The 117,961-nt window shown below is 39.7% G+C and overlaps 2 protein-coding genes and 1 long non-coding RNA gene across 20 annotated transcripts; 2 read left to right on the top strand and 1 right to left on the bottom strand.

Annotated features, from left to right (window-relative positions):
• The first annotated feature begins 15,232 nt into the window (after positions 1–15,232).
• Positions 15,233–31,970, top strand: LOC139134694 (uncharacterized). 7 transcript variants are annotated; one of them, XR_011552842.1, is made up of 7 exons: positions 15,233–15,339; positions 18,253–18,363; positions 20,968–21,084; positions 23,697–23,810; positions 26,414–26,528; positions 29,131–29,247; positions 31,854–31,970. It is a non-coding gene; the product is annotated as an uncharacterized lncRNA (long non-coding RNA). The 7 variants fall into 7 exon arrangements; XR_011552845.1 differs by having other exon boundaries at positions 18,250–18,363; positions 20,971–21,084; XR_011552849.1 differs by having other exon boundaries at positions 18,250–18,363; positions 26,417–26,528.
• A 2,614-nt stretch (positions 31,971–34,584) lies between these two features.
• Positions 34,585–91,635, top strand: LOC139134562 (insulin-like growth factor-binding protein complex acid labile subunit). Of its 9 annotated transcripts, none has more exons than XR_011552819.1 (4): positions 34,585–34,692; positions 37,304–37,419; positions 40,032–40,145; positions 87,715–91,635. XR_011552819.1 is itself a non-coding variant. In XM_070701465.1 (4 exons), exon 4 carries the CDS (start codon positions 52,327–52,329, stop codon positions 54,718–54,720), a length of 2,394 nt encoding a protein of 797 aa, XP_070557566.1. In that variant the 5' UTR covers positions 34,585–34,692; positions 37,307–37,419; positions 40,032–40,145; positions 52,290–52,326; the 3' UTR covers positions 54,721–55,853. The 9 variants fall into 9 exon arrangements, 5 of the variants coding, with proteins under 5 accessions (XP_070557566.1, XP_070557557.1, XP_070557582.1 ...); XR_011552818.1 differs by lacking the exon at positions 87,715–91,635 and adding an exon at positions 42,349–42,490; XR_011552817.1 differs by lacking the exon at positions 87,715–91,635 and adding an exon at positions 42,346–42,490.
• An 824-nt stretch (positions 91,636–92,459) lies between these two features.
• LOC139134606 (ETS-related transcription factor Elf-3-like) lies at positions 92,460–108,170 on the bottom strand. 4 transcript variants are annotated; one of them, XM_070701530.1, is made up of 7 exons: positions 107,410–108,170; positions 99,316–99,508; positions 98,571–98,688; positions 97,533–97,736; positions 96,843–96,925; positions 95,522–96,029; positions 92,460–94,970 (listed from the first exon to the last, which is right to left on the bottom strand). In XM_070701530.1, the coding sequence occupies exons 2-7, from the start codon at positions 99,442–99,444 to the stop codon at positions 94,576–94,578; spliced, it is 1,437 nt and encodes a 478-aa protein (XP_070557631.1). In that variant the 5' UTR covers positions 99,445–99,508; positions 107,410–108,170; the 3' UTR covers positions 92,460–94,575. The 4 variants fall into 4 exon arrangements, with proteins under 4 accessions (XP_070557631.1, XP_070557657.1, XP_070557640.1 ...); XM_070701556.1 differs by lacking the exon at positions 107,410–108,170 and adding an exon at positions 103,610–105,730; XM_070701539.1 differs by lacking the exon at positions 107,410–108,170 and adding an exon at positions 100,441–101,362.
• Positions 108,171–117,961: the final 9,791 nt, after the last annotated feature.

The following is a 117,961-nucleotide window of genomic DNA, read 5'->3' as shown; positions in this document are numbered from 1 at the left end:
ATAAATTTGCCAGGTTCGGACAATCTTGACCCAGTGACCAAAACTGCTTGTAAATTGTAGCAATACAATTTTCAAGCTAAATGCGTTGATGAAGTCAGATTATGCAGAATTCTGATCGTCATCAGTGAATGATATGGGTCTCAGATTAATTTTCCTGACTTGTAACGACCTTCAAAAACTATGGACAACTACTTTGTTCACCGTAAACTTTAATAGGTGCGATATGCCGATCAAATTTATGAATGTCAAACTTCTGTGGGGTTTTATTATTTATATTGTATTCAACATTTTTTTCTCCACATCATTATATATAACACACCCTTTTTAACACTTCTGTGCCTTTATCACAGATATGCACCCAAAGTATTGAATGCCATGTTTAGAAAGCGATTCATTCCAAGAATGGCCGGAAGATAAAGTCCGGCTTAATACAAAAAAGTCTTATAGTGAAAGGCTCATTAACACATAAGGCAAATATTCAAATTTATCAACAATTTGATTGGGATCTTCTCCAACCACTCTCTCCCCCCTCCCCCCTCCCCGAGGGAATCCCTTTCTGCAACAAGTACCTGGCATCGTGGTGTTAAGGTAGAACGCGCCTCGGGGACAAACATATTATTTTCTGTCAATCACTTGTTGGGTTCGTATTAGAGCTTGTGAAGTAACTAAACTTATAATATGTTAAGTTGATTTTCGTGATTTTCTTTTCCATAGAGTTAACACAAGGATGGCAACCATTTTTGAATTTCAAGTGTTCATAAACATTTTTTCTAATATTAACTGTTGCACAGTGGCCTATGAGTTTTTATTTTGCTTTCGAACGGCAATGACTTACATTTTCCGTACGGAAACTGTGAGCAAAAGTTTAAGTCTGTCAATTTTGAGGCGCGTACTCCCTTAACTTTCTTACGTCCAGTATCAACGAACAAAATCTATTGTTCAAAGGTACAGTGTCTCCATTGCTTAAATGGCTTGTCACGTTCAGGTTGAATGCGCCTCGAGGACAGATATTTGGACTCTTAAACTTTAAAAATTCTTTTCTAGTCTACCACTCGTGGGAGGTCATTTTAAAGCTCTTGAAAAGTGAAAATTTTGACAGTCTTAGTTTTGTTTGTCGAAAACCCGAAATTTATTTTTTCTATGGAAATACCGCAGGGATGGCCGTCATTTTGAATTTCAAATATTGCACAATATTGGGTAATTCGAATTAGTTTCTCTGGTTTGAAACTTTGCACGGTGATTTTGAAAGAGAAGGGTTGAAAGATTCCTTGACAAAATTTTGAGCAAAAGATATGTTTTTTCATTTTCGAGGCGCATATCACCTTACGTCAAAACGACTGGACAGATTCGATGATCAAAAGCAAAGAAAATCATGCCAATTGAAATAAGAAATGGCAAAAAAACCCTGATATGCCAGTATCGTTTGGATCAAGAGAGCTTTGTTTGATGGAATAAATAAATACTTCCATCCAATTCATCGCATTTCCATATATTTCATTGCATGCTATATACTTAATATTTCTATCAATCACCGGAAACGCCCTCCTTTCCTGGGTTTTCCTTCGTCTTTACACGTTTACCTGCACCCCCACGCTTCCAGTAGAAAATGACAACAATCCAACCTCTGAGTGCCATGATGGCGCCAGTCAGCAACAGAGAACACCACAGAAGGATAAGCGTCACAAACGACAGGAATATCTGAATATTCACCACAACGTTGATTGCTATCAAAGTTACGAAGGCCCACTTCGGTACTCCCGGTGAATAATATGCGGTCGCCAGATACACACTCCAAAGTCCTGCCCAAAGAAGCAATAAGCACAAAACCCATTTACGGCGGAAAACAAACTTCATTCTGGAGATTTTAGGGCGTCTCTGGATGTCCAATGCCCTCTGTTTCATCTTCTCCATTTGTTCTCGATGACAGTTGGCCTCCTGCGAATCGTCCTCGTCGTCGGGGGCGTCCTCTTCGGCGGCATCAGCGTTGATTGCGTCGAATATCTCGAGAATCCAGCCAGCGTTGATGGTGACGAACATAATGACGTTGAACAGGGACAGCACGGGCAGAAAGATGGTCAAAACCCACACGTAGTTAGAGAAAGTGTAGCTGTGGGTGACCTTTGTGTCGTGCGCTACTTGCAGCGCGAGAATACCGAGCATTGTTGAGAAAACCGCCAAATTCCCGGCAATATTCACCATATAGGGCAAGAGAGTCCGGAAGGAACTGTTAGATGCGGCCCCTCCGACAAGTTTACATCTGGGAAACTTATCATTGACTTGTTTGAGAATTTTGTAGAATAGATAGAGACGCGCGGCGTACAGAGCAAACATAGTGACCAGGCTTGAAATGAACATCCCGACCTGGTCAAGATCCTGTCGACTGCGCAGTAGGTAGTTCTGCATCACTATAACTCCCATCATGCCTGTGATGATTTGCGGGTATATTGCCATCTCTGCTGTCACGGTCTCGATCGAAACGTCGGTTGTTTTGTCGACGTTCACAACACTGCGGTAAAGCCGTCTAGACCACTGCCATTCCTGCAGTTTGGGCCTTATCCAAAAGACAGTTATGACCGCCGCTGTTTCGGCCGTGTTGAGGCCGAAGTTCACCACATTGAACGTTTCGACGTCATCTGAGCTGTTATAAAGATCAATTGAGCTGAATATCAAAGAGAGTAAAAAATTGCCGGTCACGGACGAGTTGAACGTGTAGTGTACTTTGTCGGTGATAGGTGCATCTATTTTGTCCTGCACAGTTTTGGCACCTGTCTTCATTGCGGTCACATCGTCCTTATCTTCGTCCTTCTCGTCACTTGGCAACACTAGGTCCCAGAGTTCCTCCCAGAGTTCCTTGAGTTCGCCTTGTATGGTCATTTCCGTCGTCGAACCGTCGGACGAGTCGTCGTTATCCATTGAACCGTACTTGGTTTTCACTTCTCCGCTGGTGCCCTCCTTGCGGCCGGTCACGCGAGCTGCTAAAAGTTGTCCTATGTTTTTAACGTGTTCCAGAATGTGTGATGACGTCTGGTCGTCGTCGTCGTCTTCGTCCCGACCTTGATCAGAAGTTCCGCTACCAGGTTCGTCTGAAGGCCTATCTTCTCCTTTCTCTGCATCGTCTTTAGGTTGTCCGGCATTTTTCTTACCAGGAACGAGGTTTCTCAGGAAGTTGAGAATTCGGTCTGCAATACCATGATTATCGCCCTGACTTGGATCGGAAATGCCATCGATAAGTTCATCTGAAGCCGAACAATTTTCTCTGTCAATATCGCCCGTTGGACTGTCTGCATTACGCTTACCAGAAAGTAAATTTTTAACATAATCAACCACTCGGTCTACGATACCTTTTTGAGCATCGCCAACATTGAAGTCAGCAGCCTGGTCTTGGTCGTCCGTGAACGACTGACTTTCTACGTCGTTGGCGTCCGGTTTCCCTCCGCCCGAACGTAAATTATCTGCATTACAGGGTGAACCAGGCGGGTTCTCGCTTCCCTCCTCATTGTTCTGCCCGAAGATGTATTTTCTTAAAAAGTCTCGCAGTCGTTGTAAGATACCTGCGTTGACGTCACCAGTGACGTTTGTAGGATCTTCTCCTCCATCTTCATTCGCCTGATTTTCCAACTCACTCCCTGGCCCGCTATGGTCTCCGCTCTCGGTCGCACCGAACAACCGCTCCGCGGTGGCAGATATCGCCTGTACGATGTTAGAACCCAGCTTGTCGTCGGAGTCCACCAACGGGTTGCCTTTCGTGGCAACGTCGTCTGCTACGCTCTCAAGAATCCCGTTGCTCCCGCCGCTTCCGTCATCCATCTTGCGAAACCTGAGTTCGACGTCCCTATATAAGTCACAACCTCGCGCGACATCAATAATATTCTACGCGATGTGTGACTTTTAGCGTTAAAGTCACCAGCCCTGTCCCTCTCTTTAGCCTTCGATGGAATGATATGACAATAAATTTAAAGCTGCTGGTATTAATACATTCGGTATGATATACACTTTGTCAAATGCAAAAGAGGCCATAATAATAGTAAATGTAATTTCATTGGCGCCAAGACCAAACTGACCAACCAGCATATTGTATTGTATGAACAATGTAATTGGCCTGCCAAATCACTTAGCAACTCATACATATATTTCCCCAGTGGCCGGCACAGCCATGATTTGTATTTTGGCCAATGCGATTCTTTCCATATCAGAATACCGCTTTACGTAAATTTTCTAACCTTAGGCTGCGTTCACAAATAACGGGTGGGGGGGGGGCCTGGAGGAATCGTGGTTGGAATCTTATTTTTTGCAGATCCCCCTCAATACCCTTTAACAATGTTCAAATGCCCCCTCTACTATGATGATCAAAATTTTTCAAGTCCCCCCAACTATCACAAGCACGCATATTTGTAAAGGATGTGCACGCAGACAAAATAAACACGTAATGCGCCATTCTGCTCGCAGATTTTCAACATTACCTGTTATTAGTACTATTAAAAGTCATATTTCTAAGGCAAGTTCTTAAATTGGTTCATTTTTAAACTCATCAGTTAACTTTTTGAATTTATTAGTCTAAGCCAACTTGAGTTAATCCAACTCTGGCCAGGTCAATTGCTCCTGCCGAAGAGCACACAAAATGGCGATCATGAGAGAGTGGGCAAATTGTAAATTCTGGCTTATTGCCATATTGTAAAAAACTGAGCACAGTGACCCATCAAAGATTTGTTTCAAAAGTACAAGACATATATGAATTAGATGCTACTCAAAATTGACAATATTGGAAGATTAAAATATTCCAACAAATAAATGTTTTAATATCTGAAATTTTGGGTGTAATAATGGCAAATTTAGTTAAAAAATAAATATATCAATTCTGTCACATATTTTTTCATTTAGTCTTTACTGTTCAAAATTTTACTTTTGTATTATTTTATGACGTGACGATGGAAATTTAGAAAAATTGAATATGGTGACCCCCATGTTTTATCTTTTATATTACTGTCATATGCCAGAAAGTCTCCTGGTCTTTCATGTGTTGCTGTCTGGCCTAATCTTGTGTACAAGTATGTTTCACTGTCATGAGCGTCATTTGACACAAACTCTTCTTCAACTACCATGTACATCAGAGTCAGAGCTATCTCTATCACTGCTCAGGTATGCAGTGACAGTGACACAGCAGTAGCAGGGTGGTATCTGACAGTGACACTGCCCGTAGGCAGTAGCTGTATTAACTTTGATAATTTTGACAATATTTTTGTTCAGATTATACAACTGCGTTCTTGTTCTACTCCCTACAGCATGTTGAACTGTCAAGTATTCAGCTTGCTATCACAGCCTGCATGTGTATGTGTACCATGCATTTGTATCACTGACAACTGACTGTCACTGATTAAATTATCACCTAATACATATTTATATATACAGGCATTGTCGACAAACTAATACTTTGTGTTTGATTATGCTGTTGCGAGACAGCAAGAAACTGTAGTTGATATATTACATAGAAATATTGCAAAAATCATCAACAGTTGCAGCTTCTGCCCTGTTACTAGGCTCGTTTGGGTTTTTTATGACGAATTACACATGTTTAGAGTTTTTCAAGATAAAAGTCATGATATGTGACAAAATGGTTCTAGATTTTGTTAAATGATTACTAACATTACAACAATTGGATGACATAAAAATGGTATTCATTTTCATTGAATTACTTAAAAACACTTGATTTGGAAAATGTAAAACATAAAAGGGAACCAAATAATGTTCAAGTCCCCCCCTACAGACAGAGCAAAATTTTCAAGTCCCCCCTCTACTACCCCTAGAATTTTCAAATCCCCCCTGAATTCCTCCAGCCCCACCTGACCAATTTTAGTGAACGCAGCCTTAGTTTCGACAGTGAGTCAAAAACGTTGACCCTGTCTGTATACTTAGCTGAGAGTGTCATCGATGATGTTGTAATGGTACATGTACTAATTGGGCTGCCTGTTTTGGTGACAAATATAAACACACAACTTTGGTTCTCTACGTAGAGTGGAACGCATTTGATCGCCAGAACACGCCCTGGCAATGGTGACTCGACATGTGTGTGAAGTATCATACGATGGTCGTCAATCTGATTAAAATCAGATGTAGAGTACGGCGACGTCTTTACTTTACGCGGTATTCTCTTGCTGTCGACTCTTAGAGGCGAGGCGACAGCAAGAGAATATCGCACAAGGTAAAGACGTCGCCGTACTCTACATTTGATGTTAATCAGATTGATCGTCTCCACAATGTCCAAACATTTTGCGAATATATGGTACACATGATATTGATTGGGGGAGGAGGGGGCAGTGAACCAGCCTACTTTAAGAAATCATAACAAGAAGAGTTTGTTCATGCAAATATACTATTATGTATTTCCAAAGAGAAGGAAGATTTGGAAGGGAACTTAAACCTATTCGTTATCGCTCTCGTGCTATTTACTCTAACCCTTTCCGCCAAAGAAAGCTCTCCGCTAGTCGTGGCGTCGACAAAAGCTCCCTACATCTTGCTTCCCAGCACGTAATTTGCCCGAAATCCCCTTAGCCACTGGCAACGCTCCGCGGACAACTGAGCTGCCCGGGGCTTCTCCAACAGCTGTCTCTGGCCAATCGTATACAATCCTTGCCTGCCGATAATAAAAGTTGCGATACTGCCCCTCGCCTCCTAAGAGATTGCTTAACCGTGGTTTTTACATGTAACACAAACACCCTCGTTAATAGCCCAGTGCTCCAGTAGGTACTCGGTGGCGATCGTAGATGGCGCGTCAGCGATGGATTTCATTAAGTGATCGTAGTCTAAGTGACACGCTATTTTCATATGTACAGGGACAGAAGCTAATTGTAACTTTTGGTGATTTTTTAGTTTTGTCTGTCAAGTTGTCGAATTTTAGCCCGAATTAAAATTCACTTGTCAATGACACAGTGGTAGTCTTATGTCATCAATAACAATAGTCTACACATGTACAGGCTGATGTGACAAGTTGAATACTGTGTATCTAAACATGCTTTGGGAAGCAGAACAAGAAACAGTGCAGAAGGTTATATTAGCACTCTCCACGGAAACCAAAGTAGTAAGACTCAGTATTTAATTTACAACCGAACTGCAAGATAAACAAAGAGAGAGCTCCCTTCGTTGTGGTCTAATATTGAAGTCACCATCAGGTTTTTTCACTCTATATTTTTCCTGACAGGGCGACGCAGTTGTTAGCCGCCAAGGTGAACGTTACTATAGGTTCACACTCAAGACAAGGGTCGCCTCTTGGTCCGGCACATGATTGAGATAATCAAGAAGAAAATTGATCCGCATAATCAAGACAATAGATCCGCATTTCATTGTGTTTGAATCTTAAGCCCTCTCAGCTGTCTAGTGACCTCTCCCCAGGCCAACTGTCAGGGCATCAATTGGGCCCTGGGCCAACATAAACGGTTTTGGCCCCGGTCGCAAGTTTGTATTTATTTTATCTGAACATGTCCCTCAGACCAGATAAAATTAGGCCCGCCCGGGAATGACGTTGTGGTCATATTTCTTTAAAGCCATGGCCGTCACAGAGACGACCTGAACACTGTGTTGTGAACTTAGCCAATGGAAGCAAGTAATTTTTACTGTTCAGTAAAGTACAGGTGATAAATTTGTTGGATAAAATAACTAAATTACAATTATTATCTGCCAAATTGCATGGTGCGCAAGCAGAATTATGCGATAATCTTGAATGTAAATTTTGGTAATTTGTTGAATTCGAAAACAATGTTTTCCGTCCATTTCACATAGAAGTGCATTATGACTTTGGATTGATTGACTCAATTGACGAATGCACTCATCTCCAAACTGTTTTACAACACAGGAATCAATAAATATACAGCTTAAACAATCTATTTCGCTTTCATCGTTCTTAAATTCTTGTAAAATATCTACATATATACAACGAAATGTAAGTCGTCTGACGCAAACTGATAACAGTGCGACTTGCTTGCTTTTAATTTTAGCTTGTTGGATTATTCGTTTCTCTCTTCTCAATTTTTATGGCGAATTGTCTATGTATCTTTCGTTTTTATTCGTTGTGTTCCCCACTTAATGGGATACAGTCGTCGGAACTGCGCTCAAACGTCGTATGGCACCCATACAACCAATGTAAACACTGTATCCAAGCAAGATACGATAGTGATTGATGAAAGTTAAAACATGTCTGTCATAATCTAAATCGTATAATTTAAATGTTGCAGCTATGATGATGAGGTGCATCTCGATATCATGCACAAAATACATTGTTTGTAGACAAGAAACTCGCACAGGCGCAGTTCCGACGACGGTTTCCCTTTAAATTTGGCTGTCAATTATTTGTGAAAGTGAGTTTCGAACGTGTAAAACATCTGTGTTCTAAGAATTATTACATGTGTCATGTTCGGAAAGCGATTCATTTCAAGAGTGGCCAGAAGATAATGTCCGGCTTCATACGAAAAAGTAATTTAGTGAGAGGCTTATTAACATAAGGCAAATATTCAAATATATCAACAACTTGATTAGAATCTTTTCGAGCCACTGTCTCCCCCTTCACCTCCCAAGAAAATACCTACCGCAACAAATACCTTATGGGATTTCGAGGCTCAAATTACCTTAAGTCAACACGACCGGGCAGATTCGATTATCAAGTTTAAGTGTCAATCAAGATCAAAGAAAAAGAAAAACATGTCAATTGAAATTAGAAATTACTTTAACAAACTGATATCCTGGTACCGCTTGGATCAAGAGAATTTTGTTTGATGGAATAAATACTTTAAAATATTACATTTCTATATAATTCATCGCATTTGCACATATATTTGTCATTACATTTCTATATACTTAATATATCTATCTAAGATCGGTGAATTAGACAAAATCACTGGAGACGCCCTCCTTTCATCGCCGTTCCTTCGTTTTTACATGTTTACCTGCAACCCCACGCTTCCAGTAGAAAATGACAACAATCCAACCTCCGAGCACCATGATGGCGCCAGTCAGCAATAGAGAACACCACAGAAGGATAAGCATCACAGACGACAGGAATATCTGAATATTCACCACAACGTTGATTGCTATCAAAGTTACGAAAGCCCACTTCGGTACTCCCGGTGAATAAAATGCTGTCGCCAGGTACACAGTCCAAAGTCCTGCCCAGAGAAGTAATAAGCACAAAACCCATTTACGGCGGAAAACAAACTTCATTCTAGAGATTTTAGGGCGTTTCTGGATGTCCAATGCCCTCTGTTTCATCTTCTCCATTTGTTCTCGATAAAAGTCGGCCTCCTGCGAGTCGTCCTCGTCGTCGGGGGCGTCCTCCTCGGCGGCGTCAGCGTTGATGGCGTCGAAGATCTCGAGAATCCAGCCAGCATTGATGGTGACGAACATAATGAGGTTGAACAGGGGTAGCACGGGCAGAAAGATGGTCAAAACCCACACGTAGTTAGAGAAAGTGTAGCTGTGGGTGACCTTTGTGTCGTGCGCTACTTGCAGAGCAAGAATACCGAGCATTGTTGAGAAAACCGCCAAATTCCCGGCAATATTCACCATATAGGGTAAGAGAGTCCGGAAGGAACTGTTAGATGCGGCCCCTCCGACAAGTTTACATCTGGGAAACTTATCATTTACTTGTTTGATAATTTTGTAGAATAGATAGAGACGCGCGGCGTACAGAGCAAACATAGTGACCAGGCTTGAAATGAACATCCCGACCTGGTCAAGATCCTGTCGACTGCGCAGTAGGTAGTTCTGCATCACTATAACTCCCATCATGCCAGTGATGATTTGCGGGTATATTGCCATCTCTGCTGTCACGGTCTCGATCGAAACGTCGGTTGTTTTGTCGACGTTCACAGCACTGCGGTAAAGCCGTCTAGACCACTGCCATTCTTGCAGTTTGGGCCGTAACCAAAAGACAGTTATGACCGCCGCTGTTTCGGCCGTGTTCAGGCCGAAGTTCACCACATTGAACGTTTCTATGTCATCTGAGTTGTTATAAAGATCAATTGAGCTGAATATCAAAGAGAGTAAGAAATTGCCGGTCACGGACGAGTTGAACGTGTAGTGTACTTTGTCGGTGATTGGAGCATCTATTTTGTTCTGCACTGTTTTGGCACCTGCCTTCATTGCATTCTCATCGTCCTTGTCCTCGTCCTTCTCGTCGCCTGGCGACACCAGCTCCCAGAGTTCCTCCCAGAGTTCCTTGAGTTCGCCTTGTAAGGTAATTTCCGTCGTCGAACCGTCGGATGTGTCGTCATTATCCATTGAACCGTACTTGGTTTTCACTTCTCCGCTGGTGCCCTCCTTGCGGCCGGTTACTCGAGCTGCTAAAAGTTGTGCTATGTTTTTCACATGTTCCAGAATATGCGATGACGTCTGGTCGTCGTCGTCGTCGTCGTCGTCCCGACCTTGATCAGAAGTTCCGCTTCCAGGTTCGGCTGAAGACCTATCTTCTCCTTTCTCTGCATCGTCTGTCGGTTGTTCAGCATTTTTCTTACCAGGAATGAGGTTTCTCAGGAAGTTGAGAATTCGGTTTGCAATGCCTTGATTATCGCCCTGACTTGGATCGGAAATGCCATCGATAAGTTTATCTGAAGCCGAACCAATTTCTCTCTCAACGTCGCCCGTTAGACTGTCTGCATTTCGGTTACCAGAAAGTAAATTTTTAACATAATCAACCACTCGGTCTACGATACCTTTTTGAGCATCGCCAACATTGGAGTCAGCAGTCTCGTCTTGGTCGTCCGTGAACGACTGACTTTCTACGTCGTTCGTGTCCCGTCTCCCTCCGTCCGAAAGTAAATAATCTGCATCACTGGATGAACCAGGCGGGTTCTCGCTTCCGTCCTCATTGTTCTGTCCGAAGATGTATTTTCTTAAAAAGTCTCGCAGTCTTTGTAAGATACCTGCGTTGACGTCACCAGTGACGTTTGTAGGATCTTCTCCTCCATCTTCATTTGCCTGATTTTTCAACTCATTCCCTGGCCCGCTATGGTCTCCGCTCTTAGTCGCACCGAACAATCGCTCCACGGTGGCAGATATCGCCTGTACGATGTTAGAACCCAGCTTGTCGTCGGAGTCCTCCAAATTGTCACTTTTAGTCGCAATCGCCTCTGCTGCGGTCTCCTGAATCCCGTTATTCCCGCCGCTACCATCATCCATTATGCGAAAACGTGAGTTCACCGTCCTTTTTCAGTCACCACCGTGCGACATCAACGATATTCGACGCGATGTGTGACTTTTAGTGTTAGAGTTACCAACCCTGTCTCTGTCCCTGGCCTTCAGTGGAATGATATGGCAAAAAAGTTAAAGCTGCTGGTATTAATACATTCCGTATACTCTACACTCTGTAAAAATGCAAATTAGGCCATAATAATAGTAAATGTAATTTCATCGGAGCCAAGACCAAACTGACCAACCAGTATGTTGTATTGTATGAACAATGTAATTGGCTTGCTAAATCACTTAGCAGCTCATGCATATATTTCCACAGTGGCCGGCATAGCCCCATGATTTGTGATTTAGCCACATTTGCATACCAGAATACCGCTTTACGTAAATTTTCTAACCTTTTATTTTCGACAGTGAGTCAAAATCGTTCACCCTGTCTGTATACCTAGTTGAGAATGTCATTGATAATACTGTTACTGTGTTGTAATGGTACATGTACAAACCCTTTTATGACAAGTATAAACACAAAGTGGAAGCATTTGATTCCAAGAACACGCCCTGGCCATGGTGACTCGACATATGTGTGAACGTATCAGACGATGGTTATCTACGGTACATCGGCTCTACAATGTCCATATATTTAGCGAATATAAAGTAGGCATATAGTGATTGCGGGAGGAGGGGGCAGTGAACTAGCCTACTTTAAGAAATCATAACAAGAAGAGTTTGTTCATGCAAATATACTATTATATATTTCCAAAGAGAATGAAGATTTGGAAGGGAAAGTTAAACCTGTTCGTAATCGCTCTCGTGCTATTTACTCTCACCCTTTCCGCCAAAGAAAGCTCTCTGCTAGTCGTGGCGTCGACAAAAGCTCCCTACATCTTGCTTCCCAGCACATAATTTGCCCGAAATCCCCTTAGCCACATGCAACGCTCTGCGGACAACTGAGCTGCCCGGGGCTTCTCCAACAGCTGCCTCTGGCCAATCGTATAAAATCCTTGCCTGCCGATAATAAAAGTTGCGATACTGCCCCTCGCCTCCAGGGAAACCGATTGCTTAACCGTGGTTTTCACATGTAACACAAACAGCCTAGGTACTTGGTGGCGATCGTAGATGATGGCGCGTCAGCGATGGATTTTATTGACAAAATTTAGTGATCGTACTCTGAGTGACACGTTTCTTTCATATTTAAAGGGACAGAAGCTGTTAGTAACGTTTGGTGATTGTTTCCTTTTTTAGTTTTGTCTGTCAAGTTGTTGAATTTTAGTCCGGATTAAAATTCACTTGTCAATAACACAATGGTAGTCTTATGTCATCAATGACAACGCAGTCTACACAAACAGGCTGATTTGACAAGTTGAATACTGTGTATCTCAACATACTTTGGGGAGTAGAACAAGAAACAGTGTACAAGGTTATATAACAATCCAAAAATAGTGAGAAAATCACAGAAGTTACGGCTACTGCCACTAAAGCTAGTATGCGCCTCCAAAGTGAAAGACTTAAACTTTCGTTCAAATTTTCCTCAATGAAACTTTCAACGATTCTCTTACCAAATCGAGAAAGAAAATCAGTACTTGTGGGTCCTGGTGGGTTATGCAGACTGACGAACAGCGGGCCCAAATAATCATCTAATACCACAGTCTCTCCAAAGTGTGGATGGACTGTGGTTATACTCTTGCTGGTACGTCAGTTTTTGACGTTAACGTTGTCAACGTTAATCCGGTGAAAATCTTGTGACAGCATCCACAGATTAGTAGCTCACTCTTACTTTAAATTAAACCTAGGCAATCAAACGTGTCAGATAATAGACGCTACAGAGCGATAAAACTTCGCGTAAAATTGAATGTGCCAACTTTGTAAACTCCATAGCAACTGATCCTGACTATAGTCTTCAGATTAGGCAAGGACGAAACTACTTCAGTTTTGGCCCTACAGAGGATAATATGTAACAGATAGTAACCTCGACCCTAACTGCAGCTTTAAGTCAGTTGATGGTTTTGTCTTTCTAATCTAAATGTTGACATTTTGAGCTATCTTGATGGTTTATGATAATGATATGCAGACTTGCTAGTGGTATTGCGGTGTCAGTGTAGTCTTTCATGTAGGTTTGCATGGTATGGAAGACCGGTCACGACATGCGACATGCGAGTTTTTTTTAAACTGCGACCTGGGAGTTGCAAAACTAATATGGCGTTTGCATACATGTCATTTCGTTCTCCTCCTAACGATGGATTACAGAGGTAGAGACGAGCTTATTTCTGCATACTTCTACAATGGATACACCCTGGGAGAAATAACAGCCATGTTAGGACTCCGACATGTATGGAAGACCGGTCACGACCTGCGACATACGACCTGCGTCTTTAAACTGTGATCTGCGACGTAACCCTAACCCTAACCCTAACCCCTAACGCTAACTAACCCTAAGTTATGCCGTTACAATTTTTCTGTCCCTTGGCCTAACCTCCAGGGTTGAGAGCAAAGTAAGGCTTTTTATGAGAGAAAACCTAACCCCTAACCCTAACCCTAACCCCTACCCTAACCCTAACCCTAACCCCTAACCCTAACCTTAACCGCAGATCGCAGTTTTAAAACTCGCATGTCGCATGTCGTGACCGGTCTTCCATAGCATGGAGCTTTGCTCGTAAATATGTTGATTCGAGTCAGTAGTTTGCCATAGAATGAAGAGCATAATGGACAGAACGGGTGCGCTGATTCTTTGACCTACGGGGCGCGGAAGCTGCCATCAATTCAATTTGAGAAACAAGCGATAAATTGTGTTAGCGAAAACTGCGGTTGTAGGACTTGCAGTCACGTGACTGGTATGTAGACCAGTGTCCAAGCAGAATGTATATAAGTAATTTCTTGCTAAATCAACATTGAAATGTGTCATTTTTGCATCGCAATTAAAATTTAACTGAAAATTGGAAACAAAACCAAAACAGAGAGCGTAAAAGTCTCAATCAAGGTTTTTAGTAGACAACTTAACAACTAACGATTAGTCATGAACAGGCTGCACGTAGTTGTCGCGGTTTGAGGTTACAGAGTTCACTCACTCTATTGAGTCTCCCAGTCACATCTTGAAAGGAATCGATCTTTGTGTTTAACCTACAACGCCAACAAAAAAACCCAAAATATGAAATTAAAGCAAATTTAAGACCCAAACAAACTTTAGCTGTAACTGTTTTGAATAACAACACTCAAAATAGCGTATTATTGGTGCTCAAACTGTTGTAATATCTGTTTTATTGCTCAAACAAAAACCATGTTTAGATACAAGAGGCTGTGTAATCAAAGTACTTTTGGACAATTTCTATCTAAATATGCACATCGATATGTTTGATCAAACTTTGTCGGTGGCAACGTTAACAAATTGTGCTTGGAAATAGATAGTACACTCACCAGATTGCTTGTCTAATCAACACCTTAAAACTGCAAAGGATACTGCAACTAGACGACAAAGGTGACACTATCTGTTTCCTTTAATTTTTGGATAATTCTTTTTACCGGAATTTAAGAATACCTTCAAAAATTCAAACGTATGACAATATTTTGATTTTTCTGATCGTGCATCCTTATACCAATATAACGCACTGGACTCTAACACATTGGATTATGATTGGCTGATTAAGGTTTTACGGAGAATTGGCAAGTTGGAATTCAGTGTTATAACAATTGAAAGCACGTCGTCCTAGTGTCATTTAATCTAGTCCTACTGTTATACTTACATATACATTACATTAACAAGACACTGGCCTATTTGATTCATGTGATTCTTGACCCGGCCTCACCTTTGTAACAGTGCCAAGTTACTGGGCTTTAGACTTGTAGAATCATCATTCAAAAGTGATCGTCTCCGACATACGATTTTGTTTTGTGATAAAAGTTGCCGAATAAATTGTGGTATCAAGAGTTACTGTTAACATTATCGACAGTTCGGTAAAACTTTAGACCTTATGGCTATGTAAGTATCTGCGTTGCGAACGAGTGTTCTAAAAACAACCCAACACTACGTCTACTCCACAGAGCAGACTTTTGTTATTTAAATTTTGTCAGCAGGAAAAGCTGAGCGAAAAACAGTCTCTGACGCTTCGTGTTTCGTAAAACAACAGATTATTGGTTAATTGTCCACCGTGGCACCACAGAAGGCGATTCTTGACAAAGGTAAGAATGAATGTGCAAACTTCTTAAACTCCATAGCAACTGGTCTTGACTATCGTCTTCAGATTAAAGGGACATGAGCTGTAACTTTTGACCAATTTTTCACTACTCTGTTTCAATGTATCAACTACAGAATTTTACTATAATCCGATCATCATGACCAATGCTCGGTGTCCTGGTTGCCAACACGGCTTGTATATGTGAAATGACCATTGTTATTGCTGATAAATGTATTATAGTCCAGACCTGAATGCAAAATTTAAACAATAACAATACAGATTATACTCATATAGGGTATATTTATGAGCTAAATATTAGGAATTTCCCCATGGTTTAGGGATTCAAACCAGAAATTGCAGATGGTACACAGAACAAACAAAATTTAAAAAATTACCAAAGTTACAGCTAATGGATCTTTGAGCAAGGAAAAACTACATCAGTTTTGTCCCTACTGAGGACATTATGTAACAGATAGTAACGTCTACCCTAATTTTTGCAACTTTAAGTCAGTTGATGGTTTTGTCTTTCTAATCTAAATGTTGACATTTTGAGCTATCTTGACGGTTTATGATAATGATATACAGACTAGTTAGTGGTATTGCGGTTTCATTGTAATCTTTTACAGGTTTGCATGGAGGTTGCTCGTAAATATATCGATTCGAGTCAGTAGTTTGCCAGATAATGAGCATAATAGACAGAACGTTGAGTCTTTGACCTACGGGGCGAGGAAGCTGCCATCAATTCAAATCGAGAAAAAAGCGATAAATTGTGTTAGGGAAAAGTGCGGTTGTTGGACTTATAGTCACATGACTGGTATGTAGACCAATGTCCAAACAGAATGCATAGAAATATTGTCTTGCTAAATCAAAATTAAGATGTGTCATTTTTGCTTGGTAGTCTAATTAAACCGGAAATTCAAACTAAAACCGGAACAGAGAGCGTAATATCAGCTTCACAAGACGGCCTAACGATTAGTCATGAACAGGCTCCCGTAGCTGTTGCGGTTTGAGGTCACAGAGTTCACTCACTCCATTGAATCCTCTAGTCATTTCTTGAAAGGAAGCAATCCTTGCGTCTGACATACAAAACCAACAAAGAAAACCTAAAATACAAAAAGCAAAATTAAAAAGTAAACAGACTTTAGCTGCAACTGTTTTCAACAAATTATCCAGATCTAGAAAACAAGAAATAAAATGGGACATTTTTTATAACAACACTAAAATAGCGTATTATGCGTACCCAAAATGCTGTAATAGTTGTTTTATTGCTCAGACAAAACAGCGTCTAGATCCAAGAAAACAAGATTTTTGAAGAAGTTCCATGTCTACTGATAGACTACATATTATCTTCCCGCTGCTGTGTAATCAAAGTATTTTTGGACATTTTCTGAGATTTCTTATCTACATTTGCACATCGATATGTTTGATCAAACTTTGTTGGTGGCACCGTTTTCAAATTGTGCCGGGAAATCGATAGTGCACTCATCAGATATGTCCAAACTGCTTGTCCAATCAACACCACAAAACTGCAAAGGAGACTGCAACTAGACGACAAAGGTGACCCAATCTGTTCCTTTAATTTTTGGATTATTCCATTTTCCGGAATTTAGAAATACCTAAAAGAATTCAAACGTATGACAATACTTTCACTTCTGATCGTGCATCCTTTGGCCAATATAACGCACTGGATTCTAACGCATTCTAATGTTTTTGATTGACTGATTAACGTTTTCAGTACAATTGGTAAGTTGGAATTGAGCGTAATAACAATCGATAGCACGTCGTACCATAGACCCACGAGAAAAAGGGACATGCAACTGCGGTAAGGATCGAAGGGACTTTGGATTAGCAGGGTACGATCCTTGTTGGAATAATTACGATGTGTTAACGGGTCAGGGACGGAATGGTGCTTGACGCGATCACATCCGGTTCATAGGCTCTGCATGCTGGTGTACGGCAATAATATTTTCGGATTAAAAGTTATTTTGGATTACCCGCAAGTCCATTTCTACAAACAAAGGTGTCACAAATATCTTGAGAAGAATTCGTCAAAATGGGTTTAAAATATTTTTTTACATGTTAGTGGCGAGATTCGATGCAAAGAGAAGTCTTCAGGGAGTCAGTATGTTGCTGTAAAGTGACAAAGTTTCGAATACAAATCCGAAACACATATCACTGCAGTTTCAGACTTAACAGCAGTTAAAATCACAGAGTAGTTTTCATTCCACAAATCATCCGTGTATCTCCAAATTTTCCCTCGTTTGTGCAGTTCTTTAACCGTCGGAATATTTCCGTGCTCGGAGTGCTCCCTAAGTGGGTAAAATATGTATTTAACTACTAAAATGTTGTTTGAAAACTGTGAACGGCCAAATTTGCGAGGACAGCTCTTAGCTTTGTGTAAATGCTTGTCTATCTTACAGCTTCTGACTCCACCAACTGTTGTTGAGTCCCGAGGGTCTATGGTCGTACAAGGGTCATTTAATTGGGCGTGTCTTTCAACCTCATCAGCGGCAGTCCATTGACACCCAGATTATACGTATCCCCATTTATTTTCTCAACGCATCTTGGTTCTACTGTTATACCTACATGTAAATTACCATAACAAGACACTGGCCAATTTGATTCATGTGATTCTTGACCCGGCCTCACCTTTGTAACAGCGCCAAGTTACTGGGCTTTAGATTTGTAGAATCACCATTCAAAAGTGATCGTCTCCGACATACGATTTTGTTTTGTGATAAAAGTTGTCAAATAAATTGTGGTATCAAGAGTTACTGTTAACATTATCGACAGTTCGGTAAAACTTAAAACCTTATGGCTATGTAAGTATCTGCGTTGCGAACGAGTGTTCTAAAAACAACCCAACACTACGTCTACTCCATCGAGCTGACTTTTGTTATTTAAATTTTGTCAGCAGGAAAAAGGTGAGCGAAAAACATCTTTGACGCTTCGTGTTTCGTAAAACAACAGATTATAGGTTAATTGTCCACCGTGGCACCACAGAAGGCGATTCTTGACAAATATAAAGGTAAGAATGAATTTGCCAACTTCGTAAACTCCATAGCAACTGGTCTTGACTATCATCTTCAGATTAAGCAAGGAAAAACTATATCAGTGTCGCTATTGAGGATAATATGTAACAGATAGTAACGTCGACCCTAATTTTGCAGCTTTAAGTCAGTTGATGGTTTTGTCTTTGAAATCTAAATGTTGACATTTTGAGCTATCTTGACGGTTTATGATAATGATATGCAGACTAGTTAGTGGTATTGCGGTTTCATTGTAGTCTTTGACAGGTTTGCATGGATGTTGCTCTTATATATCGATTCGAGTCAGTAGTTTTGCCATATAATGAATAGCACAATAGACAGAACGGTGCGTTGAGTCTTTGACCTACGGGGCGCGGAAGCTGCCATCAATTCAAATCGAGAAAAAGCGATAAATTGTGTTAGCGAAAACTGCGGTTGTTGTACTTATAGTCACATGACTGGTATGTAGACTAATGTCCAAACAGAATGCATAGAAGTATTGTCTTGCTAAATCAAAATTAAGATGTGTCACTTTTGCTTGGCAGTCTATTAAACCGAAAATTCAAACTAAAACCGGAACATGCAGAGAGTATAAAAGTCTCAATCAAGGGTTGTAGTAGAATTGAATATCAGCTTCACAAGACGGCCTAACGATTAGTCATGAACAGGCTCCCGTAGCTGTTGCGGTTTGAGGTCACAGAGTTCACTCACTCCATCGAATCCTCTAGTCATTTCTTGAAAGGAAGCAATCCTTGCGTCTGACATACAAAACCAACAAAGAAAACCTAAAATACAAAAAGCAAAATTAAAAAGTAAACAGACTTTAGCTGCAACTGTTTTCAACAAATTATCCAGATCTAGAAAACAAGAAATAAAATAGGACATCTTTTATAACAACACTAAAATAGCGTATTATGCGTACCCAAAATGCTGTAATAGTGGTTTTATTGCTCAGACAAAACAGCGTCTAGATCCAAGAAAACAAGAAGACGTTCCATGTCTACTGATAGACTACCTATTATCTTCCCGCTGCTGTGTAATCAAAGTATTTTTGGACATTTTCTGAGATTTCTTATCTACATTTGCACATCGATATGTTTGATCAAACTTTGTTGGTGGCACCGTTTACAAATTGTGCCGGGAAATCGATAGTGCACTCATCAGATATGTCCAAACTGCTTGTCCAATCAACACCACAAAACTGCAAAGGAGACTGCAACTAGACGACAAAGGTGACCCAATCTGTTCCTTTAATTTTTGGATTATTCTATTTTCCAGAATTTAGAAATACCTAAAAGAATTCAAATGTATGACAATACTTTCACTTCTGATCGTGCATCCTTTGGCCAATATATCGCACTGGACTCTAACTCATTCTAATGCTTTTGATTGACTGATTAACGTTTTCAGTACAATTGGTAAGTTGGAATTGAGCGTAATAACAATTGAAAGCACGTCGTACCATAGACCCTCGAGAAAAAAAGGACAGGCAACTGCGGTAAGGATCGCAGGGACTTTGGATTAGCAGGGTACGATCCTTCTTGGAATAATTAAGATGTGTTAACGGGTCGGGGACAGAATGGTGTTTGACGCGATCGACCGCACAACCTTCCGGTTCATAGGCTCTGCATGCTGGTGTACGGCAATAACATTTTCGGATTAAAAGTTATTTTGGATTACCCGCAAGTCCATTTTTACAATGAAAAGTGTCAAAAAATCTTGAGAAGAATTCGTCAAAATGGGTTTAAAATATTTTTTTTTACATATTAGTAGCGAGATTCGATGCAAATTGAAGTCTTCAGGGAGTCAGTATGTTGCTGTAAAGTGACAAAGTTTCGAATACAAATCCGAAACACATATCACTGCAGTTTCAGACTTAACAGCAGTTGACGTCACAGAGTTGTTTTCATTCCGCAATCATCCGTGTATCTCCAAATTATCCCTCGTTTGTGCAGTTCTTTAACCGTCGGAATATTTTCTGTGCTCGGAGTGCTCCCTAAGTGGGTAAAGTATGTATTTAACTACTAAAATGTTGTTGTTTGAAAACTGTGAACGGCCAAATTTGCGAGGACAGCTTTTAGCTTTGTGTAAATGCTTGTCTATCTTACAGCTTCTGACTCCACCAACTGTTGTTGAGTCCCGAGGGTCTATGGTCGTACAAGGGTCATTTAATTGGGCGTGTCTTTCAACCTCATCAGCGGCAGTCCATTGACACCCAGATTACACGTATCCTCATTTATTTTCTCAACGCATCTTGGTTCTACTGTTATACTTACATGTAAATTACCATAACAAGACACTGGCCAATTTGATTCATGTGATTCTTGACCCGACCTCACCTTTGTAACAGCGCCAAGTTACCGGGCTTTAGACTTGTAGAATCATCATTCAAAAGATATCATCTCTGATTTACGATTTTGTTTTGTGATAAAATTTGCCGAATAAATTGTGGTATCAAGAGTTATTGTTAACATTATCGATGGTTCGGTAAAACTTAAATCCTTATGGCTATGTTAGTATCTGCGTTGCGAATGAGTGTTCTAAAAACAACCCAACACTACGTCTACTCCACCGAGCTGACTTTGTTATTTAAATTTTGTCAGCAGGAAAAAGGTGAGCTGAAAAAACCATCTTTGACGCTTCGTGTTTCGTAAAACAACAGATTATAGGTTAATTGTCCACCGTGGCACCACAGAAGGCGATTCTTGACAAATTTAAAGGTAAGAATGAATTTGCCAACTTCGTAAACTCCATAGCAACTGGTCTTGACTATCATCTTCAGATTAAGCAAGGAAAAAACTACATCAGTTTTGTCGCTACTGAGGATAATATGTAACAGATAGTAACGTCGACCCTAATTTTGCAGCTTTAAGTCAGTTGATGGTTTTGTCTTTCAAATCTAAATGTTGACATTTTGAGCTATCTTGACGGTTTATGATAATGATATGCAGACTAGTTAGTGGTATTGCGGTTTCATTGTAGTCTTTGACAGGTTTGCATGGATGTTGCTCTTAATATATCGATTCGAGTCAGCAGTTTGCCATATAATGAATAGCACAATAGACAGAACGGGTGCGTTGAGTCTTTGACCTACGGGGCGCAGAAGCTGCCATCAATTCAAATCGAGAAAAAAAGCGATAAATTGTGTTAGCGAAAACTGCGGTTGTTGGACTTATAGTCACATGACTGGTATGTAGACCAATGTCCAAACAGAATGCATAGAAGTATTGTCTTGCTAAATCAAAATTAAGATGTGTCACTTTTGCTTGGCAGTCTAATTAAACCGAAAATTCAAACTAAAAGCGGAACAGAGAGTGTAAAGTCTCAATCAAGGGTTGTAGTAGAATTGAATATCAGCTTCACAAGACGGCCTAACGATCAGTCATGAACAGGCTCCCGTAGCTGTTGCGGTTTGAGGTCACAGAGTTCACTCACTACATCGAATCCTCCAGTCATTTCTTGAAAGGAAGCAATCCTTGCGTTTGACCTACAAAACCAACAAAGAAACCCCAAAATACAAAAAGCAAAATTAAAAAAGTAAACAGACTTTAGCTGCAACTGTTTACAACAAATTATCCAGATCAAGAAAACAAGAAATAAAATAGGACATTTTTTATAACAACACTAAAATAGCGTATTATGCGTACCCAAATGCTGTAATAGTGGTTTTATTGCTCAGACAAATACAGCGTCTAGATCCAACAAAACAAGCAGAAGTTCCATGTCTACTGATAGACTACCTATTATCTTCCTGCTGCTGTGTAATCAAAGTATTTTTGGACATTTTCTGAGATTTCTTATCTACATTTGCACATCGATATGTTTGATCAAACTTTGTTGGTGGCACCGTTTACAAATTGTGCTGGGAAATCGATAGTGCACTCATCAGATATGTCCAAACTGCTTGTCCAATCAACACCACAAAACTGCAAAGGAGACTGCAACTAGACGACAAGGTGACCCAATCTGTTCCTTTAATTTTTGGATTATTCTATTTTCCAGAATTTAGAAATACCTAAAAGAATTCAAACGTATGACAATACTTTCACTTCCGATCGTTCATCCTTTGGCTAATACAACGCACTGGACTCTAACGCATTCTAATGCTTTTGAGCGACTGATTAACATTTTCAGTACAATTGGTAAGTTGGAATTGAGCGTAATAACAATTGAAAGCACGTCGTACCATAGGCCCTCGAGAAAAAAAAGGACATGCAACTGCGGTAAGGATAGAAGGGACTTTGGATTAGCAGGGTACGATCCTTCTTGGAATAATTAAGATGTGTTAACGGGTCGGGGACGGAATGGTGTTTGACGCGATCGACTTTACAACGTCCGGTTCACATAGGCTCTGCATGCTGGTGTACGGCAATAATATTTTCGGATTAAAAGTTATTTTGGATTACCCGCCAGTTCATTTTACAAAGAAAAGTGTCACAGATATCTTGAGAAGAATTCGTCAAAATGGGTTTAAAATATTTTTGTACATATTAGTAGCGAGATTCGATGCAAATAGAAGTCTTCAGGGACTCAGTATGTTGCTGTAAAGTGACAAAGTTTCGAATACAAATCCGAAACACATATCACTGCAGTTTCAGACTTGACAGCAGTTGACATCACAGAGTTGTTTTCATTCCGCAATCATGCGTGTATCTCCAAATTTTCCCTCGTTTGTGCAGTTCTTTAACCGTCGGAATATTTTCTGTGCTCGGAGTGCTCCCTAAGTGGGTAAAGTATGTATTTAACTACTAAAATGTTGTTGTTTGAAAACTGTGAACGGCCATATTTGCGAGGACAGCTTTTAGCTTTGTGTAAATGCTTGTCTATCTTACAGCTTCTGACTCCACCAACTGTTGTTGAGTCCCAAGGGTCTATGGTCGTACAAGGGTCATTTAATTAGGCGTGTCTTTCAACCTCATCAGCGGCAGTCCATTGACACCCAGATTATACGTATCCCCCCATTTATTTTCTCAACGCATCTTGGTTCTACTGTTATACTTACATGTAAATTACCATAACAAGACACTGGTCAATTTGATTCACGTGATTCTTGACCCGGCCTCACCTTTGTAACAGCGCCAAGTTACTGGGCTTTAGACTTGTAGAATCATCATTCAAAATCATCGTCTCTGATTTACGATTTTGTTTTGTGATAAAAGTTGCCGAATAAATTGTGGTATCAAGAGTTATTGTTAACATTATCGATGGTTCGGTAAAACTTAAATCCTTATGGCTATGTTAGTATCTGCATTGCGAATGAGTGTTCTAAAAACAACCCAACACTACGTCTACTCCACCGAGCTGACTTTTGTTATTTAAATTTTGTCAGAAGGAAAAAGGTGAGCGAAAAAACACATCTTTGACGCTTCGTGTTTCGTGAAACAACAGATTATAGGTTAATTGTCCACCGTGGCACCACAGAAGGCGATTCTTGACAAATTTAAAGGTAAGAATGAATTTGCCAACTTCGTAAACTCCATAGCAACTGGTCTTGACTATCGTCTTCAGATTAAGCAAGGAAAAACTACATTAGTTTTTTCCGTACGTGAGGACAATATGTAACTGATAGTAACGTCTACCCTAATTTTTGCAGCTTTAAGTCAGTTGATGGTTTTGTCTTTTTAATCTGAATGTTGACATTTTGAGCTATCTTGACGGTTTATTATAATGATATGCAGACTAGTTAGTGGTATTGCGGTTTCATTGTAGTCTTTTACAGGTTTGCATGGAGGTTGCTCGTAAATATATCGATTCGAGTCAGTAGTTTGCCAGATAATGAGCATAATAGACAGAACGTTGAGTCTTTGACCTACGGGGCGAGGAAGCTGCCATCAATTCAAATCGAGAAAAAAGCGATAAATTATGTTAGCGAAAACTGCGGTTGTTGGACTTATAGTCACATGACTGGTATGTAGACCAATGTCCAAACAGAATGCATAGAAATATTGTCTTGCTAAATCAAAATTAAGATGTGTCACTTTTGCTTGGCAGTCTAATTAAACCGAAAATTCAAACTAAAACCGGAACATGCAGAGAGTGTAAAAGTCTCAATCAAGGGTTGTAGTAGAATTGAATATCAGCTTCACAAGACGGCCTAACGATTAGTCATGAACAGGCTCCCGTAGCTGTTGCGGTTTGAGGTCACAGAGTTCACTTACTCCATTGAATCCTCTAGTCATTTCTTGAAAGGAAGCAATCCTTGCGTCTGACATACAAAACCAACAAAGAAAACCCAAAATACAAAAAGCAAAATTAAAATAGTGAACAGACTTTAGCTGCAACTGTTTTCAACAAATTATCCAGATCTAGAAAACATGAAATAAAATGGGGCATTTTTATAACTACACTAAAATAGCGTATTATGTGTACCCAAAATGCTGTAATAGTGGTTTTATTGCTCAGATAAATACAGCGTCTAGATCCAAGAAAACAAGTAGAAGTTCCATGTCTACTGTTAGACTACCTATTATCTTCCCGCTGCTGTGTAATCAAAGTATTTTGGACATTTTCTGAGATTTCTTATCTACATTTCCACATCTATATGTTTGATCAAACTTTGTTGGTGGCACCGTTTACAAATTGTGCTGGGAAATCGATAGTGCACTCATCAGATATGTCCAAACTGCTTGTCCAATCAACACCACAAAACTGCAAAGGAGACTGCAACTAAACGACAAAGGTGACCCAATCTGTTCCTTTAATTTTTGGATTATTCTATTTTCCAGAATTTAGAAATACCTAAAAGAATTCAAACGTATGACAATACTTTCACTTCCGATCGTTCATCCTTTGGCTAATACAACGCACTGGACTCTAACGCATTCTAATGCTTTTGAGCGACTGATTAACATTTTCAGTACAATTGGTAAGTTGGAATTGAGCGTAATAACAATTGAAAGCACGTCGTACCATAGGCCCTCGAGAAAAAAAAGGACATGCAACTGCGGTAAGGATAGAAGGGACTTTGGATTAGCAGGGTACGATCCTTCTTGGAATAATTAAGATGTGTTAACGGGTCGGGGACGGAATGGTGTTTGACGCGATCGACTTTACAACGTCCGGTTCACATAGGCTCTGCATGCTGGTGTACGGCAATAATATTTTCGGATTAAAAGTTATTTTGGATTACCCGCCAGTTCATTTTACAAAGAAAAGTGTCACAGATATCTTGAGAAGAATTCGTCAAAATGGGTTTAAAATATTTTTGTACATATTAGTAGCGAGATTCGATGCAAATAGAAGTCTTCAGGGAGTCAGTATGTTGCTGTAAAGTGACAAAGTTTCGAATGCAAATCCGAAACACATATCACTGCAGTTTCAGACTTGACAGCAGTTGACATCACAGAGTTGTTTTCATTCCGCAATCATGCGTGTATCTCCAAATTTTCCCTCGTTTGTGCAGTTCTTTAACCGTCGGAATATTTTCTGTGCTCGGAGTGCTCCCTAAGTGGGTAAAGTATGTATTAACTACTAAAATGTTGTTGTTTGAAAACTGTGAACGGCCATATTTGCGAGGACAGCTTTTAGCTTTGTGTAAATGCTTGTCTATCTTACAGCTTCTGACTCCACCAACTGTTGTTGAGTCCCAAGGGTCTATGGTCGTACAAGGGTCATTTAATTGGGCGTGTCTTTCAACCTCATCAGCGGCAGTCCATTGATACCCAGATTCTACGTATCCCCATTTATTTTCTCAACGCATCTTGGTTCTACTGTTATACTTACATGTAAATTACCATAACAAGACACTGGTCAATTTCATTCACGTGATTCCTGACCCGGCCTCACCTTTGTAACAGCGCCAAGTTACTGGGCTTTAGACTTGTAGAATCATCATTCAAAATCATCGTCTCTGATTTACGATTTTGTTTTGTGATAAAAGTTGCCGAATAAATTGTGGTATCAAGAGTTACTGTTAACATTATCGATGGTTCGGTAAAACTTAAATCCTTATGGCTATGTTAGTATCTGCGTTGCGAATGAGTGTTCTAAAAACAACCCAACACTACGTCTACTCCATCGAACTGACTTTTGTTATTTAAATTTTGTCAGCAGGAAAAAGGTGAGCGAAAAACCATCTTTGACGCTTCGTGTTTCGTAAAACAACAGATTATAGGTTAATTGTCCACCGTGGCACCACAGAAGGCGATTCTTGACAAATTTAAAGGTAAGAATAATTTGCCAACTTCGTAAACTCCATAGCAACTGGTCTTGACTATCATCTTCAGATTAAGCAAGGAAAAAACTACATCAGTTTTGTCGCTACTGATGATATATGTAACAGATAGTAACGCGCGACCCTAATTTTGCAGCTTTATGTCAGTTGATGGTTTTGTCTTTCAAATCTAAATGTTGACATTTTGAGCTATCTTGACGGTTTATGATAATGATATGCAGACTAGTTAGTGGTATTGCGGTTTCATTGTAGTCTTTTACAGGTTTGCATGGAGGATGCTCGTAAATATATAGATTCGAGTCAGTAGTTTGCCATATAATGAATAGCATAATAGACAGAACGGGTATGTTGAGTCTTTGACCTACGGGGCGCGGAAGCTGCCATCAATTCAAATCGAGAAAAAAGCGATAAATTGTGTTAGCGAAAACTGCGGTTGTTGGACTTATAGTCACATGACTGGTATGTAGACCAATGTCCAAACAGAATGCATAGAAGTATTGTCTTGCTAAATCAAATTAAGATGTGTCACTTTTGCTTGGCAGTCTAATTAAACCGAAAATTCAAACTAAAACCGGAACATGCAGAGAGTGTAAAAGTCTCAATCAAGGGTTGTAGTAGAATTGAATATCAGCTTCACAAGACGGCCTAACGATTAGTCATGAACAGGCTCCCGTAGCTGTTGCGGTTTGAGGTCGCAGAGTTCACTCACTCCATCGAATCCTCTAGTCATTTCTTGAAAGGAAGCAGTCCTTGCGTCTGACATACAAACCAACAAAGAAAACCCAAAATACAAAATGCAAAATTAAAAAGTAAACAGACGTTAGCTGCAACTGTTTTCAACAAATTATCCATATCTAGAAAACATGAAATAAATAGGACATTTTTAAAACTACACTAAAATAGCGTATTATGTGTACCCAAATGCTGTAATTGTGGTTTTATTGCTCAGACAAATACAGCGTCTAGATCCAAGAAAACAACTAGAAGTTCCATGTCTACTGTTAGACTACCTATTATATTCCCGCTGCTGTGTAATCAAAGTATTTTTTGACATTTTCTGAGGTTTCTTATCTACATTTGCACATCGATATGTTTGATCAAACTTGTTGGTGGCACCGTTTACAAATTGTGCTGGGAAATCGATAGTGCACTCATCAGATATGTCCAAACTGCTTGTCCAATCAACACCACAAAACTGCAAAGGAGACTGCAACTAAACGACAAAGGTGACCCAATCTGTTCCTTTAATTTTTGGATTATTCTATTTTCCAGAATTTAGAAATACCTAAAAGAATTCAAACGTATGACAATACTTTCACTTCCGATCGTTCATCCTTTGGCTAATACAACGCACTGGACTCTAACGCATTCTAATGCTTTTGAGCGACTGATTAACATTTTCAGTACAATTGGTAAGTTGGAATTGAGCGTAATAACAATTGAAAGCACGTCGTACCATAGGCCCTCGAGAAAAAAAAGGACATGCAACTGCGGTAAGGATAGAAGGGACTTTGGATTAGCAGGGTACGATCCTTCTTGGAATAATTAAGATGTGTTAACGGGTCGGGGACGGAATGGTGTTTGACGCGATCGACTTTACAACGTCCGGTTCACATAGGCTCTGCATGCTGGTGTACGGCAATAATATTTTCGGATTAAAAGTTATTTTGGATTACCCGCCAGTTCATTTTACAAAGAAAAGTGTCACAGATATCTTGAGAAGAATTCGTCAAAATGGGTTTAAAATATTTTTTTACATGTTAGTGGCGAGATTCGATGCAAAGAGAAGTCTTCAGGGAGTCAGTATGTTGCTGTAAAGTGACAAAGTTTCGAATACAAATCCGAAACACATATCACTGCAGTTTCAGACTTAACAGCAGTTGACATCACAGAGTAGAGTTGTTTTCATTCCGCAAATCATCCGTGTATCTCCAAATTTTCCCTCGTTTGTGCAGTTCTTTAACCGTCGGAATATTTTCTGTGCTCGGAGTGCTCCCTAAGTGGGTAAAGTATGTACTAAAATGTTGTTGTTTGAAAACTGTAAACGGCCAAATTTGCAAGGACAGCTTTTAGCTTTGTGTAACGTTTGTCTATCTTACAGTTTCTAACTCCACCAACTGTTGTTGAGCCCCGAGGGTCTATGGTCGTACAAGGGTCATTTAAGTGGGCGTGTCTTTCAACCTCATCAGCGGCAGTCCATTGACACCCAGATTACACGTATCCTCATTTATTTTCTCAACGCATCTTGGTTCTACTGTTATACTTACATGTAAATTACCATAACAAGACACTGGCCAATTTGATTCATGTGATTCTTGACCCGACCTCACCTTTGTAACAGCGCCAAGTTACCGGGCTTTAGACTTGTAGAATCATCATTCAAAAGAATCATCTCTGATTTACGATTTTGTTTTGTGATAAAAGTTGCCGAATAAATTGTGGTATCAAGAGTTACTGTTAACATTATCGATGGTTCGGTAAAACTTAAATCCTTATGGCTATGTTAGTATCTGCGTTGCGAATGAGTGTTCTAAAACAACCCAACACTACGTCTACTCCATCGAACTGACTTTTGTTATTTAAATTTTGTCAGCAGGAAAAAGGTGAGCTGAAAAAACCATCTTTGACGCTTCGTGTTTCGTAAAACAACAGATTATAGGTTAATTGTCCACCGTGGCACCACAGAAGGCGATTCTTGACAAATTTAAAGGTAAGAATGAATTTGCCAACTTCGTAAACTCCATAGCAACTGGTCTTGACTATCATCTTCAGATTAAGCAAGGAAAAAACTACATCAGTTTTGTCGCTACTGATGATATATGTAACAGATAGTAACGCGCGACCCTAATTTTGCAGCTTTATGTCAGTTGATGGTTTTGTCTTTCAAATCTAAATGTTGACATTTTGAGCTATCTTGACGGTTTATGATAATGATATGCAGACTAGTTAGTGGTATTGCGGTTTCATTGTAGTCTTTTACAGGTTTGCATGGAGGATGCTCGTAAATATATAGATTCGAGTCAGTAGTTTGCCATATAATGAATAGCATAATAGACAGAACGGGTATGTTGAGTCTTTGACCTACGGGGCGCGGAAGCTGCCATCAATTCAAATCGAGAAAAAAGCGATAAATTGTGTTAGCGAAAACTGCGGTTGTTGGACTTATAGTCACATGACTGGTATGTAGACCAATGTCCAAACAGAATGCATAGAAGTATTGTCTTGCTAAATCAAAATTAGATGTGTCACTTTTGCTTGGCAGTCTAATTAACCGAAAATTCAAACTAAAACCGGAACATGCAGAGAGTGTAAAAGTCTCAATCAGGGTTGTAGTAGAATTGAATATCAGCTTCACAAGACGGCCTAACGATTAGTCATGAACAGGCTCCCGTAGCTGTTGCGGTTTGAGGTCACAGAGTTCACTCACTCCATTGAATCCTCTAGTCATTTCTTGAAAGGAAGCAATCCTTGCGTCTGACATACAAAACCAACAAAGAAAACCTAAAATACAAAAAGCAAAATTAAAAAGTAAACAGACTTTAGCTGCAACTGTTTTCAACAAATTATCCATATCTAGAAAACATGAAATAAATAGGACATTTTAAAACTACACTAAAATAGCGTATTATGTGTACCCAAAATGCTGTAATTGTGGTTTTATTGCTCAGACAAATACAGCGTCTAGATCCAAGAAAACAACTAGAAGTTCCATGTCTACTGTTAGACTACCTATTATCTTCCCGCTGCTGTGTAATCAAAGTATTTTTTGACATTTTCTGAGGTTTCTTATCTACATTTGCACATCGATATGTTTGATCAAACTTTGTTGGTGGCACCGTTTACAAATTGTGCTGGGAAATCGATAGTGCACTCATCAGATATGTCCAAACTGCTTGTCCAATCAACACCACAAAACTGCAAAGGAGACTGCAACTAACGACAAAGGTGACCCAATCTGTTCCTTTAATTTTTGGATTATTCTATTTTCCAGAATTTAGAAATACCTAAAAGAATTCAAACGTATGACAATACTTTCACTTCCGATCGTTCATCCTTTGGCTAATACAACGCACTGGACTCTAACGCATTCTAATGCTTTTGAGCGACTGATTAACATTTTCAGTACAATTGGTAAGTTGGAATTGAGCGTAATAACAATTGAAAGCACGTCGTACCATAGGCCCTCGAGAAAAAAAAGGACATGCAACTGCGGTAAGGATAGAAGGGACTTTGGATTAGCAGGGTACGATCCTTCTTGGAATAATTAAGATGTGTTAACGGGTCGGGGACGGAATGGTGTTTGACGCGATCGACTTTACAACGTCCGGTTCACATAGGCTCTGCATGCTGGTGTACGGCAATAATATTTTCGGATTAAAAGTTATTTTGGATTACCCGCCAGTTCATTTTACAAAGAAAAGTGTCACAGATATCTTGAGAAGAATTCGTCAAAATGGGTTTAAAATATTTTTTTACATATTAGTAGCGAGATTCGATGCAAATAGAAGTCTTCAGGGAGTCAGTATGTTGCTGTAAAGTGACAAAGTTTCGAATGCAAATCCGAAACACATATCACTGCAGTTTCAGACTTGACAGCAGTTGACATCACAGAGTTGTTTTCATTCCGCAATCATGCGTGTATCTCCAAATTTTCCCTCGTTTGTGCAGTTCTTTAACCGTCGGAATATTTTCTGTGCTCGGAGTGCTCCCTAAGTGGGTAAAGTATGTATTTAACTACTAAAATGTTGTTGTTTGAAAACTGTGAACGGCCATATTTGCGAGGACAGCTTTTAGCTTTGTGTAAATGCTTGTCTATCTTACAGCTTCTGACTCCACCAACTGTTGTTGAGTCCCAAGGGTCTAAGGTCGTACAAGGGTCATTTAATTGGGCGTGTCTTTCAACCTCATCAGCGGCAGTCCATTGATACCCAGATTCTACGTATCCCCATTTATTTTCTCAACGCATCTTGGTTCTACTGTTATACTTACATGTAAATTACCATAACAAGACACTGGTCAATTTCATTCACGTGATTCCTGACCCGGCCTCACCTTTGTAACAGCGCCAAGTTACTGGGCTTTAGACTTGTAGAATCATCATTCAAAATCATCGTCTCTGATTTACGATTTTGTTTTGTGATAAAAGTTGCCGAATAAATTGTGGTATCAAGAGTTACTGTTACCATTATCGATGGTTCGGTAAAACTTAAATCCTTATGGCTATGTTAGTATCTGCGTTGCGAATGAGTGTTCTAAAAACAACCCAACACTACGTCTACTCCATCGAACTGACTTTTGTTATTTAAATTTTGTCAGCAGGAAAAAGGTGAGCGAAAAAACCATCTTTGACGCTTCGTGTTTCGTAAAACAACAGATTATAGGTTAATTGTCCACCGTGGCACCACAGAAGGCGATTCTTGACAAATTTAAAGGTAAGAATGAATTTGCCAACTTCGTAAACTCCATAGCAACTGGTCTTGACTATCATCTTCAGATTAAGCAAGGAAAAAACTACATCAGTTTTGTCGCTACTGATGATAATATGTAACAGATAGTAACGCGCGACCCTAATTTTGCAGCTTTATGTCAGTTGATGGTTTTGTCTTTCAAATCTAAATGTTGACATTTTGAGCTATCTTGACGGTTTATGATAATGATATGCAGACTAGTTAGTGGTATTGCGGTTTCATTGTAGTCTTTTACAGGTTTGCATGGAGGATGCTCGTAAATATATAGATTCGAGTCAGTAGTTTGCCATATAATGAATAGCATAATAGACAGAACGGGTATGTTGAGTCTTTGACCTACGGGGCGCGGAAGCTGCCATCAATTCAAATCGAGAAAAAAGCGATAAATTGTGTTAGCGAAAACTGCGGTTGTTGGACTTATAGTCACATGACTGGTATGTAGACCAATGTCCAAACAGAATGCATAGAAGTATTGTCTTGCTAAATCAAAATTAAGATGTGTCACTTTTGCTTGCAGTCTAATTAAACCGAAAATTCAAACTAAAACCGGAACATGCAGAGAGTGTAAAAGTCTCAATCAAGGGTTGTAGTAGAATTGAATATCAGCTTCACAAGACGGCCTAACGATTAGTCATGAACAGGCTCCCGTAGCTGTTGCGGTTTGAGGTCACAGAGTTCACTCACTACATCGAATCCTCCAGTCATTTCTTGAAAGGAAGCAATCCTTGCGTCTGACATACAAAACCAACAAAGAAACCCAAAATACAAATGCAAAATTAAAAAAGTAAACAGACTTTAGCTGCAACTGTTTTCAACAAATTATCCAGATCTAGAAAACATGAAATAAAATGGGGCATTTTTATAACTACACTAAAATAGCGTATTATGTGTACCCAAAATGCTGTAATAGTGGTTTTATTGCTCAGATAAATACAGCGTCTAGATCCAAGAAAACAAGTAGAAGTTCCATGTCTACTGTTAGACTACCTATTATCTTCCCGCTGCTGTGTAATCAAAGTATTTTTTGACATTTTCTGAGGTTTCTTATCTACATTTGCACATCGATATTTTGATCAAACTTTGTTGGTGGCACCGTTTACAAATTGTGCTGGGAAATCGATAGTGCACTCATCAGATATGTCCAAATTGCTTGTCTAATCAACACCACAAAAATGCAAAGGGGACTGCAACTAGACGACAAAGGTGACCCAATCTGTTCCTTTAATTTTTGGATTATTCTATTTTCCAGAATTTAGAAATACCTAAAAGAATTCAAACGTATGACAATACTTTCACTTCCGATCGTTCATCCTTTGGCTAATACAACGCACTGGACTCTAACGCATTCTAATGCTTTTGAGCGACTGATTAACATTTTCAGTACAATTGGTAAGTTGGAATTGAGCGTAATAACAATTGAAAGCACGTCGTACCATAGGCCCTCGAGAAAAAAAAAGGACATGCAACTGCGGTAAGGATAGAAGGGACTTTGGATTAGCAGGGTACGATCCTTCTTGGAATAATTAAGATGTGTTAACGGGTCGGGGACGGAATGGTGTTTGACGCGATCGACTTTACAACGTCCGGTTCACATAGGCTCTGCATGCTGGTGTACGGCAATAATATTTTCGGATTAAAAGTTATTTTGGATTACCCGCAAGTCCATTTCTACAAACAAAGGTGTCACAAATATCTTGAGAAGAATTCGTCAAAATGGGTTTAAAATATTTTTTTACATGTTAGTGGCGAGATTCGATGCAAAGAGAAGTCTTCAGGGAGTCAGTATGTTGCTGTAAAGTGACAAAGTTTCGAATACAAATCCGAAACACATATCACTGCAGTTTCAGACTTAACAGCAGTTAAAATCACAGAGTAGAGTTGTTTTCATTCCGCAAATCATCCGTGTATCTCCAAATTTTCCCTCGTTTGTGCAGTTCTTTAACCGTCGGAATATTTTCTGTGCTCGGAGTGCTCCCTAAGTGGGTAAAGTATGTACTAAAATGTTGTTGTTTGAAAACTGTAAACGGCCAAATTTGCAAGGACAGCTTTTAGCTTTGTGTAACGTTTGTCTATCTTACAGTTTCTAACTCCACCAACTGTTGTTGAGCCCCGAGGGTCTATGGTCGTACAAGGGTCATTTAATTGGGCGTGTCTTTCAACCTCATCAGCGGCAGTCCATTGACACCCAGATTACACGTATCCTCATTTATTTTCTCAACGCATCTTGGTTCTACTGTTATACTTACATGTAAATTACCATAACAAGACACTGGCCAATTTCATTCACGTGATTCCTGACCCGGCCTCACCTTTGTAACAGCGCCAAGTTACTGGGCTTTAGACTTGTAGAATCATCATTCAAAATCATCGTCTCTGATTTACGATTTTGTTTTGTGATAAAAGTTGCCGAATAAATTGTGGTATCAAGAGTTACTGTTAACATTATCGATGGTTCGGTAAAACTTAAATCCTTATGGCTATGTTAGTATCTGCGTTGCGAATGAGTGTTCTAAAACAACCCAACACTACGTCTACTCCATCGAACTGACTTTTGTTATTTAAATTTTGTCAGCAGAAAAAGGTGAGCGAAAAAACCATCTTTGACGCTTCGTGTTTCGTAAAACAACAGATTATAGGTTAATTGTCCACCGTGGCACCACAGAAGGCGATTCTTGACAAATTTAAAGGTAAGATGAATTTGCCAACTTCGTAAACTCCATAGCAACTGGTCTTGACTATCATCTTCAGATTAAGCAAGGAAAAAACTACATCATTTTTGTCGCTACTGATGATAATATGTAACAGATAGTAACGCGCGACCCTAATTTTGCAGCTTTATGTCAGTTGATGGTTTTGTCTTTCAAATCTAAATGTTGACATTTTGAGCTATCTTGACGGTTTATGATAATGATATGCAGACTAGTTAGTGGTATTGCGGTTTCATTGTAGTCTTTTACAGGTTTGCATGGAGGATGCTCGTAAATATATAGATTCGAGTCAGTAGTTTGCCATATAATGAATAGCATAATAGACAGAACGGGTATGTTGAGTCTTTGACCTACGGGGCGCGGAAGCTGCCATCAATTCAAATCGAGAAAAAGCGATAAATTGTGTTAGCGAAAACTGCGGTTGTTGGACTTATAGTCACATGACTGGTATGTAGACCAATGTCCAAACAGAATGCATAGAAGTATTGTCTTGCTAAATCAAAATTAAGATGTGTCACTTTTGCTTGGCAGTCTAATTAAACCGAAAATTCAAACTAAAACCGGAACATGCAGAGAGTGTAAAAGTCTCAATCAAGGGTTGTAGTAGAATTGAATATCAGCTTCACAAGACGGCCTAACGATTAGTCATGAACAGGCTCCCGTAGCTGTTGCGGTTTGAGGTCACAGAGTTCACTCACTACATCGAATCCTCCAGTCATTTCTTGAAAGGAAGCAATCCTTGCGTCTGACATACAAAACCAACAAAGAAAACCCAAAATACAAATGCAAAATTAAAAAGTAAACAGACGTTAGCTGCAACTGTTTTCAACAAATTATCCAGATCTAGAAAACATGAAATAAAATGGGGCATTTTTATAACTACACTAAAATAGCGTATTATGTGTACCCAAAATGCTGTAATAGTGGTTTTATTGCTCAGATAAATACAGCGTCTAGATCCAAGAAAACAAGTAGAAGTTCCATGTCTACTGTTAGACTACCTATTATCTTCCCGCTGCTGTGTAATCAAAGTATTTTTTGACATTTTCTGAGGTTTCTTATCTACATTTGCACATCGATATGTTTGATCAAACTTTGTTGGTGGCACCGTTTACAAATTGTGCTGGGAAATCGATAGTGCACTCATCAGATATGTCGAAATTGCTTGTCTAATCAACACCACAAAACTGCAAAGGAGACTGCAACTAGACGACAAAGGTGACCCAATCTGTTCCTTTAATTTTTGGATTATTCTATTTTCCAGAATTTAGAAATACCTAAAAGAATTCAAACGTATGACAATACTTTCACTTCCGATCGTTCATCCTTTGGCTAATACAACGCACTGGACTCTAACGCATTCTAATGCTTTTGAGCGACTGATTAACATTTTCAGTACAATTGGTAAGTTGGAATTGAGCGTAATAACAATTGAAAGCACGTCGTACCATAGGCCCTCGAGAAAAAAAAAGGACATGCAACTGCGGTAAGGATAGAAGGGACTTTGGATTAGCAGGGTACGATCCTTCTTGGAATAATTAAGATGTGTTAACGGGTCGGGGACGGAATGGTGTTTGACGCGATCGACTTTACAACGTCCGGTTCACATAGGCTCTGCATGCTGGTGTACGGCAATAATATTTTCGGATTAAAAGTTATTTTGGATTACCCGCCAGTTCATTTTACAAAGAAAAGTGTCACAGATATCTTGAGAAGAATTCGTCAAAATGGGTTTAAAATATTTTTTTACATATTAGTAGCGAGATTCGATGCAAATAGAAGTCTTCAGGGAGTCAGTATGTTGCTGTAAAGTGACAAAGTTTCGAATACAAATCCGAAACACATATCACTGCAGTTTCAGACTTGACAGCAGTTGACATCACAGAGTTGTTTTCATTCCGCAATCATGCGTGTATCTCCAAATTTTCCCTCGTTTGTGCAGTTCTTTAACCGTCGGAATATTTTCTGTGCTCGGAGTGCTCCCTAAGTGGGTAAAGTATGTATTTAACTACTAAAATGTTGTTGTTTGAAAACTGTGAACGGCCATATTTGCGAGGACAGCTTTTAGCTTTGTGTAAATGCTTGTCTATCTTACAGCTTCTGACTCCACCAACTGTTGTTGAGTCCCAAGGGTCTATGGTCGTACAAGGGTCATTTAATTGGGCGTGTCTTTCAACCTCATCAGCGGCAGTCCATTGATACCCAGATTCTACGTATCCCCATTTATTTTCTCAACGCATCTTGGTTCTACTGTTATACTTACATGTAAATTACCATAACAAGACACTGGTCAATTTCATTCACGTGATTCCTGACCCGGCCTCACCTTTGTAACAGCGCCAAGTTACTGGGCTTTAGACTTGTAGAATCATCATTCAAAATCATCGTCTCTGATTTACGATTTTGTTTTGTGATAAAAGTTGCCGAATAAATTGTGGTATCAAGAGTTACTGTTAACATTATCGATGGTTCGGTAAAACTTAAATCCTTATGGCTATGTTAGTATCTGCGTTGCGAATGAGTGTTCTAAAAACAACCCAACACTACGTCTACTCCATCGAACTGACTTTTGTTATTTAAATTTTGTCAGCAGGAAAAAGGTGAGCGAAAAAACCATCTTTGACGCTTCGTGTTTCGTAAAACAACAGATTATAGGTTAATTGTCCACCGTGGCACCACAGAAGGCGATTCTTGACAAATTTAAAGGTAAGAATGAATTTGCCAACTTCGTAAACTCCATAGCAACTGGTCTTGACTATCATCTTCAGATTAAGCAAGGAAAAACTACATCAGTTTTGTCGCTACTGATGATAATATGTAACAGATAGTAACGCGCGACCCTAATTTTGCAGCTTTATGTCAGTTGATGGTTTTGTCTTTCAAATCTAAATGTTGACATTTTGAGCTATCTTGACGGTTTATGATAATGATATGCAGACTAGTTAGTGGTATTGCGGTTTCATTGTAGTCTTTGACAGGTTTGCATGGAGGATGCTCGTAAATATATAGATTCGAGTCAGCAGTTTGCCATATAATGAATAGCACAATAGACAGAACGGGTGCGTTGAGTCTTTGACCTACGGGGCGCAGAAGCTGCCATCAATTCAAATCGAGAAAAAAAGCGATAAATTGTGTTAGCGAAAACTGCGGTTGTTGGACTTATAGTCACATGACTGGTATGTAGACCAATGTCCAAACAGAATGCATAGAAGTATTGTCTTGCTAAATCAAAATTAAGATGTGTCACTTTTGCTTGGCAGTCTAATTAAACCGAAAATTCAAACTAAAAGCGGAACAGAGAGCGTAAAAGTCTCAATCGAGGGTTGTTGTAGAATTGAATATCAGCTTCACAAGACGACCTAACGGATTAGTCATGAACAGGCTCTCGTAGCTGTTGCGGTTTGAGGTCACAGAGTTCACTCACTACATCGAATCCTCCAGTCATTTCTTGAAAGGAAGCAATCCTTGCGTTTGACCTACAAAACCAACAAAGAAACCCCAAAATACAAAAAGCAAAATTAAAATAGTGAACAGACTTTAGCTGCAACTGTTTTCAACAAATTATCCAGATCTAGAAAACATGAAATAAAATGGGGCATTTTTATAACTACACTAAAATAGCGTATTATGTGTACCCAAAATGCTGTAATAGTGGTTTTATTGCTCAGACAAATACAGCGTCTAGATCCAAGAAAACAACTAGAGTTCCATGTCTACTGTTAGACTACCTATTATCTTCCCGCTGCTGTGTAATCAAAGTATTTTTTGACATTTTCTGAGGTTTCTTATCTACATTTGCACATCGATATGTTTGATCAAACTTTGTTGGTGGCACCGTTTACAAATTGTGCCGGGAAATCGATAGTGCACTCATCAGATATGTCCAAACTGCTTGTCCAATCAACACCACAAAACTGCAAAGGAGACTGCAACTAGACGACAAAGGTGACCCAATCTGTTCCTTTAATTTTTGGATTATTCTATTTTCCGGAATTTAGAAATACCTAAAAGAATTCAAACGTATGACAATACTTTCACTTCTGATCGTTCATCCTTTGGCCAATATAACGCACTGTTGACTCTAACGCATTCTAATGCTTTTGATTGACTGATTAACGTTTTCAGTACAATGGGTAAGTTGGAATTGAGCGTAATAACAATTGAAAGCACGTCGTACCATAGACCCTCGAGAAAACAGGACATGCAACTGCGGTAAGGATCGAAGGGACTTTGGATTAGCAGGGTACGATCCTTCTTGGAATAATTAAGATGTGTTAACGGGTCGGGGACTGAATGGTGCTTGACGCGATCGACTGTACAACCTTCCGATTCATAGGCTCTTCATGCTGGTGTACGGCAATAATATTTTCGGATTAAAAGTTATTTTGGATTACCCGCAAGTCCATTTCTACAAAGAAAAGTGTCACAAATATCTTGAGAAGAATTCGTCAAAATGGTTTAAAATGGTATTTTTTTACATATTAGTTGGGAGATTCGATGCAAATAGAAGTCTTAAGGGAGTCAGTATGTTGCTGTAAAGTGACAAAGTTTCGAATACAAATCCGAAACACATATCACTGCAGTTTCAGACTTAACAGCAGTTGACATCACAGAGTTGTTTTCATTCCACAATCATCCGTGTATCTCCAAATTTTCCCTCGTTTGTGCAGTTCTTTAACCGTCGGAATATTTTCTGTGCTCGGAGTGCTCCCTAAGTGGGTAAAGTATGTATTTAACTACTAAAATGTTGTTTGAAAACTGTGAACGGCCAAATTTGCGAGGACAGCTCTTAGCTTTGTGTAAATGCTTGTCTATCTTACCGCTTCTGACTCCATCAACTGTTGTTGAGTCCCGAGGGTCTATGGTCATACAAGTGTCATTTAATTGGGCGTGCCTTTCAACCTCATCAGCGGCAGTCCATTGATACCCAGATTCTACGTATCCCCATTTATTTTCTCAACGCATCTTGGTTCTACTGTTATACCTACATGTAAATTACCATAACAAGACACTGGCCAATTTGATTCATGTGATTCTTGACCCGGCCTCACCTTTGTAACAGAGCCAAGTTACTGGGCTTTAGACTTGTAGAATCATCATTCAAAAGATATCGTCTCTGATTTACGATTTTGTTTTGTGATAAAAGTTGCCGAATAAATTGTGGTATCAAGAGTTATTGTTAACATTATCGATGGTTCGGTAAAACTTAAATCCTTATGGCTATGTTAGTATCTGCGTTGCGAATGAGTGTTCTAAAAACAACCCAACACTACGTCTACTCCACCGAGCTGACTTTGTTATTTAAATTTTGTCAACAGGAAAAAGGTGAGCTGAAAAAACCATCTTTGACGCTTCGTGTTTCGTAAAACAACAGATTATAGGTTAATTGTCCACCGTGGCACCACAGAAGGCGATTCTTGACAAATTTAAAGGTAAGAATGAATTTGCCAACTTCGTAAACTCCATAGCAACTGGTCTTGACTATCATCTTCAGATTAAGCAAGGAAAAAACTACATCAGTTTTGTCGCTACTGAGGATAATATGTAACAGATAGTAACGTCGACCCTAATTTTGCAGCTTTAAGTCAGTTGATGAAATCTAAATGTTGACATTTTGAGCTATCTTGACGGTTTATGATAATGATATGCAGACTAGTTAGTGGTATTGCGGTGTCATTGTAGTCTTTGACAGGTTTGCATGGATGTTGCTCTTAATATATCGATTCGAGTCAGTAGTTTGCCATATAATGAATAGCACAATAGACAGAACGGGTCTTACATACACACAAATAAAACATACAAAACCGACAAAGAAAACCCAAAATACAAAAAGCAAAATTAAAATAGTAAACAGACTTTAGCTGCAACTGTTTTCAACAAATTATCCAGATCTAGAAAACAAAAATAAAATAGGGCATTTTTATAACTACACTAAAATAGCGTATTATGTGTACCCAAAATGCTGTAATAGTGGTTTTATTGCTCAGATAAATACAGCGTCTAGATCCAAGAAAACAAGTAGAAGTTCCATGTCTACTGTTAGACTACCTATTATCTTCCCGCTGCTGTGTAATCAAAGTATTTTGGACATTTTCTGAGATTTCTTATCTACATTTCCACATCTATATGTTTGATCAAACTTTTGTTGGTGGCACTGTTTACAAATTGTGCTGGGAAATCGATAGTACACACATCAGATATGTCGAAATTGCTTGTCTAATCAACACCACAAAAATGCAAAGGGGACTGCAACTAGACGACAAAGGTGACCCAATCTGTTCCTTTAGTTTTTGGATTATTCTATTTTCCAGAATTTAGAAATACCTAAAAGAATTCAAATGTATGACAATACTTTCACTTCTGATCGTGCATCCTTTGGCCAATATATCGCACTGGACTCTAACGCATTCCAATGCTTTTGAGCTACTGATTAACATTTTCAGTACAATTGGTAAGTTGGAATTGAGCGTAATAACAATTGAAAGCACGTCGTACCATAGACCCTCGAGAAAAAAAGGACATGCAACTGCGGTAAGGATTGCAGGGACTTTGGATTAGCAGGGTACGATCCTTCATGGAATAATTAAGATGTGTTAACGGGTCGGGGACGGAATGGTGTTTGACGCGATCGACTGCAAAACGTCGGTTCACATAGGCTCTGCATGCTGGTGTACGGCAATAATATTTTCGGATTATAAGTTATTTGGATTACCCGCCAGTCCAATTTACAAAGAAAAGTGTCACAAATATCTTGAGAAGAATTCGTCAAAATGGGTTTAAAATATTTTTGTACATATTAGTAGCGAGATTCGATGCAAATAGAAAGTCTTCAGGGAGTCAGTATGTTGCTGTAAAGTGACAAAGTTTCGAATACAAATCCGAAACACATATCACTGCAGTTTCAGACTTAACAGCAGTTGACGTCACAGAGTTGTTTTCATTCCGCAATCATGCGTGTATCTCCAAATTTTCCCTCGTTTGTGCAGTTCTTTAACCGTCGGAATATTTTCTGTGCTCGGAGTGCTCCCTAAGTGGGTAAAGTATGTATTTAACTACTAAAATGTTGTTGTTTGAAAACAGTGAACGGCCAAATTTGCAAGGACAGCTTTTAGCTTTGTGTAAACGCTTGTCTATCTTACAGCTTCTGACTCCACCAACTGTTGTTGAGTCCCGAGGGTCTATGGTCGTTCAAGTGTCATTTAATTGGGTGTGTTTCAACCTCATCAGCGGCAGTCCATTGACACCCAGATTACACGTATCCTCATTTATTTTCTCAACGCATCTTGGTTCTACTGTTATACCTGCATGTAAATTACCATAACAAGACACTCGCCAATTTGATTCATGTGATTCTTGACCCGGCCTCACCTTTGTAACAGAGCCAAGTTACTGGGCTTTAGACTTGTAGAATCATCATTCAAAAGATATCGTCTCTGATTTACGATTTTGTTTTGTGATAAAAGTTGCCGAATAAATTGTGGTATCAAGAGTTATTGTTAACATTATCGATGGTTCGGTAAAACTTAAATCCTAATGGCTATGTAAGTATCTGCGTTGCAAATGAGTGTTCTAAAAACAACCCAACACTACGTCTACTCCACGAGCAGACTTTTGTTATTTAAATTTTGTCAGCAGGAAAAGGTGAGCGAAAAACAGTCTTTGACGCTTCGTGTTTCGTAAAACAACAGATTATTGGTTAATTGTCCACCTTGGCACCACAGAAGGCGATTCTTGTCAACGGTAAGAATGAATTTGCCCACTTCATAAACCCATAGCAACTGGTCTTGACTATCGTCTTCAGATTAAGCAAGGAAAAACTACATTAGTTTTTTCCGTACGTGAGGACAATATGTAACTGATAGTAACGTCTACCCTAATTTTTGCAGCTTTAAGTCAGTTGATGGTTTTGTCTTTTTAATCTGAATGTTGACATTTTGAGCTATCTTGACGGTTTATTATAATGATATGCAGACTAGTTAGTGGTATTGCGGTTTCATTGTAGTCTTTTACAGGTTTGCAAGGAGCTTTGCTCGTAAATATATCGAATAGAGTCAATAGTTTGCCATATAATGAGGAGCATTGAGTCTTTGACATACGGGGCGCGGAAGCTGCCATCAATTCAATATGAGAAACAAGGGAAAAAGGGAAAAAGTGTTAGGGGGAAAACTGCAGTTGGTGGACTTATAGTCGCATGACTGGTATGTAGACCAATTTCTGAGCACAATGCATAGAGGTATTTCTTGCTAAATCTAAATTTAGATGTATCATTTTTTTCGTCGCAGTCAAATTTACCTGAAAATTCGAAAGAAAACCGTGACAAACAGCATGATCAAAGTATTTTTGGACATTTTCTGCGATTTCTTATCTAAATTTGCACATCGATATCTTTGATCAAACTTTGTTGGTGGCACCATTTACAAATTGTGGTGGGCTATCAATAGTATACTCTTCAGATATGTCAAAATTGCTTGTCCAATCAACACCACAAAACTGCAAAGGATACTGCAACTAGACGACAAAGGTGACACTATCTGTTTCCTTTAATTTTTAGGTTATTCTGTTTTTCCGGAATTTAGAAATACCTAAAAGCATTCAAAAGTATGACAATACTTCAAAAACAGTGTTTAGATCCAAGAAAACAAGTAGAAGTTCCATGTCTACTGATAGACTACTAATTATCTTCCCGCTGCTATGTAATCAAAGTATTTGTGGACATTTTCTGCGTTTTCCTATCTAAATTTGCACATCGATATGTTTGATATGTTCCATCAAATACAGCTAGTTTCAATCGGGTTCGAACCCACAACATATACGGCATCAGTCGCCTAGCGGAGAGGCCACAGAGAGAACCGCTCGGCTAAATCTCCACTCCCAAAAAAGAGTGGTTCAATATTCGGCTAAGTTGTTACATTTTTCTGACTGAGGACCCCTTCACACGTTGTAGAGTTCGTGAAGCACTCACGCACACATGCTCACCATCACACATCGCACATACAAACTTTATCGAGGCGAAGAAACGAATTCATCGCTTTAACTTTGTTGTTGGCACCGTTTACAAATTGTGCTGGGAAATCAATAGTGCGCTCATCAGATATGTCAAAATTGCTTGTCCAATCATAGACCCTCAACATCACATAACTGCAAACGATAATGCAAGTAGACTTGTATCGCAGATCACCATGGGTTACTAGTCTTACGAACAGTACATATTATCTTACTCATCAAAAAAGTACTTTATGGTATGGTATTGCTTCCGTTTACGCTCAAATCACAAAGCTGATTTCATTCACGCGATTCTTAACCCAGACTGACATTTGAATTAGTTCTAAATAACTGCCCTCTGAGAATTTGTAGAGTTGTGACTCCATCCAACCCCCGAAAATGAGTGTTTTGTCGTTTAAATTGTTGAAAAAATGTTGCAAGTAGGCATGTGTTGGACAAAGCTTAGAATGATGGGTCCAGTTTGTATTCTTTTTTGATAAATTACCTGGTCTGAAAAATTTTCTGCAACCCCTCCCTCTGAATGACATTAAAGAAATCAGCAAAAAAGTGGTCTAGGATATCGGCAACCACCCCCCAATGATGTCCCTCAAATGGGGTAGCAACCTAAGAAATATCAAGATTTGGATTACAGATCAGTAGAGCCGGCTCTACCACTTCAATGATTTCCCTTGCACCTATTGTCTGGAGTTGATATAGCATGATGGCCCAGGGCGACGCAGAGACAGTGCCATGCAGTGCCTAAGAGAGATCTCTTATGAACCAGTGGAGGAGTTTCACTCGATTGAAAAAGGAAGCCACCATGGGTCCTCAGCCCAACGCAATCTTGTAAGGGTGTCTCAACCTGAAGACTAGCTTGCATTGTTCCTGCCCCTTTAGCTGGCCGAGCAATCGCTTCACTTCTTTTTTGTCAAGCTCCATCCCATATTCTGCCATGATGCTCTCATTGTCTGTCTTGCTTTGAGTTAGTAAAGCACCAACATCCCAATATTCTTTCTTAACCCCTTGCTGGTGCTGATGTACTAATGCATCAGGACCAACACACTGAGGAGGTTGTGCCGGGTGCTGAACCCCAAGTTGACTAGGTCATCGTTCCAATTTTTCACATCTTTTGATGTGGTGCAGTCATCTAAAACAATCAGCATCTGCGTTCGTGCACTATGCTTTGTGGACCGTCTTTAGCCACTCATTTACGCCTGTGCAGGAGACTGGGAGGATGATGACATCTTTGTCTGTGAAAAGGAACCTCTTGTCATAGGCTTTTTTGTTAGGGTAAGTGGAGCACAAGAAAATTATTTACTCAAATTTCTGACAATAAGGCCCAGTCAACAGGCTTATTAGGTTCTCTGACTTGCCACAACGGGTGGGCCCTGTTATGATCATATTGAAGGGCGGCTCTATCTACAAACTGCCATCAATCTCTCTTCGTCCAATGTGAGCAGCACATGCCTATACTTAGAAGAGGATGCTGCTGAGATGGTTTTGTTCCAATGAAAGTACGTCGGCCAGCATGTACACTTATGCCAGCAGCCTGTCATTGCAATCTGCTGTGGCTATGTTTTATCGGTGGATTTCCAGCTGCACCCCGTCCTTCATGTTCATCACTCACAGGCCGTTGCCATGGAACATTTCATGCTTGAATCTTCTCAAGTCCACGAACAGGTAGAACTTGTTCTTCAAGAAACCGAGCTCACAAAGAACTAGGTCCTGGTCTGCGACGCCCTCTGTGAATTGAATTGTATCGGTGAGCCTCTGTCCATAAATGCCGGGGGAGCATTCGCTGGGCATAGACTTTGTTGCCAATCCCTTTGATCATCACACTAATGCTTTAAAGGTCAGGATTCATGAACAGCTCACTATCTAGCCAGACTTGCACCTGTGCCTTTGTGAATGGAATCACACGCCCTTACCGAGTTTATCATAAGAAGCATCAGCACAAGCTATAGAGGTGGACTCCTCAGAGCAGTGGCACTGCTGGTGACGTGGGTCCTTATCATTTACTTTGGGTACAAATACTGCCACACAAAAATATTTGTGTTGACAATGAAACTATGGTCGAAAAGTCCAGGACGTGTGTTAGGAAGCAGGCTACCCTGTGGCCTCCCCTCTGGAAGGGGAAGAGGAGGGCCTTTAACCCTAGAGGTCATCAAGAAAATGAAGCCTGAGCTCATCAGCAAACACTACGTCATCTATGAGACAGGATTCAATGCCCGTGTGAGCAAGGACATCATCAAGAACCTCGTTTCTTTGGCTTGTAAGGGCCTGGGCTTCTTACTACTAATCAACAGCACAGAGGGGCTTTCAAAGGATCTGAAGGCCGATTTCCTTGTCAGGAGGTAGATGAATAAGTGGGGAGGGGGGCTTTGCTTACACTCTCAGGCCCATTCTCAATATTGTCAGCACAGGGCTGATCACGGCCAAACACGTTGACATAAAAACAGGGGCCAAAAGAATCCGGGTGCTAACATAGACGGAGATGCATGCAGTGGAGGCATCAATCCCCCCACAGTGCAGACCGCGAAAACGCTAGCATTGGAGCCTGCGGATACAGCAAAGATGAAGAAGATTACACTTCCAAAAAGAAAGAGAAGAACCCTGGTCGAGTGGAACCAGGGAAGAAGTTGGCTGTGATCAGCTTGCAGAAAAAGCAAGAGACAGCAGAGAAAGTGACCCACAAGGTTGGTGTGGCCCCCAGAGTGGTCCTCAGGCATCAGAGGCCCACACTCTCAGATTCGGTACAACAATTGTAATGTTCTTCTAGGGGTGGCCGGGGTCACTTTCACAGCTCTAGGTTTGTACTACTCAAAACGTAAGCACACATTTCCTCCAGTCAACCCGCCTGCTGTGGCACAGGCCGCAGAAAAATACTGAAGACAGACATTGGCAACCCTGGCAAATCCACCTTGAACACAGTCCTCGAACTTGAAGGGGCTTTAGCAGTGGCGGTTGCAATGAAAGATATTCTTGAGCAGGAAAACATTATTCCAAAAGATCCCACTCTTTGAGCGCAAATCATGCCAGTGGTGGTTGGGATCATAACAGTTGTCAGGGCGATTCTCAACATGACTGCCTTCACCAATGTGCTTGCATAGAAACTGTCTGGCGAGGGGAAGCTTTAAAAGCAGAGAGAGAAAGGTACAACGTGGCGTTGGAGAAATTCAATCGACACAAAGAGGCATACATATAGCAGATGCAGCAGATCCAAAACTCGAAGCTAAGACTAGACAAAGAGCCAAAACTCGAGGCTAAGACTAGAGAGTGAGCTGTCTTTGACAGATGAGGACTTGCAGCTCTTTTTGCAAGAGATGGAGGTGTGGCCTCTCTTTATATGGCCGATGATTCTAAGTTTAGAGAGTACTACATGCCAAACACTGGATAGAAAAAAATGGGAATTGATCTATGTTGTGGCAGGCTTTGTTTGCAACCCTGTGGTGTTTCTCCTTTGATTGGGGCAAGTTACCTGCTGCTGGACTTGATGTCGACTTGCTGTTTGACTCGCTGTATTTCTCTTTGTCTCTCAAGCACAAGACACTTGCAGTCAGTTGTGTGTGAGACAGCAGCTGCTTGTTGTTTTTGAAGACATTTGGAAAGGCTGTCTTCAGGCCACTTGCTTCTGGACTTGCCAAATTCCTTTATGTTTCTCAAGAGCAAGACACTTGCAGATGGTTGTGTGGGACATTTGGCCATCTTTTTATTGTGGGTGGCGGGTTAGTTGGTGCTTGACAGCAAGTCAAACTGCTTGAATATCTCACATTTAAGTTTCCCAATTGCCGACAGTAAGCAGACAGAAAAGTTGTCTAACATCTACAACAGCTCCCTCGGCTAACGGAAAGGGTTCGCAGTCATCAGGAAACTGGCTTCAGCCGCCAAGGTCCCATGCTGATAATTAAATAATAACACATGCACAACACATGATACTGAGGGCAATATCATGATTTGTTGCCTGCCCAAGGGATGGTGCCCATGACAGTAATATTGATAATGCCCGATCCGAAGACGAGAGCGTTATCAATCGTGATATTGCCCTCACATACTGCATTGTCAAAAATACAAATTATTAGGCATTTGAAATGTTGGCAGAATTTTCTAATGAATGAATGAATTAATCTATTTGTTTTAATGTATCAAATGTTGCGATATTTAAATATGTATATCATTTATTTAAACAATTATGGTAAGTTTCTCCATTGAAAAACCGTTGCTTTTCGCAACAATAACATTTAATACGATAGATAAATATCAGTCTCAGCTCAGTAAAACAGGAAATATTAAATTTGCTATATAGTTTGAAGGGTTGGAACGATTTAAAAATCAAGCACTGTGTAAAAATTTTCATTACTAAATCATCCCGGTTCATACGTTGCTTTCAATTGCAATTCAAGGTTCTACTGCTTTTGTCCTAAAAAAATATTGAAATGTCCACCTGTTATCGTCGCGTTGGAAAATAGCGGTGCAGCTGCTGATCTTGGCATGTCGATGTTCATGCGCGGAGATTGTGGATCTTTCCTGCTTTCCACGCAGTTTTCTTGGGATGAAGCCTGAGACATCAGGGGTGACAACGGTACACGAGTTGAAGTTGGAAGGTGCCTGGAGGGTAGAGTTGAATGATTTGCTAGAAGTGTAGTAGCTAGTGCTGCAGCTCGGGCGTTGGTAAGAGATTGCTGTTGCCAGGATTGCAGTCGCGAGCATCTCGGCCATTTGCTGCTTTTGTCGGAGTGAGGTATCTTTCATGTAGCTACTTATACTACCTTCATTACGATGGTGGCTAACACTCGTATGTCGACTGTTAAACCCGGCTTCGCCGAGGAGAGTGATGGATGTCGCTCAAAACCTGTGATTTGTGTAGCACTGACTCAGATTTGCAGCTGTTGAAATGGTTATCGACATCATCGTAGACAGGGTATTCTTGCCTATCGATTTGTTTTCAGACCAAACACGGTTATCGACATTAAATTTATCACGCGAACGTTGGAAAAGCGCGTCACATTTCGGGTTTATCTTGGTCCATAGAGTTCGGAAGCACGTACTGGAAAGTGAAGTGGGTTGGCTGCATTGACGTACATGATACCACCTGATACAACATTATCGTCCGATTGATGGTTCTTAGTGTACTTCACTTTCAACTTGAATCATGTATTTGCGACCGAGATCGTCCGCTTTTACTTGAACATTTTCGGCGCGGAGGTCCTGTTGACCCTTTCTCCCACGGTGGCTAAAAAAGCATGATATTAAGGTAGAACGCACCTCGGGGACAGATGAATTCGGGCCTTCAAATTTTTTCAATTTTCTTCTGACTACCACTTGTGGGGGTTCATTTTGAAGCTCTTGGCGAAAGAAAAGTTTTCACCGTCTTAGTTTTTTGAAAATCGAAAATTTTATTTTTTCCCATAGAGTTTACACAGGGATGGCGGCCATTTTGAATTTCAAATATCGAGAAATCGCAAGATATTTGTCTCTCTAGTACCAAAGTTTGCACGGTGACCCCTGATTTTATTCTTGCTTTGGTAAGAGAGTGGTTCAAAGTTTCACTGAGGAAAATATGAGCAAAAGTTTAAGTCTTTCACTTTCGAGGTGCATATTACCTTAAACTATACTTTGTGGAGCAGTACGGAGGCATCAACATCGGAGCGTGAGAAATAAATGGAGAGTTTCTTGAGATCGCCAAGAAGTATCGCCGGCTTATGCACGAACGTTTCCCTTTCCCTGGCTCTTCAGCTGCTTAGATACGGCAGCGAACATCTTCTGACTAGTAGTAAAATCATTACCATTAACCAGATCAAAGTTGTGGCGCAGTGGTGATTGGCAGCAGAAACGCTGGTTACCATAGCAAAGCGACTGCACTGATATTTGGTGTACATCTCTCCCTTCTGCATAGTACTTTGGCGAAGAAAGTTGTCAAAGCAGAGTCAAGCGTCGCTGCTGTGAAACGCTCCAACTCCCAGGTCACCATACTCAAACTTGCTGGTTTAATAATGTCTGTAAAAAGAGACAGCGTTGTTCGCTACAGCTCTCATGAACTGACTGCCCATTTGAATTAAAAGGTCATCTAACTGGGCCGGCGATAACTCTGCATGTCGTTTTGAAACCATATCTATACAACTTCCTTGCATTATGCAACCCTCAGTGAACGACAATTTGTTGTGCGCAGAAAAGCAAGTTACCATCGCAACAAGCAAGAGTCACTCCAAAGTATATAATATCACTTTTTCCTGCAATAAGTGACTCAGTCTTAGCCAATCACGACTATGGTATATTAGGTGAGGTGTAAAAATACACTTTATCGATCCCAGTCAGTACACCAGACTTTGTGCCCTGAGTGATAAAAATGATGGCCTGCACCTTCTTCCTCTCAGCACGGACTGGGTTAAATTTGTCTCCGACAGACCAGTTTCCTTGGTTTACCCCTTGCAGGAACTTGATTTTCAGAATGAACTTATCCTCCGGAAAAGCAGTAAGTAGCTGTGCTGCCCTTTAATCTGTCATGCTAGTATTCAGTTCCATCATGGCATTGACATAATGTCCATCTTTCATCTCCATGCAGTCCTAGTCCCCCTTTTCCACCCACCAGGTAGAGAAGACCGTGGTGGTACCATCGACCTCAAACTCAGCTTTTGCGCTGTCAAAGGCCAACACCCACTCGTCGTCGGCCGGGGAGCCCCACTAGATGGGGGATCAGGCTATCTAAATGGCCGGTCGTCAACCCTCTCGTAGACTGCGATCACCTCACTGGGTGATGGATATGCTCTGGCAGAAGTGGCCGAGGGAGGTGTCTTTCAAAGTCTATCGGGATAGGTTCGTCAAGTAACACACCAAAGTATATAATCTCTGAAGATCTCCTCGAGGTCATTCATAAGGTCATTTGATACCGACACGATGTCGGGTGGGTACCTAGTGAATATATTGCTACCAGTAGAATATCTCTCAATGAAAATTTCCATTAAGATGGTGCTGTGGGTCGGTTGGGTGATTCTCCAATAACGGAATATGGTGCTGGGAGGGGGAGGGGGCAGGGAGATCAGTTGGGTGATTCTCCATTATCGGTTTTCCATTCGCCCTCATTGCTGCTCCTGATATCAGAAATACATGAACTAAAAATAGCATATTCTCAAAACTGTTAGCATATGAATCTAAGTACAACCAACTTACCAGAGAAATTTCTTTAAATTCAATTGTATTCTGTGGTTTATTAAAGGCCTAATTGAAGCAATTCATCAAATATGCAAATCAGCTAAATATTAAAATGTCATACTCATGAAACGTGTAAGTTGTTTTGATAGACTTAGCACGATCAATGAATTGCAGATAGCAGTGGTTTGGTCAAATTCAGTGCGTTGATTATTTATAGATGGTCAAATTGTGCAAAAATGGACGGAACCTAAACCATACATACCAGTTCCGGACTTCGTCCAGCAGGGACTAAACAGGGAGACGCCTTACTGTGAATGAGTCCGACAATTGTCATACCATAACAGAGAGTCATGCTGCCACAAGTTGGTGCCCGATTTACGATTTCCACATAAGGAATTGAGTAAGTGTTGGTCCCAGTAAGCTTTACAAACAAAAGACCAACGATTCAGTCATAAACGAGATCCTTGTTACTGGTGCATGCTGCGGCCACGGGGTATCCGTATCTGTTCGAATCTTTCAGCGTCTTCCCGTTGAAAATCATTAAAAGTTGTTGAAAACATGTTGTGGTATAAAAAGCCGTTATTGTTAACATAAACACCTTAGATATTATGCCTATGAAAGTCTCTGCATTGCAAATGAGTGTTCTAAAAATAACTCAACCCTGTCGCCCATCCACCCAGCAGACTTCATCGGTATTTAAATTTTGCCACCATTAAAAGATAAGATTAAAAATTATCTTTGTTTTGTTTCATAAAATACATAAATTTATGTGGCATATTCTCCATCTACTGATTACAGTTGGTAAAATGGTTTTTGACCTTGTCAATAGTCGCTAGGCTAAGGCAGAAAACTATGTTGTTCATGATAAGTGACATACAGTTTTGTACGTCGCGCTAACTTTTCTTGGCATGTTGAAGTAACGTTACTTTTTTGTTCGAATCTATATTGCTTCTTTTTTATGCTATTTCTTTCCATTTTATTGTCGCCGGGTGCCGCCAACTAAGCTGTTCGTGCAAAAAGGTGTTCGTGCGCAGTTTTTCAGCGGGTGGGCAAATTTCAAAACTAATCAGTGGGCGGGGAAAAATCTATATTTACTGTGGACGGGGAAGAAATTTCATTATTTTCAGTGGGCGGGGAGAAAATACCAGAAAATATATTGAGGGAGGGGAAAGCCATGGTGGATGATAGAACTTGAGGGGAGATTAAGCGCCTAACTTATGGAGGAGCAATGTGCCAAAGTGTACTGCTAGCTGCTGGCACGGGAAATTTGTCACAAAGCCGAAACAAACACTCGGTCAAGGATTTAAATAACTGTTAGTTCACCAGCTATTTTGAGTGACACAAGTACAACAATAACCACAGCCATCGACACCACGATAAGATAACCGGCATTAAACGAGCAGTTTTGTCGGCTTTGCTTGACCTAAAGTTTGCATTTCTTTCAACAGTGAAATCTGTGCATAAGGCGTGCCTTTAGATACAATCATGGTTGGATGCACAACTGTATCGGTGGCGCTCTTCATAGTACTTCTGAACATCAATGCAGCCGTGAGTTGTCCTTCAGTGTGCAGCTGTCGGTCGAATGACTACGTCGATTGTGGGCGAATATCCTTGACAGTGATACCCACAGGTATTCCAGCTGAAACAGTCACCCTTGACCTTGGTCATAATAGCATAACGTCACTTCAAAAACAAGCGCTTAGTTCCCTGACACTGCTGAAGGACTTGTACCTCAGATATAACGCCATTTCGGTCATATCGTACAGGGCATTCCATGGACTGACCAGTCTAGAGGCGTTACACCTTCGCTACAATAACATAACGACACTGCCATCTGACGTCTTCAATGCTTTGTCTAGTTTAAAGTATCTGACTTTGGACAACAACAAGATATCAACTTTACCATCAGGAATCTTCGCTGGCTTAACTTCGCTATCGAGTTTACGATTACAAAACAATGAACTCACAACAGTAGCCAAATTTGCCAACTTACCACAGCTTACTGAATTGGACCTTGGGAATAACTGCATCACTGCATTGCAAGATGGAGTGTTTGAAAGATTACCGAAGCTACGAGATCTTAACCTGGAAAATGCTTGCATCGAATATATATTTCCTTCCGCATTCCGGGGACTGACTAATCTCAGATATTTGTATCTTCGCAACAACATTAATCTGACAACGCTACCTATAACGATGTTTGACGAAGTTGGAAACTTGACAAATCTGCAACTTCAACGGAATGCTATAATGTCACTCTTACCAAATCAGTTCAGTCGCTTGTCTCGCTTAACACGACTTCACCTCTATAACAATAACATCACAGCATTGTCATTAGGGGCCTTCGGTGGTTTGTCTAGTTTACTAAGTCTGTATTTGGACAATAACAGGATATCAACATTACCACCAGGAATCTTCTCTGGCTTGATATCGTTAAGACATCTTGGTCTCAATGATAATAACATCACAACATTGTCATCTGACGCGTTCAGTGGTTTGCCTGGCTTAAAGTATCTGTATTTGTACAACAACAAGATATCAACATTACCATCAGGAATCTTCTCTGGTTTAACTTCTTTAAAGAGTTTAGAATTACAAAACAATGAAATCACAACAGTTTCCAAATTCGCTAACTTACCACAGCTTACTAAATTGCACCTTGGGAATAACTGCATTACTGCATTGCAAGATGGGGTGTTTGAAGAATTAATGAGGCTAAGTCTTCTTTACCTGGAAAGCACTTGCATCGAAAATATATCCCCTTCCGCATTCCGGGGATTGACTAATCTCAGATCTTTGTATCTTAGCAACAAAAGTAATCTGACAACGCTTCCTATCACGATGTTTGATGAAGTTGGAAACTTGACAACTCTGCAACTTGAATCGAATGCTATAACGTCACTCTTACCAAATCAGTTCAGTCGCTTGTCTCGCTTAACACGACTTCACCTCGATAACAATAACATCACAGTATTGTCATTAGGGGCCTTCAATGGTTTGTCTAGTTTACTAAGTCTGTATTTGGAAAATAACAGGATATCAACATTACCATCAGGAATCTTCTCTGGCTTAAATTCGTTGAGACGGCTATCTATCAATAACAATGAAATCGCGACACTGTCATCTAACGTCTTTCATGGTCTGTCCCACTTAAAGTATCTGGATTTGTGGGACAACAAAATACCGACATTACAATCAGGAATCTTTTCTGGCTTAAATTCACTTACATCTCTTGATCTCTTAAACAATGACATCACAACATTGTCATCTGACGCCTTCAATGGTTTGTCTAGTTTACAGTATCTGTATTTGTACAACAACAAGATATCGACATTACCATCAGGAATTTTCTCTGGTTTAACATCGTTATCGAGTTTACGATTACAAAATAATGAACTCACAACAGTTGAAAAATTTGCCAACTTACCACAGCTTACTAGATTGGACCTTGGGAATAACTGCATTACTGCATTGCAAGATGGGGTGTTTGAAGGATTAATGAAGCTAAGCATTCTTGACCTGGAAAGCACTTGCATCGAATATATATCCCCTTCCGCATTCCGGGGATTGACTAATCTCAGATATTTGTATCTTAGCAACAACATTAATCTGACAACGCTACCTATCACAACGTTTGATGAAGTTGGAAACTTGACAACTCTGCAACTTGAATCGAATGCTATAACGTCACTCTTACCAAATCAGTTCAGTCGCTTGTCTCGCTTAACACTACTTTACCTAAAAAACAATAACATCACAGCATTGTCATTGGGCGCCTTCAATGGTTTGTCTAGTTTACAGTATCTGTATTTGAACAACAAGATATCAACATTTGGAGAACAACAAGATATCAACATTACCACCAGGAATTTTCTCTGACTTAGATTCGTTAAGACGTCTGTACATCTCTAACAATAACATCATGACACTATCATCTGACACCTTTGATAGTTTGTCCAGTTTACAGTATCTATATTTGCACAACAACAAGATTTCAACATTACCATCGGGAATCTTCTTTGGCTTAAATTCGTTAACGGATTTACGATTACAGAGCAATGAAATCGCAACAGTTGCCAAGCTTGCCAACTTACCACAGCTCACTTACTTGAATATGAATTATAACTGCATTACTGTATTGCAAGGTGGGATGTTCGAAAGAGTAACGAAGCTACGAACTCTTTACCTGCAAAATAGCTGTATCGCAAATATATCTCCTACCGCATTTCGAGGTTTGACAAATCTCAGATTTTTGTATCTTAGCAACAACAAACTGTCAGCATTACCAATTTCAGTCTTCGATGATATGAAAACGTCGCACAGCAATCTTTATCTGCATGACAATCCATGGGCATGTGATTGTCGCCTCCGTGGACTGCGACAGTGGGTCGAGGATAACAGAGAGACTATCAACATCAACCTTTACGGGTTGACGTGTCAAACACCACAGGCCTATACCGGACTTGATTTCATGGATATTTCACAACGGAATATGACATGCACTTGTCCTGAATTCCCCGAACACATAAGATTGGTTGACGCTGAAGAAGGCAGTACCGTAGAATTGACCTGTAATGCAACAGATATGCCTGAACCAAATCTTTCTTGGATAACACCCAATGGAGACATTATAAACAAAGGTAGCAACAGCAATAATACAACAGTTGAATTCGGCGATCTGGAGCTGACAAACCAAGGTACAATTGTTATAGTGAGGTCTGAGATGAAACATTCTGGATTTTATGTATGCATAGCTGAAAACTTACAAGGCAATGCGACTTGCATCACACATTTGCGTATCGTTCAGAAAATGACATCTTCCAACCCATACAGTACAACGGCTGTCGATCACGACTCCACAATACTGATTTCGAACGCAAAGACGATTCCAGGACACAAAAGCAATGTAGGCATAGTAACTGGAGCATTCTTTGGCGGACTTGTTTTAGTTGTTGGTGTGATAATGATAATTTTGATGATAGCTGTCAGGAAACGCAAGGGTGAAGAAGTTAAATGTCAAAAACAAAAATCAAACATTGCGTTCGAAAGTCGACACGATAGGGAAAAAGGTAATGATAGCATTGTTGATTCGAATATCACTGTCATAAAAAATGAGGGCGCTGATGATGCAACAAATCGACAGGAAATACCTGCTAGATATGTAAAGCCTCCAGAAGTATCTGATCAATTTTCACAAACAATTCTATGAAATGCAAATTGAAACGGATGATTCAACATACACCTCCCTGTCACCTGATACTGGGGCCCCTGAACATGTGTATGAAACCTTTACAAGAAATTAGAACAGGCAAGACGTCATAGTCACAGTACATCACCAGTAGAATAAATATAGACTTTAAATTTAGGTCTTATCACAATCAAATAACCGATGGTGAGTACCAACACGAAATCGAACATATTGTGGCAGAGCGACAAATAATACCACAGGGGCTCATAAGTGCCTATTTAAGTCAATATTACAGCGTTTTTCTTTCTTTTCAATGTTACAAATAAAGCTGAAGAGCACAACATTTGTGTAGCTGTCTTTTGTGTAGCTTGTATTGGCATGTATAGTGCGCCCTCAATGGGGAATGTGATCATATGTAAATACGACCTTTAGTTCCGTGACCTCTAGCCAATTCCTCTGGCCATGCCTTCTGGCCACCTGTACAGACGTCGCTGTGTTTACTGTACTATAGTAAGCATAGCGAGGGCAGGGCAGGAAGTAGGCATGGCATGGCTAGAGCCGGGCCTAGAGGTCACGGAACTAAAGGTCACATTTACGAGGACGCACTATACATGCCAATACACGCTACAGAAAAGACAGCTACACAAGTGTTGTGCTCTTCAGCTGGATTATTTGTAACATTGAAAAAGAAAGAAAAACGCTGTAATATAGGCACTTATGAGGCCCTGTGATAATACTCGATTGAAAATATGCTAATGTACGAAGCTTGTGTTAATTGGACAATAGTTGCCGACCTTTGATGGTATGCAAATGACGAGAATATGTAAATGATGTCGAATTGTCCTTCTGCAGCTACTGGATTCCTTAGAATCATGCTGATTTGTAACACTGTACAGTATGGGCACTTTCTTCTCCAGGTTTTCTCACTCTAAATAATTTGATTAATTTTGAATATATGGGTGAATATTTGAATATTTTGGGCTATCACAGCTGTACAATTCTATCTCGTTTTACTAAAGGTGGGTTGTTATCTAGTGTTCTGTACGTTAGCAGCTTGCCTTGAGTCAATTATTTCAGTTGTCGCAGAGTTAACCTTGTAATATTTTTAACAAAACGAATAATGTAGTACATTTAGGTTTGAACGAAGTACGTTCGATAATGGTTGATGACTTAACGATAGCTGTCTTTCGAAGTATCTTGTGATGCAACTTAAGTACGTTTAAAAATGTATTCTCATTTAACGTGAATTGTTGGCTGTAATATTACTGATAGATTTTGAAATGAGTAATTTCGATAATAATGTGTTTAAGACTTAAAGATTTCCATTGTCAAGTTCAAGTGAGTTGCACTCAAATTTCAGTTTAATTAGTTTTTTTAAACTGAGCCAGCTCTCGAATTTCTCATCGCGTATTACTAAAATATTGAATTGAGTGGAACGATGGTATGTTATTATTACTACTACTATCATCATACTTTTCAGATATTAATATTTTTAACAGCTTTCAACACAAATACAGATCGTTACAGAGTTAAGCCAATTGTAGTAGATCGAGAACTGAAGGATACAATTAGGTTATTACCTTATACCACATTTTCATTTACTTTCGTGCATTTGTAATTGTTATCGCCATTCGTATATGATATGAACATAACTGATTTAATTTATTTTATTGTAACGGTTTGACCCGGCTGTAATAAATCGAATCCAATTGAAGAATTGGCAATATTTTACTGTTCCAATAATTGTACGCAATTCGCATATTTAGTATTGATAAAAATACATGTCACAGTACCGAGAGATTCCATTGATGTTACAATACTTTTATTTCTTTTGTACAGCATTGATTTTTAATTAATTTGAACATACTTTGAGGGAATTTTGTTCTCCATCTCTCTCTCTCTTATGATATATATATATATATATATATATATATATATATATATATATATATATATATATATATATTACATATAAAATATATGTAATATATTGCATATAAAATATATATATATATATTGCATATAAAATATTTAAATTATATATATATATATATATAATATATATATATATATTATATATATACCTAATATACACACGTACTTACATATATACACGTACTTGCGTACGTACGTACAAACATCAAACATGTATACATACACACACATACATACATACATACACATACATACATACATACATACATACATACATACATACATACATACATACATACATACATACATACATACATACATACATACATACATACATACATACATACATACATACATACATACATACGTACGCACATAACATACATACATACATACATACATACAACATACATACATACATGAAATACATACACATTTTCATTTACTTTTTACAGTATTTGTAATTGTTATCGCCATTCTTCTATGATATAAATATAACAGATTTTACTGATTTTATTATAACGGTTTGACCTATTTACGAAGTGTAATAACAATGATTCGAATTGACGCATCGGTAATATGTTACTGTTCCATTATTGTTCCTACCAGTAGTTCGCATATTTTAGTATTCATATAAATACATGTTACATACCGAGAGGTTCAATTGATGTTACAAGTTTTTTTATTTCTATTATACAGTAATTACATTAAACGAATTCCAAACTGTCTGCAGGAACATTGTCACGATTGTAATAGTTTTGTAAAAGTCTTACACGAGATATGTACAATTTTGTTGAACCCATGACGAATATCCACTAGGTGGGTGGGAAAACGTGGAGGGTCTTCTTTTGTTAACTCAAGTATCATTACCGGTGTTTCTTTCATTGACTCAAGTGTCATTGCCAATATGTTAATTAAGGTAAAGCAATTCAATGTATTTTGGTGATGGCTTAGTTAAGACTTTTGCATATATTTTGACATTTTACATCCACTTTATTGTATTTTACATATAGTAATAGCCTTTTAGTATTATATCATTCTAATCTTATTGTATTTTATATTAAATGTAAGCTTTTTAAGTATTTTGTTATTTTCTTTTATTTTGAGAAAGAGTGTTACAACTGAAAAAATGAAGCGTTTATTTGAAAATCGGGGCAATTTGTTTAGAAAAGGGGATAGTTACGATTGTAATATTTTTGTAAAAGTCTTACATGATATATTTATAATTTTGTTAAATCCACGACGAACATCCACTAGGTGGGTGGGAAAACGTGGAGGGTCTTCTTTTGTTAACTCAAGTATCATTACCGGTGTTTCTTTCATTGACTCAAGTGTCATTGCCAATGTTTTAATTATCTTTGGAATGAAACAATAGCTCATACATATATAATCAATTCTGGCTCCACAAATCTTGACCCTGTAACGTTATTAACTATTATTTTCAGAAGTCGGCATTTATCACAAGAACATTATAAATTTTAAAAAGCATCGGTTGGTATGCCGATCGAGTCAGCAGAATAATTATGAATATCTTTGAACTTTCTCCCATCAAGTATTTGGATTTTTATTTCTTATCCATTTAAGTACTTTTCATACTTTTTAGCAAATGTACGATTACTTCCTGTCAAGTATTTTACATGTTCACGTTACAACCTGAAAGATTGTCTATGTAATGTGAAGTTTTTGAGATGTAAGAACATGACTTTTGGTCGGTCAAGCTGACAGCGTATCAATAAACATCATCCACTTCAACTTACGACGTCTCTGCGTAGTAACATCCTGTATTACCTCTCACCGAGCCAATTCCCCGACTGAGGTTGTCGACAGTAAGAAGAAGCGGGCAACACTTTTTTTTTTATTTGTATATTTTTTTTTATCTTTTTGGGGGTTTTAAAGGTATAATTTGCATTTTTATTATCCCAGAATTTTTACAGATTTTGATTTTTTTTAGATTTTGAAGGGTTTCAGAGGTCTGATTTTAAAGGGGATTCAATGTACTTTGGTGATGGCATAGTTAAGACTTTTGCATTTATTTTGACATTTTACATCCACTTTTATTTTACATTTAGTATTGGCCTTTCAGTACTTTATTATTCTAATTTTAGTGTATTTTATATTTAGTATAACTTTTTCTTTTATTTTGAGAAAGAGTGTTACAACTGAAAAAAATGAGCGTTTATTTGAAAAATCGGGGGGACCGATTGTAATATTTTGTAAAAGTCTTACACGAGACAGTGTATAATTTTGTTAAATCTATGACGAACATCAACTAGGTGGGTGAGAAAACGTGGAGGGTCTACCTTTTGTTAACTCAAGTATCATTACCGGTGTTTCTTTTATTGACTCAAGTATCATTGCCAATGTTTTAATTATCTTTGGAATGAAACAATAGCTCATACATATATAATCAATTCTGGCTCCACAAATCTTGACCCTGTAACGTTATTGACTATTATTTTCAGAAATCGGCATTTATCACAAGAACATTATAAATTTTAAAAAGCATCGGTTGGTATGCCGAGTCAGGAGAATAATTATGAATATCTTTGAACTTTCTCGCAATCAAGTATTTGGAATTCATTTCTTATCCAATCAAGTAATTTGCATACTTTTTAGCCAATGTACGATTACTTCCTGTCAAGTATTTTACATGTTCAGGGTACGCCCTGAAAAATTGTCTATTTAATGTGAAGTTTTGATGTGTAAGAGCATGACTTTTGGTTGGTCCCACCCGACGGCATATCAATAAACGTCATCCACTCCAATCTTACGACGTCTCTGCTTGGTAACATATTCTGTTATACCTCTCACCAAGCTAATTAACGGACTGAGGTTGTCGACGGACTGAGGTTGTCGACCGTAAAGCGGGAAATTTGTTCTCTATGTGTCGTGTTCTCTCTCTGCCCCCCTCTCTCTCTCTCTCTCTCCACACACAACACACACACACACACACACCACACACACACACACACACACAACTGCTTTTAGCATCAATCGACCACTGTAATTTTCCACGAGGACATCTATTACACACACTCACAATATATATATATATATATATATATATATATATATATATATATATATATATATATATATATATATATATATATATCATACATATACATACATACATACATACGTAAAAATTACTTCAAGTACAAAGTAATAATATCTGTTACTTACGTTTAATGCATCCTGCAATCCTCAGACAGAAGTGAAGTGATTCTTAGCTCGACACTCCCATTTATATGATATGGACGTACTATTCTATTTGTAGGTGGTGTCAATTTAATAACATTTGTATTGGTGGCGACATTTTGAAACCAACTCAGAGCGTCTGTTCACAGCGTATATTTGTCAGCATTGATAATGTGTAGCTTTTTTGATATACAAAGATTACATCGCTCGATGCTTTGTCAATAATTGACCACCAAATGTCAAAGACTTGGTTCTTTTTTTTTAAGGACCAGACGAACTTGGAGAGCTCCTTGCAGTGCCGATACCTTGCGTTGCGGAACGATTGCATGTGATTAGCGAAGCGCGTCTTGAAGGTGTTATCAGTGAGTCCGATGTAGACCTTCTCCGTGTTGTCCCCTGTTGATACCTTAGCCTTGTAAATCACACCTTTACTGTTCAAGGAGCATAGAGACTTGTCCCACGATTGAATTCAGCTGCTCGATCTTTCCGCTGGTCACAAGTGATTACCCTCTTATTACATGATTTGATTATGCTAGCCATATTCTTCACACAGCTGAAAGTCACTTTAATAGTGTTTCTGTTAAAGATCTTGTGAAGTTTAGACCCCTTTGGAAAGTGTTTGTCAACAATTTGAAGGAATTCCATGTCGATATTAGTTTCAACGTTCCTGCTGAATTGGGGGGGGGGGGGGTTGAACCACTTGATGTTACGTTTCCTGTTATTGCTCTTCCTCGCTGATTGCTTGATATATTCAATTTGATCTGTTTACGTCCAAATCATGTAAATTAGAGTGTCGAGCTGAGAATCTATTCACTTCCGTGTCAGGATTGCATGATGCATGAAACTTAAGTAACATAGATATTACTTTGTAGTAATTTGTTTTATATTTATAACGCTCTGCTTTAGCATCGAGTACTGTAATTTCCCACGAGGACGTACATATATCTATCTATCTATCTATCTATCTATCTATCTATCTATCTATCTATATATATAATATATATATATATATATACATATATATACATACGTACATACATACATACATACATACATACATACATACATACATACATACATACATACATAGGACACACATATACATACATACATACATACATACATACATACATACATACATACATACATACATACATACTACATACATACATACATAGACACACACATACATACATACATACGTACGAACATACATACATACATACATACATACATACATACATACATGCATGCATGCATGCATGCATGCATGCATGCATACATACATCATACATACATACATACATACATACATACATACATACATACATACATACATACATACATACACACACACATACATACATACACACATACATACATACATACATACATACATAGACACACACATATATACATACATACGTACGAACATACATGCATACATACATACATACATACATACATACATACATACATACATACATACATACATACATACATACATACACACACACATACATACACACATACATACATACATACATCATACATACATACATACATACATACATACATACAACACACACATACATACATACATACATACATACATACATACATACATACATACATACAACATACATACATACATACATACATACACATGCATACATACATATATACATAATTACATACATGCCTACCTACCTACCTACCTTCCTACCTACCTGCCTATCGACACCACGTTTTTTGTCAGCTTGTGATGTGCTCGGCTGCTCTCCTTTATCTGTTGATTTGTCACCCACAGGATCCCCGACTCAGAATTTGATGTATTTCTTCCCTTGGGCACGATTTGGTCCTAGTTACGGGGTTTACATCCAAGAAAATCTGCGCCTATCCCAGGGCGCCGATCAATAGATTTTGCATTGTGGTCGAGATCGATCATTACTGCAGCGTTCACGTGCTTAGACAATAAAAAGCTTGAATTTGCCATCATTACGACATTGATACAGTGCAGTGTTTCAAGTTCTGCTGTCAAATTACTCAACCGGGGTCAAAATATCAACATAAAATTCCACTAGTATCCAAGGAGACTGAACCACAACTACGTCGTTGGCTGTTCTTTTCGATGTATACACTCCATGTCGTGTAATGCAATGTAATGTAATGTAATGTAATGTAATGTAATGTAATGTAATGTAATGTAATGTAATGTAATGTAAATGTGTAATGTAAATGTGTAATGTAATTTAATGTAATGTAATGTAATGTAATGTAATGTAATGTAAATGTGTAATGTAAATGTGTAATGTAATGTAATGTAATGTAATGTAATGTATTGTAAATGTGTGATGTAATGCACGTAATGAAAGAACGTAATGTAATGTAATGTATGTAATGTAAATGTATAATGTAATTTGATGTAATGCAATGCAAGTAAGTAATGTAATGTAATGTAATGTAATGTAATGTAATGTAATGTAATGTAATGTAAATGTGTAATGTAATGTAATGTAATGTAATGTAATGTAATGCAATGAAATGTAATGTAATGTAATGTAATGTAATGTAATGTAATGTAATGTAAGTAAATGTAATGTAATGTAATGTAATGTAATGTAATGTAATGTAATGTAATGCAATGTAATGTAATGTAATGTAATTGTAATGTAATGTAATGTAATGTAATGTAATGTAATGTAATGTAATGTAATGTAATGTAATGTAATGTAATGTCACAGCCCCTCTAAGGATAGAGGTAATGTAATGTAATGTATGTAAGTAATGTAATGTAATGTAATGTAATGAATGTAATGTAATGTAATGTAATGTAATGTAATGTCACAGCCCCTCTAGAGGGATAGAGGTAATGTAATGTAATGTAATGTAATGTAATGTAATGTAATGTAATGTAATGTAATGCAATGTAATGTAATGTAATGTAATGAAATGTAATGTAATGTAATGTAATGTAATGTAATGTAAATGTGTAATGTAATGTGTAATGTAATGTAATGTAATGTAATGTAATGCAATGCAATGCAATGTAATGCAATGTAATACAATGTAATGGAATGTAAATAAATGTGTAATGTAATTAATGTAATGTAATGTAATGTAATGTAATGTAATGTAAATGTGTAATACAATGTAATGGAATGTAAATAAATGTGTAATGTAATATAATGTAATGTAATGTAATGTAATGTAATGTAATGTAATGTAATGTAATGTAATGTAATGTAATGTAATGTAATGTAATGTAATGTAATGTAATGTAATGTAATGTGATGTAATGTAATGTAATGTAATTTCATGTAATGTAATGTAATGTAATGTATCTTTGTTCAATGCAAGGCCTCGGCCCATCGCACATTTGTGACACAGAACATACAAAAATGATATCGTCCGTGATAATACACATTTATAAATAGCTATGTACACTCGGAAAATCCAGACTTACACCATGGAGATGTTAGCTCCTTGTAAAAGGTGGCAACTCTTCGCGTCTTTTAACTTCGTTTATCAAATACAAAGACAACTGAGAAATTACATGTTCATCTTGTGATGAAAGAAGTTTTACAAAAGTTATTTCACTTGGATTTACTCTAAATGATATGGGAATGTAAGTAACCCTGATATCCTCGTAAAACGGACAAATCAATGCAAAAGAAATCCATTCTCTATAAGCTGAACATTTCTGTCAGTTTTACAGTACATACATACTCTTTCATGACGTGGAACTTTAGATGAGGCAATAATTTAACATTTAAATTATGTGTGGAGCGACGAAAAATCAGCTAAAACTTTCTTTTTGCTGTAACTTAAATAGTTTAGTAAGTGGATAGAGGGACTGTGCTTGTAGCTGCAAGGGAGCTGTCGGTCCTCCATATTTGATATGTCAAAGGTCATGCTGAGGAGTCTGCTAAGTATGCCATGGCTTGTCGTGTGGGGCGCCCTTTTTAAAAAGCGGCCACCCGCGTGAAATCTTTGATTGGCTGTTAAAAACAGGTGGCCGAATACCTTTAATCACGATACGTGTACATGATTACAATATCTAAAAAGGTCGGTTGTCTACAAAGACGTGGTCCACCACAGTCAAACACACTGGGCTTCTCACTGAAGTCAGTACGTGGCTAGTCGAATGAGGGAAATGCGTATAAATAGGTTCTCCCCAAACGGTGTCTGGCGTTCACCCTTGCTGCTTTGGCCAAGAAACATAGGCAGAGTGGCAACACTTGCATGCCTTTTGTTCCATGGTCGTCTCGGTAGACTATTGGCTTTTCATATTAAATGAGCTTCAAAGGTGTTAAACTTTTTGGAGGCTTTGTTTGTGCTTGATAATTACACGAGATTATGCGAAAAATACGACGAGATGGCATCGTACTGCCAGTCGCGTAGCAACCATAGTTACTTTCTGAGCTCTCAGGCCAGAAACACTGCTTCACGCCAATCAAAACATAACACACCAGCAGTTTTATAAACATGTCCTTCCTTGACACACGTGTAAAAGAGGGTATGACTGACCGTAAACCATTGAGTAAAACCAGACAGTATCGATAAAAGACTTTCAAATTTGGTTCAAACACACTCATTATATATTCATAAAAATATGAGAGGAATTTTTAAAACGGTTAAAACTCATTTTCCTGATGCTCAAAACACTCCCGTTTTCGCCAGCACGTCAATTCTGCTCAGAACACACATGACAACAACAACACAAACTTTGCCGAACATACTTTCGCTTAACAATGGCGAAAATCCGAAAATTACCGAAGGATTCATGGTCGGCACTCTTCGGAAAAGAGAGGCGAGAGCAACCTGAGGCGAGGCGATCATGGATGGGTTACGTAACGCTTCACGCCTTAAACAATACACGTTGCCACTCTATGCTTTGGCGCATTAGGCAATCAAACGCATCATATAATAGACGCAACACAATGACAAAATTTGGCGTAAGATTGTCACAGGACAAATACGTTACACGGCGAAGGAGAAGAAGAGAAATCGTTACAAAACCAGTGCTAAGGGAGCCGTCATTATTTACGGCCTGGGGGGGTCGGAGGAATTGCTTTCGAAACTCCAAAATTTCGAGTAACCCCCCCTGCCAACCATGACGTGTTTGAGTAACCCCCCTCTCTGCTACAGAAAATTTGAGTGACCCCCCCTCCCCCAAAAAATTGGGAAAGTTAAATATCTATACAGTAAAATGGATTGCTGCTGCGACAGGCCCTGTACAGACCCTGATAAAACCCTGTGGTATTGGTCTCTGTCGGAAGGAGGTTCCAATTGCTGTGGCAGGGGCTGATGTACAGGTCTGTATCCAGTGCTCTGGTGACATGCAGTTATTCTGTAGGATTTCTTTTCAAGAGAGGGGAAGATGTGGTGCGAAAGCACCACAAGAGACCGCATAAGCGGTCGCGGGGGGAGGTCAGGAGGGGGTGTCCCCCCTCCTGCCATTGGAGCTTTTGAAAAATAGAGATTAAAATGGTGTTATTTGGTGGCACTTGGGGAGTATTTTTTTCGTATAAAAAACTCAAAGGAAAATAAATCTGAGACAGTATTCCAAAACTTATATTTCAGTTCACTGATCAGCTGATGTCAACTATATTTTTTGAAACCGAAAAAAATAGCGACAGACATACATTTATTCACATTTATTATTATTATTATTTTCCTGCAATAAAGATGGGTTTGTTGTCAAGGCATTCAACTGGTTTTAAACTTTATAGCATCAGAATAAGCTTGCTTTACACATTTTCCCCTATCGGTAACCTATACAATGTAGAATATAGAAAGCAGACGTTTCTCATTAATGATCAGGCAAGTATATCAATCTTTAATCAGGAAATACTGAAAAATGTACTCAGTACTAGCCTCTAACATAAGGCTTGCCACGTCGAATAGCTGATCATTCTCGTCTGAAGATCACAATAACGTGAAACACATAGTGTAATGAGATTTTAGTTTCTACTTGAAACCACCTGTATTATGATTATATATATATATATATATATATATATATATATATATATATATATATATATATATATATATATATATATATATATATATATATATATATATATTATGTGTGTGTGTGTGTGTGTGTGTACACACAAATACCGGGTATGAATATACATATCTTTACTATTATTGTTGTATTAATTCGTAACTCCACTAAATGCTTCAATACATGTAAACAAAATTGAGTAGCCCCCTTTTCTTGTTCTCCACTTTTGAGCAACCCCCCTTGTAGCTTTCGATTTTTTGAGTGACCCCCGCTCAGATTCCTCCGACCCCCAGGCCAAATAATGACGGCTCCCTAACTCAGACCAATACACCAAAGGTTGGCAGTATTCTTTATTAGCAATACATATCATAGTCAAACGTATTAAAATAATATAAACCATAGCAAGAAGAACCCCTGTGTTGAACCCCAGACACCTATACCCCCTCCCCTGCCCCTGGGGACGGACATTTTGTACAGCCCCCATGGCCTATCTCTCTCTTAGGCTTTCTGTGGAATGACATAGCAATAAAGTTAAAGCTGCTGGTATTAATACATTCGGTTTACTCTGTAAAAATGCAAACGAGGCCATAATAATAGTAAATGTAATTTCATCGGAGCCAAGACCAAACTGACCAACCAGCATGTTGTTGTGTATGAACAATATATTAATGTAATTGGCCTGCCAAATCACTTAGCAAACTCATGCATATATGCATATTTCCCCAGTGGCCGGCATAGCCATGATTTGTAATTTAGTCACTGCAATTATTTGCATACAAGAACACCGCTTTACGTAAATTTTCTAGCCTTTTATTTTCGACAGTGAGTCAAAAACGGTGACCCTGTCTGTGACCGTAGCTGAGAATGTCATCGATGATACCATTACTGTGTTGTAACGGTACACGTACTAACCGTTTTTATGACAAGTATAAACACACAACTTTGGTTTTCTACGTAAAGTGGAACGCATTTGATTGCCAGAAACACGCCCTGGCCATGGTGATTCGACATGTGTGAGGTACCATACGATGGTCATCTACATCGTCTCCACAATGTCCATATATTTTGCGAATATAAAGTAGGCATCATAGTGATTCCTTGAGAAGGGGGCAGCGAACTAGCCGACTTTAAAAAATCATAACCTGTGAGCGCTCTTGTGCTTTTAGTTTGCCCCTAGTTCGCCACAGAAAACTTCCCGCTGGCCGTGGCGTCGACAAAATATCAATACATATTGCTCATTCCCAGCACGTAATTTGCCCGAAACCTCTTCCCCATCGGCAACACTCGGCGGACAACTGAGCTGCCTTAGTAGCGTGCATTTGTAATTGTTATCGCCATTCGTATATGATATGAACACAATAGATTTAATTGATTTTATTGTAACGGTTTGACCCGGCTGTAACAACAACGAATCGAATTGAAGAATTGGCAATATTTTACTGTTCGATTAATTGTACGTAATTCGCATATTTAGTATTGATAAAAATACATGTTACATACCGAGAGGTTCAATTGATGTTACAAGTACTCTAAGTGACACGCTATTTTCATATTTACCAAAGGGACGAAAGATTTTGGTAACTTTTGCTGATTATTTTCTGTATTTTAGTTTTTTCTGTCAACTGCAGGTCTTTTTTGTTCCACTCTTCCAAACACAAGCTGAAACACGGCGCTGTTTAAGTTAACGTCACAGCGTGAAAAATGCAATGTTGTTGAATTTTAGTCCGGATCGAAATCCACTTGTCAATAACACAGCGGTATATAATAGTCATGTCATCAATAACAATAGTCTACACAAGTACAGGCTTATAGTTGACACGATGGATGTGTATCTCAACATGCTTTGGGGACTAGACAAGAAACGGTGTAGAAGATTATATTACAATTTAAAGCAAAACAAGTGAAAAGGTCAAAGAAAGTTACGGCTACTGCCACAAAGGGCAGTACGCGTCTCGAAAGTGGGAGACTTAAACTTTCGCTCAAATTTTCCTCCGCGAAACTTTCAACCATTATCTTACAAAATCAAGTCTACAAAATCAATACCAGGTCCTGCAAGCTTACGCAGACTGACGAACAGCTGGCCCCAATAATCCTCTGCTATACCACAGTCCCTCCACGTGACGGTGTGGAGGGAATGTAGTTATACTCTTGCTGGTGCGTTCGTGTTTGACGTTAGCGTTGTCAACGTTAAATCCGGTGAAAACCTGGTGAAAGCGTCTACAGATTGGTAGCCTACCCTTGCTTGCTTTAAATCGAACCCGGGCAATCGAACGCATCAGATAATAGACCCCACACAATGATAAAACTTCAAGTTCGCGTATGATTGCCAAAGGACAAATACATGGGACAGTGAAGGAGAAATCGTTACAAAACCAGTGCTCAGATGGGACCGAGACACCAAAGGTTGGTAGTATAAATCTTTATTAGCAATACATGTCATTGTCAAACGTATGTTAAAATACAATGAACAATGGCAAGAAGAAATCTGTACTGAGACCAAGACACCCCTACTCTCCGCCCCCCTAACGTACATGTTAACAACCCCTATGATCTTACATACAATAAGCGTGCATTGACATCGATATTGATAATTACAACACCGTCGGGTTAATTGTCAGTTATATCCTGTCGGACATTGAGGGTACAGTCACGGAAATAACATGTTTTAATCAGTAGATTAGGAATATGGAAACAAATTAATTCGCCTAATGTTCTTAAATAATAAGTTCACGTGATGGTTTCGTAACGTGTCCGTTATGAATAAATAATTATAACTTGTAAATTGTCGGTCAATAGATTCTTTTATCCTTAATTCATATATGAATGATTGAAGCCACGCCTTTTATATGTATCGTTTCAGAATCCAGACCTGGACAATATCGCTAGCGCCGGCCCTATCTCTGACGATTATTTTGAACGTGAGATATTCAGGGAAAAATCATCCAAGCGGGACAGTTTCCCAAATTTATTCGGTACCGTAATGGTAATTACAAACACCCCTCCATGTATTGTAATCTCCCTTCTTTCTCGTTTCGGCGGAAAGTTTTAAATCTGACTTTGATAAACGGAATTGTTTCAGGGAGAATTTTCTTGTCCCTACCTTTTCCTTTGCCATTTTATGCGCCACTCACTGAGACGCCCTAGGGTTCCGTCTTTATTTCAAGTTCCACGTTGCAGGTTTAAAATAAGAAAATTTGCTTTCACCCCTGGGACTATTACACCGTGAAATGACATTTCTGTCCGTATATTTTTTACCTAATGCTGCTTTGAAGACGTTTGTGTCTAGGTATTCTTATTCTTAGAGTCCACTCTTTGTATACAGTGCATATTGTATTTCAAATGGATTTCTTTTTGTTTTGCCTGTTGCTATATTGTACCGTTCGTTTGTTTGTTTGTTTGTTTTTATTTTCTCTGAGTCTGTTACTGAGCCTTTGAGCCTGTTTACCCGTCAAATAAATAAATATACAAAGTTTAGTTTGTTGTGCAGCACACACGTGTATCTAGCATTCTCATAGAACATGAAAAGAACGGATCCAGCAAACAACAGGTGTGCTAAATTACTATGTTGATAATATTTAGACCATGGACAGTAGAGGGCGCTTCCCCTCCTCCTCTTCTGTCTAAGTCTGAACAGAGACTGACGTTAACTAGGACAACACTCCGGGTAGACAAAACATAATGCAGTGTATGCAGACGAAATGAAATCTAATTTTTCTTTTTTTTCGGTCTGTTCTGTGTTCTATCCAAACACGGTGGCTGTGATCCAAACACTCGAATGTGTTAGTTCTTATCTACACAAATTGCACTAAGTGCTGCACAAAGTAAACGCTACATATAGGACAACTGCATGTCTTGGATGAGCTTCCCTGTTTGAAGACTGATGAGACAATATTCTGTTGCAGTATCTCGCGACCTCTCGCTTCGAAACACGTGACTGTAATAACACGGGAACAAAGTCACCTTTTCTTTTATAAAAAAAATAAAGTCTAGCTTCAGGCGTAGGCCCTGGGTCTATGCTTCAGGTAACATCGCCTCTTAAAAAAGTCGCCCCTTGCGGTGAATGAGGCTTGCAAACCAACCATGCAGTGCGACTCAAGGATAAATGTTCGGATTCTCAAACTTTCGTGAAAATTCCCGATATACTGGCAGAGCTGATTTTGAGCCTTTGATGCCTCTTGTTTTTGTGACAACCGAAACTTCATTTTCCTCATAAAGTTACATAGGGAGAGATTGCGGACAATTCAAAATATCGTTAGTTTGTGGGCGATTTTTTTTCTCTGGTATCAACATTTGCACAGCGACCCGACATTTTGATTTTTTTTGATTTTGACAGAGAATTGCTCAACGTTCTCCGAAGTAAATCATAACAAATCTTTGCATCTTTCACTTTCGAGGTGCGTAATACAATATTATACTTATTATACTTCAAGATTATTGCTTGAAACTGTCGACGACCGACAACCGCTGAGTTACCACATTTTCACGTGTTTCAGACAGATATATGAAATTGAGCTACTATAGGAAAAAATTGCGAGACTGGAGCGAGAAAGTGACGCTTTTTCGCGATCGGTGAGAATCTCTTATTATTGTCACCACTCTCAGTGAGAATTTTAAATTCTGACTGTTGAGCAGTGAGAAATGCACTCCTTAGTGAGAATCAAGTTTGATAACAGACCGGTGAGACTGGAAATTCTCACCAAGAACAGTGAGAATGGTTATTTTCAGGGTAAGAATGCATCATACTTATTATTATTCACTGGTGAGATTCAACCATACTCACCATGGCATCGGCGAGAATCAGCCAGACTTGTTGTTCACTGGTGAGAATCAATCTGGTCAAATGTCACCAGTGAACAATGAGTCTTGCCAATTCTAACCATTGAACGGTGAGGCTGGTTGATTCTCACCATTAAAATTACTATTCTGACTAGGCTTGGTGAGAATTTCCGGTCTCACCGGCGAGAATCTGTTACCATTCTTTATTCTCACCAAGGAGTGCATTTCTCGCTGCTCAACATTCAGAATTAAATATGTCTCACAGACAGCAGTGGGTATTACAATAGATTCTCACCAACTGCGAGAAAGCGTCACTTTCTCGCACCAGTCGATTGTCACGATTTTTCCTACAGTGCGCATGAGTTTGAGCAATGTTTAGAATGCCGGCCACTCGTCAAGACCGATTTACAAAGTTCCTATCGCAAGCTAGTCGCTGTTGAAATAATTCAAAAGCGAGCAACATAATGTAAAAATAAAACAACTTTGTCTGAAACTAAAGTCATAGAACGGTTTTCAGCTAACTACACAATCAAATCATGGAGGTAGAAATAATGTCATCGCTTTAATTTACACAACGTAAGCGTAATATTTCGACTTGCCTGAGCACGCTGTAATAGCGAGACTTTCTCGATTGTATATTATTGGGGTCGCCAGTCCCCTTGTCGTCGTTCCGGTATGATGTAGTTGAAGACGGTGTTGCATTGCTATTGACCAGACTACAATCGATTTCCTTCGCGATCGTGCGCACGCTTGAGTTTTCTGAATGTTGTTTTTTAACACGAAGCAAACAATTCCGTATCGTTTGTAAATACTTAGATTCACTGTGTAATTTCAAAGAGTCACCGCATTTTACGTGTTATCATGACGTCACTATAATGGGGTTCACGCCTTACGCCCAATTGACCGTAAACTACCGTGACGCGCACTGTTATGGTTTTGTAAAATGGTGACGAATCGGAAATAAAAAAGCAAGCTGAATTGTCAACAGGAAAACAAGCCACCCCTTTGCTTTCTGTGTCGAGGGGCTTTGTCAATTCTTGACAACCGGCAACAGAGATAATATAATCACGCGCACTTGTGTACGATTGGGTTAAACGGGGCTGAACCCAGGCGTGACCTTACGAGGATTTTTTTTTGAGTGCGCCGCCCGACTGAATTTAATCTGTTGAACGACAGACCAACGGCAGGGCTTATGTTTCAACGTTTTCTTCTAAAGCTGAAGCACAAGTGCTGGTGGAGCAAAGACGTACCCAGTACAGTGATGCCTCTCTGACGAGGTAAGTCAATGTTCGACATTTTAGCTTACTTGCAGCACAGTCCCTCCACCCGTGTGGGTTGAGGGACTGTGAAACAAACCTTACACTAGCCACCACAGTGGCGGGGTAGGGTGGTCGGAGAGAAGTCACCCAGAGCTTTCTTCGCAAGTGCAGTTAAAGTATTTTCATTATTTACAAAGTCGAACAAAACGAAAGTGACGCATAGTGTTCTTGCACAACTTACAAAGTCCGTGTATTTCCCGGGAAATTGGCTTTTTGGAGTCGTTCTGTTCACAAAGTTTGAGTATGTCGAGCAGGTCAAGATATCCAGTGGAGCGTGCAATCACGCAGAAAAAAAAAGTTGTAAAAGCAGTCGACACGTTACAGTGTCCATTACTGATTTCCAACCAGTGTAAGCCTTCCTGCAATGAGAAGCAGAGTTTAGGCATGCAGTTAGGGTCGTCTGAGATTCTCATATCGACCCTATTATGATGAGTGGTTTTGATATTTTTCTCACCTACATGATCAAGCCTTTAAGGAAACTTATAGGACAGTAAAAAAAATTGGTTGATGAAAGTCTTAACAATCAAAGCGCTAGTGAGTCAACGTATACAAGTTAGAACTTAAACTACTGATGAAGTGAAGTCCTCGATTCCTTTCAAGTTCAAGGTCATGACAATCTACCCCGAAGCGCCCACCGAAATCTTCCTTAGGTAATTTTAACCAAGATGTGAGATTTAGTTCGCAAGAAAGTATAAATAAAGAATTGTTGCCATGCCAAGCCTAACATTGTTTTCGTCTCGAACGAAGTTAACTAAAAAAGTCGGGCTTTGACGAATCACTACGTCGTCACTATTAGTTGATGAGTGCCTTGTCACGTGACAAGGTTGCTTTGCTGAGAAGATGTCGCGATGTCGTTCGCTCCAGGTCCGTCCTTCCAACTTCCAAACGAGCGAATTTTTGAGGAACTGGAGTTTGCCCGCTTACTGCTCTGTTTGGCGGCAACATACATGTAAAGTATGGCATTTTTCCAACATGAGCTGACAGACGGGACGGCGATCGATCACACTTCTGATCTCGTTGGCTGTAACTCGGATAGGTCGAACTATTATGCCTGTATGTTCTATATTAATACCTTGCTGTGTCTGACATTGTAACGGTACCTGTATGTACCATGTCCCAGCTGAAATATCGATCGAGCCACAATGGTGACTTCACAATTCGGTTTCATATTTCTGTGACAGTGAGCTCTTTGACCTCATCAACAACACAATTTTTTTTCCGTCTGAACTCTGTTCTACGAGACATTGACTCCAATAATTCATGCCTTAAAAACTGGACGTGAAAAGCCGTTCTGCCCAAGGAAACTTTAAATCATCCAGCCCGTTATCGAGAACAAGACTGGGATAATTTGCGAAAATGTTGATCAGAGAAGCGAATGTTAGAATTTACCTATGCTTTAAATTCAAAATGGTCGAAATTCTTTACGTCGATGAAACTATTTTAGTTTGTTTTTATAAACGACAAGGTCAAAGGTAAGATTCTCAAAACTTTCAAAATTAATCAAACAAGTGGTTCAGCGAAGAATTATAAGCTGTTTAAATATGTGTCACCCCCTGAGTGTCGCTAAGGCGCATACCTGGCATGCTGCCTGACATATGTACCAACTTCAAGTACTGTGACTAATTTTAGGCTATCTGTCAACCTCAATGTAGTTTATTCTGTAAAACAAAATAATATCATAATTTTTGCAGCGCTTTCCTGGCTTCCAATACAGTCAAATTGACCTTGCGTGTGAGTAACAACGCAGCTCCAAATATACTTTCTCACTTTGAACGGATCGGGTCAGGATGCTCACTTCGGAAACCCTCAGGTCGAAAATGACGCAGATCGCGGTGTGTCGGATAATACGTAGTCAACAGCTGTATTGGTGGTGTTGGAGGCTTTGACCGAACTTGAGTATAACGCTAATACATTGTAAAGCGCGGCCAGGGACGTTTGTTGACCTGTTTTTCATTCAGCCTGGCCGGATTTTGGTTCCCCCTTTTGAATGATGTTTCTTTCAATCGATATACCTTCCATTCCAATCGCACAATATTATCTGTAGCCTATTTGTTGACGGTGGCGAAAGGTCTTTGTTGCCGGCACAAAGACTGTTCCTTTCAATGCTGTGTAGGTTTTGTCATCGACTTTCAGGGCAAGGACATTTTTTTATGAATGAACTGTCATAATAGTATAGAAACCTGTCGTTGTCTTAAGAATAGGCAGATACACACCTTGCCACACGGTCATAGAAGTTGAACTGCCTCTTCCGTCGTTAAACGGAGGTAGGGTTGCGGCGATGATGACACCTAATTGAAAAAAAAATATGGAAATGACGGTGTCGTTGGTAGTGACGTCAAGGTTGTCATGGCGATAGCGATGATGATCAATTGTAACTAATCACTTTAATCCCGGTGCAGGGTACCCTCAAGTTCTATAAGAACATATTATAATTTAAAGGGCAATCTACAATCAGCGTGTGTCATTTTCATTAAACATCGTTCGTGCCGACATCACGCGATATCAGTATTGTCTAAAATTAACATCAGTTTAAAACAGATCTTAGACTTTCAACCTCACTAGTTAGTGGTTGTTTCTGCCGATTTCCCTTCACTTTTCTTTCCATAGCTATGAAACGTTATAAAATAATTACCTCGTCAAACTTTTCTGCCATCAGAGCGCGTCCTTGCGCCCGATAACGTCACTTCTGACGCTTTCCTACGTTATAGTCAATTTCTCACTCATTGTATTCCATCGAGTTTTCTCACTCGTTCAGTAACGTTACCAGTCAGTTTGACGTGAGTCGGGGAAATTCAAGATGGGCTTAATGGCGGTTTTTCACCTTTTTAGGGAGACTTCAAAGATAGGATTAACGGAGATGTTTTCTGAAAAAAAATGTTTGAAATTACTCTAATACAGGTCCTTCATAGGCTTCCAATCGCGTTCTTAGGAAGTGAATTTTCACAGTTACCAGGCTCAGCTAATCTATCGGTGCAGGCCCCAGAAGTTAATGAATTTTATGTACTGTATACCCCCCATCGATTATGACAATACGGTTTGTACACGCACAATTTTATTGTTTTGATGAGCATAATGCTTGCGGCACGTGACTTCCAGCTGCTCACTTGATAATTCATTAGGCCAGATACAGTCAGACCCAGTATTTATGTATTAAAAACGTTGGCACGTTTGGCATGTGCTCATCACAAATGACTATGTATGTATGTATGTATGTATGTATGTATGTATGTATGTATGTATGTATGTATGTATGTATGTATGTATGTATGTATGTATGTATGTATGTATGGTATGTAGATGGATGGATGGATGATGGATGGATGGATGGATGGATGGATGGATGGATGGATGGATGGATGGATTTATTTATGTTTGATGCAAGCTTGTTGTCTGTCAGTCTGCACAGTTAGCGTCAATTGGTAAACATCGCTATTGAGGCACAAACCATTGTTTGTGACAAGCAAATACGGACACCAGTCTGTTGTTCACTCACGATTTGTTGTGTAAAGAGCAGCACGACACAATGTACCCTTTCATTTTCAAGAAAAGCTTCAATTGTACTGTGATCTAAGTTATTTACCGTGTTTCCAGCAATAGGATAAAGGCAAGTCAATAGACCCATACCTACTTTCAAACACCCACTCATTGAAAGGAGGTATTGTACAAGGTGTCCTCAGGGTGGGGTTACATTCAGTCGGTTGCAAAGAATTAGTCAGATCAAGAAGGAGCATATGAAGGTAGGGGCACTTTGATAAGATCAATCTTAACAAACAATCATAATTCTTTGTGAAACATTTTAAAACACATATACATTTTTTTTCAAACTACTATGATGCATGAATGGCGTCCTATCCATCTTTGATAACTTCAAGTCATCCAGTATTTTTAGTTTTAACAATTAGGCAACTACAGGTAGTTAATCTATCAGGATCTATGGTTTATCACGCCACAGCAAGTCGAAAGATGTGAGGTCATCGCACGTGTTATTGATACAAAAAGCGCCTCTCTCGATAGTACAGGGAAGTACATGGGTCATTATGCAAGCACACTTACACTGAATAAACAAAACAAATTCAATAGCTGCTGCCGGATCCGGTGCAGTACACCTTCGGAAAACTTTAAAGTTCATTCACCTTTGAGTGCACTATGTTGAAGGCGACAAGGCAGGGTTGAGCGATGGATAGATATATTATTATTGTAGTTAGAAGGGGGAGAGGTTACTATTTACGGCTTTGGTGTAATGGTATAAAGGATTTGCCATGGAATTTCTTGACCAAGTTAAAGGAGAATGTGTTACGGGGACAGATATCCGTTTTCTCAAACCTGTACAATATGTATGGTCATACCGCTTTGGAAGTAAATTAAGTTATCACCGGCTTGGTTTCGTGAAAATCGAAAATATTATTTTTTCTAACACAGGGATGACGGCCATTTTGAATTTTAAATATCGGTACAAGGTAATTTGTTTCTATAGTACCAAACTTTGCATGTTGATTCCCCCCAAACTTTGAATAGTTTAAAGTTTCGTTCAGAAAAGTTTGAGCAAAGTTGTAGGTCTTTCGAATTCTTAAGAAATTTGAATAAACTACCTAGTATGGACGTGAGCCTAAAATTTATCAATAAATGTTTTTTTTTTCTTGTAAATGATCATTGCAAACGTGAATGTGGAACTTAAGACTAAAAGGTTAACCAAGTGGATTATCAGTCACGTGATGATAATGGAACAGTGTGAGAGTCACAAGCAACACAAGAATTGACACGTGGGAAATCAATGTTGATATGATACCTCGTCATTCACCAAAGTATTAACACGTATCCAAGTCTCTTTCCCATGAGAATGTCTTAAAATATGAAAATAGCACATGTTCTCATTTCAAGTAGTGATACACCATGGCTCCATTTGGCAAATTTTTTCAAGAATTTTGCGAGTTATATACATGTACATGATCCAGGTGTTAGGATTTTACGTTTTCGGAAGGAAAATGTACGAGATGAAGATCTTGCTCCATTTCTCCTTTTAACTCCATTCATATACTACATGCCTAATATATTTTTCAACACTCCACACATCAAAGCACTTATTTTTCACATAACGTTGTTTATCCTTCGATCGGCAAAATAATAATTTATTCAAGAAAATCAAAAATGCGCAAAATGTACCGTACAAGAAGTCGTCAATTTGAAAAGAAGAAGGCATTTTTCTTGTTTTCTGGTGTCTTTACAATATATACAAATCTTACGGTTTGAGATTTGACGGAAATACATACTGCTTTTGTTTTTGCCATGATGTAAAACGTCTTGTACCCTACGTGTGAATTACTTTTCTTCCAATACCACAGACCAATATCAAGAAGGCATGAAGTTGTCTAGATATGTCATGTCTTTTCATGGCATTTTATCATGAGTAGCTTTATTGCACATTTGCTTTGCTAATAGCCCCTACTATAAGTAGTTCGTGCATGATTAGCCAACGATACTACTCCTACGTCGGAGGGGTGGGGTGGGGGAGAGCCTACACTCTGAGTACTTTGAACTCTGTATCCTTCCAAGTACATAATATCCTAACATGTTAGTAAAATATTGAATGTGTTTAATAATTTCATCAAGTGTTTTAGCGTGTGTAAAATCTGAAGTTCATAGGCAAAAAAAAATTGGGAAGTTAGCTTCGCCTCTTGCATCATTGAATGTTTTGTGTGTTGCCTCCCCTTGGAGTACTTTAACTTCCCGTCTCTTTGCTGCACAACAAGTACTGGTGTGATCGCTTCAGGCGCCTGTCAAGAAGCTAGATCCCCGATAAAACTGATTTATTTTTTGTTTAGCGTTGATTGTTTGAAATACAGTGACGCGATAAGATCTTAAATTTGACTTGCTGACCTCCGCTGCTGGAGCCGTAAGCTTTAAGCGCACGATGAAAATAACACATCACGTACGGCAGTTTGGCTGGAAATACGGGTAGACTGGAAGACTGACAGATTATAAAAAGAACTGAAAACGATTTCAGGGCTATCATTTTACGATTTTTATTTCACCAGAAGGACAATGACCTTAGTCGTAACAATAATAACACAAAACGACGCACTCAAGGGCATCTGAAAAAGTTGACACCATGGGTAGCGCGGAAAATCCAACATTTACAGCGCCACCAACGGGGGAAATACGCAAAGGTTAGGTCTTTCATGACATTTAATTTAGTCGTATACTCTTTCTCGACACAAATGCTTGTAAAAATTCAGCGAAAATGTATGAAACCTGATGCGGTATACCCATCACTCCCTGGCTTTCCTTTCTGTCTGTCTCTGTCTCTGTCTTTCTCTCTATCTCTGTCTCTCTGTTTGTGATGGTAGAATTCGTGAACAAATAACATTGGAGGCCAGCGTACGCAGATTGTTTTGATTCTTTAATTGGCGATAATTCCGTCTTTTTTATTCTTAGCAAAAAAAAAACCCGGCAAATGTATCTCATTTTAGAACTCAATCACAATTTACCTGTTGTATGCCAGAGAAGAAACGAAACGCACGTTTGTCAACATCACTAATAAAAATCCGACCCATATTTATCGTGACCTTGGCGAACTAACATCTGCTCGTGAGAGGCGTGGTATCGATTCTGACGGTACATCGATCGTCCATATCATATCATCTGCTCGAATAGAAAACGTCTTTGTCACAATAGACAGACGATATCGCCGACATCGCCGGAGCTGTGTCGCGATTTCGAGGCTTCCGTATGGTATGTGTCCAGCGAGACGACTGCACGGATACGTATACCTTTCATGTAAGCTTATTTGTGTAGTACGATAGTTTTGCACAAAGCATGAGACAGGACCGGCGAGATTTCCAACGCTTTTCTGATTTTCCAGCGGTGGACACGTTCTGAAAGACCGTTGGTATCGCCGCCGTCGCCCGTATGTTCACAACAGCTTCCGGAGTAACCTAATCTCCGTACCCTCTTCTCGCTACCTTGTCTATACACCTCTTGGTAAGTTTTACATTGTATTCCGTCCCGCCAGTGGACTGTCCTCGCATTTTCTCTGGCGCCCGCACCCCCTATCCCCTTGCCGGCAGGTACTTGCTCCATCAACATACACTGTTTTGTCAATTCAGGTCTGTGTGCATGTGTCCTGTCAACATTGTAGTTATGTTTATGTCTGTTTATGAGTGACTGTTCAATATTTCTGTCCGTACACTCCCTTCAATGTACACGACGTTTCACGTCTACTCACCTATCTGCCGTTCAGTGTATCTATGATGTCTCTTTGTCTGTCTGTCAGTCTGTCTGCATGTCTGTCTGTCTGTCTGCACGTCCGTCCGTCTGATACTCGGGACAAATATCTTAAACGCCAAATAAGCTGCAACTCTCAGCTTGAAACGTGTCATAATCGGAACTTTGCTAACTCAGGTGTACAATGTACACGAGGCATTCACGTGATGGAAAATATTTAAATATGAGTTTCTTGAATTTCAACTGCTGATAAAAATACCATGGATGTAAAAAATAGATCCATGAAAATACTAACAATCTTGCGCTGTAGTTACCTCTAATCGTCACCAAAGACTCAAAATATCGTTGATTATACGCTACATTGTCTTGTAGTTCACACTCAGGGAGGCTTTGGTCCAGAAAGATCCAACGGTCACGTTTATTTATTTGTTATATTCCAGACATTATCCATGACAAATATCATGGTTTGGTTGCCAGGCGCTTAATCTGTACATTTAGTTTATCTCCACACACGCTCGCTATCCATTTAGCGTGCACTAGTTGTTACAGAACCCGCGTCAGAGGTTAAATTTTCACGAAACTTGTCGATATTGAATTTAATGATTAGATGAATAGAGATCAACGGTAAAACTGAGTAAACTGATAACTGACCAGGGTTTGATAAATTTCGTCCTCTTCTGAGCTCCGAGGTATGTTAAAAGCTCGCGTCACCAGGCTTTAGCCTGGTCGCTAACCGACTTTGGCCGCCGCCATCTTGTTGTCATGGCATCCAGGTAACGCCATTCCCGACTTTCCTTGCTGGTGTAAGGTGTACAGTAACACAGAATGTCTAGTCTGTTTGTTTGTGGTTTCTCTTCTGCTGTTTTCTAATATCGTTGCCGTGTGCTAAAATATTGGACAGCTTACAAGAAAAGATTACTTTCAAGAAAACAATCTTTGCGTCTCTCTGTGGCTGTCTGTCTGTCTGACTGACTTTAGTCTGTCTCTGCCTGTCTCTGCCTGTAAGTCTGTCTCTCTCCCCTATCTCCTCCTCATGTGTGATTTTACCATTTTACCGTTTGTTCTTCCAGTTTCCCCACTTGTGTCACTTGTGATTTCTCAAGTTATTATGAAAATGCTGATAAATTTGAATACGGTGTCAGCTGTAGCCAATTAAAAGAAGTTGAAGATTAACTTTCTTTAAACATAATGCCTCCACAAACAAATCCGCTTTGAATATGCCGAGTGCCGTATTCGGGCGTTTCTAATATCATTTGATTAAAACTATCTTGGGGGTCTGTGCGTGATTGTTTTGTATTAATCTTGTTTCCTCTGTCAACACAAGCGAAACCACTGAGGCAGCTAAATTTTATATTGCATTCCAGCGTTTGTTGATCTTGGCAATGCAATACAATGACGCACGGTTGCAACAGCCTCAGTGTTAAAAGTGAAAGAAACGGTGTGTTTTGTTTTATCAGGTGAAAATGTAGCCAATGACAGCAATTTTCATAACTTACCATATGGCCGAGGTAATTAAAAATTCTTTGTTTTGCGTCCCCCGCACTTAGGTCAATGGAGGTTTTAATGAAAAAAATACAGCGTGTTTGAATTGGACTTTGTACTGCGTAGCTTTTCTGCCGTATACACTGAATCTTTGTTCACAAATTTTGTAAATTTTACACACACAAAGCTGTATGCAGAATATTACCTTGTAGAGTAAATTACTAATGGAAAATAGAAGTTCACACTTTGATTCCGTAATGGACACTCAAATCACGAAGGAACAATCAAGTATACTGCATATACAGAAATACTTGCTTGCGTTATATAAATTTTCTCTGTGTATATTTGAACGCATTGACTTACTCTTCAAAATTACTCTGGTCTAATATTACCAAACACATAAATACGAAACGTTCAACACACAGTGACGCTTCTCTCACGAGAATCTCCGCCAATATAAAGTAAGACTTAGGCGGATCCGGACACCGTCAGTCAAGTGCATTAGCAATATGTTCGATCTTATACATTGATAAGAATGGGTTTGCGCCATACCATGGTCGTGACATGATAATGACAGACATTGAGCTTAGGGAACAGATATTTAATCGCTGAAATGCAAAATTTAACAATGCTTTGCAGGGCCCTATGCTGCTTTAGTGTAGACCTATTTCTAAGCTTGAAGAAAAATGAATTTTCAATTTTTTTTGTAAAAAATCGAAACTTAATATTCGCTCATAGGTGAGTGTTAGCATAGCGTAAGCGACCACCAGTACCAAAGGTCGCATAGTTACCTCTGATTTTTATATTGATTTTTTAAAGAAAAATATTCCTCTGGAATTTTTTCGGTTTCGAGGAGCGAACCAGTTGCACTATAATGTTTGTCCATGTAATTCGTGTACTTTCAGGGCATTGGTCACACGATGAAGAATTCTAAAGCTCCGACGATTTCTACGCCGTCAAACAATATTTTGAAAGCTAGCGATCAAACTAGGAGGGAATTTCATGATATATATACAGCATGGTTTGGATAGTCAAAGCTCGTTTTTTGCTGAATAACTTTTGAAGAGTTTTTGAATAGTTCTGTCTTGTATGTTTTGCAAATTCTCGTTCTACTCCGTACTGCATGTTAGCTAGTTAGTTTGTAAACACAGCCTCAATGTAATGAACTATTATTGTTTTCATTTGAATTCTAGTCCGGACCAGAATTCACTTGCAAAGAATAACAATGCAGTCTACACATGTACAGGCTGAGTTGACAAGCTGAATACTTTGTATCTCAACATGCTTTGGGTAGTAGAACAAGAAACTGTGGTTGACATCAAAACTAAAATAGTGTAAGAAAATACATTAAAGGTTATAGCCACTGGCCCTTAGACTTGAAATTATCAATAAAACGTATATTTGTGTCGTGTCCAATGCTATTGTTGACAACAGAATTTTAGTCGAGAATGGAATTTATAAGTCAATAGTAACAATGATTGCATAATCAACAAAATTCATGGCAATATATTTGGAGAATAATTTTATTTATTGAACAGAGACAACATAATGAACACGTTATCAAATATGACATGAGCTATCCTATATTGCTATCCGTAGAATATTGCCGCCGTAGGTTGACGCGTAAAACTCTCAAACAGATGAAGCTAGTCTACAAGTCGTCAAAAGTTTCATATCGAGATCGTTTCTGAAGACGTCTGGAAAAAGATCGCCACCGTCCATCGGTATGCTGTGACTTGAATTTGTGAAATGCAGAAATATCCGACACCGTCTTTCGATTCAAATATAGAAAAGTTTTAATCAAAGGGGTCGTGGTATGGGAAAACAAAATTCTTACGAGCGTTTCTCAAGAAATCGCTAGGAAGTCTTGTGTATCTTGGCGTGGCGGTCTCTGATCACACCTAAGTTATATTTTGTCGTTAGCATTAAACATTAAAACTTGATGAATCACCGGTAAAACGCACACGCACGGTCATAACATTCGAGGTCAAAGTTTACTCGACCCGAATTACCCTTGACTCACTGTTGACATGGTTACAAGGAAAACAATTGTAGCAGGTGCATGACAACGCGTCCGTAGAAGGTCACGTGACTCGGTCAGTGATCGGTCTGTGGTGTGTTTTATTGGTGAGTCGCGTACACCGACGCCGTAATTGAAGCTGTCCAGCCCACGATGAACTAGAAAGCGGGACCTGACCAACAGCGCTAGAACCGTGGAGGCTGGATCGGATTTGACATGGCTCACTGACATCGCCGTATACCGTTCGGACTTGCTTTTCAAATTCAATCAACAATGTGCCATTCTTTACTCATCGGCTTTGCATAGCCTTGTAGTTGTACACCTGTCAAAAAAGCGAGCAAAAGACAAACAGTCCCACTTAGTCTCGCGCACGATTGATCTGCTAGTACCACGCGGCTAGCTTCAAGTTCACGACTCCGCCGGCGCCTGACCGTCGACCTAAAAAATCGCCGCTCTCGAAATACCGGTAAGTGTTGAATATAATCTTGTTGGTTTTTAACTTGCCTCATGGACGGGGGCCAGTCGCTCTCCTCGCTGGATCGCACTGACCTATAGACTTGGACAATCATGTCACCGCGTGAAATTTGAACATTAGACTTTCATCCCGAAAGCAAGCCTCTTGAATTTGAGCGAAATATTTATCGATTTTTTATTTGGGTTCAACCGGCTGATTTCATATTGGAAGTGAGAAGGGACTCCACGGTCTAACTTCTGTATGAAATTACTTCAAAAAATTCAACGGCGTCGTTGGTGCCATGGTTACAGATCAAAATTTACATAAATGTGGGAAAAATATCTGAAAACGCATATGAATAATAAATCACGGAATCACGAAAAACGCCGTCGAGGCAGTTGGATAAATCCCCTTGACCAGAGTACAGTGCATGACTCAGGTACGCAGTCGACAAATTTTAGGCGGAGCAGCAGTTATCGCGCAGTAATGTGTTACCACACGAGTTTGTTTAAAAATTTTGAGGTCAGAAATGTTATGCGCGTCGGGTCGATTTTTATCGACCCAGGCCCGGTTCCATGCACGGTTTTTACAACTTGCTGTAGTAGCGTGTCTTGAGACTTCGATCCCCATTGACCGTTGAGGTTACGCGTCCGTGTGTACAGGGCTCGTGATTGCGCCTTCCCCACTAATCCTGATTTACAGCGTTTAACATAACAGAAATCTCGAAATAGCGATCGCCTCGCCCGGAATTCATCATGGAGGTGACTTTGAAAGCTGTTTACATCGAATTTATTTACAGCGGGCCAATGCAACGTTTCAAAGATTTATAAAATCTTTTATTGCGAGTTCACTGTCATTAAGTTTAATCATTTGACGTATTGTTATTGTAAACCAGTTGCTGGAATGTAATTAATCATTCCAAGTCTGATGTGTACTTACACAGTAAGGACTGAGGAGTGTGTTTTTAACTCCAAAATTTATCATGATCATCGAATTTCATCGAGGCGAGGGGGTTGGACATGTGCGTTCTAGTATGAGGGGTGACGGTATGCCGTCAAGCTTGTAAAACCGCGTCACGTATAACACTTTGTTTGCATAGTTACCGCGCTAGTAGTAATGCGAGAAACGATCCGCTGGTTCGACGGACTTCGTGGTTTTACAGCCCCCACCTTTGACTTCCCATGACACGTTCGTGTGAGCTTATCCATGTACTGGCGTTTACACAGGTTCAGCTACTCAGAATAACACAATTCGTAAGCGAGGCCATATTTATCGACCTATTATCGATAAATTTTGTGCCATATTTGCAGATTAGTGGTCCTTGAGCCTCCGGTATTTTAACTGAAGTCTATTCGCGATAGAAAGTTTGGGCGCACAAATCAGTGGAAGCGTTGTCGTTACAGCTCACAGGGTGACGAACTCTAGCTCAAGGCAAATACGCTTCAGGCGACCACTGCCGCGTTTCATGGTCATTATCTTTTATGGAGGACCTCATCGATGAATAATGAAGTCCTAAGTGTTTTTTTTTTCAATGTGTTGAGACATCAACGAGATGGCCCTTCTCTCTCCGCAAGCAATACTCACGTCACACGCTGCTGAGGCACTGCAGACTCGACGTCACCACTGAAAAGTGCACCACATTGACGAGAAGGCGGGAATATCCGCGCACATACACAGTTACATACAATACGCCATCAATCGTATGGTCATGTGTGCTTCCCATACTATCCGGGACAGAAGCTGTATTTTTTTAAAAGAATGTTTATTCTTTTTATTCTTAAAAACAACGTACATTTCTTCTTCTCTCTTAAGTTAGAATGCGCCTCGGGGACAAAGGTGCATTCATGGGAATGGCCGAAATTTTCATACAAGATTTTATAAATCTTTGAAATAGAGAGACATTTGGATTCTCAAACTTTTACAATTCTTTTCTGATCTACAAATTGTTGGGGCTCATTTTAATGCTCATAGTGTAAAAAAATCCATCGTCCCAGTTTTTCGAAAATTGAACATTTTATTTTTCTGCATAATGTAAACACAGGGATGGCGGCCATTTTGAATTTCAATTATCGGTAAATCTTGGGTCCTTTGTTTCTCTGGTACCAAAATTTGCGAGGTGACCCCTGATTTTTAATCTTGATTTTGAAAGAGAATAGTTGAAGTTTCATTGAAGAAAGTTTGAGCAAAAGTTTAAGTCTTTCACTTTCCAGGCACATACTATACCTTACGCTTGTTCAATCCGACTCGAGGACCTAGAATTATAAGCACAATGCATAATGTGCACTGTTGTTCCCGATAAATTGATTCTTCTCCGGACTGAAGTTCGGGTGTGGACAACGAATCATCATAGCACTAAATATTACAAACACGCATGCTCCGTTATAGTGAGATGAACACCTGACATTTCCCATATGATTTTCAGAGGACGAAAATTCTGGAAAATATGCCAAAAATTACAGCTAAAGGAGGCTCAAACATGAACGATATAATGTGTTCAATTAAGGTAGTATGCGCCTCGAAGGTGAAAGACTTAAACTTTGCTCAAACTTTCCTGAATGCAACTTTCAATCATTCTCTTACCAAATCAGCAATAAAAATCGGGGGTCACAGTGCAAAGTTTGGAACTAACGAAACAAATTACCCAACATTTTGAGATATTTAAATTTCAAATGGCCCAATTCCTCTGTTAACTCTATGAAAGAAAATTAAATTTTCGATTTTTGAAAAACTAAGGCTGTGAAAGTCTTTCTTTCTACAAGAGCTTTAAAATGAGCCCCACAAGTGGTAGATGAGAGAAGAATTGTAGAAATTTGAAAGGTCGACAATGAATCTATCCCCGAGGCGCGTCCTACCTTAAAGTGCTAGTGGCTTTTATTCGGTGATTTTTTTCCACTGGTGTTGTTTTCAATATCAACGACAGTCTTTGGTCTACTTCCCAAGCATTTCGACACGCACAGTATTTAGTTTGTCAACTCAGCCTGTACATGTGTAAACTGCATTGTTATTGTTGACAGGTGAATTCTAGTCCGGACTAAAATTCAAATGTAAACAATACATAACAGTGTATTTTACACGAATATACAATGTGTTGACCAGCTGAATAGTAAGTGTTTCAACACGCTCGGAGAGGATATCAGATCTTGCATTTGACATACAAACAAAACTGTGGCTGAAAAATCATCAAAAGTTATAGCTACTGGCCCCGTGATCAAATACATTATTTTCTCTCTTAATAAAATTACCATTTTGTCTGATTTCCAGAGGAATGAAAAACGACTCGACACATCAACCACGAAGACCAGTTAGAAGTAAGAGGACTGAGGGTCGCAAAGTGTCTCCCGTTCGTTCAGATTCAAGTTCGGACGACGACCACGTCGTCGTCACCAGACCTGAAGACATGGAGTCGGAGGACCACAAGAACGAGAGGGCGCCCTTCCACGACACGGAGAACCCCGACTTACCTGGACAAAATAACAACATTACGTCAATGTTCTCGGCCTACCAAACGAGTAGGCCCTCTTCTACGGACAGTATGGCACGTTCAAGTTTCCCAAATTACTCCAGACAGGCTTGGGAGGTTGACTTGGCGACGGCGCCAAAGCAGGAGAAGCCTGAAAAATCGCGCGGGAAAATGATCAGAATGTTCAAGTCCATTAAAATACGCAAACCTAGAATGAGGGAGAAAAACAAAGTTCAGAAACTATAACGGCGCCAAAGGTCTGGAAATGACGCAGTTAGTACTCCCGGCGTCCAGCTTTTCCAGCGTGACATTGACCTCCCTGGCAAAAAGTGCTACAAAGTCATAGACTTTTCAAATTAAAAAAGGCACCTTACAGGCTGTGTATATGTTTCATGGGAATGGCCGAAATTTTGTCGAATTTTCAACTTTGATGAAATGACTGGCCAAGCGTCTTCATATCGACTGATCAACTTTTCAAAGAAACTAACAAGCGCCTCCTTAATATATGGCTGTCCACCGGGGATGTTGAATAATTTTGCAGTATTATTTTAACTTTCAGTACTTTTCGAGTCGGAGTTTGCGGAGGGGCCTTGCTCTGACAGAGAAGATTTCGTCAAGTCCGTCCGTCCGTCCTTTCGATTGCGTAAGTCGATGTGCCTTCAGGAGATTGACCCTAACACACCTGTACACTAACATTCTTCAAAATCAGCCAATGTTTGATGTTGTCTCATTGGTTTCGAAGTGATATTCGCACCCATTAGACAACCAAACACAGCCCGTCACCAACCTAAAGCCAGCTATGAATACTGGACTCTGAACATTGAGATTTAATGCTTTCGGGTCAGCGAACTTTCGCCTTAGCAACGTAACGCCTACGGTTCTAGATCTCGTCACTGAGCCTTGATTCAACATCATGGCGGCGTGTCCGGACAAATCCACGCCTTCAGACTGTTTTAGTCTTCGACATTCCAGCCGTGCCTGGCAAGGGAAAGTTTTCTCAGCCAATGTTGAGAAGTTCACGTGATTAAAGTCATGCAAAATTCAAACAAGTATCAGAAATTGGACGCATCATTTGAAGAGAGCGAAATATTCTGTCTTCAAATACTGAAGTTTCTTGCCGTTTTCCTTTTTATAATGATTTGATGATGAACAATAGATTAAGTTTTTGGGACATGGAAAAATGACATTTTTGACAAAGTCTTTATATTGGAATTTGTTCCGATTGGTGCTGAATGCACTGCCTGCAAGCTTTGAAAATTTCGGACTTCAGACTGTGTGGCGTTTCTTTTTATAAAAAAAAGTAAACATAATTTCGTTTAAATATTAAAAAGGTTCCTGTGTAGATACTTTGTTTCCTTTGATGAAGAAAGTTCGGGATGCCAACAGATACCATGGTAATGTCGCACTGTATGTTTGTGCTTCGTCATTTCGTGTTAGCAACCACGATATGGGTTGCATACCGGGTTTACATGTAGCAACGGTGTGTTAAGGTAGAATGCGCCTCGGGGACAGATATTTTGACTCTCAAACCTTTACAATATTCTTTTGGCCTATCACTTGTGGGGGCTCATTTTGACGCTTATGGAGTAAATAAAGTTTTCACAGGCTTAGTTTTGTGAAATTTTTTTTTCCCCACATAGAGACAACTTAGGGATGGCGGCCATTTTGAATTTCAAATATCCGTAATATCCATAAATTTGTTTCCCTAGTACCAACATTTGCACTGTAACCCTTGATTGTTATCTTGATTTTGAAAGAGAATGGTTAAAAGTTTGCTCGAGGAAAGTTTCAGTAAAAGTTGAAATCTTTCATTTTCGAGGCGCGAACTACCTTATATATTCTCGGTACAAACCTACATTAAATGTCGGTTTGTACCAAGAATATAGTTTTCCGGGAAATATAAAGTATTATTACCCGGTTAATGTATATTCAGTGTTTGTTGGCATACGCTAGAGTCTAGAAATATTCATGATTGGACTTTTTATTTATACCCGTAAATTGCCCAAACAACTGCTGAAAACAGTCAATGCACAATTCTACAAGTTACGGCTAGAATACCAACCCCTTTGGAGCGGTCTACGTTAGCGCCCTCAAACGACCGATATTAGTGCAAACCTTGAAAAGCTGATGGGGCACTCGACTGGTCTTGTTCTGATTTCAGTGTGTGTGTGTGCATATTAAAATCAATCCCAACTCCACTCTGTCATAAATTTGCAAAACACGCGGACCTTTGAATGGAAATACAAGTAACAACATTCAGCTTTAATTAAGGTAGTATGAGCCTCGGAAGTGAAAGACTTTAAACTTTTGCTCAAACTTTCCTCGATGAAACTTTCGACCATTCCCTTACCAAATCAAGAATAAAAATCAGTTTTCACTGTGCATATTTTGGTACCAGCGAGAAAAATTACCTGAGATTTCCAGATATTTAAAATTCAAAATGACCACCATCCCTGTGTTTACTCTGTTGGGAAATAAAATTTTCGATTTCTGAAAAACGAAGACGATTAAAACTTTTCTTTCATCGAGAGCTTTACAATGAGCTCCAACAAGTGGTAGATCAGAAGAGAATTGATAAAATTTGAAAACCCCAATTTCTGTCCCCGAGGTGCGTTCCACCTTAATGCCGTACTGTGTGTGGCTCGGTATAAATTTCGAGTACACATTTCAATAAGGAAAAGTTTTTCACTTAATATTCGTTTCACTTATTCAGGGAAATTATCAGGTCAGGTACTCGATACTTTAACATTTTTGCAAAGTTTTGAAATGTGTTGTACTATGTATTAGTTGTAATAATTCTTTTTTTGGTGTGCAAATGTATACAAAGAACCTCATCATTTAATGCTCAAAGCTTATAACAGGAGACTGGTGTACGATAACCGCGGAAGACGACCGACGTCAGTCAACAAAGATCGAAACCTGAAAGTCATGGCGCCCTCATGAGCTGGCATTCCCATTTCCATTCATCCAGTATGTAGGGGTTACACACAAGAGGGGGTAACGATCTACTGTTTTTGAGTTCATATGTTTAAATGCCCCCGGTGAAGGTTTAGCCACTTACATCATAAAAAACGTGTACCAACTTTTTCTCGCTTTGTTTGATTTTTGCGAACCTTTCAAATCCATTTCATTTTTATTTTTCTTATATTCCTAACACAATTACGAGAGAAAATCGCGCTCTGTTCAACAGGTGGTTTTATCAGTCAGTCTGGGGTCACGACCCATGACGTCAACGTCTCGTATAACTTCATGGCTGTAGAGCAAAGTAAAGAATGGCACAGATTCCTGCAATCCGTTGAAGAAATGTGTGCGATTGAAAGGCGCGCTTTAGAAGACAGACCAGTGCGACATGGTTAAACTGTCGTCCATGTTGAAAGACACAGTTCTCTTCACAGCGTACACTGTGCTTGTTGATATACAATGCGCCTCCCTTGCCTAATAAACCAAAATTTTGGACAGTACGTGCAGATTATTACATTCAATAAGTTAGAGAATCATCCCAAATACTTAAATATCTGTGAGCGGGAATTAAGCGCTCGTAAGTTGAATATCGTTCGCAAGTTTTACGCGCGCTGGTTTGTGCTACATAAATTATAGTCTGCGAATATCGTTTTATTTGTTTTGATTTGTGTAAATATACATTAAACAAGAATTGAATTTGAGCTTGACGATGCTCAATCTGTAATATATAATTCATAATAAATATTTGGAAAAATACAAAATATGTGACGAGCGAAATGTTCTCCTGGGACACTGTCGTCGTTTCTAACAAAAAGTTCAATTTATCAACGTACGTCTTTGACTCTTCCATTTTCCTCTGTCACATTGAAGCACTTTACAAATTTTGTCGTTCCACAATTTACTTTCCATATTTATCTTCTCTAGCATTTGCAGTCAGACTTTAGTTTTCCCGCCTCTCCTCTCCCTGAAAAATTATCACTCGTACTTACCGTCCCTAATGATGTATTTCTCCATATCGGACTCCACTACGCCCTCACGGTACTCTCTATTTGAAATATTCATCAACCTCTTCGTCTCTCCGCACATCTTCCAGTTTCTTCTATATTTGCTCCTTAACATCTCTCCCCTCTCTCTCTCTCTCTCTCTCTCTCTCTCTCTCTCTCTCTCTCTCTCTCTCTCTCTCTCTCTCTCTCTCTCTCTCTCTCTCTCTCTCACACACACAACCCGTCCATTTCTTCGCAATTTGTCAATGCTCTGTCTGTCTGTCGGTCCATTCACGTGTATGACTCTCTCTCATGTATCGCATCTCTGCCCCGTGTCTCTATTGTATGTCAGTGTGCTGATCTGTCTCCCAAGGTCTCTCTTGTCTGTCGCCCACTTTCCATCTGTCTGAAAGTGTATGTTTCCCTTTCTCTGTTTACTTTCTTCTATCTTATTTGGGTGGAGTATGGAGTTATTTGAAGTTATATATTGCAGTCGACAAGTACCGAGAACTTACTCCAAACCGTGGTTTGTCGTTCCATGGAGTACCTCCTTCGCCGACCAATTTTCAAAATTATAAAATAACAATCCTTAACTGTAACACTTTCTTGCATTTAAAGTTTCTTATTTAATAGCGAAGTTAAAAAGTACCATTTATAAAAATATACAAAAAATTGTGAATCGTGTTCGGTTATAAAAAGAATAGATTTAAAAAAAAATTGTACAAAATATTAAAAATCAGATTTTTAATAAAATAGCACTTTTCGGTTTTAAAGCTGTATTTTCAAGTCAAGGTAGTATAAAGAGGTGATGTATACTCGATAAATGTCCATATTAAGAAATTCAAGACTGAAGACACATTTGATGACAATTTCGTCCCCTCGCATTTACAGAAATCAAGTTCAGAAATTGTACTTGCGACGAAAAAAGTGTTCGCAGAATCTATCGACAATGGTGAAAATTACAGCACTACTGTATCGGAAATCTGAGTTTATTATCAAATAAACATATCTGGATATAATACGCAAAAGAGTCTCGATTCTCAATTATAGAGGTACCTTTTCATCTTGCTTATAAATTGATTTAAGGGACAGAGTCGCTGTGTTTGGCGCCTTTCTATGTCTCGGTGACCTGATGACGTCACGCATGCCAGTTTCAACATGGCGGCCATGCGTAGTAGTACGCAAATAAATGGTTGTATCTTATGCTCATATTTGCGGTTTCCTAAAGCACCTAGATCTATTGGCAAATCTTGTAGATAACAGAAATTCAGATTTGTTTTGTCCGTAAACCGCCTACCGATCTTTGAGTAGCTGACTGTTAAAATATAAATTTCTCAAATTACATAAAACTGACAAAAGTAAGACCTAAATATATAGCCAGCGACTTGTCCCCGACACAGTAAAGTCTGCGTATATACATTTTCAGTTAAATAAAAAAGACTTTTCCTTCAACTTTTTTGACGTACAAAAGAACGATATTACTAAAGCTAGAATAAACAGAAAGGTAAATAAAATAAGTCAAATCTCCAGATATACACTCCGATTAAAATAAATCTTATTATCTTATGGAAACGTCACAGAAAATGCGTTCCCATATTGCTTCAGTAAGTCAAGACCAAGTCCCGCGTCAATGACCTTGGCTTCAACTTTTAAAACTTCGTAATACCGTTTTTTTTCGCAAATAACATTGAGGAGGGGAGGTCTTGGCGTCCCCTAGTATGGCAGTCAGAACAGAACGGTGTAAAAAACAACCAAGAGAAATAATTCGAAAAACTAAGAAGAAAAAAGGGGAGAAACATGATAACATTAACATATGATTGCCATTTTTAAGGGGCAGCGCATTCAAAGTAGATGACATATTTGCGTTTTTAGCAGAAATTTTCCGCAATTGAGATTCCTTAATCTTTACCGGTGATAACTGATCCAAAAAAAAAAAAAAAAAACAAAAAAAAAAACAAACAAACTGATGCCGCCAGCAGCAAAAACAGGCACGACAGTAGCAAAAAGTATACTCTTCTTTTCATTTTTTTTTTTGCTGTCAAGGTGTCGATTTATTTGGTTCCACCATGGAAAGGTGTCGTTTGAAACGCCTAGAGAGTGCGCCTGAGATCAATGAAGACTGCTTCAATTACATTTAAATGAAGCGACGCCGTTATTGGCTGCTCAAGCAGAGTCGGTTAGATATCAGTATGACCATCAAAGTCACGTGATATTGTTACCAATATGACCATAGACAAACTGAGGTAAACGTTAGAAGAGACAAAATACTGGTTAACAAGTTTCTTTGTCCATAACTTATCTGTATAAACAAAATTTAGAGCAAAATGTATAGGAAAAAAAACCACGAGTTACTAACATGGCAGAAGGGTTAACTGGTTATTGAAAAAAGGTTTGTGAGGCATGAGGCGGAAATAAACTTTGGCAGTACACAAGATGCGAGGGGTTAGTGTTATGTACTCACAACTTCCCCTACTTAGACGTCAAGCGTGTCCAAAATACATTAAGTACTTGAATCGTAGGAAGACTGCACCACTGGACGCTTGTTCGCAATATTGCATTTCGATAAATTCCCACCGTACGGGCTGAGCTTTCGTCTGGGCACAGCCGACTCGAGAGGGCGCTGTTTCAATTAAGTGGTCACCCTGAGTGTCACTTGACCAGGGCGAGTTTTGGAATATCCGAACATTTTAAATATCTGTATTTCCCCATGAAATTGATTCATGGCGTTTCGTCGGAATGTGGTGACGTCATAGACACGTCGGATAACATCTGCGGCGACATTAAATGGCCTCTAAGAGGGGCGGCGCTGTGATGAGACGTTTTCAAAAAATTGAGAGTCTTTTCAGAGATGAATTTGTAATGGAGTTTCTTCTTATATTTGATGATGATGTTCTTCTTCCCATAATCCCTCAGGGCCCGCGCCATCTTCTGATACGTCATCAGTTTGCGGTTGCCTTTCGTTGAACCCCAGCTTTTCGCGAAAAGTTCCTTGCCACCGGAGAAGAACTTGAAAATACCGTTGTTTCTGTCCACCCAGGTGAGCATTTCCCCGGACATCTTGTTGTCAAGGCATTGCAGGATGTATTCCCAGAGTAAAGGCTGCCCTCTGCCGACTACAGAGACAAAATGAGGAAGAATAATTATGAATGGCGTAATGGTTGCAACCGATTGTCAATAAAAAAGGGGAAATGTGTGCAGGATATTAACGATGGCTTTCAACATGCATTTTTTTTTTTTTAACCAGTTATAGTTGTTCATAAAAGTTATTTTTTTCTTGACCCATTAAACTCACAATTTTAAATTTTTCTGCAATAAAATATAAGAATTTTCCTTTGAATGGAAATTTGGTTGAAATTTATGGAAATTTATTGATAAGCTAAACAAAATGCGGAACAAATGAAAAGCTGACTGTTAAACATGAAAAATTTGTAGCATTGAGGCGACGTATTATTTCGTGAATATATATATATATATATATATATATATATATATATATATATATATATATATATATATATACATATATATACACATATCATTCACGAAGTAATATTCTTTCATCTGTACTTCTACTTGAAGTAAAGAAAACTTACAGCCGATGTTTATAAAATAACCATGATTTTTGTCACTGAAAACTAAACAAGACAGGAAAACAAGAAAGTACCTTTCTTTCTCTTTTTCTCCGACTCTGGCTTTGGCGGCCTTCCCGGTCCCTTTCTCCGGTGTTTCATGACCGTCGCTGGCGGACAAGCGGTGTTGGTAGGCGGATGCGTCCACTCGTTCTGACGGTAATCCGGCGCGTGCGTGCAGGACATTCTGGCGCTGTTGCAGTATCCGAGCCCAGGTTCCGTCTTGATATAGCTGACAGGCGTCTGGCAGCCGTAGGAATAGTCGCTTGAATCCATGGCAACCGGCGTGTTCGGCGGCGTGATGTTGGTATTGCCGCCCCCGATCATCGGGTTCGGCGCGCGTTGCCAGTAGTCGTGCATGCCGTAGGGACTCATCATCTTCATGTCGCAAACAGCCTCGCCCAGACCCATCCGACTCATGTATGGCGTCGCCGAGGTCATGTGACAGTCCGTATTGTGGTAATAGTCGGAGCTGTATCCCGATTCTGCCGGAGACGGCATATCATCGTCTCCGCTGGGGTCCTCCATCGCCCGTCGAATGATCTGTTGAACAGACAGAAACATAAAACACTTCTATTTACAATCTGCACAGAATAGTTTCATTGGTTAGATGTCATTTCTTGATTAATGGCTTCTAAACTACAACTCTCACAACCTACATGCTGCTTTCGTATACCGATAAGCCGCTCACCAAATACAGGAAAGATATCAGTTCTTTGAATATTATTTTTTCATTGAAAGTAAAGGTTCCCTTTTCCATTTGTACCGATAAAGTTGGTCTGCAGCCGCCGTAAACATTTGCCAAATGGAAGGGGGACGAACAGATGTGGGATACCCATAAAAAATAACAGTCCGACGTTTTCTTTCCGAGCACCGCTCATAAACCGAGCATTTCTGCATGGTAGCTATTAATCATGGCATCGTAAGTCTGAAACACCTCATTTGGACGAATTAGCCGGGAATTTTCATTCTTGTTCCAAATTCTTGTACTCTGGGACGTTGAGTGATTCGCGCGAAAAAAACTGGCGTACAGTTTTTTTTAATAACGTGCGCTTTTCTGTGTTCCCTTTTATTACAGTTTAAAACCTTGCGAAGTAAGCTCACAGCTAATTTTCATGGCGGAAGATTATCTATGTACTCCAGACTAATGTGAAAATGGCTGATTATAAAGTCCTAATATTTATCTCATCATTTATTTTGTTATGACCTTGTCCCTTGTCTACGTATATATATATATATATATATATATATATATATATATATATATATATATATATATATATATATATATATATGCTGCAGACAGACTTTGTGAGCAAAAGCTAGACACACAGTAATAAGTTACCAAAATCTCACCTCTTTCATGTCGCTTTCTCCATCACAAGCAAAGCTGTATTGTTGTTCCGGTGTCATGAGGTCTGTGTAGCCAGATATCGGCACTGTTAAAAAGCAGAACAGATAATCAAACACCGAAACTTGTCATTCATCGTTTATTTGCCAGACTTTTTTGCAACATAATGGAATGTTATTTATCTCCTCTCACTGACTGACCGTGCTCCGGCCTTGACATAGAAGATCAAAGCTTTCGTATGTCGCAGACACAACACATCATTTTTTTTGTAAAAGATTGTCGGCCGATTACTGGCTGAATGGGACGACTTTTGTCGACCAATTAATTTACAGACGCGGAAATGAGTCATAGTATATGGTGTACTGTTCATCCAGGATGTTGATTAATATAGTATGAAAGAGAGAAAAATCGAAAATCTCGATGTCCAGATGATAATTATGATAGTTTGTTATTTGAACGATTATGTTTGAAAGTTGTGACAAATATTGTGCTCCACTTTTCAAACGCGTTTCCTGCCCATTAAATCAGCAATCGTTAAGTGATTACGGCGGGCGCGCGAGCACCGCGTGCGACCGATAAGAAACCCAATATGGCTTCCCGGCAGCCATTTACAAATTCGAACCCTTTTCAATCAGCTGAGACACAAAGACTTCGCATACAAGTGCTTTCCCCTATTTTTTCATTATTTGATTTACCTTCTTTCCAATATTTCAGACACTGGAAAATCACGTCGTCGTTTGGGAATGTCGCCTTGAACTCGGCTTCTGTCATGGAGCAAAGCCTGGCCCCGTTGATTTCGCAACGTTTGATGGTGGCCGTGAAATTGTCCACTATTGAACAGTTCTTGACCATGACGCCGATCCACGTGACCACTTGATCCACTGTCCAACATCTCGGATCTGAAATCACGCAATAATGAGACAGAAAGAGGAGTTTTTTAAAGGAGTGCCAATTTCCAATCTTGGATCAGTGATCGGACTGATCTCGAGCAGCCTGCTACAAGTTAACCTTGGATTGTATTGGAGAATTGCAAAGAATTATTTTCAGTGCTGTGTCGTTAAGTATATGCGAAGCAAGTTAGCTGTATCTTCTTGTAGTGTTTTTTTACCCAAGTAAGATGGATTAAACTTAAATGCAACTTGTATAAAATTGCTTATCAAAGTGTGATCTCAGAACATTATTTCAAACATTGGCGACGAAGCCACACCTTAGGTTTTAACAATTAATAATTTTAGAGTGGCAACTCAAATATGGCCGCCACAAATATACGCGTTAGCTTCTGACTTCAACGGATCTAATCCAACACCAAGGATTGAAATAGTGACATTTTCAAATTTGAAGATAATATAACGGGAATCCAAAACATCCCGGAATATTTGATGGTAATTTTTGGTACGTAAACTGTAACAAGATACAGCGAAAAATACAAGAAGTATGTTCTTTTTGTACAAGCAAACTCGCACATGCGCCGTTGTGGCTACCGATTTCGGAAGCAAACAAGTTAAAATTATCGTTTAGAAATATTATAGTTTATTTTTCAAAAAAGCCCACTGACATATTAAACTCTCTGACAATAATCGTTGACATTTATGAATATTTTTGTTTGCTTAGACTCTTTGCTTTTTGTTTCTGTGTTTACCAACGGGGAAGTGTCTCTACCAATTTTATCGAAACGATCGGTGGCGTTGTTTCGGATCTGACGATATTCCCAACTCCATGAGTAGTTTCCCTACCTTCAGGCAGGCGATAGTTTGCACAGGCCCTCCTCTTCTCATCCTGGGTCATTTTGCTCATTTCAGAGTGGACGACCGCACTGACAAGGTCAAAGTCATGCTTCTCGGGGTCAGTAAACTGTAGAAATGGAGACAACAAAACGGAGACGGTTAGGATCTTTGATCATAACGAACACAAGATATTTAACTTAGGAAGGCACAGCTAGATAGAGAGAGAGAGAGAGAGGAGAGAGAGGAGAGAGAGAGAGAGAGAGAGAGAGAGAGAGAGAGAGAGAGAGAGAGAGAGAGAGAGAGTCATACACTCGAATAGACAGATAGACAGACAAACAGACAGACAGACAGATAGACAGACAGACAGACAGACAGACAGACAGAGGATCGACAAATTACCAAGAAACCATCATGGACGGGAAGTGAAACTTTTACAGCGATCATGAGAATATGAGAAGCTTGTCAGTGAAAGACAAAAAGATGGATGAAAAAAAATGGGGGACAGCGTGCTGAAGGAAGGCGAGGCAAAGGTAAGGCACACACGACATAGCGGATTTTCGAGTCAGCAATAATTGTGGAGTAGACGAATCTTGCAGGATGTTTTCTGGAGCTGAAAACGGCAAAGCCATGATGTTGTTGTTGGAAGAAGACTAGAATCTGGAAAGCTAGAGCGCTGTATCAGGCAACCGCATTGGTTGTTCGAAATCGAAGGAATTTCAAAAAAAAATCAGGGAATTTTTAGGGGACAACTAACCTTGAGTTCGAAATCGGACGGGAAGCCCGGCGTCATCTCCACCTCGTCCGACTGGTGGTCCCACATGGAGAATTGCTCCGAAGGGAAATCTCGGGTGTTCGCCTGAGTTTGAGAAAAATCGGTCCTCATGCCTGCAGCGTCGTTTGTCCGGTTACAGCCAAAGTAGAGACTTTAAATGGTCCAGTTGGAAATTCTGTAACGGTAAAAGAGAAAAATATACTGCAAATTAAGTCATGTGAAAGCTACCAACCACTTGAATATTTCAAATGGGGAAAATTGAATCACAAACCATTGTTACATCACAGGTGTATGATACATTGACAGTTTCGAAATAGTTCCCATGGTGCTGCTGTCACCTGTTTTTAATTTTAAAAAAGTCTGACATTGCTCGTATCGCGTTGGAAAATATTAACTAACAGGGCGTGACTTCAAGTTGTTTGTGACCGGAGTGACCCATCGGTACGGTGTACTTAAAAATTTTACGTTTCTCCGAGAGCCCGGAATTCACACAATTTCCAGAAAAATCCGAGTCTAATTAAGACTCGCCAACGATATCCTATTCGATTTTGTGATATTTATTAAAATTGAGGCCATTTTTGCATGCGACTGCGCAACAGAATTTGGGTGAAGTGATATTGGTTTCTTCAGACAAGGGACTGGAATCGAGTACAAGCGTCAGCAAACAGAATGAACTCTGCGTTCTCGGTGAAAAGCCGGAATGGGCAGTGCGTACATACAGCATCATACAAAACAATCTATCTCGATAAAAATACATATCATATCAAAGTTACATGGGAGCAACTGTGAGTGAATTGCACACGTCAGAATACGAACAGGTATGGAATTGCAGTTACAGTACAAATAATAACAACTGCGACTGTCTGCTAAGTGTTTGCGCAGGATATAGTATGTCTACAACTAATGAATTGTTGAGTCGAAAGCGATGTCCATAGTTGATTTGTGATACTATCTGATCCATCGCGCTGTGCATGGACAAACGTACGGCATAGGATGTCGAGATAGATGTTGTTTTGTTTTTACCAGAAAAGGGACCTTTCCATAAAAATTGTCATAATAACTACAAAAGAGAAGCAAACTGTATAAAATAATAAACAAATAGCTCACAGGTTTCGTTCTCTATCTTGCGTGACACCAGTTGCAAACACCGCTCACAAAAAAAACATCACCAAGTTCCGCAAGTTGTGCGACGAGACTACTACCGTACAGGCGACATCCAAAAGACGGAGCCCCGTTTTTTCTCGACCGTACCTACGACGACGCAACCCAGGGTCTGAACGTCAACAGACGTCGTACACTCATACACCTATAGGTGCAGTGTCACAGTTCAGTGGACGCTAAAAAACCCAAAGCTAACAGACAGCAATAAGTCAACCCCGTGTAACTCCTCCCCTAAAAACTACTATGAGATTGTAGGGTGCAAAAGCTTGTGGCTTCGGTATAAATATTAATGAAGACAAGAGACGCTGTGATTTCGTCAGCCAATCACACTTTGACGTCAGACCAGTCTTTTTTTTTTGCAGAATGCCTAACGACTTTTGAGAGGGTCGTACCCCCTAGGCGCGACAAAACAACAAACTCTTCGAGTTTTCGCATCGTTTTGAAACTTGGCCAGGGACATCGTATTATAAACGCAACATTTTCAGCTATTTCATGATAAAAAGACGTCACGCTGGTGACGGTGCCCGATTATAACCGACACACAACATCCTTGTTAAGACTATTTTTTTTCGGTTCAATAACGGCGGTCTGGAAGTATTTGGAGATATGACAACAACCTGTTGTTATCTTATCTGGATCTGATTAAGTAGGCATTCATAAAGTGTCAAATTGCAGAACTTGCAAATTTGTGTAACTGGCACAGAATTTCGCTGTTTCTTCAAATGTGGGCTCTATCATAAAAAAAACGCCAGTTTTAGCTTGCAGTATTATGAACCATGGAAAATTGCACAGTTCAGAGAATCGAGCTGACTTTACAGTGAGATTGTTAATCACACAAGAGGTATAGGCCTACACTTGTTTAACGTGAGTGCCACTCAACTCCCATTCGCGTAGTTCTAGTGGACCACAGCAGCACGTCACTACGCCCTCAGTGGCGGGACAATCGGAAAACGCCAGGGACCAGTATTTTAGTTCACTGATAGGGCACGGCGCACAACAATTTAAGGGATAGTGGGTGGACAGGCTCTCGGCCTGGAAATGCACACGGCGGTACGATCTCACGACATTAAGTTAATGGCTCCAAGATAGCGTTATCAGCTCTTAATCTGACGCCAGCGCAAAAGATACGGGTGATTTCGAAGTTGGACAGACCAATAGAGTTACACGCACCAGTCTCTTATGTAGTCACTCAGATACAAGTGATATATCATTAACTGGCTGACAGATTACGTGTGATTGAAGCTGGGTAAACATAACGGCGTGCTAAATACGGGGAGACTTCATACGCTCTTCGGCCAGCCCTATATCCTTGTTGGTCCATGCTCGGGCTGGTGTTGGATTCATCAACACGCAGGCCCCGACAACAGTCTTGGGCAGTCACCAAAGGCAGCGAGCCGAAAACTCCAAACAGAAGGGAGGTGGGGGGGGGGGGGCGAGGGAACGAGGGAGGCCCAATGATGCAACAAGCATAAACATTTAGTTAAGTTTCCCTTCATTCTGTATTTAGAAAAATGGGATATATATATATATATATATATATATATATATATATATATATATATATATATATATATATATATATATATATATATTATATATATATATATCTGAAAATTTACGCAATTACATGTCACCTCCTGTAGGGCGAGTGGAACACCCGAGTCGCGACGCACCTCCGTTGACATCATTCAAAAATTGGAAATCCCAGGCACGCGAACAAAGTTTGCCTCGTTATCCAAGGAGTTAATAAATGTCAAGTGTCAGACTACAGGGGGGGGGGGGTAAGGTTTTTCTTTTCACGGTGTCCGTTATGTACTCATATCGATAATGTTACCGATAAGGTTCCATGCAATCCCAAACAAAGCGTTCGCAGGCTTATCGCACAGGAGCAAGCACCAGAACCCATTCAATGCATCCCGGAGCTGTTCTATTGTTTGGTATCAAATATCCGTCTCCTATGCCCCATAACCTCATCATGCGACAGTTTTGAAAAGTTGTGAAGTTTTGAATTCGATATATCTAGAAGTAACAAAACCACAGCCGAATCGCCACCAACACCACCACCATGCACCATCATCATCATCGTCGTCGTCGTCGTCGTCGTCGTCGTCACCGCCGCCGCCGTCGTCCGTCGTCATCGCATCATCATCATCACCTACAATAATGTCGCCCTAATCATACTCTCTCAACTGCTATAACAATAATTAATTGTAAAGTCTGCACACACAACGTTTAATCACGACGAACTGAGCGGCATCTCGCGATCAGTCGTTTGCGCATGCGTTCGTCACCATCAAGTTGAACGTATCCGAAACAATGATCCGGCCCCTGTTGCTCCGGTTAAACACCTCACCAGAATACAAAACGGGTACTCCCAATTGCGAACTTGCGATAGGCCCGCTGTTTACGAGACGAGTGACCTGTGAACGCCTACTCACTCAAGGGCCATAGCATCGGCATGTAAGCGATTAACGTTCAAAAGTTTTCGATTTCAAAAATATTACCCACGTGAGGATCAATGAATCTTGGGGTTGTAACCGATGTGACAAAATATTTTCCCCTTTTTTCAGCCGCATTTGCTACTTTCATATCTAATTACGACAGATTGAATTTGTCACTTATAGGAAACAAGGCAATATATACGTTGTAATTTTAAAATCTAAGTTGAGTGAAATGGCTGCGCAATGGAGATGCAAAATTACGCGATGTTGATGGCCAGAGAGGATTTTATGAAATTTGATAAAAAAGCCTGTCTGCTTGCTCGCATCAAAAGAATTTTTTCACCCCGTGTATTCGTTAAAAATTCGTTAAAAGCCCCTTACTTTGTGATCTGGCGCTGCTTAAATCGTGTAGCAGACTTCCATGAAGATTGAAATGAAAAATCTCACGGGTACAAGTAGTTCGACACTGAATCCCTCCACTTGGACCAGAAAGAGAGAATTTTCAGACATTTTTGGCTTGTAATCAAAATAACCACCAGTTGCTTTTTTGGGTCAGCTCATTTGGAATTAGCCCTCCTTTCGTGCAAGAAGATAACTGATATGTTAATAGTGCGGGGTACAAACTATCGCAATCCAAAAATGAAAGAAAACTCACGAAATAGGCGCCAACTTACTCTAACCATGTGATCGTGCGCTGTCTGTAACGCACGGCTCTCTGCCAGCGGTGCCACCTCCTCGGTCGATCACAGTGATTGAAAAGGAATTTTCGCAGTTTCTGGTTTTAACTAAACAATATGCAAATCACTCGACCTACACACTTTTACTTTCAGTGTAGTATAAATACAGTTCAAGTTCTGCGCTTGCGCAGCAAGAAACTGCTCTTAATTTTCGGAAAATACTGTACACTGCATTCTTTATCTGTTAGGTAAAAGTTACCGATTCCAAGTACAAGGGCCCAAACCATTGACAAAAACGAATACCATACTTGCAATATTTCCAGTTCAAGAAAGTGGACACAGAGCAGAATTGAAAGAGTTACTTAGAAGACACAGTAAGAAGTTATCACTCCTTAGAAATATTGAAGGGTGGCGATATTGTTCGGGTGACAATCAGTTGACGTCTTCAGACGTGGCATGACCTTCACCGTGACTCTAGGTTAGCAATGGCCTTTTGCGGATTTTTTCACAGTTTTTTTTTACACTAAAAGCCAAGTCTATGCACCATGGAGAGTGAATATTTGGGGTTCCGGGCAACCGCGCATGCCCACTGCAGAACATCGTCTTCTCCGAACCACCGTCATTTCACGCGAATCATTCGACAGCCTCGGAAAAGTATAATAAAAATGAATGATCGACGCCGATAAGGCATCTGCCTGCGTTTTCTCAAAATTACGGAAACTGCATCCTACAGGATATCTACTGTACTAGTTTATTCGGAATAGATTTTTTTTATTTGTCAGGCGACAATTCATTTGAAACTCGCATGCAGACTGTTATTTGTGAGGTCCTAATACGCCATTAGTAATCAGTACTAACATCTTTCATGTCCATCCTCCGCAGTGAACATTTTTCATGTCCATCCTCCGCAGTGCCGACAAGTCATAAATTTTGGCGCACACCCAACAAGGTAGATTTGGGTCAGTCGTAAGCAAGACCGACTGCAGTCATTACATGAAGAGCATCCGCCCAAAAAGTATCAAATACTGTTTAAATACTGACAATATTTATTCGGGAAAGGAGAAATTCATGAAGGCTTGATAGGCGGAGAGTCGAATTATGGCATGCACCTGGAAACACTGGCTGCCAACTTTGTTTAGGGATCCCACTCCGGGCTGTCAAAAGTCACGCACAAACAACGTTCCAACGAAAGCGCCGATGCGAACTTTGAACATAAACATCGACAGAGTTGGTTTACTAGAGGTCCCGCAGTCAGAAGCGTACAAGTACGAGATTAAAAAACCGCAATGCCGAGACCCTGTGACCCTTGACACCGTCGGTACATGTTTCCAAAAAACTGACTGTCTCTCGAAGAGATATCGGTTGCAGTCGTTTAACTGTGTGTTGACATATCAAGATCAAATCGGCATAACTTGCATAATCGAAACTGGTACAACGCCTAATTTTCTTGGAAAAAAATCTTGTACGTTTGCCTGCCCTACAACCACGTTTTCTTTTGATCAAAGTCCGTATTTTATATGACCAGTTACCACACTCGGTCGATCATGCATTTTATACACACACGCTCTGAGAATACTATAAAGTGTATACAGGTACCGACGCGACATTCGTAAACTGATTTTGTCGTCTATCGATGCTCTTCTCTCGTGCCCTTCTCGCACCTATAAAATCTCGTTGGCACACCCGAGAGCCGACTCACATTACGTTGGACGGTTACAGTTATGTCCGTTACCTGAGATCGACGACATTTGCCCCCTTCACCATGCATTTCATTCGACAGGACCTTCAAATTTTGATCAACGGCGGGATTTCTATGCTGTAACCTTTTTTTTGGCGATTGCAGAGCCTGTACCAAGGTGTCGAAACCTCGGTGCATGACTCTGACACTTTGCATTCAGTTATGCACGCGTCGCATTCTCATAATGCCGTTAACCAGCCGCTGAAACATGCTCCTGGCTTTTCCAATACTCGGCGACGCGTTACTGCTTCAAAAAATGCTAGCGTGCGTATATCAGTGTGACCTAAGGTTAATGAGCGCGGGCGGAGACGCGCCTTTTTGGGATTTCCCGAATCGCGAAGCTTGGAGGTCGTGCGCGTAGCCAATCAGATTTCATAGCAAGAGTGAAACTCGTGACATCATCAATTTGTGATGCATGAAGCAAGAGCGGCCATACAAACGCGACCACGGACACAATGGACAGACTATATTTAGACTGGATTTTACACACGCAGTGAACTTCCTCTTCAAGTCGGCTGGCTGCGAACTCCCCATTGAGATGAAAAAAACCCACTCAATTTCATATCGCGTTTTTTTTTTCTATTCGATAAGAAGTGACAACATATCCCGTTAGACACTGTCAAAACATTGGCGTTAACAAAAATAGAGCTTGCGACTCTGTGCAATGCGCGACAACACAGGAATCCACTTCAGTCAATGACTGTTTTTTTAGGTCAGGCGTCGGTGGCGTGTGTGTGCCTGGAGGTATGTTTACGTGTCGGAATGACTTGATCGTCTCTCACCTCGAGTCCTGAAAATACAACCTTCCCCATACCTTCATCACACAAAACATTTTGACAGAAAGTGTATTTTTACAGGCTTTGTCACGGTGCCTGGTGCTAATCAGAACATTTCTTTTAAAAGCCTAATCACTGCCATAAAAGTTCTTTATACCAGACACTTGATGTTCTCGGGGTCATTAGCTATTTAGATACGCTTAGCAACTTCTCGTGTTCTCTCCGAGCCAGTCTCTCTCTCCCGCGATCCCGTTCTCCTCAGTCGGTAAAAAAATCCGGCAAATCGCTTCATCTCTTGTGTCAACTGACGCCCTCTCCAGAGAGTCACGGTTCAGTGTGTTTTCCCGGATCGGACATCTGATCTCCGTCCGTACTGCTTATACCCATACTTTCTTCAGTTCCATTGTCCATATTTGTTTTGATCTGTCGGCATTCATCCCCCTCTATCTGCCCTCCCCGGTTCAACGAAAATCTCATCTCCCCGTCCTTCTTCCCCCCGCTGAGATTCGATGATAACGCAAGTTCACTCCGAAGCGTTGGCCAGTTTCGATGAGTCACAGGCAAGATTGTCTGCCGTGCATAGAAATAATCAAATGTGAGCCGATTGAAAGTCACGTGACATTTCCCACTTTCTCTTTCAAATTTATTGTTCTCGACAGCTGACTTAAAATAAATGAAAGAGCAAAAACAGCTCCACTTTCTGTCTCGGAGCAGTGATATTTGCGTCATATGCAAAATTAAAAAATAATTTTCACTATTAACTGTATCACTTACTCTAAGAGTGCAATATACTCCATCTTTGTTAATTTCTGATATTTCTTGAAAGTTGTTGAACTTTCGGAAATGTTGTTTTGTTTTGCCACCGAGAAAATGCGGCTTTCTCATACACTAGCGTTTGCAGTGTGTGTCCCAGGCAATGATCGTCACCGTGGCAGCAGCACGCGCTAACGAGAGAGAGGTGTGATGTAACGAAACGTTTCATTTCATCCCTTCCCGAAAGGTTAACACTGCAAATATGGTCTTTTGAAGCTTTGGAAAATTGATGCGGATTTTCTAAGTTTGCAAAGCTGTAGCGCGACGACGAAAAGATGAGGGATTCAAAACGAAAGAGAAACTTCAAGCGTAAAAATTATTCGTGGTATCAGTGTTAAACTGTCATAAAAGTTAGGATGAAATGAGATAATATATGTAATATTTGATGATAAGTATCGAAAATAAATCAATAGAAGTTAAGGAATATATAAAAATGCCAAAAGTGTGATAAGTTTTGACAGTAATCTTACCTGCCGCTGTGGTGATGATGTTGCTGCGTGTTATTCGCGATGGTTTGATCGACAAAGGGTTGCTGGCTATACTCTCCTCCAGTGTTGCCTATATCGGTATCACAGCTGATTCGCTTCATCCATCGAGTGCTCATCGAAGATGGAGCAAGCCACCGAGCTGCAAAGACTTTTTGTTGACAGCGTCCCCAAAATGGGGATTTCCCCTCGATTCCCTCGCTATGATGCGCACAATGTGATGCGCAGCGTAAGAGTAAACAATAGTGTGCCCAGCGCACAGTGCTGACGAGACAGTGGTCCGTGCACAATACAAACCGCCGCCACAAATACAAATGCCATTACTTCGGCCACCTCCGATATTCAATTCTGTAAACATGAAAGAATGATTTAATAATTTGATTGTCCAAACGACGTAAAATTATGAGGTAATCTATTTCGAGTTCAGGATAGGAAACGTTTAATAGAACCCCTTGTGACAAAGGTCGAGCTCTCTCTAGCTGTCCAATGGGAGACGATTCAATGTAATACCCACATTAGTACTGATATTAATATTCTGTTGGGACACAAAGGTTGACTTGCAACTTCCTCTGTGAGATCAGTCATACAATACGAAACCCTAAACATAACGCTCACTTTTGTGTTCTGAGCAATTTCAAAGTAATGGGAAGTTCAAATTTCTTGTCTTTTTAAAATTTCATTCTTTGGAGCGTGAGCGGGTACAGTAAGGCGAGCTGGGATTGAAACTTCAACTCTTCGGTGCAACGCGAGGATGCGTATTGGTTCCGAACGCGTAAATTGTAGCCAATCAGGGTTCGATAGCCATCACGCCTCCACAACCTGATGTAATCAATGACGTCATCCAGACAAAGTGTGCTGAACGGTCGGGGAAACTTGAACTGAGCGGCCAACGCAATGTTCGACGCTCACGAAAAGCCACCCAGTTTCCATAGCGACAGCTCATGAAAAAGCACTCATAGTTCACTTTTGAAGTGGCACGATTATTTCCGTTTTTTTCTAATTTCCCAAAAGAAATACTAAAATATTTGAAATATCTTTAACTTTAGTTAATGCTTTTCCTCCGTAAACACTGGCAGCATAGCTGAAAGCTGATTCAATACAAACACGTAACAATCTGGAAAAAAGTCTAAAATTTTCCATCACCTGTTGATCGGACAGTATTCCGAGTCCAAATCCGATTATATCGATTTTATGGGCTGAGGATTTGTGTCCAAGGTCAAATAGACGGAAACTTTTATCAGTCTTTTCCGGGCTGCGCAAGTCCAATATAGCTACTGTATTGATAAATCTGTATACACCGCACATTCCAGAGGTAGCACGCAAACTTGAATGCACGACGTCACGGCGGAGATATGCGGTTTTCATTTCTCGTGAATTTCCTGACGAGAGTATTATTATCACCAATCTGAGGACGATGCAGAAGCTGCCCTGCTAAATGTGTACACAGATATACAGAGAGAGAGAGAGAGAGAGAGAGAGAGAGAGAGAGAGAGAGAGAGAGAGAGAGAGAGAGAGAGAGAGAGAGAGAGTCTTACACATCGGTCATTTTTGCTACTTGGGATACATGGTTTTCATAATTTTGTCAGAACGTCCGTTGAGCGCTTTGCTCAATTTGTATGAAAGACAGTTGAGAAAAAAAAACAAATGCCGTGTATGGATAAAGAATTCAGTGAGTGATTGAGTGAGGGAGTGAGTGAGTGAGTGAGTGAATGAATGAATGAATGAATGAGCAAGAGAATAAATGAGTAATTCAATAAATCGATAATTGTGTGTAAATAAAAGATAAATAATTAAAAAAAACAAATACAAAATAAAAAATATAAATAATTAAGACTCACTGGTATTGCCTCATTTTAGCCTTTTCAGTGTGTAATGTTCTTACGTCAAAGTAAGGCTTTAATAGTGGGGTCTTTTTTTAAATTTTTGTACTCAAAATATTTTCTTTGCTAATCGCTTTAAATTTCTCATTAAAACCAATATAAGTTGTATCATTATCCATGGAATATCAGTATTATCAATATCATTTGCGAGATTCAAAATCATAAGGTTTTTCAGAGGTGGAATGCAGTTATACTGATTGCGCAGTCAGTTTATTGCACACAGTATCACGTGATCACCACGTGTACACTTTCCCCTCAAAGCACTTTCATTATCTTCTAAAGAAAACATATTTACAAATGACATCAAAACGTGTTCTCTTCTCTCAGACTTAAACAGTTTTTCTTAGAGTATTCTTGAAATCATTTTTGTGTTTTATGCTAGAGTTCGCTGTAAAAATTGCCTTGTTTTGTTTTTCAGCAAAATTATTGATGTTCAGATACTCATGACACGTAAGATGTAGCATCTATAGAATGTGGATCTTCCAGTCCAGACTACTTTGCTTCGTCTTTATGCCATTTCAAAATTCCATCAGTACTTTAAAAACCGGACGCATTTGCCCAAGTATGTTCCGCGACGTTTTGGCCAGCATGAACTCAAAGTACCCGTGATTGAATTTACATGCATCGGTTATGATTGGTGCAAGAAGGCTGTACACTGGAAGCCATGTTTCAGCTTCGCATCAAATATTATATGCGTACTTATTGATTTTGACTATTCTTTGTACATGTAAAAATAACACATGCATAATAAATATCATAGCCCAAACATGGGACTGTGTGCTCGAGGGTAGGTGACCATTTACCCGACGTACTGAGGAGGGCGAATTGTGTCCTGCCTCAAGGATACATAGTCCCTTGTTTGTGCGATGTATAATGTTTCTATACATGCCTCTCTTACACGGTTTTCATTCCAAAATTTTGGGTTTACATAAAGATAACAATCATATGATTTATTTTCATTTTAGAGGAAAAACTGCTGAAAAAAATAGAGCAATTTTAGTCATCGAACGGCGCATTGATATATTTAAATCACCGTTGTACGGTTCAGCGATTTTTTTACTCACGATTTTGTAAAAACCCGGATTTCCTATGTAAAACATTCGATTTGGACATTTTGAAATCCTGGAGTTGTCGAGCTGAACTGAAAGAGTTCCGGTTCACTTTCAGCCAGATGAAGACTATGCGGCTTTCGACGTCATCGACGAGTTACTACGATTGTGAATCCTTTTTGGAGCGAGCGATGTTCGATATATCAGGCGTGTAATAAACTCTACTCTGGGTCTTCACAATAACATGGGTAATCCCGTCGTTAGAAACCAACTTATCAAAAGCATCTTAACAGATACAGCTATCGATACGCTATAATCGTTCTGATCTCTGTACCAAATAATTTTGTAAACGGACTTCCGTAAATGTGGCATGCTGGGTCATTCATGATTGGGGATAGTGATTTCCTTTGCTGGAGAGATCACTATAGCAACATAAATATAAATCTTGTACTTTCATCCTTAATTATTTTGAAGCGAAACACCCAATTCGATCTAGTTCAACCAAAACATTGGTGCTGACGAGATATTGTGGCCTATGACGTCATTACAGCCGCAGGCTTTGTGTATTTTATCAGCGATATGTAAACAGTGATTTCAACGGCACCCACTCTAATCAAGACGCTGCAGATAAAATGTTATCTGTTTTTTCATCTAATCTACTGTATAAATTTCAAGTTACCGCGGCATATTTGCATACAGATACGATCGTCTACATGTGTTCATCTACGATTAGTCTCTGCTCACTTCACCGTTACGTTGCTATGTCCGTTCTTCGAGCTCATCCGTTGGAATATTTGATAGCTTGTGCTTACGCACGGATGTCGATTGAACAAAAGTGACAGTGCTGAAATCGGAGTGAAAACTGTTTAATCTTTTCCTAAATATGGAAACAGCTTTATTCAGCAGAAGAGAACATCGAACAAGAGAACATTTCGTTTTCATTGCTGATAACGTAGGAGCGGGTTGCCATCATCTGTGACCTTGGTGATATTTTTTTCACTATTTTGTTTTTAATGTCAACCAGATTTTCTTTTTCCACTCTTTCAACCATGTTGAGATACACAGTATTCAGCTTGTCAACTCAGCCTGTACATGACATTGTGTAGACTGCACTGTTATTATTGGTGACAGGTGAATGCTGACTGGAACTAGAATTCAACTGTAAACAATAACATTGCGTTGCACTGCAGTTACCGTCACTTTAATACAATACACAGTATCTACAGGTTTGTCTTAATCGCCTCTCAGTCGAAAGCGGCCATCTTTTAGTTTTGCCCATACATTGTTACTGTTTGACAGATGCCTTGCTTCGATGCTGTTTTGCTGGTCTGGTTTAGATGGATCGCGAAGATAGTGAATTTCAACAACGTTGAAATTTCGAAGTAAAAGTGAAAGCTGTTCTCAGCTACAAGCTCTTCACTTTTCACCCTCCCCTCTCAATAATAGGAAATTTCATTGCTTTCCCTTTACCCTATAAAAACAAGGCACCGCCGGCTGATAACGACAGAAGCACCTACTTTTTAGCGCTTTCAAGTACACAACACCCTCACTGTCCTTTGCCCTATGCCACCCCACCCCCGAGTTGCCCATCTGGGAAGAGAGAAAAAAAATTCCCTAAGCTTGTTAATAGCATATAATGAAACATCCTTCCAGCGGATAAACCCTAGCGAAGTCCCTTCCTTCGCTGCACCTGAACAAAGTTGCCCAGCAATTTATCGAAGTTTGCAATAAAGCGCACAATTTGATAACGCTGCAACACTGTACGATGTCGATGCAACAGGTGGTTTCTAGGCGATCTTGATTGAAATAATAATTAGGTATTGCAGATGGCGAATATAGTTACACAATATGAAGTGTCCCCCCTAATAAACCGATGTTGATTGCAAATAGTAAATTGCCTTGAATCTGTAATTATAGTCACGGCTTTTGATGACTCAATGCCCCGCACGTGTTTTTGTTGTTGGATGAACTGAAGACGCGTGATAAGTTCGATAATGATATGTTTGCTAATTTAAAAAAAAAACAGGTGAGAGTACATACATGGAAGGACTCAACAGGTATAAGTGAATGGAAACAACACAAAAGCGACAATATATAAGAGAGAGAGAGAGAGAGAGAGAGAGAGAGAGAGAGAGAGAGAGAGAGAGAGAGAGAGAGAGAGAGAGAGAGAGAGAGAGAGAGAGAGAGAGAGAGAGAGAGAGAGAGAGAGAGAGAGAGAGAGGATGGAGAGAGAGGAGAGAGAGAGAGAGAGAGAGAGAGAGAGAGAGAGAGAGAGAGAGAGAGAGAGAGAGAGAGAGAGAGAGAGACAGAGAGGCAGACAGAGACAGACAGACAGAGACAGAGAGAGAAACGAAGAGATCTGAAGGAGTGAGGTATAGGGAGGGTGTCTGGTTGTGCGATAAGAAATGTAGCTGTGAAGCTTTACACTGTAAGGTTGCTTGACATGCGCGATAAGAGGCCGCTACCGATTTCAGATAAGAGACATACAAGGTGGCTGAATGGCTGAGATAAGGCTACACTGTGTGTACATTCATCGCAGATGTAATCAAACTGAAATTAAGCATCTAATCGTTGGCTTTTTAATGCGCCATTTAGACAAGCCAAGCAGTGCGAATTTTTGATGATACGTCGTATCTCAGGCAACCATATTGTATGGCTGCAGCCGCCTTGTTTTATCGCCATATTCTCTTATCAATGAGAACGGCTGATATGCCGAGATTCAACCAAAATAGGTGGCTATCGTTAATGCTATAGCTTTTTCGGGAAAAAAACTGCAGCTGGTTGCACCATATCAGACTTTAGTAAGTGTGTATTATTTTATTTTTAAAGAAATCACAGGAGAACGCCCAACGGACTGCTAGTAGAATTCTCGTTAATTTATTTTGAGTTCTGTGAAACGGTTTCAACTCGTCGTACCCTGCGGCAGAGCATGTAGCTGATTAAAGATGTAAACAAGGCCACACCAAGCCCTGCTGTGTTAATGTTGTAAAAAATCGCTGATACACGTCGATTAAAACAACGCCTTGGCCAATTGAGTTTTGCAGCTTGATAGAATTTCATTCAGGAATTTGAGTGTAGCCGCGTCTTATTACAGTAGCTTGATCTTTTTTCATCGTCCCTGTGTCCCGGGACCTGTGTGTCATTCATTTTCAAATACGTGAATTACCCCACAAGCTGTATCTTTTGACTAGTTTTTCAGAACTTTTGTTTTGTGGTTTCCCTACACTTTCTGCATTGAATCACTAAACTGTAATTTAATACCATGTATTTAGCATATCAACACAACCTATATGAGTATAATCTCCATTGTTATTGTTGAAAATTGTATTCAAGTCCGGACTAGAATTCATTTGTAAACAATAAACAATGATCACTACACACATACATGCTGTGTTGACAAAAAGAATACTCGAAATTTCAGCATGACAAGGGGATTAGGGTCAGACATGGTAGTTGATATACAGAAGCAGAATACTGAAAAACTTGCCACAAGTTACAGCTTATGTCCCTGAAAGTTTTGAGACTGGGTATCCGCTTTATGAGCCGACAATAAAATAATTTCAAGAGACCTAGGCTGTAAGAACGGTACGAGTCTTGGGTCTGCCGGGTCCCAGATTGGAAAGTCAGACAGGACAAAGTCATGAAAGCTATACAGAATGCAAAGTAGACAACAATAGCCTTGTATCGTTCGGTTAGGGGTTGGTACTCAAGGCTCACTAGCGCCCTAGTTGCCAGAGATTCAAACGACCTGGGCAAACACTGGACCGGGAGTTATGGCATACTTGAGTCAGTGAATGAACACGTTCACGCTTTATTATCGGGCAGTTGAGAACAGTATAGCCCGCCTGTGAGGAAAACGTGCCATGTCCTTAGTTTTTCCTCTCGCCGTGATTTGTTCATCTTTATAGATTTCCAATTAAATAACAATATCATCAAAACACAGATTGGTGAATGGTAATTCCTATGGAACACACTGGCACTCTCGATACCGTTGCGTGTAATGGAAAGTTTTAACTATCTTTACCACCCAGTGACATTGACTGTGAAATCGACTAATGGCACTTCAACGATATCAGGACTTCGACGGGAAATTGAAGTAATAAATCATCTGTCTATGGCTTTGAAGATCTTAGGTTTTGAAAACAAGACCGGCCGTTCAAGGACGCTCCTCCATGTATTGGTGAACTACATCTTACTGTGACCTGTTCCATTGGTGGCGCTCCTCAAAACTCGCATATTTAAAGGCCCAGTAGTCCTGACTTCGATTATTTTCTTTATTTTTTATTATTCTGCATCAGTTGCTCTTTGGTTAACTCCAAAGAGCTTGTCAAAACTCAGCCATTTAGCTTAATTGTCAACACGGCATCTACATTTGTAAAGCGAATAGTGTTTACATTTGAACTCTAGTTTCGGCCAGACTTCACATGTCCTCAATAATGATCCAGTTAACACATGTACACTAGCTGAAAGTTGACCAGCTGAATACTGTACGTGTATCTCGACATGCTTCGGGGAGTAGAACAAGAACACGTGCTTGACATTAAAAACAAACGTAGAGGAAAAAAGCCATCGAAGGTCACGGCCACTGGCCGTTTAGGATGTACACAACTGTCACAAAGCAAGGCTTCAGCAGCAATAACTTTTGAATCACGATTTCCCATTATGTTTGTTCTGTTTGCGAAGTACTGCCTCTTGTCCTTTCAGCAAAACCATACTTATTACTTGTCTCAAGTTTGTGTTCAGCTCGTCGGCACAGCTTGTGATGTATGTCATCATGTCAATGTCTATGTCATCATTGCATATTTTTACATGACGCGACGTGTTTGCAGCGCTGGTAGTAATACTTTTGTATTTGAACTTGTTTTAGGGCGAAGAATAACTGCACTTATTCCGAGAACAAAAACAATAAAAACATCAAATGTTTGAACTATTTACCCAGTACTATAATTTTGTTGCCAAAATTAAATAGGATGGGATCTTAATTTGGAAGCTTATACATACAGGAAGTGGCCATGGAACGTGAGTTTTAGAATAACATTGAGATCGCGGTTTGTTAATTCTACCAAGTGCCTTCAATCTTAAAGTAAAACCACTCATATCGCGGATCTGTGTACGTGTAGGCCTGCATTGAAACATCTGTCCTTCCGGAAACGAAGAGTGCGGTGCTCAGTGCCTGGTACCTACAAAAACATCGAATCAACGGGGGAAAGAAATCAGTCAAATGAGTGAAAGAGACAAAGTTAAACCAGATTGTAAATTACATAGTTTATGGGAGAAAGCTTGCGTGGCGTGATGCACGTTGATGCAGTTCAGTCGAATTAGTAAATTCACAAATGGCGAGAACAACGCCAGTGTCATCATCTACAAGTGAGTTGACGCTATCTGTCAATATTAGGCGGAATGGTTTTATAATATAAGGTTATTCACAAAATAGACGCCTAGCGTCTCGGACAATACCTCAGCTGCACAATGTGCTTGGACATGAATCCCACTATTGTGTGAATAACCTTACTATTTTACACCGTTTTAGTCCAATTTTACAAGAAAATTCTAAATAAAAGCGTTTTCAGGGTGCCCCTGGCACACTGCGTGGCGTGATCGCCAGCAGACTGGGAACGCGTTTCCAGTACCTGTTGACACTATTCAGATTATGAAGGTTCGACTTGGCAGTACTAGTGCTCTAAACGCCTCTACCTACCTATCTATCTATCTCTCTCTCTCTCTCTCTCTCTCCCTCTCTCTCTCTCTCTCTCTCTCTCTCTCTCTCTCTCTCTCTCTCTCTGTCTGTCTGTCTGTCTGTCTGTCTGTCTGTCTGTCTGTCTGTCTATCTATCTATCTATCTATCTATCTATCTATCTATCTATCTATCTATCTATCTATCTATCTATCTATCTATCTATCTATCTATCTATCTATCTATCTATCTATCTGTCTGTCTGTCTGTCTGTCTGTCTGTCTGTCTGTCTGTCCGTCCGTCCGTCCGTCCGTCCGTCCGTCCGTCCGTCCATCCATCCATCCATCCATCCATCCATCCATCCATCCATCCATCCATCCATCCATCCATCTATCTATCTATCTATCTATCTATCTATCTATCTATCTATCTATCTATCTATCTATCTATCTATCTATCTATCTATCTATCTATCTATCTATCTATCTATCTATCTATCTATCTATCTGTCTGTCTGTCTGTCTGTCTGTCTGTCTGTCTGTCTGTCTGTCCGTCCGTCCGTCCGTCCGTCCGTCCGTCCGTCCGTCCGTCCGTCCGTCCGTCCATCCATCCATCCATCCATCCATCCATCCATCCATCCATCCATCCATCCATCCATCCATCCATCCATCTATCTATCTATCTATCTATCTATCTATCTATCTATCTATCTATCTATCTATCTGTCTGTCTATCTGTCTATCTGTCTGTCTATCTTACACAATATATTTTTCCCATTTGACAGGCCAGGGGAGTAGGCCTAGTTTATGATTTGGTCGTCACTGTGTTAATGACAAGTCTGGGGAAGTAAGCAGGTCGTCGAACTTTCAGAATTTGTGCCAAGTTCGTGGTATATAAGTGGCGACAACACAGATTTATCTTTCTAATCAAACCGATACTTATCTGGTTCAATCTGTACAAGGGTTTCACAAACTCGCTCTATTGTTGATTTTAAGCCCAGGATCGGTGACCTAAAAAAACCTCTGTTCCACATCGACTCTCCCGCAGGTGTTCAGATGACATTTGGCTCCTAGTCTGGAGTACACTTCAAGGTGAAGGGCACATAATTGTCTCGTATTTTACACACGTCGTCTTAGCTGCCACCCATTTGAATGAGATTTCATCGCGCTGGTGTCAAAATGAACCCGACTTTATTGAGAGAATAACACCAAAGTATCGTTTAAGGATTCATTAGCTGTAACTTTGGTCATTTTAAAAATTTTGTTTGTTCTGTGTATCATCTGCAGTTTCTGGTTTGAATCCCTGAGCCATAGAGAAATTCCTAATATTTAGCTCATAAATGTACCCTATATGAGTATAATCTGCATTGTTATTATTTAAATTTTGTATTCAGGTCCCGACTAGAATACATTTATCAACAATAACAATGGTCATTTCACATATACAGGCTGTGTTGGCAAGCAGGACACCGGGCATTGGTCATGATGATCGGATTATAGTAAAATTCTGTCGTTGACACATTGAAACACAGTAGTGAAAAATTAGTCAGCAGCTAATGTCCCTTTAACGTTTTCTGGCCACATTTTAAACTTGTGAACAAGTCTCCCACCGAATGTAATAAAGCGTGCGTGTATATATGACCCTGTGGTGGAGAGTGCAAACGGCATGAGCACGATTTCAAAAACTATAGATCGGTAATAGTTTTGCAGAACAGTAGGATGAATGGGGGAAAGTATATAGTGACCACGTGCCTTTTACAGGTTTCCGATCCTAAGGTATAAAGTGGATAAAATGAAATCTGCCCTCCGACTCGATTTGTCCCCTTCCTGCCCTAGCTTTTCTCTCTCCTCTCTCCGAAGTAGGAATACTTTCCGCTGGCTCTCCCTGCTGTATAACCATTCTACCCCCTTCCTCCGAAATCCCCGCGAAAAACA

This window comes from Ptychodera flava, chromosome 1 (genome assembly GCF_041260155.1).
Source record: "Ptychodera flava strain L36383 chromosome 1, AS_Pfla_20210202, whole genome shotgun sequence".
NCBI classification, from domain to species: Eukaryota; Metazoa; Hemichordata; class Enteropneusta; family Ptychoderidae; genus Ptychodera; species Ptychodera flava.
The sequence above is the reverse complement of the archived record's forward strand: the minus strand, read 5'-3'. Positions and strand labels throughout refer to the sequence as shown.

Excerpts from the sequence above, each read along its gene's own strand:
- LOC139134562 (XM_070701465.1), top strand. The coding sequence starts at position 52,327 with ATGGTTGGATGCACAACTGTATCGGTGGCGCTCTTCATAGTACTTCTG.
- LOC139134606 (XM_070701530.1), bottom strand. The coding sequence starts at position 99,444 with ATGAGGACCGATTTTTCTCAAACTCAGGCGAACACCCGAGATTTCCCT. Across the intron at positions 97,737-98,570 it reads AAACTATCGCCTGCCTGAAG|ATCCGAGATGTTGGACAGTG; the intron begins GTAGGGAAACTA and ends GCGTGATTTCAG. Across the intron at positions 94,971-95,521 it reads GGAGAAAAAGAGAAAGAAAG|TCGGCAGAGGGCAGCCTTTA; the intron begins GTACTTTCTTGT and ends TTGTCTCTGTAG.